The sequence below is a fragment of the Pieris brassicae genome, chromosome 5, assembly GCF_905147105.1.
Source record: "Pieris brassicae chromosome 5, ilPieBrab1.1, whole genome shotgun sequence".
Taxonomy (NCBI): domain Eukaryota; kingdom Metazoa; phylum Arthropoda; class Insecta; order Lepidoptera; family Pieridae; genus Pieris; species Pieris brassicae.
The window spans coordinates 21,237,691-21,356,545 of NC_059669.1; the positions used below are offsets into that span (position 1 = coordinate 21,237,691).

Consider the following 118,855-nt stretch of genomic DNA (forward strand, 5'->3'; position numbering starts at 1 on the left):
TCCTTTATCACAGCTCAGGCCGTATAGGAGAATCAATTCTGTTTTGTGGCAAATCTCAGTGAGTGGTGTTTACAAGGAAGAGATACATACCCACTATACTCATTTCATTTGAAAATCAAGCAATCAACCTGACAGATGAAGGAAATTTTTTAGGTATTTCTTTAGACAACCGGCTGAATGGAATAATTGTCCACTGAACACATTATCAAAAAATGTGAAAAAAGTATAACGTACTAAAAGCAGTAACGAGAGTTTGATGTGGTGCTCACCCCTATTCTTTAAAGTTATTGTATAATACCTTAGTACGTAGTCATATGGATTACTGTATTGTTATTCTGGATCCCGTTAACAAATCAGCTGCTGAGAAAGTAAACAAAATTGGTATATAGAATTAGTAAATAGGTGCCTTAGAATCATTCTAGGTGCAATGAAATCCTCCCCCACTAATGCTTTGCAGGTGGAGTGTGATGATCCTCCTCTACACATCCAAATATTTATGAGACCGCTGTTAGGAAGAAATTACAGCTGTCATACCACCCTCTTTGGCATCGATTAGCCCGACTGTCACATGCTCCTTGCACCCGCAACTCTTCTTTCTATCTGCTAGATAGTTATCTAAAGTACTCCAGCCTCCCTAACCTCCTGATATCTATTCCAAGAAATGCCCTATATTCTACTCTTTATAAAGTCCTGGTATACAAATCTCCCATCACAGACCTTGGTCTGATCAAAGGAGCCCCGGATACCAACATCAAATTACAAAGCTTGATTAATCAAAATTCGTCAAATCATTTTCTTATTTACACTCACGCATCAAAGCTGTCTCCAGATGGCTGTGTTGGTGCTGCCTGTGGGGTATCTCAGTACAGAATTATCCTGAAATTTAAATGTCCTCCCGAGTCACAGGAAGACTTCCACTCTATTGGAAACAATCCTGTTTGCACACTCCCATAACAGACAGCTATTTTGACAGACTCTTTAAGTTTTTTAAGGTCCATTAAGGAAAAGCCATTTCGCAGCAAATCACGTTTATGCTTCCATCCAACCAAACATAGCAAGACCAGGTTTTGTCATTATCAGACTGCAAATTGCTGGATTACTTCCATAATCTTATGTCTTGGTCATGCTTGCACCCCTGTTCATCTAGCCAAGCTCCGGATTAGGGATCACTCTATCTGTGAGTGTGGCTTGGATGAAGGCACTGTATCTCACATACTATTTAACTGTCCCAAACTAACCTATCCTCTCTATGACGTGCATACCCCTAAACTCCTTTAAGTGTTAAATGTTTGTGTTTAGTCCATATTATAGATTTTTATGTAAATATATAGAAAGATTAAAATTACAGTGTAATATATATATAAATTATTCATAAACAGGAAATAGTATTTAATAATGTTGTAACTCATATTTGTGTTGTCTGTGCTGTCTTAAAACTAGAAATCGAATTTCATTTTTTTTTTAATTCAAAATTTACTTAATTATTATTTTCACCGATCAATCTCCTCCGTGCCTTCTCCATCTACACGGCACTGGCGAAGTACCTTGTACCCAGTCGGCACAAATAAAAGACATAAACAGGAATTTTATTGACTATGCATTGTCGCAACATCGATTGAAATATGTAAATTTAAACAAAAAATAATCACATTTATCTACTGCTGTATTAATCTAGAAGTTGAAAGGCATTTCAATATATTTCAACAAAAAAACCTCTCAAATAAAAAGTAAAGTATTATTCCGCCAATGATTGCATATATGTACGCCAGTACGGTCTTTCTATATATAATTAATTACAAAATATCGACCTTAATAGAGTACCAAAGGTGAGTAAGGATTTAATGACGGTTTTAATAAGTTGTAGTTGTATGTAATTAATAAGTAACTAATTCGTGCCTTTTCAGTCTTTATCGTAAATTTCAAAATCCAGTCGGCATGTTGAGTCAACGATGCATTCGAATTACACAATACGTTTAAATGAAAGTATATTTCATAATAAATCCATATAAAATAAATATTTACGAGATTTTCCCGCAATAAAAATAAATATTATTATAACATTCGCTATCTTGCGGCAAGGCTTAGTTCTTTTGACCTTACTACGCACGTGTACATATTTTTTGTTTGTCCTATCAAAAATTGAATAAAAAAATCTTAATAATAATAACAACACAATTGAATACAATTTATCAATTTAATATATGAAATACTACAATTCCAGTTTTTATAGAATGACAATGACAACACCATTACTGACAACTGACAAGCTTTTATAACTACTACTGGCATTTGGCAAACGATAATATAATTTTCATAATTTCACATTACATATTTTCAGAATTTAGAAATATACAATGGAGTCGGCGATTCACGATTCACGAGTTAAAATAATTTACGCAAATTTTTGAATGCACGCGTTAATTGATAAATATTTATTATCAAAAGAAACAAAGCATTGTTTGATTTGCGCCTCTGATTTAATGAATTATCAATTAGCCCAACTTTACAAAACCAGCATAACAGTGTATTAGAATTTCCAGTGTAATATCGTAATTCTCTCATTCAATGCGTCAAAGGTGCACCAGAAACCATGAACGTCTATTGTGTTATGAATCATAAGGTTAGGGGTTAGTGATATGTGTAATTAGGTAGTTGATTCGTGTACGATAGCGTCGGGCGTTGACTTCTCTGATAGGAATCCGGTAGTGAGTAATCGATGGAAACATGATTGAGAGTGTCTCACGCCGTGCATTTAGTAGTTCCAGTGGTACATACAACGTGCGAGCATCCGAGCTCGCGAGAGAACGAAAGCTAAATATTTTCAATGTCACTGTGCTGTTTTTGGATGACACCCAACAATCCTTTCAAATCGAGGTAAGACCTGTACATTTTCGGATAATTTGAATAACATTTTTGGGATACATTCCAAAAGAATAAGTATATGAAGTGAAGAAACAATATATGAAGTGTTTGTTAGGAATCAGATGAAGAAACTCCTTTCTTCCTTTCTTGAGCTTAACAGTAAAACAAGTTTACTTTAAAATTATTGTTTATAAATATTTTTTATTTTATCATAACAATTTTCATTCAGCATTACTTTGCTATTAAATGTTAATTTTTTTAATATTTATTTACTTATGTTCATATATACATGTTATTACTTGCCTTACAAGCACCCATGATTTCATTTGATATATAAGAATATCCATAACATGTTCTATGTGTTTATTCCACACCCAGACTTACTTATTATTATTATTTTTAGAAAAAAGCTAAGGGTAGCACTCTTCTTGAACTAGTGTTCCAACATCTAGATCTAATTGAAAAGGATTATTTTGGATTACAATTTACTGAGAATGGATCACCACCTAGTGCAACAAATACTGAAATAACTGTGAGTACATAATATAAATTTTATTATGATCTAAATACCAGTAACTCTATTTATATACCAGATATATCTTAAGGTCATTGGCAAGTGCAGCTTAAAAGATAACTAAATTGCACAATAAAAGTTTTTTATCCTGATTAATGATAAGATAAAAGAAATAGGTTTATAGATTGTCTTTTAAATATAAATTTACCAGAAAGATTAAAAATGTTTAAGTCACATTGGAATTATCTTTAATAGTCAATAAAAATCTTACTTATGAACTTATTAAGTATAAAAAGTCCAATAAGGAATATATTTTGGAAAACCCATACAAGTGTATACTATAAAATTACATTTCCATTGAGTCATACATCATCCCTAAGGTCATGCTTAGTTCATTTACATTAATTAATCTACTATCAGTGAGTCATTGAGTTTTTAATTAGAAGTGTAAGGAATTCTTATCAATCAAAGACTCTTCACTTAATATATAGGTGGAAGGTGTGTCTATTCGTGTTTATAATTAAGTTTAAAGTGATGGTATTAAGTTGTTTAATTTCTGAAATAACTTCAAATAAAGTTATGTGTATATGGTAAGTAATTTATCTGTCTTGTAGTCTTATTAATAGTAACTAGGCCTGCGATTTCTCCCTGTTATTTGGTCATTATGATTGTGTAAAGCTTATATTAGTCTTATTTTTCATATGTAATTAAGAGTCGGCAAAGTGGAATTTGAGTTTGATATAAAGAAATGAAATACAAATGTTTCAATTAAAGTAAACGCAGCCAGTAAAAAGTAATAAAATCTTCTATAGGATCAGTATATTACTAACTTGCATTCTATGAAAAAATGTGCACATTTGCACATATCATTAAACATTTGAATAAATTTATGATCATTTCACGCATACAATCTTAGTTTTTATATGAATTTCATGCTTTCACCATTTCCATTATTACGGTATCACTCTCGGTAATTTTATTCTAACTAATGAAATAATAATTATTGAATATTGCTAGTAAAATTCTTAAACTGCATATCATTCAGTAAAACATAGACTGGTGAATGCATAACTTAGCTATTAATTTATATAACAATAGACTATTATTTTAAATAAAAAAATTTTTTTTACATTGATATTAAAATATATAGTTGTTTGCATTTTGCTCAAAGACATATTAAAATGGTAAAGAAAAGTATAATATTAATGAACCTTTAGGCCTGCTTTAGGCAATAGGAGGTGGTTACAACTATCGCTTCATTCTTTGATGCTTGATGTATTCATCAATTATTTTGTGTCACCAAAAAGTGTGACCTGTGAGTGTGATTTGTGTATAATATTTTAAATTTCTTCATTAATACATTTTCAGCGCTGGTTGGATAGCAGTAAATCAGTAAAAAAACAAGTTGGTGTCAACGCTCAGTTCTGGCTTTCTGTTAGGTTCTACCCCCCAGAACCGTGCAGACTTGCCGAGGAGTTCACGAGATATTTGCTCTGCTTACAATTGAGAAAGTTATTGCTTGACGGCCGCATGATTGCGCCGAGGAACACAGCTCTTCTGCTCGCTTCTTTTACTGTGCAAGGTAGGATTCATAATAATCTTTCAAGTGCAACTTCTGTATAATCAATTTTCATATGCGTGATAACCTAAATTGTTATTACACCCCAAGCTTATCAGACGCAGTCCCTCTCTTTAGAATTAATTTGCATAATTTTGTATGTGATTAGTATATTAATTATTTTCCTAAAACAACAAACAAATACATTATATTATATATTAGTACTGGCAATGAAATCTATACCATAAACACTATTGACAAAGTGAGTTTTTGGTTCGAATCGTAGCACGTATTGCGGTGTCACAACAAAATTCTTGCCTTACATTGGCACCTGTAGATCACATCTTAATCACTTTTCCAGCGGAATTAGGTGATTACAGTACGACAGAGCATACGAACAGTTATCTCTCAGAATTGTGCCTTATTCCCAAACAAAGTGCGGAGGACGAACGGCGTATACGCGAGTTGCATAAGTTGCACAAAGGCCAGTCTCCAGCAGATGCTGAGGCAAACTTTTTAGAGCACGCTAAGAGGCTTGATTGTTATGGTGTGGAGTCCCACCCGGCTAAGGTATTGTAATTTACAGGGTAACTGATTTAACGTCAAACTAAACATCTTTAAGTCCATGTAATGGGTACTCTTAAGCGTTGCTATATGCATATAAAAACATAATCAGATAAAAACGTAATCTGAGGCCCAGACCTAAAAGAGGTTGTAGCGCCACTGATTTATGTGTTTTTTTTTACTTTGACATAGATTTAAGTTAATTAAAAATAATAAAATTTCAGGATTACAACGGAAAGGATATCCTCATTGGAGTGACATCTATCGGCATTGTGGTTTTTCAAAATAATATTCGAGTCAACACATTCTCTTGGAGTAAAATTGTCAAGATTTCCTTCAAGAAGAAACAGTTTTTCATACAACTAAAGCGGGAATCAGTATGTACATTTATTGTTAATGAAAATATTTTTTTTTATTAAAACGCCAAATTGTAACATGTTAAACACAATTATAACAGAATTAACTTCCTTTCCATTAATTATTGTAGTAATTGTAAGAATATTTTTTTATTATGTACAAAAAACTTGTATACACTCAACAAAGATAACGGTCACGACAGAAAAATATATAGAAAGACGAAACGAAAATAACTGGCTTGCTTTCTATGAGAGAGAGAGAGAGAGAGAGAGAGAGAGACAGAGAAACGCGTGCATGTCTTACCACTACAGCAAAAAGTGTCGTTACAACTTTTGGTCTTAATTTTTTCCGTCTAGCCCACTTTCGCAATATTTATACTAGGTACAGATTTTGTATATAAAACTTTTACGTATTTCGTAAGCTAACAATTTATATTATTAGATAGGAATTAAATCTAGCACTTTTAGATAAATAAATGCTAAATTTTTGCCTAATACTTCTAACTAGATTAATTGTTTTTCATTATTCAGAGTCTAAAAGAATATAATAGTTACAAATAGATAATCTCCATATATATAAATTCGAGAATTCTTTATTTATTTTTTAAGACTATAATAAAAGATTTATTGACTAAATAATTAAGGAAAATCACTTAATTAACGTCATTAAACAGTTATTTATTGAATAAGGAAAATCGTATTACAAAAGATATGTTTACGTCAATTTAGAACAAATGTGCATAATAAGCGAGTTGAATATTAAAGTATGAATTTACCGACTTCAGCGCCATCTGCCGGGCTGATTTGTGATTCTAAACTATGGCGACACCAAAAAGGTATCACAAAAAGATTCATTCAAATCGGTCCAGCCGTTTCAGCGACATACACACGCACAGTAGAACTATATATGTTAAGATTTTTTTCAAAAAGATTTTAAAAAAAAACTATCCGTGCCTGGTTATCCGGAAGATATATCCAGGATACTCCCATCTCTCAGTAAAATACTATGCGCTGGTACTGCTATCACGATTTAATATAACAAAAAAAGGAATCCAAGAACTTTGATTGTTTCGAAAAGTTCCGTTCTTCTCTCTCTCGTATCATTTCGTCCTTGTCCCACACTTCGGTCTAGAATATTCCTCCATCAAGTATACCCCAAACTAGGCCTGAAAACGCCTGAAAACGGGTCTCCTGAAAACTGCACCACTCGACTACGCATGTTCTGAAACTGACTGAAAAAATGTTTCAGCTTCCTGAAAACTAGGGTAACATTATGGAAATTACAATTTTCTAATATGTGATTGACCCTCTCCTGAAACGGTCAGAAATCATATTACAGCCTGCTGAAAAGTTCTCTAACTAGTGGAAAAATCTAGAAACATTGCAGTCGACCCGTCTTCGTAACACTATGCTATTTATATATATATCGTTAAAATTGTATATATATATTTTCCAGTCTGAATCCTACGACACAGTATTAGGATTCAATATGCGTTCTGGACGCGCGGCGAAAGCACTCTGGCGATGCAGCGTGGAGCGTCACGGCTTCTTCAGGCTCAGGGCTCCACGTCGACGGCCCCTTTTGGGTGCTCTAGGGGCTCTAGCTGGTGTCACAGCCCCAACTGTAGCTAGGACCGAAACGCAGGCTCTCGAAGACGCGAGGCGGTCTAGATCGAGTAATCGGAGTTTTGTTAGGTAAGAATATACTTAGAAAAGTTTGTATACTTATTTATTAAGTAGGCGATTAAGAGGTACCTTCATTATTATTATTATGACATTATTCCTGACCCACAGTATAATATATATAAACACTTGTTTGAGTTAGATAAACTAACTTAATCTAAATACATCATATGTGCCAGTTTTGGTGATGAGCGTTTCCTGTGCCTCCACTTCTCTTTATATCGTTTGCCCATCTCTTTCTCTGTCTTCCTCTATTCCTTTTTCCATCACGTGGTTGGCAATCTGTAATATTTTTTGTCCATTTCAATCTGCTATCTCGTGTGATACACCGAGCACCATTAGCCTTATTTTCTTTATAACATCCTCTACTTTGGTCGTGAACTTTTTGCTTTTTCGACGTATCAGTGGTACACCCACCACGGTAATCTAACCGTTACCATGGTTACCATTTTGTTGCGTGAATTTCACGCTATAATAAACACGGTTAATCCGCGTGTTTAAAGTCGTCTTCAAAAATATTTAAGCTATGTGGAACCGGCTGCCGAGTGAAGCATTTCTGAACCAATTCAAAAATAAAAGGCCGGCAACATACTTGCCGGTACTAGGTAATCCTGTTTGCTTCCTGTTCATAAAAAAAAATGAATCTATATTTGTATATATTATTCTCGAAAAATTTGGATTTTCTTTTGTTTGCCAATTCTCATTTCGGCCTGAGGGATGAGAGTCACGCTGAAGCATTTAGGCAACACTGCTATAAAGAAATTGGTTAAAAAAGTTAAATCGGATAAAGTTTAACAAAAGGCTTTTATTATCATAGACATGAATACAAATAATCCAATTATTTCATTTTACCTTATTACTACTAAGATTATTACAGAATGTCATTAATTGTAAAAGAATTATAACTATCATTGTTATCGTTATTATATATTTTTGTTATTAATGGCTTCGAATCAACCGTGGTAGGACCAAGAAAAAGATGGTGCGTAACGGAAAAATGTGACGCGTAACGGAAAAATGTGACGCGTAACGGAAAAATGTGACGCAAAATTTTTTTCCAACGCCGATAAAGAAGTTTCACTTCAATAACCTAACAATTGTGTGCAATACGTTAAATTTCAGGCGTAGCAGTTCACGTAATCGTGACCGTTCAGCGGGTGAATCTCCCGCGTTGGTCGTGACCTCATCAGCTAGAGGGTCTAAGGTCACGGGTCACGGGGAACCGCCGCCACGACAGGCCTGGAGTGATGCACCGCCTTTGGAGAATGAAGAGTATGTAATTACCAATTTCACTTCGACTCGAAACAATTACTGTCTAACTGGGAACCGAACCTGGCTCCTATGACACCATATCGTGTATAACTCTTTCTTATGTTTTTTTTTTAAAAGCCAATCACAATAAAAGTGAAGCGAAGTAAATAAATTTATTTATTTTCTACCAAGAAGAGAAAAAAACTTGCAAAAACTTTATTGCAAGAAAATGGTACATTTGGCAAATTTGTCTATAAAGGATTTTTATATGTCATATCAATTGGTCAATTCTTATATAATTTTTTTGGTACATATCATATACTCCTACTACTACTACTATTGTATATCATACGCTATTAAATGTATATCAACTACAGTGTCTCACGCAAATAATCATTTTTTGAATACATTTTTTCCAAAAGTACTACACCTAAGTCGATTTTTAAAGACTAGTCTAGTCTAGGAAGATATTTTAATTATATTGGTAAATTATTGTAAACCTATAGCCATACAAAAGGTGTTTTTCCTAAACAGTTCCATGATATTTGTCACAGCCAATTTCTCCCCAAGTCTACTTATTACTTTGACTTAAAAATATGTATTATATTCTACAAAGAAGTGTTATTAAATAATACATTAAAAAAAACAGAATAATGCAAGTAAGGTCATTCATGTATTCTTCTGTAATATTATCAGATTAGAAACTTATTAATAAAGCAATATTCCAATAATATAAACAAAAATCACAAAACACAACCAATATATATATATATATATATTACAATACAATATATATATAATATATATTCCAATAATATAACAAACACAAAACAAACTTATTATTGTACATGGCCGTAAGCTTTTTATCGTTTTATTCGCATTGTGAGATGATGACATCCGTCTCGAAGGACCAAAAAAGATTTACGGTCCTGTTTAACAACCTTTGCCAAGAGGAGGAGCGGACGGGTTGATATGGCATTCAGATATAAGCAATAAGCTGTAGATCAGGGTCCGCCACCCACGGACAGAAAAACTTTGAAGAATTGGTACATTACTTGAAGGATCGGTCGAAGTCGAATTGGTTCGGATTCTTCATTGTTTACCTCATCTACACTTTACTGAATTAATGTCCTATAACCCCTAGGTGGGGCAGAGGGCGTCCACAGTGAGTCTCCATCGTGTTCGGTCTTGAGCCTCGTGTTTCACCTCGCTCCAAGTCTTTCCGGCTCTCTTTGCCTCGTCCGCAACTGTTCGGCGCCAGGTTTGTTTGGGACGGCCACGCTTCCGCTTTCCTTGCGGATTCCAATCAAGCGCCTGCTTGGGAATATGATTGAGATCCCTTCGGAGTGTATGGCCTATCCAATTCCATTTGCGTCGCTTGATCTGCTGGCTGATCGGGGTTTCTCGACAGCGCTCCCAAAGTTGCTCGTTAGAGATCTTTTCAGGCCAGTAGATGTTCAGAATACGGCGAAGACAGCGGTTAACGAAGACTTGGAGTCGGTGCGAGATGTGTTTGGTGATCTTCCACGTTTCACACCCATAGAGCAGCACAGATTTGACGTTGGATCCGAATATTTTAACCTTGATTCGACGCGTCAACATCCGTGACTGCCATATACGCCGAAGTTGTGCAAAGGTTGCTCTGGCCTTGGCAATGCGCGAACTGATGTCCTCTTCTGTACCTCCAGTTTCAGACACGACGCTTCCGAGGTAAACAAATTGTTGAACGCTTTCTATGTCCTCTGCACCCACCCGCATTGGGGTGCGATTCTCAACTCCAACACGCATTTCTTTCGTTTTCCGGGTGTTGATTTTGAGTCCCGCAAATCCCGCCTCGCGTTCCAGGTCGTCCAACTTAGATTGCAGCCTCATCTACAGCTTATTGTTTATATTTGAATGCTCTATCAATCCGTCGGTCCGTCCCCTTGGCAAAGGTTGTTAACCAGGATCCTAAATCTTTTTTGGTCCTTCGAGACGGATGTCATCATCTCACAATGCGAAGAAAACGATAAAAAGCTCACAGCCGTGTACAATAGAAAGTGGTTTTTGTTTATATTATTGGAATATTGCTTTATTAATAAATTTCTAATCTGATACTATTACAGAAGAATCACCTAACATCTGATAAGTCTGCTCGTTTGCCCATGTTATAAAAATTAATGTAACTGGCTAGAGTTACAGGATTTGCATAGGGGTTTTGCAATGTGTTGTCTCATTACTTTAGTTGTCTTCGGTATGACCGTGTGTAAATGTTTTTTTTTTTAATTTGACTTATGTGAGTGACACTTAGCGTTAAGTCTCGACTCAAAGCTCATCGCTAATATAAGTGTGTATCCTACTTTTGACACTCAAACATTTTTCTTTAAATACCACTGGAATGGACCGGCGTCCATGCGTCGAGTTGTCTCTCTCCCTAAAATATGGCGAGGGGGCCGATGGCTGGCCATGCGTCATACTCGTGAACGGGTGCTACTTGTGGTCACTGGTCCTACTTGAATTCGTGTATGCGGTGATGTTAGTTATTTTTGACCATGCATTTGCGTATTGTTCCCACAAGAATGTAAGTGCGTGCTCCTATTTGACCATGCCTCCTGCTGATATCATGTGAAACATGGTGTTATGGTTGCAGCTCCTTACAAACGTTGTGTAATACAAAAAAAAACTTGGCGATTAAAAAGAGTGGCGGAGAGATCGTCTCTTACGTTCTACGCCCTTTTTTATTGACGTTCATAAGTGTACATTGTGTTACCTATATGTATAAATGATTTATGACTTTGAATCAAAATTATGTTTTAAACACAATTTTCATAAAATATTTTTGTATAGCAACACCGTTTCTTAACGTATGAAATGGACCGTTTTAAGTATATTTTTCAAACAGCAGCGATGGAGGATTTCTGGAGCGATCTCTAGCACTTCGCGTTCCGCTGTCGTATGTCGACGAATCGGAATCGGAATCGGCCGCGGAACCCGAACAGGATAGCCAAGCCGTCTTTGTCCGGCTCAGCGCGGGGCCGGATGGCCGATTCGGATTCAATGTCCGCGGCGGTGGGAATAATACTCCCGTGTTAGTCTCGAGGGTGGCACCTAGGACAAGGGTACATTTGCAGGAAGGAGACCAGGTATATATATTTATAAATTGTATTGTCTTTTGTTAAAATAGCTTTTACACATTAAGAGAAACACTTTTTGAACGGATTAAAGCTATGTATTATTATTAAAAACCTATAATTGTTTACATAATTCTAAATTTTAAGTTTTTTTTTTACCGACGTTTCGCGTGCTTTTCAACGTGCGTGGTCACGGTGACGCAACGAACTTAATCCGTTAATTCGTTCAAAGGGTGTTTTTCTTATTTATAAATAATTAAAATTGACACCCCCCCCCCCCCCTGAGAGTTTCGCAGTGTTCAAAGTGTTACAAAAATTATAATGTGCTATATTTTGGTAATTTATATGTAATGGGACTGACAAACGTTGTCCTGTCTTAAGTATGAATATTGATTACGAATTGTTATAATTAACTAAAAACCCTTTATGATATACAACATTGTTTGTTTTTCGGGCGCGTATATAAATAGTTTTGTTGGTAATGTGAAAAACATGGATTTTCAAGAGATTTGATACCACAAATAATTAGCGACTGTAACGGTTTTATATGCATTTTATCAAAATATTTCTATGACGAATGAAATATGAAATATTTCTATATATCTCTTTGACGATATTTGCACGCATTCTGTCAATGTTATGTCAAACGCCATAAGGTTATATGAATGAAATTAAAAAAATCCTATTGTAACAAAAGTCATTATTACTTAATACGCTGGTTAAGTTTTTCTAAATTTTCTAATTTTCCGCGCAATTTTCTTTCAAAAGAACCTTCTCCTGACAATAACAAACACAACAAAAAATTAATTAGCGAAATCGGTTCAGCCGTTCACGCGTGATGCCGTGACCAAGGGAAATAGGGATTAATCTATATATATATATATATATATATATATATATATATATATATAGATTGTAATTATCGTTATATATTAGTTAACAACAGAGTGTTTATAATAATTTTAAGAAATAAAATACTTAAAATATCGGCACACAAGTTTTGTTAATTAAAATTTAGTCGATCTTTGGTGGTCACGCTCTTAAAGGCTGTACAATGTTTTGTTTCTATTTGTGATTTTATTATAAGGACCTTTTTGAAGTAAAACTTCTTTATGAGCCTTGGAAAAAAAACCGTCACATTTTTCCGTTACGCGTCACATTTTTCCGTTACGCGCCATCTTTTTCTTGTCCCTACTACGATTGATTCGAAGCCATTAATAACAAAAATATATAATAACGATAACAATGATAGTAATAAATCTACCTAAAAACCGTTGTAGCGCCATTGATTTATTTTAATTTTATATTTTATTATCTATACGAATTAAATTTTTTTTTTTTTACTTTTTTTACAACTCTTACTCACTCCTCCATAAGTAAGTGTGAGCGAGACAGATATATATGATTTTTTACCCAAAACCTCAGTCCATAATGCGTTGACTATAGCTATTTTCCTTACCTCATTGAAATAAATTTTGAAAATAAAAGTTATCATCAAATTTCAGGTGATATCAATTAACGGCAAAGATGTTGATGAGATGAGTCACGATCAAGTGGTGCAAATGATTCGAAACACCAAGGGTGTTCTGACATTGTTGGTGAAACCCAACGGTAAGTTTATTATTATATTTAAAAAAAAAATCGTTTATAAACGTGTAAAATGTGTGTTTGCTTTGATAAATATTATTTATTTTCTCCCACATAACATTTACAACAATAAATAAGATTACGGTTTCCCAACTAGGTAAGAATCTGTGATATTGATAACCAGTACTCCACAGCAAAGTCATATTGAGTGGTGACAAAAAGTACATACATATGTATATGGTAAATTTAACGTTTTAAATAAATAAATAAATAAAATATGTTTATTCATTTTAAGTTCAATTTCATTACAATGTGTAAGATTCGGGAACCTTTTTAAGTAAAAAATATATCTGTGTCAGGGTTTCCAGCTCTTTCATAACAAACTTAGTTATACATTTCTTAAAATATTTAATTTATATATAATTTAGTTACATCTTCTATTAACTTTTTTTTTCTTTTTTTTGTTATTGATTTTTAACTGTTATCAACACACTGGAGTGCATAAGTGAGTGTGTGAGTGCAAATGTGTGAGTGAGTGAGTGAATGAATAAAGTCTGTACTACATACTAGGCCTCAGAAGAAGCTCCAACTCTGCGTAGGGTATGTTCATGAGCCAGTCCTTTAGTCGTATTGTTAAGCAGCCTATTTAATTTATTATAGATGTAGTCTGCTTGCATATTGCGTCTCGCAAAGTCAGTCCTAACGGTCTGACCGACTACAACATCCCTATTTCTTTTTAAGAACAGCCTACTATCAAATGGTAGCGCTCTGTGTGATTTTAAAATTAGACTCGGGACATACAGCTTCCTAACGGGAAGTATTTGGCTGAGATGATAAAGCTCTTCCGATGGGAATCTGTATGGCCGGAACAGCATGACCTTTAATCGATTATGTTCATGTTTCGGATAAATACTATATATATGTGTGTCTACAGTTAATTGAATCTCTAGACAGTTAATTAAAGATCGTTATTTAATCAAATCATTTTGATTTAAATAAAGCATCGTCGAAAACGTTTAACTATCTGTCTGACCGAAAGCCAGCGTGTTGATTAACAATGTAAACCAAGACTCCGCAATGATTATTTGATTTGTTATTGTTATTTCAGTGTGATGATGAAGAACTGAGAGCTTGGAGTAAATGGTTAGGTTAGGTTTGTCTTGTTGCCTAGGAACGTTTAGGAAACTCGTTAAACGTTTCGTTACTCACTTGTCTGACGGAACTTTAGTGGCTTGATTGAATATCGTTTTTTAAATAACTGACTAGATATTCAATTAACTCTCTGATTTAACTTTACTGCGACATATATACCATAAATTTAAGCGTAAAATCAACATCAAGCTGAAAATAGGTAAAAATGTACTATGCTATGTTGTCACGTTGAATTAGAAGTATTTTGTCCATATTCCATCCATAGTCCATATAGATACCACATCTACATTTTTTTTGGTTTGAGTTTGATTTATTATATATAGATTTATGGTACAACTATATATATATAGACGACTGCTATTACATAAAAAAATTATATAAAGTAAAAAAACTTGTGTCCGTATCAAAAAAATTACTTAGGGTCCTTCAAGAAAAGAGCGTACAAATTCTTAAAAGACCGGCAACGCACTCGCGAGCCCTCTGGCATTGAGAGTATCCATGGGCGGCGGTATCGCCTCCTATTTTATGAAAAAAAGCTACGTCACCGTGACCACGCACGCTGAAAAGCACGCGAAACGTCGGAAAAAAATTAAAATTTAGAATTATGTAAATAATTATAATTTTTAATAATAATATATAGCTTTAATCAGTTCAAACAGTGTTTTTCTGAAGAAAAAAAAGCTTGCAAAATAATAATATTTTATTGACTCGACTATAAATTTGTGGAATCATCTTTAAGACATATTCTCTTTCAGCGGTCTACGAACCCGAAGAGACGGGTCCAGAGGAACCGGCTGTATGTTTCGTCCCACTCGGATCGGGTCAATTCGAGGGAGACGCACTGGAACAGTCCATGCTCCTGCTGGGAGATGGTTTGGCGAGTGGAGCGGCTTTACGGCAGTATGAAACGTTATTACGGAGATTGCCAGAAGAGTCTGCGGTTTCCAAGTTACCGAATAATGTTAACAAGAATCGCTATAGGGACATCGCTCCTTGTAAGTGTTTTTAAGCACTTAGCATTTAGTTCCAATGTTATAAATAACCCTCGCTAGTTGTAGGTAAATACCGTTTATGATTAGAATAAATATTTAATATATTTAACAGTAGCCAGATCGTGTAACGAATCGATTTTTTTGTAATGTCACTTTAGTTGTAATGAAATTTCACTTCAATTCTATTTATTGTTACTTCAGTACTAATTATTTCCACTTCAGCTCTAATCAATTTCCCTTAAGTTCTAATTATTTTCACTTCAGTTCTAGTTGTTTTCGCGTTAGTTCTAATCATTTTCACTTCAGTTCTAATCAATTTCACCTAAGTTCTAGTTGTTTTCGCGTTAATTCCAATAATTTTCACTTAATTTCCAATCAAGCGCCTTCGTAGGGATATAATTAAAATCTTAGGAGTGCCTATCTATTGAACAAGCCACACGATTTATATATATATATAAAGATGTGTTTTTCTTTCTAGATGATTCTACTCGGGTGATATTAAAAAATGGACCCACAGGAGATTATATAAATGCTTCATTTATTAATATGGAGATCCCGAACTCAGATCTTGTACTCACCTACATTGCCACTCAAGGTATTTCAAACTATTTAAAAAAAAATATTTAAAACGTATGAATAAACAGCCATTATAATTTTTTTACTAACCCTCTTGTCCCGGGGAATAAAGTCGTAAAAGCAAAATCTGTAATGTTATAATAACTACGATACTAAGTACATTATATATACAATAATATATCAAATGCAAGCTTATATGTTTGATAGTTTAACGTGACAACGTGATAACAAATCATTTATGATTTGATTGTATAATTTTATGAATAAAGTTGAATTTATTGAATAATCATAAATAAATATAACAATTAGCGTAATGGGACAATGAGACATGCTTTTTCGTACGTGCAGCCGGCGTACATCTAATTAGACTAATTAGCAAAAGCGTTTACGATTGTCTCACTCTTTAAACAATTACGGATGACGTTTTCCTATTCGGCGATTTAAATATGTATAGTAGATAGTTTAATGTGACTACAAAACATTGGTGAAATGACTGCATACTTTTATGAATAAAGTTGAATTTATTGAATAATCATAAATAAATATAACAATTAGCGTAATGGGACAATGAGACATGCTTTTTCGTACGTGCAGCCGGCGTTCATCTAATTAGACTAATTAGCAAAAGCGTTTTCGATTGTTTCACTCTTTAAACAATTAAGGATGACGTTTTCCTATTCGGCGATTTAAATATGTATAGTAGATAGTTTAATGTGACTACAAAACATTGGTGAAATGATTGCATACTTTTATGAATAAAATTGGATTTATTGAATAATCACTATTCTATGGAAACGGTGGAGTGAACTCGTACGCCTTCCAATCCAAGCGTACAATGAGCGTAATGGGACAATGAGTCTTTTTCGTACGTGCAGCCGGCGTTCATCTAATTAGACTAATTAGCAAACGCGTTTTCGATTGTTTCACTCTTTAATACGGATGACACATTTTAACGAATGTTTAGAACGAGATCTATTAACACTGTTTACGTTGATATACTGACCTTGATGAGACAAGGATATATTATTATTATTTGGTAAAATGAATATAAACTGGATCTAACTTTATGGTTGTTTCCATCTATTTCACGAAAGTAAAATACTTAAACGAGTATTACGAAGTGCTAAAAATAATTTCTGTCGAATAAAGACATTATCGTGTTGTATTTATATAAAATAAATCCGACAATCAGCCATATGAAAATAGGTATGCAAACGTCATATGAATTTTCATAGTCATATAAAAACATTAATATATAATAATAGGTTAGGTTATTTATAATTGCTGTCAAACTTATGGTCTAAATACGCATTTAGACCATTGAAGGCATTACACGACAGTGCGTAGCCGTGTTGGAACCCTCGGCAGTTACAGGCCATAATTATGATATGGCCATAATTATATATGTCGGAGGAAGCCATTCAACGAGTTGCTTGTTGATTGTACAATAACACATTAAATTCTCTTTATCATTTAAACACGTTGCATTAATCTTAATTTAACTTAATACGCGATTTTACAATATTATAAAACCTAAAACATATTTCTGTTAACAAATTAGTGGTTTTAGTTAAAATTAGTTACGTTTTTCTAATTTATAAGATTGTAATCGTTATTAAACAAACGACCAATGAGAGCAGAGCACTTTGCTCGAGGGGGGGCGAAGCGCCATCTATATATAGGCCAGTCCGTTGGTTGTTACGGGGCCTTTTTGAAGTGGAGACGGATCGAGTTGGATCCCTGAGTTTTTGTCGCTAGATTGGTGCATTGAACTCACTGCTCGGTCTTAAAACTTATAATTTATTATTAAATAACTACCATAAAATATCAGTGTATCATCAGTGTAAATAAAATATTGTGAAAACTACAATCGTCGTGTTTTGTGCTCGCGCGAGTGTAAACCCTCATGACGCCCACCAAATCTGCAACCACTGTTTATGACGTCACTGGGGAAGGTGTTTCTCCGACATATATATATAGATGTCGCAGATTCAACGCGATTAATAATTGCAAAATTGGTGTTACTACCGTCGTCCGACATTATAACACAGTCAGTGCGCACGTCCGGCGCAGGCGACGTTCAAAACTCAAGTGACTAAAGAATTCACTTACTGCCACGAAACAGTCGCGCCACTGACATTTGGTAGATCACACAGACTAGGCATTGTCAATTGTCAACGTTGACAGTCTACCTTACCATACCACACCGCATTCTACGACTAACTTCAGAGTGGCGGGAATTTTAAAATATTCATTCTCCGACATATATTATATTATAACAAAATATATCATATTGTTGTAATAGTATAAATTCACTAGAATTTTTGATATGCTTATAACTAAACAAGACTGCCATGGCTACATTAATACAAACCGCAGGGGTTTTCTAATGTAACATATTTTGATTATATTATTTTGTATAATAAAGAGAAAAAAGAAAAAAAAAACTATACCGAAAACTGTTCATCTGACTGTGATGAAGTATTTAAGATAAAAATATTATTTAAGTTAATTCATTTATTGCTAGAATTTCTAGGAATTTTAGTTTTTTTTTTATCAACAGGTCCTCTAGCCTCGACAGTTGGAGACTTTTGGCAAATGGTTTGGGAAAGCGAGAGCAGTCTGATAGTGATGCTGACCGTCCTGGCGGAGCGCGGTAGGGCCAAGTGCCACCAATATTGGCCCAAAGTTGGGACCAACCCACTCAAGACTAGCAACTCGTTAACTGTAGTGACGAATAGCGAACAGAATCTTGGACATTATATCAGACGGGAATTGGTTTTGAAGGTTTGTCTCGTAAATATCTTAATATAACTAAATTTAACGATTTGTGTCATGTCATATGAAATTAATTTAAATTATAAGTATAAAATTCCATACAAAACATTTTTTTTATTATTGCTTTAAAATTATAAATAAACTAAAAACGCAGAGCGCAAAAAATCACAAAGACCTTGTTGCTTGAATTGCTACACCACAGTACACATTTTAAATTCCTTAACGAAAAATTAAAAAAAAAAACAATTAATACAAAAAACGAAACGAAAACATCACAACAGAGAGAAAAAAAATGGATATGGACACTCACATTGCCAGAAGGCTCGCAAGTGCGTTGCCGGCCTTTCAAGGATTGGTACGCTCTTTTCTTGAAGGACCCTAAGTCGAATTGGTTCGGAAATACTTCAGTGGGCAGCTGGTTCCACATAGTGGTGGTGCGCGGCAAAAACTGCCTTAGAAAACAAAACTTTTATACTTTATACATAATATTACATCTATCTTAAATAGCCAATCACATCGAAAGTTGGCCAAAAAATACCTTTTAATTGCCATTTTCTGGTTACTTGTAGTTTACTCCCCCTTCAGTAATGATAACCGAAGTACTATTCTGTCTCTTTCTGTCGAATTGTTTTTACGCTGTGATGAAAAGAGACAGATATATAAAAAAAATCACGGTCCTAAGAATGAGATCAAGCCTGACGGATGCAATTCAATTTATATATTCACAAAAAAATATCAGTAATAGTGTCGAACTATAATCACACAGTGTTGCCAACATAAGAACATTTATAAATATAAGGGTGCAAACGGGCTGGAGGCTCGCCTAATGCCGAGTGATACCGCCGCCTAAGGTTTGGCTGACGGCTCGCAAGTGGATTACTGGTCTTTTTAGAACTTTTTTAACAGTATCTTCTCCATAACCTCAATATTATGGCCGTGCGTTGATTGTTGTTCTTACTTATTGAAGGACAATGGCGGCGCGAGTCGTGCAGTAACTCAGCTCCAGTACACGGCGTGGCCGGACCACGGAGTACCCGAGGACTCCTCTGCCTTCATTGACTTCACTCGGCTCTGTTCGCAACTCAGGAACCATCGAGCTGGTAAGTTATTCTTAAGAAAAACACTTTTTGAACGGATTAAAGCTATGTATTATTATTATGTAGTGCTTATCAGCGTGCGTGGTCACGGTCGTTGAAAAGCACGCGAAACGTCGGAAAAAAATTAAAATGTAGAATTATGTAAATAACTATAAGTTTTTAATAATAATACAAAGCTTTAATTCGTTAATGTGTAAAAACTATTTTAACAAAAGACAATACTAAGTTATTTCTTATACAAATATCAGTGTCTAAAATTTACACCTTATTACAATGAAATAACGTTTGAATGTTATTTCCTTAAAATGGCTCTTAATGCTTGGTTCAAAAAGCTATTTGACAAGATTTGTTATTGAATTATTATTTATTATTGGAACTTTTCAGACATTGTTATTTTAAAATATGTTAAAGGATTAGAAATTAGATTTAACATTTATAATATCATTAACCTACCAAAAGGCTGTTCTAGACAAGATCTTCAGTCCCCGTATCATGCTTGTAAAACTATTGTTAACTATTGTATTACACGATAATGTTCTTTTCCAATATATTTTTTTCTTATTAAGAAAAACACTTTATGAACGGATTGAAGCTATGTATTAATATTAAAAACTGATAATTATTTACATAATTCTATATTTAAAAAAATTTCCGACGTTTCGCGTGCTTTTCAGCGTGCGTGGTCACGGTGATTGGTTGGATTTTTTTTTAGAATTATGTAAATAATTATAAGTTTTTAGATACATAGCTTCAATCCGTTCATAAAGTGTTTTTCTTAATGTGTAAAAGCTATGTCAACAAAAGACAATACTATCTTTTTTCTTGTCTAACCTCCAAAACGGTATTAGGATTATACAAGTGAAGGCATTATTTACAATCATGATACATGATAGTTATCGTCAATTCGAGTAATGTGTAGACATTCGGTGTCACGTGACTTACGTATAAAAACTAATTCTTTTTTTTTTAAGTATCTTTATAATTTACTCCATAACGGTTTTCGAGGCATTTTCCGTACAGATTACTCTTAATAACATTTTATTGTTTATACTGTGTACGAAAGTGTAGCTTTGCTAAATTAGGCTTATAGTATGTTCTTAGTAATTAAGTTGAAGTGATTTTAATTTAGCTTTTATATAATGGGGGGCAAACAATCTTACGACCTAAAAACGGTACCTATTTTAGGTGTTCGTTGCCGTTAGGTAGCTTTCGAAAGTATACGAGCTATCTTTCCTACATTATACAATTATTTTTGTAACAACTCGACAAAATTAGTATGGAATCAGACATTTATATACCGTTTGATATTCCAGTTATACCAACCGTAGTGGAAGAAATGACTGAAGAGGAGCGTATACTGGAACCGCCAATGATCGTTCACTGCTCCGCGGGCGTGGGCCGGACGGGCGCGCTCATATTGGCCGAAACAGCGTTGGAACTCGTTGCGAGACGGCAGCCTTTATACCCTCTGGATCTGGTTAGGACTATGAGGACCCAACGGCCGATGTGTATACAGAATGCGGTGAGAATAATCCAAAAATAATAGTGAAATCTCTGTGTCAAAAACCCTTTTTTTTTACGGAGCAAACGGACAAGACACTCATCTGATTAAGAAAACACTTTTTAAACGGATTGAAGCTATGTATTATTATTATAAACTTATAATTACCACCGTCACCGGGACCAAGCACGCTGTAAAGCACGCGAAACGTCGGAAAAAGAAAAAAAAATTATGTAAATAATTATAAGTTTATAAGAATAATACATAGCTTCAATCCGTTTAAAAAGTGTTTTCTTAATGTGTAAAAGCCATGTTAACAAAAGACAAAAACCATTTGTTCATATAGGTAACACAATGTACACTTGTGAACGTCAAACAAAATTACCAGCGGGATTTTTTTAGTCACGTTCATATTTTCTTATATATCAGGAGGTAAAGTAGCCCATGGCCAACCGGCGAACAATTAGAGACCTAAACAATATTTTTTAGTTCAAGTATATCGCTTTTGCGAATTCATTTAATAAATACATTATTGACCTGACAACGTCTGATATATAATAGAAGGATGACTCATTGAAAGAAAACTATTTTTTAACCGGATTAAAGCTATTTGTATTATTATAAACATAAGTTTATTTTATTATATTTAATTCAAAATTATGTAAATAATTATAAAATTATTTACATAATTTTGAATTAAAATTTTTCCGACATTCAATCATCCAATAATATCCACATTAAAACCCCAAGACAAACAGTCCGCGAAAATAGAGGACACCGTGAGTCATTTCTGCAAAAACCTTTTAGTCAGTCATCTTTTAGTCGATATCAACTCCGGGGAAACAAATACAGATAACACAACTTTCTCCACAGCTGTGATACTTTTGACATTCAACACCTTTTGTCTTCAGTCACCGTGACCATGCACGCTGTAAAGAACGCGAAACGTCGGAATTTTTTTAAATTATGTAAATAATTATAAGTTTTTAATAATAATACAAATAGCTTTAATCCGTTTAAAAAGTGTTTTCTTAATGTGTAAAAGCCATGTTAACAAAAGACAATACTACACTCATCTCATGTTAAGTTATACATCCGCCCATAGACACAAGAAAGAGAGGGCTTGGAAGTGCGTTGCCGGCCTTTCAAGAATTGGTACGTTCTTTTCTTGAAGGACCCTAAGTGGAATTGGTTCGGAAATACTTTAGTGAGCAGCTGGTTTCACATGGTGGTGGAGCGTGGCAAAAACTGCCTTAGAAAACGCTCACTTTTTATATATTTCGGGAAAAGATATCCTGAAATCACATTCAGCGTACCACCTCTTTACGGAACTAGGTGCCAGCAGAGGCTTTTCCGAAGCGACCTCGGGACTTGGGAAAAGAGTACCATTTCCTGAAAGGTCGGCAACTCATGGGTGTCGGTTATCATTGTGACCTGCTTGCTGATCCATAAAATAAATATTTATTAGGAACTTAGGAACCATTAAAAAAATTGTTGTTAAGTGTTATGATTTCTCATTAACTTGTATTTAATTCCAGAGTCAATACAAATTCGTATGCGAGAGCATCCAAGCAGCGTACTCCCAGGGTCTGAGCCAGGATAACTGATAGCTGCTACTCCACCCTTCGAGGGACCCTTATTTACGCATACTCATGTATGGTATCAGCCTTATAAGGACACTGTGTTGTATGGACCTTAGGTGACGTCACACGTGACGCAAATTTACGTACCAGGTTACCGTCGAAGCAAGACTGATACATTGTAAAATATACCTTAACACAAAGATATACATACGAAAATTGAAATTGACCAAATCTATGTGAAATATGAACGAAAATAAACGCGAATTTACAATTTGTCACATTAAGGTCACAGATTAGATTTGTTTTCAATTAACACGTTCTGGATACAAGTCTTTTGGCCCAAATTTAAATGTCACATTTTATCTGTTGTTTGTGGCAATTTTAACTCAATTTTTTTAGATGTATTGTGTGATAGATAGATATGTGTGTTATAAATTCGCGTTTTGTTCGATGACGTGTTCATTGAAATCTTATCATAAATACTGCCGTCATATTTGTCACTTTGACGTGTCAATCTCTTTCGAATCTGAATTTGTCCTTTTTGGATAGTTTTTAAAAGTTTTGTCATTAATTCTGCACTTTGTATCAATGTTTTTTTTGGAATTCTTGTTCACAGCGCACATTATGATGCAATTTTTAATGCATATGAATATAACATACCTTCATTTTGAACAATTTTAATAATTCGTTAAATCTTCTTTGGCCTCGAAATTTATGCTTTTATAGGAAGTGAAATTTTTAACTACCCTCAATTCTAGATAGCTAATTTTGTTCAAACGCAATTAAAAAAAACAATACCGTATTAATCCAAGACGAGGAAATAGAAATGGTATTTTTTAGTCCCCGGAAATCGAACCTAATCTCGATGATGTCCATAGACACATATAAGTACTATCTCCACTTCTTACGTTAGTGGTGTCCCTCTCAAAAGGTGATAAAAATTTCACTTTTATAAAATTTTTAATGAATCAAATTGATTTAAGTAATCTCGAATCAAAAGTACATATCAATAAGAATTAGGATTAGTAATTTATTTATTTGATTTTTTCTAAAGTACCCACATCGAAACTACCCTCAATTTTGTAACTTTTTTCTAGGCTCTCTTAAATACGTTTATGAATAAGTATTTAGTTATTAACTTTGGTTACATATTTTGGAAGCTTTTTATATGCTTTTATGTAAATAGAGAATAAAATACTGTTTTATCTGATTAAAACGCGTCAATTTGTTTGTCAGTTAAAACAGTATTTTAATAGTTAAATGCGAGTATCACATATTGGAGTTAAATGATTTGCAGATTGAAACGTGTTGTCTATAAAATACGCGTTTGAATCTGGTCATTTCATTTATATCCGTAGTTCTTGCCCTAACGAATTTATCACACTTTTGTTCGTAGTGCCATTTAAACTTAGACATATCTATCGTTTCTCTGTTACACAGTGATCACCCTGTGATGTCCAAGACGTCTATTGAAACAAGTTGAACGTTCCGTTATACGGCCCGTATTCTTATAACTGTACCAGTATTACTTAAGTTTCTAAGCGAATTTTTTATTTCCATGTATAAAGTGAGATCGTAAAACGAAAGACGAAACGATATCGTCTATCTATCATTCGTCAAAACGTCACTCATATAATTTTTAATATCTGGTACGTTTAATTACTAAACGATAAAATTTATTTTTTAACGAATTTTTGTGCTATTTTATTATACAGTTGTTTTGGATTATATTTTTGTTACTATTTATTTCATGATATACTTTATTTTCTCAACGATATTTATATATTTTAAATATACAAAATAATATTTACTAACAATAGTCATATGTATCCGTTGATTAAGCTAACGCGTACGTACTCCGTACGTATACGGTCTGACAATAACATAGATTTACGACGAGTAGGTATTGAACATCACATGATTTTGTATAAAAGTTAAAAAAAAAGGTTAATAAAAGCTTTTTTCTTGTGAAGCACAAAATTTATGTCCATTGCACAGAGCAAGTTTAGCACGGCAACGTACGCATACTAGGTATACGCGTATGCGTACGCACAAGTATTCAGCGATTTTTCGTATTTCTAAATACTTTTACAATTCTATCCAATTGCTGTAAATTGCAATTATACATACGTATGAACATTTTTACATCGCCCTTAGCATATCGCAATACTAACAATTTTCATACAAATATGTTCTGTGTAACTTTGTCCAACTCAGTGAGTGCAAACTTATTTCGAACAAAAAGTGCAATTGGCCTTTTTGCGTTGATTATTAACACCGTTGTTAATTGTGTGACTGATGTAGTTTTAAGCGTGTATTTATTACCTGCGCGTACGTTGGCAAGTTCGTTAAAAAAATCGTTGCCAAATTACGGGCCAGTAGTCATGTGAACTTCGCTAATATTATCACTTAAGACAAACATACAGCGTGTTTGCCATCTGGAGAAATTTGAATACTCGAAAAATGTTGTCATGGAGAGATCAAATGTTTTTACAGGGTGGAACGAATAGTAATAATATTACTTAATAAAGTCTAAGTCTTTGGTCTTTGAAAATCTCAGGGGAATTGAAAACATTGCCACGGACACGTTTGGTATGTTATAATTTCTGGAGTATTAGCGAAGTGTACGTACGATTTAGTAAAAAAATATTTTTACCTTGTGATGTATTAAATGCTGTGCGGTTTTTCTGTGAAAAAAAAAATAAAGAAAATTTACTGAGTTTTTTATTTATTTCGTCGAATTCTTTCCCAAAATAAGTTCAGTTACCATGAGTTTGACAGTTTCAAACGACTTCGTCAAATATTGACGTACTGTGCCTGTCATTAATATCACAATAGTTCTTTGTAATCCACGTAAGAGTTTTTATATATTTAACTTATGGTAGAGTTACTATAGTAGACTTATTTTCTATTTACAAATTTACGTGTTTTCGTATGTGTTAGAGAGGTCACATTTCAGTCTTGAATCACATGTCTAAGCTGTAGAAAATTCTAGAAATATTTCGTTCAAGACGTGGTAACTAGGGAATGCAATCCCGATCTCGCGAGATCCCGTGTAATTTTTCGGGATCAATCCCGAAGCATAATATGACGAGATCCCGTTCGAGATTGACGGGATTGGGCTGCAATGGTCAGCGATTCTACACATCAGCTCGGGACGCTTCACGCGACATTGCACATACATAGGGTACATTGTAATGGACATTAGATGCCGGTTAGCAGATAGCACTCTTGAGACACTTTAGAAGATACTCTTTTTTTGGAAGTTACTTTCAAAATCACCAATTTTAATCTCCTTGAGCTATACCTACTTTTGTTTTGATTATGTTCATGTAATTAAGATTGTTAGTTGTTTAGTTCGTAATATTAAAGGATAAAGGCTTTTGTTTTCTTTCAAATAATATTTTATTTACATATATACACTATCACAAACATGCCGCTTTCATCGTATTCAGTCATGTGAAATATTTTTTAAACTATAAGAGATCCCGAAAATTTCGGGATCCCGCTGGATTAATATTTCTAATCCCGCGGGATCTCGAGTCGGGATTGCATTCCCTAGTGGTAACAATGTACACTTATGTACGTCAAAAACTGTCAGTTCTCAAATCAAGGGCGTAGAACGGAAGAGAAAAACTGGCAATAAACCCCGCCACTCTTTTTAATCGCCAAGTTTGTTTTATCCATATAACCGTATCATGTACATTTTTGTCTTGTCAAATTATATGTAATATCTGGAGTTTTAATTACGACTGCAGCAGCAAGCCCATTCATGAATTCAGTTGAGGAACACAATAAATATTGTTTACTAACAACATACATCTCTGTACTTCACGAGATAATTTACAAGATTAGTTGATAATATAAATTGAAATGAGATTTTTCAACATAATTTTTATTGTAACAGACAACCCTATGCTTACGCACATTAATTCATGACTCCAGTTGAGCTCTGACTGGGCGGCTGACGCGCGCCCAATTTATTTTCCCGCCCTTCGGATTTTGTATTAAAACTTTTAAATATCTTGTTTGTGACAATTTCGGAGTGTTTGTGATTCGGATAATAATGCGAAAAAAACTTAATGGCCTCAATTATTTTAAATATAATGTATACGAAAATTAAATAATGTTTAACAATGAAATGGTACCAATTGCATTATGTAGTAATAATTCTAATTATAGATGTAGAAATGAAAACCTACATACAAGAAGAGACAGGTGTTTTAAAAGCGCGTCAAGTTAATTTTGAACCATCTTCTAGAGTAGAAGATATATCTGTTGGAATTAGCTATGGATTGAGGAATTCATCTCTTGAACAAGTAAGATATATAACTGAATACTCCTTTAATATTATTTTAGTCATTATTATAAAACAATAAGTAAAACTCGACGCAAGAATAAATATAATAAATATAAATAGAAAATATCTTGAAAATTTACTTTCGCGATGCGATCAACTTTCCCCGGAGGTATTTATTCTGAAACAAATTTGGTGAATTAACTTTCAGAGCCCTATGGGGTACTTCCTGATTGTTTTGTTTTTAGATTGAATTGCGTACAAATCCATTATTATAATAACACAATATTAGTCAGTATAGCTACATTACAAACTAAAAAAATACTTCTTTTTAAATATTTTTTTGAAAGATTTAGACTAGAATATATATCTCGACAATATATAGATATATATCTTTTAACGGGGACAGAGCTAGTCCAGGAATAATCATATTGCATATTCCCGTAAATATATAGTAAAACGAAGCGCACCAATACATCGATCCTGACCGAACTCCGCATACGGACTTGGAGAAACTGATCGTGGATGGTAACGCAGAAGACAAAATATTCACCAACTATAGACCGATCAAGTGAAAGGCCCATCGGCCTCAAAACTAAACACCTTTGTAAGAGAGGCGCTGGACTGAATCCGGATCGGTAAGGGTCGGAAATAGGACACAGCCTTGTGGGACACCAGCATTTACAGCTTTACAGTCGGAGCATAAAGGTCGTCATCGATGGAGCATGCCAACATCGCCGGAGCGTGCCCACCTTAGCGAGGAAGCTGGAAATCCAGCTGCATAATTTCTTGGGGAGCCCATAGACTGGAAACTTCGAGAAAAGTGCTCTGTGCCACACCCGACCGAAGGCTCTCACTATATCCAAACTTACCGCCAGTGCCTCACCTATGTGTAAGGAGGTCACCAAATGAGTGACCACGACGAAAGCCATACTGAGAATCGGTAATCGGTGCCCCTCTAGATACCTCAAGAGCTGGCCGATAATAAAGGTTTTCATTATTTTGGAAAACAAGGAGGTTATAGCTATTGGGCGGATGTATCGAAGCGATCTTACAGCACTTCGGGACAGAGCTGGGCGAGTACAGAAACCGGAAAAGGCGCGTTAGGACTGGAGCCAACTCAAAAACACAAGTACGCAGCACAAAGCACACGAGCAGGCCCGCTCGACTTATGGATGTCCATGTAAGATGAAGGTTTACGGATAGCATGTTGCCGGAATATAACTTCAGGCATCACACCACAATTATATCGGTAGTTCTATGAATTTACTCAAGCAAGTTTCATTGGTACTGGTGGATTCATATCAACCACCGCTGTTCGTGGAGGCACAACTCTCATTAACTAAGTAAGTGAAAATAAACCAAAATGGAATTTTTATAAAGCTAATTTTCAAACATTATATTCTTCGATAGCATTCGCCGATTGGAGTGCTGTTTTTGATACGCGTGACCCAGACGGGGCCGTAATTGCTTTTTATAGTATTTTAAATGAGGTTTTTAAGATTGTGTTCCTAGAAAATAGTTAAAGCCTTGTAGATGTAGTAGTTATCGTAAATATTTCTATCTTGAATGGTACTTATATCGAGGAAATTATAAGTGACCTGTAGCTAATAGCCAAATTACGCATGAAATATAAGCTAATTCTCCGTACAAGTACCGTGATTTTTCTGCTTGTAGGTAACGCATTAAATTGAAAATTAGGCTTGGTTAAGAAAACACTTTTTAAACGGATTGAAGCTATGTATTATAATTATAAACTTATAATTATTTACATAATTTTAAATTTAAATTTTTCCGACGTTTCGCGTGCTTTACAAAGAAATAAAGTTGTGTTATCTGTATTTATTTCCCCGGAGTTGATATCGACTAAAAGATGACGGGTTTTTGCAGAAACGACTCACGGCGTCCTCTATTTTCGCGGATTGTTTGTCTTGGGGTTTTAGTTTGGATATTATTGGATCCCAGGTGTTTGATAATTTTAGGCCGTCTTCTCTATTGAAATTGGGGTTTGTTTTTTTATTTCAATGGCTTCGCGTACCAATCTTGGGAAGAATCTTTTTTCTTTCGGAAGTTCTTTCGGTTGTTCAAAGCGTATGTAGTGATTAGGCCTATCTAGTGTGTGTTCACAGACTGCTGATTTTGTGTGTCGTCCATGTCTATGTTGCGTTTAGTTTGCCCTATGTTAGACAGGCCACAGTCGCAATCCAGTTTGTATATACCTGCAAGTGTTTTCTTAATGTGAAAAAGCTATGTTAACAAAAGACAATACTAAATACAATTAAGCTTGGGTTTGAATGTTATGAAGAGAGAATACAGAATAATTTAATTAACGGTGCTAAGTCTTTTTGGCATTATACTTAGTTGACACACGAACCGGAGATTTTTTCTAAAAATTGTTTCACAGTTAATAATATATAATAATAGTAATAAATCTGTTTATGGTTGAATTTAATTGTATTGTTGATATTTCATTTTATTTTAATATCTGTATAAAGTTAATTTTGAATAATTAATAATTATTAGTATATAACATGGATAAAAGAACAAGAACAAAGGCAGGTGAATGTTCACCAAACGAGTTGGAAGATGTTCCAAGTTCCATATTATTATTGCAAGCACGACAACTTCGTATTTTTCTAAGATTCAATCATTATATGATTTGACGTTAAACCTTAATAGTAAGGAAGACGATTTTTTTTTCCAAATCAACACGTCTAATATTAAAGCACTTCGTAATGCCCCATACAGGGTAAGTTACAGGAAATTAAAAGTACTACAGTTGGGGAGAAATTAGATCATCCAAAGTTAAAATTGGCTCCAATTAAATTACCACAATGGCGATGAATGGCGGCCATATAATTGGACTTCATTCTACGAAGCCTATAACGATTTATTGCACAACAATAGGGAAATTTTCAATTCCGGAAAGGTGTTCTATCTTTATGGGCTACGAACAGGGAAGGCCCTTACTGTGATCGCCGGCATAAACCCAACGGCAAATAATAATGATTTAATTTATTCTGCCTTAATTGACAAATATCAAGACATACGGTCACTTGGCTTTTACTATTTGGATAATATTTTTAATTTTAAAACATCAACAACGTCGTCTACAGACGGTTTAAATAGTTTTCTTGATAATTTTGTTACATCAACCGCAGCTTTTGAAACACTATAAATACCTAATGAATTGAATTTTTTGTTTTTATTTTTGGCACTTAAAAAATTAGACAACGTAACAATTATTTCATTTGAGAATTCCTTTAGAAAAGAAAAAATACCCTGCTGTACGCAATTAACTATTTTTTTAAGGGAACAGTGTAAAGTTTTGGAACGAACAAATTTTACTATGATAAATTCCGGCTAATAATAAATATTCCAAAAGAGTAAAATCTTTTGTAACTTCTAATACGTACTAGTCATTTCTTTAGTGATACTTTAAAAATGAGGATGGTGGTAAAACCGAAACAACAACTGAAGCAGTACGCAAAGGGAGGTTCACAGAGAGAATTTTTTTACAATTGAGCAACATTTTAACAAACAATATTGCCGTGCTCATATTATGTTCATAGCTCTAAGGAAGCTTTCCAATCAGTGACAGAGTCCAACGTGGGCACTATCCGACTGGCTTCAACTTTTAAAGGGCTGTTTTGCAGCCAATGGAGACCACTTTAATAAGCTTTTTATATTTTAAATTATTATTGGTGATAGACAAATATATTATGAGGGACTGCCGATCTAAACTTGCTGAGACCCTTTGTTCAATCTATGCCTGGACAATGGCTACTTTCCAGATTGCTGGAAAATCACAAGAGTGATTCCTATACCCAAAAACGACGGAAACTGTGGAAGCATGTTATTGACTGGTGACTATATTTTCGACTTCCGCTAAAATATTCGAATTATTAACATTTTAAAATAAGTATAACCGTACTTGTCAGACAGCCAGCATGGCTTTAGACACTTGTGTAGTACAAGCAGCAACTTACTGAACGCAATTAATTATGTAATCTCTAGTATGGACGCCGGATTGCTGGTAGCTGCTGCATACTTTGATTATGTCGTGGATAATGATATACTGTTACGAAGTAGGCCAGTATTGGATTCACTCCAAAACTATTATATTTTTTTGCTATTTATCTGAGAGATCGCCAGCAGTATGTAGAGTAAAGAGGGTGTCAGTACCACCATACTACAAACTACATAATACTACCATACAGTACCCATACTAGAAACTACATAATACTACCATACAATACCCATACTACAAAGTACATAATACTACCATACAGTACCCATACTACACTAAATGAGGTGTGAGTCAGGGCAGCGATCTAGGGCCATTGCAGTTTGCGATAATGGTGAACGATTTTCCAGAAGTAATAAGACATGCTAGATGCCTTCTTTTTGGCAGACGATCTAAAATTACTCCTGTCAAACCAAGAGGTGGACGACTGTGAACGATTGTTAGGAGATATAGATAGAGTATGTGAGTGGAGCAAAAAAATAACCTCTAATTAAATATTAACAAATATTCCATGGTGACATTCAGTTGCATCAAATTGCCTCGTCATCATGACTACAACGTGTCAGAGATAATACTCAAGTGGGAAAGGTCAGTAAGAGACTTAGAAGTGCGAGTGCATGCCAAACTGAATTTCGGAGATCATGTAGTACTTAGACATTTGCAAGAAAACATACGCAAGAATGGGATTTGTGCTTCGAAGGGCAACAGCGTTCACTAACATTAAAGCCATCTCTAGCTTGTAAAACGCTTTGGTTAGAAGTATGTTGGAGCTTCGCAAGAAGCTAAATACTGCCTTATGTTGGAGCGCATACAGAATAAATTTACACGATACCTCTATAACAGGCTGTATGGCGTCTATCCCTACTATTTTAATGTGCCCAACATTATTTGTCTAAGGGATGGTGGGGTGCAATACATAGGAAACCAGAATGGACTTACAGTTGGCCTACTACGTACTAAAAGTCTTGAGGGGTGTAGTGTGAAACTTAGTTTTTAGTACCTATGGAATGTGTGCCGCTTCGCCGTTGTGATACCTATGGCAAGCACCAGTCTGATGCACAGATCCCCGTTATCCAGGACGTTGCCACTGCTGAATACTGTCTCCGACACTATCGATATATTTATATGTTCGCAGAGTGAATTCACAGAAGCGATATTGTGTATATTATGTGTTTAATATTATATACGTACTTTAATATATTTCATTCAATGTTTATCGACATTATCGTATTGGCATTGTCCGTAAGGATAATAAATAAATAAGTCATGATATACACGGATCTTCAACAGCTGCGCTAAGGGAAGCTATAGACCGAACAATATGAAGAGCACTAGTAGCAGCATCTAACAGTGACGCAATCTTTAGCAATGACTCAGAAGTAGAAAATATTGTACTTACCGATTTAGCAATTACACAGAGGCGTGAGTATTAACTAATTCATGACTAAAATATCATGGTGATAACAAGTCACAATTCTCACAAAGCTAAAGGAAGCTATAGGCCGAACAAAGTGAAGAGATGGCAGGGCAGCAGGCACCTAAGTGATGAAGTGAGTCTTCACTACTGCAGTCGTCTGCAGTAGTGAAGACTGAGAAGAAGATATGCTACTTACCGATTTAGCATTACGAAGCAGAGGCAAGACTATTATTATCAAAATTAATCATAACCAATTTATTATTGTGATTCAATTGACGACGTAGTATAAATTATCTTTGCGATTACTAGAATTATCAGTCGATTAGTTGATTAAATTGACAGTACCGTTTAATTAACGTACGTGAACACACAAAATGTTTACAATTCTCACTATAAGTGTGATTCTGTGTTGTGTTTTTGTGCAAATTAACTTGACAAATGTAAGTGATATTTATTTATGTAATAAATTAAAGGCCTTTGTAGGTCTAAGCCTCAGATTTATGTATGTGTTTTATGATCATTTGTCAATCTAATAGGCAATTTAGTGATCGGCCTCCTATGCCTGACACGCGATTGACTTTTTGGATCTCAGACACCGTACACCGTTCGAGCGAATGTTAAATGTGCAAAGGAAAGAAAGCTCATTGGTGCAAAGCCGGGGATCGAACCTACGACCTCAGGGATGAAAGTCGCACGATAATAAAAGTACTATTACAAAACCAGACATATTTTCTTATAAATGAAATGTTTTGATAAGTTTATTTAAATGCAAACACAATTTGAATTGATTTATAATAAAATGTGCGTAACCAAGTCTTTCAAACCTTTATCAAGACGTTTTGTTTAATTTGAAAGTTTTGATAAGTTCGCTTAAGAATTAGCTTACCTAAATAGGAGATCTTATATAAAACAAATGTTAATCAAACCTGCGTGTCTCACTATCTGAGGTGCGGAGACAAGCTTTACTGTCAGCCCGTAGTCGGTCAGTACAGTTGTGCATATGTATCCAAGGGCGAAACTCCTGATATTGCCTGAGGCCTGAACGGAGTAGATTTCTGTAAAAAAATTGATTGTTATTATACCATACCATACCAAACTTGTTGAGTTTTAGAGTTTGTATATATTTTGTGTTGCGTATTTAACATTAGCTCGAACGGTGAAGGGGAACATCGTGAGGAAACCGGCTTGCCTTAGACCCAAAAAGTCGACGGCGTGCGTCAGGCGTGCACAGAAGGCTGATCACCTACTTGCCTATTAGTTTAATGATCATGAAACAGATACAGAAATCTGAGGCCAAGACTTAAAAAGGTTGTAGGGCCATTGATTTATTTATATCTTTTGTGTAAAGATTTAACTTGAACTTTAACCCAATTTAATCAAACGAATTAATTACGAAATATTGAATTTATTACAAAGATACACTTATCATAGGCTACACGGCACACATTAGGTATAGTTAAGGTATATTAAAATATTCTTACTAAACTATTGAATATCTAAAAAGTAAACAATCGTATCCTATCAGGTTAATTTGTGTATGATTTTGATAGAAGCGAACTCAGCGTAAGGACGTGAATTTATGTCCCGGTTATAGGTATTGTATTAATCCTACTGAACTAGTAAGCCAATGCACGGCTTTGTCGTTTTTCACCGATTGCCAGTTCATTCATACGTCTAGTATTGCAATGGTGTTAAATTTATCTATCAATTTTGTCTCAATTTGTATGTATGAGAAAATAGAGTTTTTATTAAATTATTTTGTCCTTGTAAGGAAAATTCTTCACCTCATCTAATTTTATGTTTTTTTTTTCTCACGGTGATCGAGAGTGATAAGACGGCCAGTTTCTATCTTTTTTTACTTAATTATTTTAATTGTAGAGTATTCCTGTATCAATGCAACGAAATGTTAATAAATAAAAAAAATCTGAAAAAAACACCTTTTAAAATCGAGATTTATTCTACCTACGGTCTACTTGTTCGCTAACTCTAACTAAATAAATATTAAAAGTACTGATCAGTCAATTGTCATCGTACGGTAAACATAATTTAACAGAAAGCGAATTTATTTTAACAAGTGTTTATCATCTAAGTAACTTAGGTTATGAAATGTACAAACAATTAAATTACTTAGTAAATTCTTCACCTATCCGTTCAAATCGATCCCAATATTTAATATAACATATCAGGATTAACTATTAAAAAACCTATTTTGGCAATTTACCGAAATTATTTTATCCGCATCTTATCAAGAGCTTTAGATATTATGCGATAACTATTAATGTTACCCACACATTCCCCGCTTAACATAGTTAAGTTTCGGTTAACTTTTTTACAAATATAGTTAACAACTAAATATGCCATCCCTTGAGGCTATTTTCCTTCCTTCGATACCTTGCAAAACATTGTATTTTATTTAATAAATAAAACATAAAAATGGTTGCTACTCCATTGGATGATTGCTAGATAATTTTTATTATATGTCTAATATGCAAAGTTTACATTATAGATAATATTTTATACCATATTCTTGCAAATACATAAATTATTATTTTAAATAGTAATAATGTGGTTGCTTTTGTTTGGGTGTCAAGTCTTAAAACACTTTTATGTTACCATAAGATATATAATGTGCAAAGAATGTTTTTCTTTGTAAATTAAAGGTCTTAAGGATAAAGCGAACACGGTTCGAAAAGCCGTGTAATTAGCCTACCGAAAATTAAGCCTACAAAGATTAAGGCCCTGAAAGCTCGAAGCAATAACCCTATTTTAATCTTAACTTTTACAGTGTTACTCTTAGTAGGCTTTAAGATTTTATTTGGTAATCGATACACTGAACTTATTAAAGTGAATGAATCTGTTTATTTTTTTCATTATAATTCCCTATAGTATAAGGATTATCTTAAGAAAAAACATTCTGGAATGATTGCTAATCATGATTGTAAAAAAAACAAGCCTCACAATGCAGTTCTTTTGCTGTAAAAATGTGTGAGATTCATGTAACACCAGTTTCATTTAGTCAGTCCCTACTTAAGGCACCTTTTGTTTTAAGTTATTACGTAATGAGCTAACTAAACAACATCTTATAATGACTATATCAGTTTTTCCTTAATTTATACACTAAACACTAGTTGTATTTTTTTTTATATAATAGCAGGCAAACGGGCAAGAAGCTCACCTGATGTGAAGCGATACCGCCGCCCATGGACACTCACATTGCCAGAAGGCTCGCAAGTGCGTTGCCGGCCTTTCAAGAATTGGTACGCTCTTTTCTTGAAGGACCCTAAGTCGAATTGGTTCGGAAATACTTCAGTGGGCAGCTGGTTCCACATAGTGGTGGTGCGCGGCAAAAACTGCCTTAGAAAACGCTCAGTTGTGGAACGACGGAGGTCGAGGTGATACGGATGGTGTTTTGTATTTTGTCTTGACGTCCGATAATGAAACTCAGCTGCGGGTATTAGACCGAACAACTCTTCTGAACACTCCCCATGGTAAATGCGGTAGAAGATGCAGAGGGACCCAACATCTCTACGCAACGCCAAGGGATCAAGCCGCACGGATAGTGATTGGTCGTCGACGATTCGAACCGCTCTTCGTTGAATACGGTCTAGTGGAAGGAGCTGGTACTGGGGAGCTCCCGCCCAGAGGTGAGAACAGTATTCCATGTGGGGCCGAATTTGCGCTTTATAGAGTTGTATGCCAAATTTGTATATACTACGTCTGTTAAAAGTTCAATCCCTGCTTGATAACTGGAAATTTAGACTTTTAATTATATTTACAACGAAGGTATAGGGCGTCGAAGACGACCTAAACTGATTCGAGATATCGATGGTACGGCCGTGACCGTTATTTTGTTCTTCTTGGCGGGCGCACTGCTTTGCCTCCAGATGCTTAAAAATGCGTAGTGAATCCAGTCACAGAAATATATTTTAGTTTACAATTTTACAGAAAATGGGACGGACTGGATAACGAGTCTAATATTAACAGTCACTTATAGATCACACATTAAAAGAACAAATTCTTGAAATCGTATAAAAATTAGTCGCGAAGTGTAGATTGCAAACAGTCCAAAATGGCTCTGCCGGCTGTGAACCCGCCTTACTAAGCGACTTCTAAACCTGAACAGAACCAATCTCAAAACAATGATAGGGACAATCACGAGCCATTTTCTCCTTAATAAACATCTTTTCGTCCTAGGCGCGACAGACATCCCCTTGTGCAGAGGCTGTTTCGGCGCAGAGGAATCAGTCACCCACGTAGTCCTGGAATGCGAGGCTGTGGCTAATCAACCCACAAAAATCCTCGAAACAGTGAGGTCGCTCCCCGAAGCCTGTGAAGTGCCCGGGATACTTCTGTGCTTCTGGAAGGAATTAGGCTGGCTAAATTAGCCAGGGCTTTTACGCACAACGGACCAACTACGCGTCTAAGTGCTGAGTGTCCACCTTACCTTAGTCGCGCAGTTAATAAGATCAAACGACCTGTAGTTTATATCATAATCCAATTCGTTTTTAACATACTGTCATATTAAACACTGTAAACGAAAACTGCATTCGATTTGATCAAAAGCTTTGTAGGCGTATTCAAACCGTGTCCACTGCTACTTTGCCTATTTCCCGTATCTCAGGAAGCAAGCTGTTGTAAGGACTCGTTCTGATTTTAGCTATATATGATATGCGTGAAGAAGAAGTAGACGCGTCAGCAGGAAGTGAATGGACAGAGATTTTTGAATAAAGCTGAATGGTACTAAATATTATACGATATTAGGATAATAAGAAAATGGTTGTAACAAATTAAGGTTATATACTCTACTTTTCAGATGATTGGATTTACACGGACTCTTATTATAATATGATAAGTGTTATGCCGCCTTTGTGGGTATGAAGTTAAATTTATTGCGGGTTGGTTATGTAATTTTCTTTCTTTCTTACTAGAACATGAAGCGATATGTAAATATTCATCGTCAATTTTAATAAATTAAACACTGGACGTTAGTGAAATGTAAATAGACTTCACTGTGTAGCGCCTACGTGCACTCATGAAGAATTATTACTCATCAATAACGCATGTTTGTAATTAACTTATTTATCTGAAGCGCGAGAAGACCATTTATTATTCCAAAGCTTACTTAAACCCTCATATAAATGAAACTGTTAACTGAAACAATTTATATAATTTCTATAAACAGAATTCAGTGGAACTACAAATTTTTTAGATCCTTAGATTTCTGAATCTGTTTAATGATCATTTGTCAGACTCCTGACACACGCCGCCGACTTTTCGGATCTAAGGCTAGTCGGTTTCATCGCGATATTTTCCTTCAGCGTTCGGGCGAAAGTTGAATGCGGACATAGAAAGAACCATCCAGAGTCCATTGGTCGCACGCTGAAGTTCTGTCAGATAATATTATAAGGTTTAGTTTATTACAGCAATACTGGCTAGTGTTGGGCATGAACCATCCTTGAGGTTGCACGTTCGAATCCCAGTGTATCTGGACTTTTGTATGCGCATGTAACACTGGCTCGTTTAGTGAATGAACGTTAGAAATCCAGAAAGCGTCCGTACCTAATATTGACAATTGACAGGCACAGAAGGATCACGTACTTGCCTGTGAAAAAACATGAAACAAATACAAACGTTTTGGATAAAATTAGACGCCTTAAGACAATTCTGTTTTAAGAACACAAAATTTCGTAATATTGTTATAGTCACAATAAGTTGTTCAAGTTAGTTATTACGTAATAACTGATGACAGAAGGTCCGTTAAGTATTGTCCGGTCTGAGTGAATTAACCGGCTTGGTAGAACTGCGTTACAAAACTTGGTTTAATACAATTTATATTTTTGATAGCATTATATTTACAAATACGGTTCACTTGTACATTGTCCTTGTTTCTGATACATTTTGTTAATATTTATGAGACTTTTCGACAATCTTCTTGCGATTGATCCGCTTGAAGTCTTTATATATATCTAATAACTTTGAAGTCACATGTTTTTATTGAAATTATTTATGATCAAGTGATCATAGGCAGATCTGAGGCAAAACATTCAATATAGCCAAGTGGCTATATTGAATGTTTTGCCTCATATATAACCGCAGAATAACGGCACTTTCTGCTGTGCACCACTCCTTTGTGGAACCAGGTGCCTGTAGACAAATTTATTAACCAATAGGATAGGGGTCTTTTAAGAAAACCATAACATTCCCTGAAAGGTCGGCAACATACCGCCCCCAAAGTTGCTGCCCATGGACGGTGATTATCACTTTATTCAAAGTCCTCCTGCTCGTTTGCTTCCTGTTCCATTAAAAAAGACAAAGCCTTTTTATAAATGTATTTATTATCCAATGGCGCTTCAATTGTATATAGACCTAATTCTGGATTTGATAATGATCGTGATTAATCTCTGTGACTGACATATCGATTTGAGCGACTGAGGCATGCCGAATTCCACACGAGGTTTTTCGCACATAGTAACGGCCATGAGTGCCGGCGCAGGTTTGAACTTGCGACCTCAGGGTTAAGAGTTCGCGCTCGATCGAACTTATGTATTAATAAAAAATTGCAAATTTTGCAAATTTTATATTTCAACGTATAAAATATTCATTGATTACAAAATAACTTCCGTGTCCGGCCGACAAACTCGCGACCTTTAACCTTTGTTTATTTTAATTATAACGGTGATGTTAGTTATTTCGACTATATATTTGCGTGTTGTTCCGACGAGAGTAAGTGCGTACTGTTATTTTATAGATAGAGGATCTTCGACAATCTGAGACAAATCTTTATATAAGAAATCACGTGGAACATAGTGTAATGGTTGCATCTACTTACAAACATTGTGTTACCAAATGTATAATAATTAACAAAGTAATTACCATGATGAGCATACCCTACCGAAATTATATACTTATAAATATTGGTGTGTCTGCGCTTTTCGTATATGTTTATGCGTGTTTGTGAAAGGGGCTTCGTACATGAATTATTTTATATAATTTTTGTCGGAGTCCTTTTATTAAAAATGCATAATTAAGAAAATAAAATACGAGCACAAATCCTAATGTTACTATAATTTGAAAAGTTATTATAATTTGCATTAACGAGTATTATAGTAAATAATAATAGTAACAATCTTGCAGATTAATGATTATGATAAAGCGTAACACACGCGGTTGGAGGCCATTATCGAGTTCATTAACGAATGGAATGTATTTTCGTGCTTCCCCATACGCCCACTTTGCTTAAATTTTCATACAAAATCTATCGTTACTACATTCAAACACAGTTCTGAATGGCGGAATCGTTTTTGTCCTCTTCAGACCGGATTATATACGAAAAACCTTTATTGAATTGCTGTCTAAAACCTTGCCTGGTTAAAACCATAGCGTCATAAGTCATCATTAAATCCCGTTATTATATTAATCTTACAAGCGTCAATAAGACGCTAGAAGCTACACCTAAGACATGCACTCTTTTCGTGACGTTCATAACCTAGCTAGCTCTCTAGCTCTAGATGTCAGATCAGTATCTAATTCGTTGTGATCCTATTTTTCTTCAGGTGATTATCTTTCTGTACCTCAGACAATCCGTTCATTCTACAGCATCCCGGTTTCCCCATGATGTTATCTTTCACAGTAAAAGCGAGTGTTAAATGTAATAGAAGTAATGTTAACATAGAAAACTCCGGGTTGAGAGGAACACTAAACAAACCAGCCAGCAAACACTGCTTTTACGCATAACTTAGATCTATATACTTCAATAAAAATGAATCACAATATATGTTCCTAAGCGAAAATTCGAAGGTGGCTGGACAAATACGAATAGGTATTTTATTTATACTTTATATAAATTCTAAGCCCATAGTAGTTGCTTTTAAATAAGACAAACAAAGTAAATGAACGTTTTTACTGATGCCGGCAATGAGTATATTTTCTTTACCTTCGCTGAACATAAATAGACTGAAACAAACAACACGTTTAGCGCCAATGGATTGTGATTGACAACGATAACAATCCCACATGTGGGCTATTCTCTATGTGGAGAAATTAATGTAAAATTAGTCATTCTATTTACATATAACATATATATCTATAATACTATAATTTAGAGCCAGTGCACACACGTGCAATTATCACGAGCTGTACGATAGTTTCGTCGCGTAATATGTATACGATTATGTCAGTTTTGACAGCTCCAACAATTTACTAATCAATTTTTTTTACAAAATCGAATCGCGCTTTCATTTGTGGCGTAATACAAGGATGCTATTCAGCACTTTCGAAAAGTATGAATATCAATTATGAAAAAAGTTGTTAGTGCTACAGACAATTAATGAGTATTTGTAGAAATTTTATATACCAACAGCATCCAAACTTTTATTTTACTGAAATTCCCGATAGATTTGTTCTACTTTCTAACATTCATTCATTTACAAGCTTTATTGATGTCTGGCTTTATGGCCTATGAATAAGTTCTTAAAGACATCGTTAAATAAATTGGAATGAGTTGCTGTCATGTCCACACATATTACAGTGGAAAATGCCTGAGGAAAAAGTTGTTAGCTAGTTTATAATAAAATGGATTAGAGACAAGCTAATTTCAGTTATAATATAATCCTTCAATAAATTTGAAGTTACATTCACATATATCAATAAATTTATAAAATAGCGGCGACACTACAACCTTTTTAGGTCTGGGCCTCAGATTTCTGTATCTGTTTCATTATCATGTATTTTTCTTAATAAAGAAGTAGGTCGTCAGCCTCCTGTACCTGATACACACTGCCGACTTTTTGAGTCTTAGGCAATCATACTTCCAAACGATATTTTGATACACCGTTTGAGCGAATGTTAAAATGCTCCCATAGACAGAGTCCATTGGTACAGCCGGGGATCGAACCCTTATATAAGAGTGAAAGTTAGGAGACATTCACACTAGGCTCGCGAGTGCGTTGCCTTCCTTTTATAATTATATTTTCTTGTAGTATCGTGCACCTCTGACCGTGCCACAATAAGCGTAGTAGAGCCAGAGTTGCACGATAGTGTTATGAATAAGTCCTGTTTTATTATTGCAGGAATTGAATACAATACCATCAGATGTGTATCCTGTCAGTCATGCCGCATTGCCCCGAGGACTGGCTATCTATCCCCTGCCATTGGAGAACTCCGACCACGAAGTCTTGTTAAATGTTACCTGGGACCAGCCTATGGGTAATTGATTGTACTAGCTTAGTGAGTAATTATAGCGTTGAATGCAAAGGCAGAGAATATTATGTCTGGCAAATCGTATATACGCATGGGTACCTTATAAAAGTCTGCATGTCTCTTTTTATCGCAGCATATTCACATATTGAGAAAGAGACAAGAATAAAATAAAAACTGTGTTTTTACCATTAGGTTTAAAGAATTAAGGGTCTTAAGGTCCCCTACGTCGAAGAACGAAGTGCTTCCAATAACACAAATTAAAAACTGAAATTTAACTTAAGTTAAATATATGATTTGTCAAATCAATTATTAAGACATTTGACATTTGTCCCCTTTGGAGTAGAGACTCTTGGGTTCCAATACACAGGCGCTAATTAAAGATTTAAGATAGCGCCTGGTAGATACAGATACCGGCAACTTCTTGAGCATTAAACAAGGTAGTGGGGGAAAGTTTTCGTATCATACAGCGCGGGATACAAACCTTAACTGATTTACCAATCACGCGATCGACATGTCACTCTCCTGCCGCCGCGCATTACTCCCCCCACAAATACCTAAAAATCGCTTCTGCGCAGGCAAAGACATTTGTTCAAGACATTTGCCGGTATCTGTTCTGTTCCGTTCTGTACCGGTGACCTCAGAACTGGTGCTTTCTTGGCTCCACGAATAATTATCGCAATACAGCGAGGAAATGCTGCCAGCGTTAAGGGTAGTCTGCCGCAGGGAACAAACTTTTTAAGTTGTTTTAATTTTATTATTATTATTATATGTAGGTTGAGAAAATTGTAAATACTGTATATTTGAGTGTTATGTTTATACTAGTAAAGATAATATAATATAGTCAACATTAGTTATGGTTATTTTCGTTACATCGTGCTTTGCATCTGTATTTCTCTATGGTCTCCTTTTGGATAAAGGCCTGAACATTCCGTTTGGATCAGTTCCAGTTCCCCATTCACGTCTCCCCAGATTCCTTAACTATGTCGTCAGCCTATCGCTTTTGGAGTTTTCCAACGTTTCTATTTCCTGGTGGTCCCTTCCAGTGTGTGACTTTGGTGGTCCATCTTTTATCTGCACACCTAGCGTATCAATTTTTTTTACATGTGTCTTTACTAAGACAACATGGAACATTACGATCTAGCCTAGCATAAGACTAATAAGTAATTTGAGTCTAACCTAATTTACTAAAAAGAATTTTTAACATAAGGAACTGTCCAATAACACTACTTACAGTTTCTATTAAAGGGAAGACACTGTTCTTGTGTTCTACTAGTTTCACTAGTTCAAATGGCTTTGTCCTTTTCAATCTTCTCACTAGGCCCGTGGTGTCTAGGTGGTGAATAGCCTCGACATTCACGTGATGGTGGAGCCTATGTTCGTGGGCTTCAGCAGTACCTATCGCATCAGTGATCTTAGTGTTTGCCTGGATTTGGTCACATCGTATTTCTTGTATCGTTTATATTGTGTATATCTACCGTTGATGTATATATATACATTTTAACATTATATAAGTATTGTTTTTGTTAAATGATCCGTGGAGAAAGGAAGTATATCTACTCTTCCTCCAGCTAAATGGACGATGGAATTCACGACTAGTCATACAAACATACACACATACGACACAAACATAATATTTAGAAATACTTCGATCCTCGGCATATCCCTTTCATGTCGCTACAGATCTCTCATACACGCTATGTATGTAGTTGGTTGTCCTGGAATCAGTACAATACTTACGATAGAGTGCTCATTTGGGTTTATTGACATAGACTAGACTTAATTACATCGAATACAACAATTTCTGTATAAATTGTCGATAAAATAAGAAGTTATTTTAGAAACAAAAATGACCTAAAAACACAGATATACAAACATAAAAACTGAAATACAGTCTATATTGGCCTCCAATACTCACAGTGGAAACTAATTATCACGACAACCACACACTTTACACAAAAACGTTTTGTTTATTATAAACTCGTATTTAGGAGTTAACATTTTAACTTAAAATACCGATCTTAATAAGATACAAATAAGCCCCAATGTCAGACGGTGAGTGAAACCGACAGAGGTTTTTGCTAGTGACACCGTTGTATTATGAAAATAACTTTTAAAATAATTCTTCGAAATAAATTATCAGATAAACATAAGAAAGCTTATTTGTTTGTGTACACAAAACTACTGAATCGATATTCGGAATTCTTTTACCTTAGATATATACATTAAGTGTGGAAAAAGGTTATTTTGCAATGTCCAGAAATCTGAAATTCCTTAATTTCAGGTCCCCGAGTGAGCACTTATTCGTTGGAAGTCGACAGTATCAGAAACACGGTCGATTGTCAGTCAACACTTTGCTACGAGTACAACATTCCCGGGGTAATATACTAAGTTATAACTAGGCTTGTCTAGTACTAGTAATCTACTAGAACTAGAAAAGCCTATGCATTTCAATATTAGATTTTCAAGGAGTTAAGAGATTACGGAAAACATTTATTACCCATATGGGTATTCAAAACAAGAGCGTATGTACCAATTCTTAAATCCGACGCATTCGCGAGCCCTCTGGCATTGAGTGTCCATGAGCCTCTTGCCCATTTGCCCCCTTTTTTATAAAAAAAGACACAAAACAATCTATTCTGGAAGGTTTGGTTTACTAATTCATTGAAAGAAAACAATTTTTAAGCGGATTAAAGCTATTTGTATTATTATAAACATTATTTTACACCTACAATAATTGGTCACCGCGACCATGCACGCTGTAAAGCACGCGAAACGTCGGAATATTTTAAATTAAAAATTATGTAAAATAATTATAAGTTAATAATAATACAAATAGCTTTAATCCGGTTAAAAAATTGTTTTCTTTCAACTTGAAAAAGCTATGTTAACCAAAGACAATACAATTCCTAATTCGTTCAAACGATGTCTGGTCATAAATACAGTTAAACAAAATATTGCATTTCAATTTAGAATCTGTCATTTTTATATTATTGTTCATTGGGTTTTTTTTTTTCATTTTGGCGCCAATACCTTGAACCGAATCGCTGTGATTGCATTACACAAAGTAGGTATGGAGGCAAATGCAATTTTTAAAACTCTCCGTACGCTTGATATTGGTAAAATGTTTGTGTACCGGACTATTAATAGGTACAACGAGACCTCACAGTTTGTCACAGAAAAAGATCTGGCCGTCCACGTAGTGTTCGTATGAAAAAGGTGGTCAAAGCAGTAAGGGAAAGAATTCGACGAAATCCTGTCCGAAAGCAAAAGTTTTTATCTCGGGAGATGAAGATAACATCTCAACCAAGACACTCTTCAAGACTATGTCGCGTATTTTAAAAGATGACTTAGGACTTATAGCCTTAGAGACGTACTAGTCATCTCTTAACTGATATTTTAAAAAGAATACTAAATCCATACTATAAAAATTATAAATCAAATGGGTGTTAGTTTTGTTAATATATATAAACTTAATAAATCACTAGTTATTGTTATATCCATTCGTGTTCTGCAGCTTGGCCTAGGCTCATACAGTAACTATTAAATATTTAATCACATGACACAAATGTTATAATGATGAAATATTTGAAGTTCATTTTAAACTAGAATTATGCAATAGATAACTCTATTTAGTTCCAAAATATTTTTAAAATATAGTATAAGTTTACTGGCATTTTCAGGGTTTAATTTTTATTACATTATTCTTACAATTATCACTCTCTCGCAGGATGCCTTATGGGCCTTGGTCCCATCAGAGCCAAGTACCATAGCAGGTGGCTGCGCAGTCCGTCCTGGCTGTTCGTACCGTGTGAAGCTCATCGCGCATCCATGGGACGGCCACACGTCTGCCAATGTTAACGTGCAGTTGGATGGTATGTTCTGTTAGAAAATCTAGTATCGAATTTATATTTAGTAGTTTTAGTAGGTCAGCATTCGTGCAATCTATCTCCAGCTGTGTACCAATATTCATTTAACAGTCGTATGGTGAAGGTATCGTGAGGCAAAAGGCATGACATTTACTCTATCGAAAGCGTGTCAGGCATAGAAGAGAGTCTAGCTTAAAGCTTAAATAGAAAGAAAATACTTAAGGAATTGATAATCATAATAATAAAAAAATTTGTGTTTCAACTATGTCTTATAATTATGAGTGAATGTGTGAGTCTGTGAATGGGTGTGCGTATGTATTTAAGAGTGTAGCTAAGAGTTGTTATTAAAATTAGTAATATCATCTTTTGTATTTTTAAGTCAGTCTAAAAGAGGCATGGACCCTATGCCTAATGATTGAAATTACGTGCGTTTAAACTTTTAGAATATTCTTCGTTATTCTAATAAACATTTTACCTTAATTGTTTAGATTGAAATTCCAACAGACCAAGGTATACCAATATTTTATATCAGGGATTATAAGTTTGATAAATCGTGGAAACAAATTATTGTGTTTATTCATTATAAACAATGCATTATAATGAGTAAGATTTGGGAACCTTTCTAAACGGTTTACGACACGCGTGTATGCATGAGTGTGTGTGGGTGTGTGTGAGTGAGTTAGAATGTAAAACAAAATAGTTTCTTCTTGAATTCACTCCTTTTTTCCGTAACTAAAACGTTCATTACCCTTTGAATCGATGTCTAATGTAGCATTTTGTGACCGAGTTTTATTGTTCTTATATTATTTACATATGTTGCTGTATTTAACCTAATCAAATCAATAACAATGTATTGCTCATACGTGTGGGTTAAAAGAGACGTAATGAGAAGGAAACGAAAGGGAATGTTTACGTGGCTTGGCCATGGTAACGAGTGAATGAGAAGGATATACAAGGCCAAAGTTAATGGTAAAATCGGCTTGGGAAGGCCTTGTCGTACATCCAGGAGGTACTAGAGAAGGGACAAGTTAAGAGTACCCATAACTGACGAGCGTGTAGATTCGAGTTAACTACCCCTTCTGGAAAAAGGCGTGATAATCTAAATTATTCATATGACGAAGAACATGTAGGAGATATGGTGTAAAAATTCTTTGGCTTTATATAAATAAAAGAATTTATTTTGAACACCTCTTTCATTTCTGAAACAGACATGTTTTAACGCACGCATCCGCGAATAAAATTTATTGCTCGCTCGTGATGCGTCTATGGAATGCATATAAACTCTAAGATCTATAGATAAACATACATTTTAGATGAAACATACATTGCTTTCATTTAAGATGAAATAGCAAAATGTAAATATACAACCATTGATATAGTAGTATATTTGTATGTATTATAGTAGCAGTGACTGTACTGTTTATGGTAGGGGATCTTATAATAACCATATGATTGGTTGCTGACGTAAATAAATCATTTAATTATTAAGAGTTACAAAGTACGGAAAAAGGTTATATTCTATATACAGTATTACTATGAAATTACATAGACATCCTTAGATCTATACATCTACATACATATACATGGATCTAAGGAGTCGGTAATGTTTCATCAGGATATTTAAGTGAGTGACTAGTCAATGTTCTTTTCCTTTTCTTTCTTTATAATCCAAGAGTTACTAGAACTAAAATCTTCTTATCTGCTACTTTTAATGGTCCAGTAAACGCAACATTGTGAACATTGATATATTTTACTACAATCTTCATACTTATCGTAACTTTCTGTATCGCGCTCTTAATGAGGTTTATGTTTCTGTATATTTTTTATATCATTTTCTTTGTAGTTGCTTCTTTATTTTTCCTAGTTAGTTTGAAATTTTTATGTTCTTATAATTATAATCTAATATAATTGATGTGTATATATGTATGGCCAGATATATTCCTTGTGTATAGCGTGTACTAGTGTATAACGTAAGAAGTTTAACTTCTCTATGACCTAATTTCTCGAAAAATAATATATATGCTACTTCACGGAAATTGGTTTTAACCAAAAATAAAGTTAAATTTATAAACTTAATTGAATTATTACTATCATTATATCGTTATTGTACATTTTTGTTATTAATGGCTTCGAATCTCTTCGAATCAACCGTGGTAGGGACAAGAAGAAGATGGCGCGTAACCAGAAAATGTGACGCGTAACCAAAACATGTGACGGTATTTTTTTGCTAACGCTGATAAAGAAGTTTCACTTCAAAAACTTATAAGTATTGACTTGGAGTAAGTAAATATTGAAATTTGTTAGAAGCCGTCAACAATTTTTAAATTTATCAAAACTATTTATGCGTCTAACAGCGATTTAACAATGAAACTTTCACAGGTGAAACACAGTTTTAACAAATCGATTTGGCTAATTATGATCTTGAAATAATTGTGAAAGTTCAGGGAAGGTATAAACGGTGGGAAACATAAATAAAAAATTAAGAAAATTACTTTTAAGTGAAAAAGAGCGACAATTAATTTTCCAATAAAACTGTTCCTAGAATTTGTTGTATTAAATTTTTACACAAATAGATGTAGCTGATACGAAGTTCACCAGGTATGTGACCATAATAAATATTACATACCATATTTATAATCTCCATACGATGATGACATCAAAAAAATCGCTGTTCCTCAATGGATACAAATAGCTCGAGATAGAGAAAGATGGCAAGCCTTGGAAGAGACCTTTACCGGAGAGGGTTGCTGATACATACTAACTGTTACAAATATTTACTAACACAGGATAACCGGATATTAGTAGATCGGGAAATAATTTAAGGCTTAAAATAAATAAATAAAAACCTAGTTATAATAGGTTTAATTTACGAACACCTAAGAAGTACGTTAATCTATGAAGTTCATTAACTATCAAAATGCTATATATAATGTGTGCCCACTTCTGAAACTAGTTTTTTAACAGTGTTTTATTTATTTATTTTATTTATTGTATAAGTGTTCTTAATATAAAGGAAGTTGGTGTGGTGGAAACACAAACTGTACACAGTTTTTCTATCCACCAGGACGTCGTTTAAATCATTAACATATATATATACTAAGGCCAGTGATATATAAACTGTAAATTTATAACAATCAAACAATTCAAACGATTTAAAATTGCACGTAAAACGTCATAAACAAATCTAAACACTGACGCGCCATAGATAGCCGATGAAAGAAACCTGTTCTTGTCGAGAATTCTCATTCACATACTAGAGTTCCTATATTCGAATATGTATTAAATGACGTATATAGCATAATTTTTGTTTTGCATAATTTATAAATGTAGTATTTTTTTAATTTAAATTTAATATTGTTTCTTGTTATATTTGTAAGAAGTGTAGCTGGTATCGAGTTTATTAAATTTGAAATGATGTAATCTAATGTTTTTTTCCCATATAAATTATTGTATTTGGGTAATAGAAATTCGTTTTTTAATTTTCTACGTGTTGAGTAGTGATAGTGAGTTTTAATTGTTTTGAGGTAATTTTCTGTAAAGTAGTTTTCATTTAATAATCCTAGTTCCACTTTCTCGTGTATAGGTATAATTTTGAAAAATGCAAATAGCTTTCTGTAGTCCTCTTTATATTGTGATTTTAATTTTATGGCAGCAATTGTTTTTAAAATACGTATTTGTATTGCAAATATTTGATTTAGATAAGTTTTACATGTTCTCCCATAGCTTGAAAGTCCATATGTTATAATGGATTCGGCTAGTGCTTTGCATAATAGTAGCAGAGTTTTAAGAGTTTTTACCTGCTTGCCTAAAAAATTTATAACAAAACAGATACCAGATATAAATTCTAGTGGTTGTTTGACTTTCAATAAGAACAAAGTTAGGAGTTGTACTCAGGAGCTCGCTATTCCCCAGCATCGGACGGCTTCATTTCGTGGGAGTTTTAAATATAGCGCGACAAAATCTTGGATTAATATCAGGCCTCCGCTTAAAAATCTTCAACTAAAATCAAATTTTCGTCGCAGTTATAAAGTACATATTCTTACTCAACACGTCCAACGAAATTTTCATCTAATCCAAAAATATTAATTTATCTATTTCTTTCATTCTTGTAGATTTCGTAACACTTATTTTTTATTTACTTTAAACACATCTTTCAAAACGTCTTTACTTACACTGTTAATTTTAACTATTATTATTCTACTTTTATCATTATTACATTCAATTCTCTTTTTACGTCTGAACCGCAAACTAATTGTTGTGGTCTCTGGCAGAATGACCAGCACTGTCGTACAGACGTGTTCCATAACGTTGAGCCAGGACCAGTTACAACCACAACACGAACACATTACACCGAACACCTGGCAGCAACCTTAGACAAAGAATTAGTCTAGCTTTTCAATGGGTGGACTCTGCCAGTATCTTCGGATCCTTGCCTCCTTTTATTAATATATTTTGGTTTCATATTTTAAGATTAGTTGTTGATTTTTCTTATATTAATTAACACACAAAAAATGTAGCTCATTACTCACTTTTTCTTTCCAAATTTTTTTCTTCTTCGATTATTATTATTCTGTGTGTTTTTGTGAGTGTTTCATTAGTAATAAATGTTAATTTCTTTTGGGTCTCTACCAAGATAAGCACATATATTTTAGAGCTATTTTTCTACCATAAAACCGTATTACTACTATTTCATGGCCGCCTTTACGGTAGCTACCAAAATAAACATATTTTACAGTTAAAAACTATGGTAAATTCTACACTGAGCTAACTTAGAATAACATTTTAATATTGAGTTTTCGTACAACGGTGCCAAATGATTTACGGCAATTGAAAGAACATCACACTTGGATGACGTTGGTTGACGTTGGTTGACGTCAGGGTTCTGGTTTGAGGAGTGCCAGACAATTATTAACTAATTGGTTAATCGATAAAATTGTATATACGCTTTCTAACGTTCTAGCGCGTTTGCGCGTGTGCGCGGGAGAGACTCGCGCATTGGCAAAAATCCATTAATAATGAAAAATTGGATTACCGCCTCGTTTATAGTAAAAATTACTTATGAAAACTGGTTACGTGATCAGTGTTACCAGTTAGAAAGCACGAAAAATTTCAGCAGCCGTCATTGCCACTATATGAAACAAACCGTCCAAATGGCTGTCAAAATATAGACAAATCAGTTGTCAAGCTGTGGCGATGTGCGAGTGTTCGACAGGGCACAGATTTTGTGTGTTTGTACAAATATAGCTCCCAAATATATCCAATTTCTACGTTTTTTTTATCGTTGATAATAATTCTTTAGTATTAATAATAATTAGACTCGCATTTTTTGTTCTAAGCCATGCCTGTTTCTTCGCGTAATTTTCCTCAATCATACGGATTAGTAGACCTAGAAAGACATATAGAAAGATATTGGATATTTCCCTGGACAATATTACTAGTTTAGTGACTTCATCAAGAGTCTGGTTGGAAAACTTAATTCTACCGTTTTTATTACTACTTTAGATGCTTTAATGGTGTCCAAATTGAAATTAATAAATGCTTTTTTATAAGTGTGTAACCATTTAGCTTTTAAAGTAACATTATAGACAAAATCCTGCCTATATACAGTTCACATATATCCACAGAATGTATACTGGGTGTATGCTCTTGCGCACACTCACCACGGCTTCCAAGACCTGAAGTTGATGCAGAGCTTTTCTCCAAAATGGGAGACCTGTTTGTCAATGTGTCTTGGTCTCTACCAGCTCCACAAGAACCTTTACGGCTGCCACCTAGATTGCGAAAGCAGTTTTATTATGTGAGGTCAGCTTTGTTTGATTCTTCAGTTTCATGCGTCACGGAGAGAACTATTTACTGTGCATATAACAATCGAATACCGAAAGAAATTTATATGTTTTTTTGCTGTATCACATAAGTATATAAATCTAATTTTCTAATATAATATAAAATAAGCAAAAACCAATGAAAATCTGATTCGTATGGTCAAGTTATTGTACCAAAGTTAATTTTTTATAACGTTAATTACGTTATTTTTTATTATTATTATATATTAAACTCTTTTATCCCAAATCAAGACACGTAAATAAATACGAAACGTTTTATCAGCTTAGGTAAGCAGATGATATCCGACGCCCATCCATCACCGTGGTTCTCAAACACAATAACAAGAAGTAGAGAGTCAACGGGCTTTGTAGCGGTCCCTGAAGGTCCCTTGTGGATGGTCCTACCCATTAACGAGCGGAGCGTCGGTCGCAGCGATAAGCAAACGCGGAAATTGGTTCTGGACGTAAAAATGATTGCACGAGTGAGCCTTGTGGATGAACGAGGGTGTATAGGACCAGCAGGGAATCATACAGCGTATGGTTAGTATATCTCAATTGATAGGCAAACGATATACGCACAAATATAATAAAATCGAATCATTGACGACCATTTACTTTCGGATCCCTTGGCGTAGGGATGTGAGAGAGTATTAGGAAGAGTTGTTCGGATACATGCAGCTATGTTTCAATATCGGACGTCGAGGCAGAATACAAAATACAATCCATATAACCTTGAATTCCGTCGTTCCAAAACAGTGTTTTTAAGGCAGTTTTTTGCCGCACACCACCACTATGTGAAACCAGCTGCCCACTGAAGTAATTCCGAACCAATTTGACTCAGGATCCCTTACGAGAGGACCAAGTATTTAAACGCCGGGAACTTGACACTTGACATCAGTGACCCTCTTTGTCTTGTACATAAAAAAGTAATTTTCAGATCTTAACTAATTATAAAAGATAATTTATTTTTTATTACTACGTAAACGATACTTAATCTACAATGTGGGATTATTTATTTTTGATTTATTTTGTTCTTTCTAGATCCATCGCAAGCTATAGGAAAGCGTTCTTCAATTACTACATATGTAAGTAGGTATTAAGTATATCTTTAGTAATTGTTTTTTTCTATTTTTCATTTGTTTTCATACATAAACCATTACAGATACTATGGGCCCTTCTTGGAGGCGTTTGTGTGTTGGCAATGCTGTTATTGCTGGCTTGTACTAAACGTGTTATAAAACGGGTGTTAAGACAATTTTACCCCGCTACCGCGCCTTCTTCGCTTGAGCCGATGAACAGCTACCCTATATGGTTCCTGCGACAGTAAGTGATATTGATAAGGCAATAGTATAAATTAAGCTAAGTTTTCACTCTAGAAGATATCTATAAAAATTATGTTTTTACAGGAAATTGAAATCCTGTTACCGTGTTACTATGAAATTTTAAAAAGCATTTACTTTCTTAATATGACGGCAATTCTTTATAACATAATATTGCTAATAATTTTTTGTAGGCGCAAAATATTTTGTATCCCCATTCTATTGTTGATGTTATTGAGATTCAATTTATTTGCAGCTTTTACTCCACGTGAGAAATGAAATATGTAATGACGTTTTCATTACATCTTTATGGTCTAAATTCGGATAAAAAAACAATTGAATGTTACTTAGATTGTTGTATTTTTTTCTCTATGATCTCTATGGAATCTCATACTACACAGAGCATATACATTATTTTTAAAGTTATACTTCTTTAGGCGTGTTAGGGAAAAATGATGAGAGTGAATTTTTACTATACGCGCGTATACCGTCACAAAAAACCGACCGACCCTGAAGTTAGCTTAGTCTTTTTTTTGTGATACATAAATAATGTTTACTTAACTATATAATGCGTTGTAATAAAACTTTCAATGTATTAAATAACTTTTTCTATTGTTAGTGTCGTTTTTTTCTACAAACGTAGAATAAGGCACAAGATAAAAAGATTTTATCTTGTTACGCCAAAATAGTATAACTTCTAACGCATGTACAAAAGTACACACACATGTTTTTTTTTAATATTCCAGTATACTCAAATGGAAATGTTATATAACAAATAGTTTTATTATGTAATTCTTTTATTTTAACAACGGCTAGTTTATTACACAACGTGTATCTCGTCCTATTATATGGCTTTTGTTTCAAAACTTGTATAAAAGATTTGAAATCTATAAAAAGCTCATTACACATGCAGATAAGAACTTAGACATAAAACTATCGTAACGTAACGATACACCAATTCTATTGTGTGAATACAAATTCGCTAACAAAGTGTTGCTATATGTTCTAAGCAGGCTTCTATTTATATATCTATCTCTCCGTCTAAAAGAAGAAATATAAAACTGGAAAATTTGGGAAAATAGTCAAGGCACTTGAAACGTACGTACGAAGTACCTAAGACGGGATTTTTTTTACACAAGAGTACCTTGTAATCCCAAAAATAATGATGAGATTCTTATGTTATATTTATGTACTCTGCGGTACAAATATGTATATCAAATTTAGTACATTAAACAACACAATAAAGAGCTTTAGTTTTATTAAAAACTAAACGTCATTATAGTACATACAAATATGCAATAACTTTATATTAGGAAATTGTTTTATACAAGATAGTGTCGGAATACAGAGGATGCAGGATTACCGGGATGGACACTCTAATTGATAGAAGGCTGGCAAGCGCGTTGCCGGTCTTAAAGGAATAAGTATGCTCTTTTGCGGTTGCATTGGTCGAAATATTTCCGTAGCTCCTTAGTTCCGGTGACACATAGCGGCAAAAAGTGGCTTGAAAACCGCTCAGTAGTGGAACGATGGACGTCAAAATACGGTTGGAATTTGGTATTCTGCCGACCGATGATGAAACCATGATATTTTTGTAAAGTGTATATAATGAATAAATATCTGGTTTTCACCAGAATAAATTACCACTCAAATAAACTTTACAAAAATGTTTGAGCCCACTGAAGCCGTTGCAATATTTTAATCGGATAAAGTTGTATTTTAATTTAGTATTAATGTGTTAAATACGCACCAATGACAATACTTTCAACACCTCGGCGTGTATTTGACCCTCAGGGGGCAGCCACGATTTGTATATTTCAACAATCGCGGCAAAAAAAATCTTTTTTGTCTTTAGTTATAATGTGTGTATGTGGAGGTAACTTAGACAATTATTCGTTAATTGAGTCGTTAAGGCAAGCCCAAATTGACACACATTTTTTAAAATAGTTAATTTTTAACTGTCACCAGGTTTCAGTTTAAATCAGGAGGTTTGGAGTTTAAAATAATTGAATATAAGTGAAAACCCCTGATCGTTGACGATTTTTAATACTTTGTGACAGCTGCCAAACCCAATCGAATTTGTATCGCGTGGTCAGGTGACACAGTCAACCGCGTTTTTAAAGCAAATACGCAATATTTGAAAGTAAGCGTTATAATATTCCGTAAAATGGCATTCGAATGCAGAAAAGTGAATGCGTCATCTTGGCCAAGCAATTGCATTGTGCAAGTTTAATGTATTAGATAACAATGATGTGCTAAAATTGCCAAAATGCGAGTGGGCGTGTGAACGAGATCAAATCTTAACGTCATGGTTTCACGATTTTACGAGTACAAAATGTTCTTTGACGTATATTTAGGTATGATAATGTAAATAAAATAAATAATACAGTGGCGCTACAATCTTTATAGACCTGGGCCTCAGATTTATGTATCTGTTTCATGGTGTGTCAATCCAATAGGAAAGTAGGTGATCAGCCTCCTATGCCTGACACACACCGTCAACCTTTTGGTCTTAAGGCAAGCCAGTTTCCTCACGACGTTTTGCTGGACCGATGGAGCGAATGTTAAATGCGCACATAGAAAGCACGTCCATTGGTATAGACGAGGATCGAACCTACTACCTCAGGGATGACGGTCGCACGCTGAAGCCACTAAGCCAATACTGCTGCGTGCGTAATTTTTCTCTCCAAAGCAACGCCATGTTCCTACAACACCTTGAAATATGTAATACTAGCGGACTTCATGACAAGACAGTCATGACAGGATACTCCAACTCTATTGAACCTCTTGGACTATCATATTATCACAATTTGAATTGATACTTTTACAAAATATAATTAAACTTTCACAAATTAGTATTATGTTTATTTAATATAAGTAATAAAGTATATAATTTGTAGGTACAATTTTCTTAACGTAATTTAAAAAGTTTGTTCCCTGTGACAGTGTATCTTTAACGCTGGCAGCATTGCTCGCTGTATTGCGATACTTATTCGTTGAGCCAGGAAAGCACCAGCTCAGGGGTCACAGGTACTATCTACCAGGCGCAAATATAAAACTTTAATAAGCGCCTGGCTCTTGAAAACCTTGAACCTCACCGCCCAAGAGTCTCTACTCCAATTATCTTTTATTAATATTGTTACTGATTCATTACCTAACACATTTTACGTTATTTACTTAAACTGGTTATGGAATCATTACGTCACGAGAATACTTATCCCTTGAAAGAAACTGTCATCATTATTATTAAAGATTTATTTATGATGATCCATACAACGATCGGTTAGTTTTAATTTCTTTATATGAGTAGTTGTGTTATTAAGTTCTAAAAATGGTGAGTTAATTTTTTTTCTTTTTATTGGTATATTTTTTGTATGGCCCTTTTAGAGTAAAAGCCTCCTTCATATTTTTCCATCTCTCTTTTTCTTGGACAACATTCATCCACGTGGTTTCCTATCAGTTCTTAAACGTCATCGATTCATCGTTTATTTTATCGTCCTATACATCTCTTTATAGTAGGTCCAGTCCATTTTGTTATTTCAAATTTGCATCTTTTCATCCCGCTCTCTAGAAATATGACCTTCCCATTTACATCTGAGCTATAGACCGTGTACAAGTGCATCTATAAGTTTTATTTTGTTACGAATGTCAACATTTCTTATTTTGTTTGTTTTCCTCAACTCTTTTCCGTTGGACGCTGGCAAGACAGGATTTTTCTTGTTGCTTTCTCGCACCATCATCATTACCACAGAGTAAATAATATAAAAAAAGCATTTTACAATTTGTTATTTGATTAACATAATGACATTGTATAAATTTTTGCCCGTCACAAGTGAAATTTCTCTTTTTAGCTAGTTCCGGCCTTACAAATAGATGTAATCGTCGGAGTTTTAAAAAATATGCCCATTCATACATGGGAATTCAGATTACATGTTAATGAGATTGCGTTGCATATAACTGTGCGCAGACGCACATTAATTACTGTCATCGCTCATAAAGATCGTTAAAATAGATATTATTGAAATTACGTTACAAATAATACAGGTACGTAATTCTAAAATGTCTAATGTAATGTTTTCTATATAGCCTACAACTAAATTCAAGTATTATTATGATAGATGTCACACATCCTGTTAGAACGGAATCTTTCTGCCTACGTTTGCAATAAACATTTACTCACTCGGTGAAGAAGAGTTTGTGAGAAAAGTTCTTACAGTTTACAGTTATCTACACAACCTTTTTTCGATTTTTAGGTTAGAAAGTAGCTCATGAATGCGCAAAGCAATGTTGGCCTAGTGACTTCAGCTTGCGACTCTCATACCTGAGGTTGTTGGTTCGATCCCCCGCTGTGCACTAATGGACTTTCTGCATTTAACATTCGCTCGACCGGTGAAGGAAATATATCGTGAGGTACCCGGCTTGCTTTACACACAAAAAGTCAACAGCGTGTGTCAGGCACAGGAGACTTATCACCCACTTACCTGTTAGAGTGCCAAATTATCCTGAAACAGATACCGAAAACTGAGGAGGTAAAAAAAATATTTTTATAGCTCATGAATGACAAACAAAATTAATTCTCCAGATGAGCAGTCAATACCAATAAGACTAATTCAGCGAGATTCTTAAAAAAAAACGAAAAATATTCCTGATAAAAGTCGTGGTACTAGATGTAGCCAGCAGCATACATGTGGCCAGCAGAAAGCACCCATGCTTAATTTTAGTTTTATGGAACTTTGCCAACCATAACTATTTTTTTTACGTAATAGGAGGCAAACGGGCAGGAGGCCCGATGTTAAATGATACTGCTGCCCATAGACACTCTCACTATCAGCAGGCTCGCGAGCGTGCTGCTAGCCTTTTAAGAATCAGTACGCTCTTTTCTTGAAGGACCCTAAGTGGAATTGATTCAGAAATGTTTCAGCGTCAAGAAACATTCAGTTGTCGAACGACAAAGGTTGAGGTGATACCTTGCCTTGATGTTCGATGATGAAATCCAACAGCAGGTATTAGTCCGGACCACTCCTCTTAAATCCATGGTAAATACGGTAGAAGATGTTCTCATAAATGTTATATATGTAAATGTCGAGTCAATGTGGAATTTTATCCTACCATTTAAACTTTAACATACACTGGTCAGTATGTACGCCTGCTATAAGCGTATAACTGTGGAAAAAAATATAATTATAAACCCTTCGGACATACTTTCATACAATCTAAACGAAGCGAGTTACTTAATATCGCCTTCACCTACAAGATTTAGGTGAATGTTATTTTGAATTTAAAAATGAATTGAACAAGCATTTCAAATAATCGCACTCAATTAGACGGCCAAGTGCCAAGGAATGACCTCGGGCATTTAGTTAAGAAAAATAAGCTAATACTCTAATGACCTTTTCAAAATTTGCAATATTTCTTTAACTGATACTTTTCTGATATGAGGTAAATTTCATTTTTTTGGCAAACGGGCAGAAAGCTCTTCTGATGTTAAGTAATACCGCCTGTAGACAGTCACATTGCCAGAAGCCTCGCAAGTGCGCTGCCGGTCTTTTAAGAAATGGTGTGCTCTTTTCTTGAATGACTTAGGCAATTGGTTCGGAAATACTTCAGTGGGCTCCTTCATAGTGGTAATTTAAACAGCCTTAAGAAACGCTCAGTTATGGAACGACAGATGTGGTGATAGTGATACATATAGTCTTAGTATATGTTTTCCTGGCCGCCATAGCCACGGCGACTCTGTTGAAACTTATGTACGTAGGCGATATTGTACGAGTATGTGCGCAGACGCAACTCTTTATTCCATAACTGTCATTCTATGATAGGTCGGGTGTCCGAAAGAAACCATTGTCCGCTCCCTTTCATTGTGATTGGTCACCAGTTTTTCTAATCGATTGACGCGACATGATGCGTCATGTCATCGCTAAGTTTGACCAATCGTACGCGATCGCTATGCTAACCTTTTTAAATAGGTATAATAAAATGTGTAGTAATTTTCTTTTTTCTTCTCTACTTTGAAAGTGTAATATTTTAATTGTTTTGTGTAAATTTATAATCACCGTAATTGTCGTGTATTTTAGAATATCTTATGCCATATAGTGCATTTAGTAGTCGGTTTATTATTTTTAAATGAAGTTATTTTCCGTAATAAAACAAAACAATATCAAGTTAAGCCATCCAAGGAGGCTTTAATAATAATTATAAATATCCGCACAATCAGCCATATAAAAATAGACATGAAAATATCATAATGATAAGTTAGTTAAGTTATTTATAATTGTTGTTGAAGTAATGGTATAAATACTAGTCCACGCTATAAAGGCTATAAACCTTTACAAGTTTAATACCTTGGAAAAAAGGCCGGTAACGCACTCGCGAGCCCTCTGCAGTGAGAGTGTCCATGGGCGGTGGTATCACTTAACATCAGGTGAGCCTCCTGCCCGTTTGCCCCCTGTTCTATGAAAAAAAACAAAGTTCAACTCAAACTGTAAGTCACACATACTGCGACTTTAACTATTAAATCTAGCACGTAACAGTGTGAATAATGCAAATTCGTGAGATTTTCTTCAGATGTCATAATTATTATAATTATCTTGATTTCCCTATTCCAAGCGTGTTTAGCCACCTTTTTTCCCACGGGAACATCGTACCTTTCGTCCACATTTTATAACGCCAATTGTGTATTTTAAATACAATTATTTGTTTAACCGCTGACTCACTCAAAAAATGCTCAAAATACTTCTCGATTAAACTATCTGTGTGATGTTGAAACAAGCGAAACATTTGTACAACAAAAATAAATAACTGACAGACTAATAACCATGTTATAAAAGAAAACAAAATACATCATGTTACATAAGCCCACTGTTAGAGTATGCCTACACCATTTGGGAACTTTATTTCGTAAAGGATATTAATATGCTTAAAAGGGTTCAAAGAAAAGCCACGAATATCCAAAGGAATTAAGGATAAACCTTATAATGAGGGTCTGAAAGCACTTGATCTTACTGATTCAGGAAGTTGTCGCTTAAGAGGCTATTTCATTGAATCAGGAGGCAAACGGGTAGGAGGCTCATCTGATTTTATGTGATACGGCCGCCCATGGAGTTGCCAGAAGGCCTGCAAGTGCGTTTCCAGCCTTTTAAGAGTTTGTACGCTCTTTTCTTGGAGGACCCTGAAGTCGAATTCGTTCGAAAATACTTCAGTAGGCAGCTGGTTGCACATGTGATGAGCTGCTCCGTGATGCGCGGCAAAAACTGCCTTAAGAATCGCGGACAAGATTCGAACAACTTCTCTGAACACTCTCCATGGTAAATGCGTTAGAAGATCAAAGCGCCATATCAAGCCGCACGGAAAGTGACTGGTGACTGGTCGTTCACGAGTCGAATCGCTCCTTGTTGAATACAGTCAAGCGAAGCGGAGCTAGTACTGGTCCCCACCCATAGGTGATAACAATACCGCATGTGGGGCCGAATTTGCGCTTTATAGAGTTGCAAGCGGTGGCCCGCAGTTAAGCACCGTCCCGCCTTACTGAGTACTGGCCGTACTGGACATTATAAAGTTCCAGGAATAAAGGAGCTCTTTATTTTAACTGAGAAGACAGGTTTGATGCATAATTCTTTACACCTGAACACCACTCAATATAATGCAAATTCCCTAAAGAACTGTCTCCCAAGCCAAGTAGCTGGAATAGGCTTCCGGAAAGTGTAAGTAACCCTGTACACCCTCTTTCAACTCTTTCAAAAACCAGTTGGATAATTTATCCAAATCTGCAAAAGCTCGCGGATCAGCATATTATGCTGCTAGTGGGTGTATCTACATAATAATAATTAATACCATTATTTGAATATCTCAATAATAAAATATGATTATTATGGATTAAATTTGAATAGGTAGACATCCCTACTCATCGACAAAGAAGACAGAGGATGTAGGCCGAGAGAAAAAGCTGATGTGAAAATCTTTCGGTACGCTTTTAAAATAGCAAATCATCAAACAACACTTATGTTAAAACAAATATCTCAAACTAATTAGAAGCAGCCTGTCTAGCACTAGTCCTAGGAGCGTCTGGGATTTTATGAAAGAAGAGTTTACCTTTTCCCAAAAAAGAATTACTAACTTTATATAGTCTATCTAGTACGGGGCGCTACAACCTTTAAGGCCTCATTTACTGTGTCTGCTTACACTTTGGTTCGAACGCATGCTTTTCTCATGATGTTTTCCTTGGTTTCCGAGCGTGTTAGATGCTCATAGACAGAAAATCCATTGGTGCAGAGGATTAAACATTAACCTCGTACGCTGACTAGGCAACATTGCTCCCCAATGTACAATATTAATTTAAAACTTGGGTCGATATCCATTCCGCTCATCTCTCTACATGAGTACTGACTGCAAGTAAATATACGATAAATAATAAAAAAGATTGTATAAGCATCCCACTCCTTTGGATGCGTAATTGACTTGATCATTTAATTGTAGACTATCTTGTTACATTCAAATTTCCTCGTAATCAATACTTGTCAATTAAAACAATAGATTACGTTCGATTATTCGTTAATTGGGTTTGTTAGTAAATTTTGTATGCTCTTTTATAAACAAAAGCTGAAATTCGAGATTCTTATAAAAGTTTTGGTAATTTTGACAACTAATCAAAGTACTGGCCCAAATTATCAATCAAATTTTGTGTGGCATTTTGTTTATCCCTTTAGGTGTTGAATTTTTTCTCACTTAAGATATTGTCTAAATTTAAAAGTAAGAGTTGGTGCCAAACAAATTTACAAAACCCAAAAAAACTATTTAAAAACAAATGACTTAATTTAAAGTTAATACAGGTACCGGCAAACTTCTTGAGCATTAAACTCTGCAGTGTGGGAAAGTTTGCGCATCGTACACAGCGCGGGACACAAACGTCAACTGATTTACCAATCCCAGTGAAACTTAAAAATCGCTTCTGCGCCGACACGGACATTTGTTCAAGATGTTTGCCGGTATCTATACTTGAATTTCGAATTTCGCGGCATTTGCTAGATAATTAAATCTGTAAATGCTTGTAGAATCTCCAATGACATAGATATTATATTGACCTTGTCACAGTCTAAAAACTTTATAACCGGAGGGTAAAAATTGAAGCTTGTAAAAAAAAGTTTGCCGACTCACAGACGTTATTATAAGAAGGTCGAAGTTCGTGTTTAGATAATCGTGTTCAAAAACATTGTTTTTGTCAAACTTCTGTCAAAGTCTTGTTCCATTTGTTTTTGGCATGACATAGAAAACTTTTTAACTGATCACCGAACCACAAATTTGAAATTATTATTCATGTTAGTTAAACAAATACATTCTTTTATAGATAATGAGCCTATGGGACACCTATTTTAAGTGGGTTTTAAGCGGCCTTTGAGGCAGGAGTATATTATTTTTTTAAACAATTCGAGGTCTGGGAAGACCACCACCGGGAGTCGATTCCAAAGTTCCCTAGTTCGCAAAAGAATGTGTCTTGTGAAGCGGACTGTGAAAGACTTCCAGACAAGGATTGCAAGTTTATTGTCAGCCCAATAAAAGGAATCTACGAGTATAACTAAGTAGGCAATTGGCTTAAATCTTGTTAAAAAAAATTAAAACCTTTTTCAAGAAATTCAAAGATCAAAAGACATTCACGTAAATTAGTTTTGCTCAATTTTCTTTTCTACAATTAGCTTTTCCAAATCATCTACATAAGACAAAAAGACTTGACTACACAATAAGTTTTCTCGAGATGGTCCAGCCTATCAATTACCTACATCCGACAGTAGACATTGATGGATATACACTTTGAATACATATTGACTACTAAAACATTAAGTATTAAGTATTTTTGTACTTATTGCTTACCTTATCTATTTTTTTTCTCACAGTGGTTGCCTGGAAGAGATCGCACGAAAGCGATAAGGCCGCCAGTTGACCTCCTTTTCATTTTATTCTGTCAATATTTATGTATGCAACGAAGTGTTAATGAATAAATATATAGATTAATGCTAGTGTGCTTGTCAGGTCCAGTTAAAGAGTTATTATGGAACTGGAGGCAAACGTCCAGAAGGCTCACCTGATGTTAAGTAATACCGCCCATGGATGTTTTCCCCACGAGTTTGCGTGTTGTTCCCACGAGAATGTAAGTGCATGCTCCTTACCTCCTATTTCACCATGCCTCCTGCTGATTTCATGTGGAACATGGTGTGATGGTTGCACCTCCTTACAAACGTTGTGTAATACAAAAAAAAACTTGGCGATTAAAAAGAGTGGCGGAGAGATCTTCTCTTCCGTTCTACGCCCTTCTTTTTTATTGACGTTCATAAGTGTACATTGTGTTACCTATATGAATAAATGTTTTTTGTCTTTGACTTTGAATACTCTCAATGCTAGAGGGCTCCCGGGCCTTCCGCCAGCCTTTTAAGAAATGGTAGGCTCTTTTCTTAAAGGACCCAAAATCTAATTGGTTCAGAAATACTTCAGTGGGCAGCTGGGTCCACATATTGGTGGTGGACGACAAAAACGTCATTGAGATAGGGGTGGAATCTCGTCTTTAAGATGTAATAAATGTGATGATGGCCTAGTGGTTTAATAATATACAAGCGCAGGGTCCAGGGCGGTCTCACGTTTGAATCACAGCTTCCAATTACATATTCCATACACAGTACAACCTCTTCCATTACTAGAAATCTCAACTCTCTATTAGTCGAAATAATCAGCAAGCCATATTTTCTCTCTAATTACTCGAAAAACTAAGTTAAACGTCTGTAACTCGAACAACTCAATAATCCGAAACTTATTACGTTTGTAGTTCAAAGAAAAAAAAATATATTATTTATTTATTAACCTACTCTAACTCCCTTAATCTCTCTCTAAAAGAGAGAACTTCAAAGAGAAGAGCTCTTTGAAGACACTTTCCTTAAAACCTCAGCTAGCATCGGAATACTGGGTTGAAATATCAATTGACGTTTACTTTCGAGATTCACTATCGGACATCAAGGCAGAATACAAAATACCATCTGTATCTCCTCGAAGTCCGTCGTTCCACAACTAAGAATATGGCGGCTCTTAAGGAAGATTTTGCCGTGCACCACCACTATGTGGCACCAGCTGTCGGATTGGCTCAGCTCATTTTGACTTAGGGAGACTTCAAGAAAAGAGCGTACCAATTCTTAAAATACCACTAGCGCGAGCCTTATGGCAACGTAAGTGTCCATAGGCAGCGGTATCACTTAACATCAGGTAAGCCTCCTATAACATTAAAAATGTCGACAATATTGGCGTCTAAGGCCACGATCCTGGTCGGTAATTCTTAAATAAAATTTGCAGTCAATTAAAAGAAACATAGATATTTAAGGCATTCGCAGTATTAAGGCTGTTCCAGATTCTCAGACAGATTGCATTCACCTTGTTACCAATAATTTCAATCAATTACACAATTCACAGATGCGACCATTGTACCACAGTACTCGAGTAATACAGTACATAATAATAACACTTACTTACATCAAAATAACACAAAACTAGAGAAAATTAATTAAATAAATGAAGACGAAGAACGTCTCCTGGACAGCGAAAAGACTTTTCTATCAGATAATAAATTATAAGCCTTCGTCGACCTAAATACTAATTTTGATACCGTAAATTTCTTCAAATATCTAAAAGATATTATGTATGCGTAATGCATATACACGTCATGGCACTTTTAAATATTGCAAGGGTGTAAGGTCTAATATGCCTATTTTTAACAGCACAAGCAAAATGTTATCAACTGAAAACTAACAAATTGGGATAAAATTTGTAGATAAACGTAATATTGCAAACTCATACTAGACTCATATTAGACGACAGTCAAAAACGGCAACGCCGTGCATTGGATTCGATAGGATTAAAAGAATACATACGCTCAATATGTAAGTATTATCTATCAGTGCCACCAGCTTTTGTTTCACGAGGTTTTGTTATTGAAAATCATATTGCATGGAACCAAAGTACTGAATTAATCATACAGTATTTAAATACAAAGCTGCGAATGTTATTTTAACAACTCCAGGTCCCTTTAAAACAGTATTTGTTTAAGTTTTACCATAAGTACTGTTTCTATTACACTGTGTTTGGTCTGCCTGGCCATCCTTTCTAAACCACTTGCGGAGTGATGCAGGTCGACAGGTGCAATCATTATGACGTTACATTTACACATTATATTAATTTATTACGTGATAAAAGATTTCTTTGAAAATTCAACAAAAAGTATCATTCGTGATCTATATTCACAGGTATTAATTAATTAAAATTGTATGTTTTTCATATACATATATATTTGCCTGACGTGTTTTATACATATATACATTTTTTAAAACTTTATTTGCTCTGTAAACAGCGCAATAAAAATGTATAACTAACACTGGACCAGTCCACATTCAGTGTTGGAGGCAATTCTTAAAAGGCCGACAATGCACTCGCGAGCACTCTGGTATTAAGTGTCCACGGGCGGCGGTATCATTTAACAACCGATGAGCCTCCTGCCCATTCTCACCCAGTTCTATAAAAAATCGTATGCTTATTATACTTATTATAAGATGAAGTGGCCCTGTCTGTTTGTATAAACTCGATTTCCTCAAAAACCATTCAGCTGATTTTTGTACTGTTAATATCATATATAGAGTGAATCCTTAGGACGGTTAATGTATATAATTCATTATGATTATACGTAAATTGACTGAAATATAACGATTCTCGTTGAAAATTTCGCCATATTTTTGGCAAAACAAAATACAAGCGATGTTAATTACGCCGTAAATTCAAAATTTAATTTTGTCTTTTAGGTTATTTTATTAGAGTTTTGATATAAATTGAAGTCGAGACATGTCTTGTGATAAAAACAATTTTAAGTTTTATAACAACGCAGCGCACTCGCACAACAAATTGAGTACGAATTAATAGTAGAAAGGGTTATAACGTTGTCCAAAACAATGTGACCAATAAACCAATATATAATATTATGTCAACACCAGAATATAAAACAAATGACGAAACAAACTGGTTGGTAACTGACGGGACTGTTGAGTAGTGGTTTGCTATGTTTTGTTATGTATGTTTCAAATGACCACCGACGTCGTTGTATGCAGTGGAGGCCCCAAAGAGGCTGATCCCGATGAAAACATCGAAAATACCACATAATAATTTTGGTTAACCGAAAAGTAATGTTTTTAAGGGAATTAAAGCAACGTGTTGGACATCCTAGGTGAACATTCAAACTTTGTTCAAAGTGGGTGTAGTGCGAGCTCATAATCGATCAAAATCAACAACGAATTGACGATTCTGAATCGCTATTTGAAGCTGTTCAATCGCAATAAATCCGAAAAAATTTGGCCCCAGCGACTTTTTTCTGTTCTCAGTCCTCAATACAATATCGCTGGATAGAAATCTTGCGCTGATAAACAGGTCAGTCATACGCATAAGGCGAATGCAACTTTATTAAATAATCAAATTTAATAAAGTATTATATAATCTTCAAAAAATAAAAATACACCGTCTTAGCTAACGAACATTTGAGCCTACCAGTTAGCGTGTCTGTAAATTGACTACACATGCCGTTGACCAATCACAGCCAAACTAAATCAGCTCAGCGCGTCGTCTTTTGTTTTATTTTAGCAAGTTCACCCCCGCGTTATTTAAATTAATAACAAAGACGGACTGATGTTGTTTTGTTATTAATTGAATACCAGTTTGTTCAAGAACCTAATCATACAGATTTACTGCTAGTGGCTTACAATTTGTACAATCAAAATTGTTTACGTAATAATCATTTGTATGGAGATATTGTGTGTAGAGTATGAAAAGTTATATAGCAATTGATTAGTAACGATACGAGACAGTACAATCAGTTACATGATCCCTGTAATCCGTTCGACGTTCTTCCGATCGCTATGTACAACTTTTCTACCATAGCCACTGAGGTCTTCTGGACAGTCAGTTAGTACACCGATCGAAGATCCTCGCATACGTACTGACATCACTTCTAAAATGAAGCCAACACATTGTTTTGTTAAACAGACTTTACAACGTTTATAATACCATCATTATTGTTGCTCATAAAAAATCAAAATCAAAATCATTGCCACTATAACCTTTTTAGGTCATTTGTCAATCTAATAGGCAAGAAGGTGATCAGCCTTCTGTGCCTGACATACGCCGTTGTCTTTGCGCACATAGAAAGATAGTCCATTGGTGCACGCGGATCGTATCTACGACCTCATGAATGAGAGTCGCAAGCATGCTACTGGGCCAACACTGCTCTGTTAATTGTTGCTCAATGCTCATACAAAATAGAATACACCAAGGATAAATCTAAACGGAGTTACAAATATATGTTCAAATAAAGCAGTTTTAAAGTCAGTTACCAGTCTCGAAACAATAAGCAGTAATAATTAACAGTTTATTTAAACCTATGAAATGTTTAAACAATGCAATTGTTTTCAAATTCACATAAACATTTATCTCAATTTCATTTGCAAATTTTTCGAAATTACGAACAGTTTGATGTGGAAATTCAATTAAGAAACGTTCATATAAGCTTGCTTGCTAGCTAGAAAATAAATTTTATAAAATGCAATCATTGACATACGTAATAGTGGTCTACAACTTAATAATTATGTCATTAATAGTAATATTACTTTCTTCTTAATATATTGCAGAATTAAAAAATTTGAATTGTCGTGGAAACTTTATGATAATTAATAGATAAAATTGTTTAAATTAACACAAATTTACTAAATGTGTTTATGTTAAATTTAATGCTTTGAAATGTTGAAATATTTTTTTTATTGCGTAATTTTGAAAAACGCTTATTTTAATGTACAATATTAAATTATTAAAATACCATACTCCTCACACAGACTTTGATAAAGGTACTTAAAATTATCTTATATTATTTTCCCTGCCAGGGGCTGTTATTTTTTTAACGTTACCTGGCCAAAGTATTCTAGTTCAAAACTACTAACAGAAAATATTATTCTTAGGAAACTTGAACAGAATAACAGTTTAGCTCTGGTCGTCAGATTCGTGTATCTGTTTCGTGATTTGTATTTTCTATATGAACCAGGAGTTAATTTAAATATATACGCCAAGCAATTATGATAATTAAATGTTTAAAACAAATTAAATATTTTAATACAAATATTGTAAATAAGAATAAAAATTTCTTAATTAAGTTTAAATCTAATTAAAGTCAGTAAAAAGCAGTCAACGTTCTATTCTTAACATTTCTCCTTAATGTATGTAAATTGAAGAGTGAAAGTGATATTGATGTAAACACTGATCTCAGATTAATTAAATCCGGCCATTGTTTTAGTTATATTCACGTCAAATAGGAGCGATCGCCTAATGGCTTCAACGTCCGAGTCTCATCCTTGAGGTTGTACGTTCTATACCCGACTGTAGTGTACAGTGGAGTTTCTGTTTATGTAAAAAAAATTTTGGGCCGATGGCTGTTCATGCGTGATACTCGTGAACGTACTCTGTTAGTTAGTTATTTTTGACTATGTATTTGCGTGTTCTTCCCACGAGAGTGTAAGTGCGTGCGCCTATTTCACCATGCCTCCAGCTGATGTCATGTGGAACATGGTGTGATGGTTGCAGCTCCTTACAAACGTTGTGTATTACAAAAAGAAACTTGGTGATTAAAAAGAGTGGCGGAGAATTGCCAGTTCTTCTCTTCCGTTCTACGCCCTTGATTTGAGAACTGGCAGTAAATGTAAAATTAGAAGCATTTAATGTATACTTCTTTTTTACTGACGTTCATGAGTGTACATTGTGCTACCTTTATTAATAAATGATCTTTGACTTTGGATATAAGGATTTTATACAGGTATTTTTGTATTATTTTCTTAATGTCCCAACCCATTTTTCCCTCCTTTCGTTTTGGCTTTAATTCACCGTTATCCAGATTGAGCATTCTGATAAACGAGCTAGGTCTAGGTGTCCATAGATGCTCTCCTCACACTTTGACATCGGTTTTACTTTAGTTTTTAAAATGTGTTGTAAGTATATTAATACTTTACTGGCAAAAACGCTCACTGGTGGAACAACGGACATCAAGGTAATACAATTGATAAAATAATTTTAAAATCGTTTCTAGTTTAGGTCAAGGTCACGTGGTGTAAAGCTCAAATTTAAAGTCCAAATCGCAATCACTATATTACACGTAAAAGTGTAGTCCTTATTTTATAGCCACAAAAGATTTCCTATTCAAAGCATTTAAAGATTCTTGCATTAGTAGTCTATGTCTTTCTCGACGGATTCATCTTTGTCCTTTTAGAAAGTGCCGATGTATTGCGTCGTAATGTAAGTGAACGTCCGGCAATCTTCCTCCATTCCGCATCATTTCGATGAAATAAGTCCTATAATTGAGCGTGACGTCTTACTTGAATGAAATTGTCGAAATGAAATGCATAGTATTAGTCTGTGATAAGTTCTAAATTTGAATATTTTGTTTTTAATATACCAAGGATTAGTGGGCAAAAATAATTACACAGAATAAAAATTACCACAGACTACACTTATTATATAGAAAGCTGCCAATTGCCAAACTTTCCGTGAATAAATTGGTTATCAAAGAGAATTTTGGATCTCAACCTAAAGTCATGGTTCGAACGTTCGAACCTTGGCTGTATACAAATGTGGTCGTTTTGTTCAAAATCAACACTTTGACATGCCTTATATTAAGCCTAATTACGTTAGAAACTCTTTCAATCAATATACACACAGTGGTTTCAACGACTCTCATCCCTAAAGTCATAAATTAGACTCCGGCTATGCACCGATGACGTTCTATATATGTATACGCATTTAAGATTCTTTAGTTGAAGAAAAAAAATCATGAGTATGGCATGCCTTAGACCCAAAACGTCGATTGCGTGTATCACAAAAGGCTAATCACCTACTACCTACTCGCCGAAACCTACATACCGAAACATGTAATGAAATCTAAAGGGTGGTGGTGGTGGCCACCTGATTTTTTTATATACTCCGGTAGTAATAAAATAATGTTATAACGACTGTACTATGTTCCAGACGCACGCTAGTCAATCAAAGATGATTAGTAATTGGCATATCTGTTTCGTAAACTAATAATCGTATGAGAATACCGGGGTCAAAGATTGAAATTCATGATTTTAGCATAACTGATTATGCGCAATTAAATTGATTTAAAATTAAAATAAGCTTTCGATTGTTAAAATACTTGAATGTATATATTACGTATCATAATTTCATGATTAAAGTAACATTTTAAGGCTTATTAACACAATTTTACAATTATATTACATATAAAATGCATCGCATTTAAACTCAGTTATCCATTTTGAGTCGACTTGGAAAACTCAGAGGTTTACAATACGAAGCTTATTTACTGACATTGAAGAAGAAGAACAAAATAAAATATTCTCACTAGAATAAATACAAACAAAAATGAAGTCACACATTCGAAATTGTAATGACAGTTTAGTGGGAGTGCCATGCTGTTGCCTCCTGGCTTCAGCCAAACGGGCAGGCACGACCGGGGCAGTACCACTGTCTTTCAGAAAACCGGCGTAAAGTGATACAAAAGGTTCGCCTTCTTGTACTCGCGTTTCGTGCGGTGAGAAAGATTGCCGTAGCCCACCCCCCCCCCCCGCCCCTACAAGAAATATGAAGGTGCAGAAGAATCAGAATCTACCCCAGGGGGGTACCACACGCGCTTGCAGTGGAGAATCCCCCTCTGGGCGTCCACCACCGGGACACTCAGCACCCGGTGGTGGACGCACAGGCTGCCCTTCGTATTCTGGGGGGGGGGGGGGGCAAATCTGCGCTCTTTAAAAAAAATTATCGGTCTCGGGGCAAACGGAGCAATCCAACAAAGGCACCCTCATCCACACTCGCCGTGGACTTCACAAATATTAGGGGGCTCAACTCCAACATCCACGCTGTCCACTATCATTTAGAGACTGCGAAGCCGGCCTTGCTCTTTCTTACCGAGACTCAGATTTCCTCCCCGGCTGATACTTCTTACCTGTCCTACCCGGGGTACAAATTGGAACATTCATTTGTGCCGCGGGCTGGAGTTTGCGCGTGCGTACGAGAGGATATCTGTTCTCGTCGCCTCGGGACGCTTGAAGGAAGGGACCTATCTAACCTCTGGCTGCGCGTAGACTGCGATGACCATCCGCGATTCTACGCATGCCTGTATAGGTCCCATAGCGGAAATACCGAAACTGACCGACTCATTGAGCACATCCAAATGGCTACAGATTCCCTGCTCGAAAGGATTCCTACCGCTGAAATCGTGATACTTGGCGATTTTAACGCCCACCATGCCGACTGGCTCAGCTCTGAAACCACCGATCACGCGGGAAGATCCTTTCACGACTTTGCTCTAGCCTACGACTTGACGCAAATGGTCCCTGCGATTACGCGAATACCAGATGTGGATGGTTATAAACCTTCTTTGTTGGACCTTCTGCTGACTTCACATCCGGAGACCTACCAAGTCTCTGTTGACCCGCCATTGGGTTCATCAGATCATTGTGTGGTACGGAGCATTGTGCCGCTCACGCGCCCTTTACGGCCTAGCTTTGCGGGCTGTCGCCGTGTGTGGCACTATAAGTCAGCAGATTGGGACGGGATGCGGTCTTTTTTTGCGTCCTACCCTTGGGGGCCCATTTGCTTTTCGTTGAGTACTCCGGATGCCGTCGCTGACTCTGTCGCTGATGTGGTCCTGCAGGGCATGGAACTTTTTATTCCATTCTCTGCGGTGCTGGTCGGTGGCAAGTCCCAGCCTTGGTTTAGGCGTTTGTGCAAAGAGGCTTTGCGCCGTAAGCGTGAATGCTTTAAAGCCTGGGCAGAAGCGGCGACATCCTGTGATGCGGCTATCGGCGAACGTAAAAAAGCATACAATTCAGCCTCTAGGTCCTTCAAACGGGAAATCGCTAAGGCAAAGTCAGAGCATATTGCCAGGTTTGGTGAGAAATTGGCCCACCTTCCTTCGGGAACTCGAGCCTTCTGGTCTCTTGCCAAAGCTGTCCAAGGGAATTTCTGTCAGCCCTCTATTCCACCACTGCATAGGGAGGATGACTCACTGGCCCATACTGCAAAAGAGAAGGCCGATCTTCTAGGCTGTCTCTTTGCGTCGAACTCAACTTTGGATGATCAGGGGAAGGAACCACCGACATTATTGCGGTGTGATACTACGATGCCTGAAGTTACATTCCGGCAACGTGCTATCCGTAAACATTTATTTTCCTTGGACATCCATAAGTCGAGCGGGCCTGATAGCATCCCCCCAATTGTGCTGCGTACTTGTGCTCCTGAGTTGGCTCCGGTCCTAACGCGCCTTTTCCGGTACCTGTACTCCCTCAACACTATTCCGAAGTGCTGGAAGACAGCTTTGATACATCCGATCCCGAAAAAAGGCGATCGCTCTGATCCGTCCAACTATCGCCCAATCGCAATAACCTCCTTGTTCTCCAAAATAATGGAAACCATTATTAACGGCCAGCTCTTGAGGTATCTAGAGGGCAGCCAGCTGATTAGCGATTCTCAGTACGGCTTTCGTCGTGGTCGCTCAGCTGGTGACCTCCTTGTATACCTTACTCATAGGTGGGCAGAGGCAATTGAGTCCAATGGGGAGGCGCTGGCGGTAAGTTTGGACATAGCGAAAGCCTTCGATCGGGTGTGGCATAGAGCACTGCTCTCGAAGCTTCCAGCCTATGGGCTCCCCGAGAAATTATGCAACTGGATTTCCAGCTTTCTCGCTGATCGGAGCATTAAGGTCGTCATCGACGGAGCATGCTCCGACCTTAAACCCGTCAATGTTGGTGTCCCACAAGGCTGTGTCCTATCCCCAACCCTGTTTATTCTGCATATTAATGATATGTTGCAACTTAGCAACCTTCATTGCTATGCGGACGACAGCACTGGGGATACTTTTTACACGGGCCGGGCAGGTATTTCTCGGGCTGTTGTTGATGAGTGCCGGAACAAACTTGTGTCTGAAGTCGAAACTCTTTTACGTGGAGTCTCGGACTGGGGTAGACTAAATCTAGTCCAATTTAACCCCAAGAAGACACAAGTATGCACGTTTTCCGCTTAAAAAACTCCCTTTGTCGCTACTCCCCTCTTTGAAGGCACTCTCCTTAAAGCCTCACCTAACATCGGAATATTGGGCGTTGACATATCGAATAACGTCCAGTTTCGCGGTCATTTGGAAGGGAAGGCTAAATTAGCCTCCAAAAAGCTTGGTGTGCTCAGCAAGGCGAGACGGTACTTCACTCCGGGCCACCGCTTGCAACTCTATAAAGCGCAAATTCGGCCCCACATGGAATACTGTTCTCACCTCTGGGCGGAAGCTCCCCAGTACCAGCTCCTTCCACTAGACCGTATTCGACGAAGAGCGGTTCGAATCGTCGACGACCAATCACTTTCCGTGCAGCTTGATCCCTTGGCGTTGCGTAGAGATGTTGGGTCCCTCTGCATCTTCTACCGCATTTACCATGGGGAGTGTTCAGAAGAGTTGTTCGGTCTAATCCCCGCAGCTGAGTTTCATTATCGGACGTCAAGGCAAAAACAAAATACCATCCGTATCACCTCGACGTCCGTCGTTCCACAACTGAGCGTTTTCTAAGGCAGTTTTTGCCGCGCACCACCACTATGTGGAACCAGCTGCCCACTGAAGTATTTCCGAACCAATTCGACTTAGGGTCCTTCAAGAAAAGAGCGTACCAATTCTTGAAAGGCCGGCAACGCACTTGCGAGCCTTCTGGCAATGTGAGTGTCCATGGGCAGCGGTATCACTTCACATCAGGTGAGCCTCTTGCCCATTTGCCTGCTATTACATAAAAAAAATGGTTCAAAAAGACCCTTACTTGAAATGAACCAGTGAGAAAAAAGAGAGGACTCTCACCAGAATGGGAAGATGGAATAAAAGGAACAGTGGGGAAGGTCTGAAAAATGGTGGCAAAGATGGCGAGGTGGAGGCCTTCACTCCGTCGAAGTTCGTGTGTCAAACATACTGACATGGACATATTACAATCCTGATGTTGAAGCAAAGACAGGCTATTTTTATTTTTAAATAAAATCTAATATAATTTCCCGTTAAAATATTTCACTTGTAATGTTATGTAATCAACTAGATTAGGTAACATTGATTTAAGTAAAAAATCTTGTAATTCGAGTTTGAACAAATCTTATATGATAATTGCGGTAATTATTGATTCCGTTAGAAATTTACAATATTTACTAATCTCATCAATGATACATAACTATCAAATATTTAGTAAATTTGCAAACCTTTACGTAATCAAATTAATTGTGGATTTATCTATTCACCTATGATTATTCTATATATCTAATACCTCTGTCTCATGTTCACTTGAATTGCGTTGTGACGTCATGGATGTAGTGTATGTTTACAACATAATACATATTATCATGAAAAACATAACTTGTAAGCCCAAGCACACAGTTCTTCTACGGTAAAAATTTGATTCATGTGGACATGAATCTAACATTTACACTTACTTACTACTTACTTACTTAATAGTCGGTCAATTTATTCAGTTACTTTTGTTTCAAGTTATTACGTAATTAGCTAACCTGACGATATCATATACTGATCAATATTAAAAATCGTTTATGGTTACAATACACACATTGACTTGGCCATCGCATGGAATCACAATGTATCTGACAAGTAATACATGTTTGGCTTGGCACTACCGTGCTCAGAGAATATTCATACTGAATTTCTTGTTAAAATTCCTATCCACTGCAGTATACATTTGCCTTGAAACAGAAATTCATTTTACACGCCTGTCTTACGTTTGTGCTCATCGTTAATGGTCCTGTTAACATTGTGTTTACAATAAAACTGCGATGAAAACGACTCGGTGGACATTTCGTCGAGTCGTTTTAGCAACCTTGCATTGTTGATAATTTACTATTATTGCTTTCTTTTGCTTTGTTACATACTCTAAGTGCTATTTATATTTCTTGTAACTCAAACGCTTGTAAAGCAAATAGTTCGTACATTTTTACTTACCTACTTTGAACTATGAACAAATAGAAAATCTGCTAGATGCATTAAAATAATTTTGACATATGTTCTCAGGCGTGTGCCTGACACAAACTCACACACACCCTTCTAACACTCACTCACAGACGCGTACATACCCTCCCCCGCATTCACATACACACACCCATACAACTTTATTTCTACTAACTTCTTACTAGTTGACTGCTTTGTTTTGATTTCTTTCCTTATTTAAAACGTTAAATTTGCCTACCAATATACGTATGTACTTTTTGTGACCACTCAAAATGACTTTGCTGTGAATGGAAGCCTGGTTATTCATATCATAAGTCCTTACCTAGTTTGGAAACCAATCTCCCTGTAAACCAGTCAATTGTAATCTTATTTATTGTTGTAAATTTTATATGGTAGAAAATAAATAAATAATTATTATTGTAGTATTTATATTGTATATTTGTTGCGAACCCACGCGACTTCTACGATACAAAAATCTTCTCGGGAGTGTGCTGCTATATTGCGGGCTACTCGATTGTGAGGAAGTTGCATATATCTGGTTAGCGTTGCGCCTTCTTAAGTTCTCATATCATAAATATATATATGATATGAGAACTTAATGTAGATATATATATATATACATATACATTCGTAATTATTTGATTATCCTCATTTTAACATGTGTGTTGTTTAAGAGCATAAAAAAAAACAAAATTAAATAAACAGTTAAGAGTACGTTGAAACACAGATTAAGGAAACTAAAACATATTCGTCAAGTTGTAAAACGAATAAACGAGGTAAAAAGAATTTTCAGGACAAAGGAGGTGCTAAATCTCTACTCCGGCCAAACCATGATCTTGGCAATATATTAATTATAAAAAATGGCGTATTATGATGTGCCATGCTTTATTTGAGGTTTCGCCCTACACCTATGGATATCTCTCTCCAGTCGGACGTTCAGACATGAGGCGGAAAACATCTGGAAATATCTAGAGCGGCCAATCTGTTTCCACCGTTCTTCACCGTTTTCTGTTCAGTTCCTCTCTTATCACATTGTACAGTTTTGAGAACGATGAGTCTCTTATCGGTCCATCTGGTTGGTGAACGGCAACGTGATCTTTTGCCATCTGTATCACCAACGAAGATTAGTTTCTCAGAGTTCTCATCGCCTTTGCACACCAGTAATTGTTATTTTGATAGGTGTCGTATCTAAGATTTAAAGCCTAACAAACATGCAATCGGCAAGATAGATCGTCTAATGAAAATATACAAAAATCTATGTTTAAATGTTTCGAATTTAGAAAGATCACGCGCTCGGCACACATCAATGCCAAATAAAATATTGCAAATTTAAATGTATTCATGTAAAGCTTTAGGTGTTGAAAACGCTCAAATAGACATTATATTTTCCGATGAACTTTCAAATTTGTACGTTGTTCCAAATGTTCACTTCATATACCCAATTGGTTGGTATAAAGTGATTTAAGAATTCTCATAAGCTAATAAAGTTATATTTTAAATAAAAGTTACAATAATATCTACGTACAGAGATTACTATTGTGTATGATACTGAGGACTTATACCAATTCGACTTAGGATCCTTCAAGTGAATTCGTATAAACGAAAATGAAGCGTATAAATTCTTAAAAGGTGGAACGCATTGGCAATGTTAGTATCCATGGTCAGCAGTATCACTTAACATTTGTTGTGGCTTCTCTTATTACATTAAATAAAACAACAAAAAAAAGTATGCTGTCAGAAAGATATTCAAAAATTTGTCTGTCCTATTAATTACACACCACGCTTCCCGACGCAAAATTCTACTAGTCCGACAGCCTTGCGGACTCATATTTTGACCTTATTCTAACCCAGAATATTACCGAACAATGAATAAGTGAGTGGTAATGTAGCTTTTAAGTTATACTTTCTTAATTTACCTTTATTGATACTTCTGTGCCTAACCGGTTCTCGTTGTTGTTGTTTAAAAAAATTACCTAACACTCAATTGTTAATAAAGATTTCACAAAAAATATATTAAAAACACGGTTTTCGAAACAAATTCAATCAAATTCTCGTATGAAGAGGTCAACGTAACACGAGAAGACGATGTATATTGCAATCACTGACGGATTGGGCAAGTGTGAGTGTGTACTTATCGATTAAGTTACTTTCTTATTTGTTTAATAGCACAAGCCTACTACCGCCTTATCTTGTGTCTACCGGAAAATTTCGTGCATATATTGTTTGTCGACCAATTATTGGTTTAGTTTCAAAGAAGTTTATTCTTATTCACATACATGTCATTGACATGAGCAAAAATAATATTAAAAAGTAAAAAATATCACGCCACTGTCGTACGATGCTATTGCATTAGAGTCTACCAAAAAAACTCCACTAATATTTTCCGTATCTCAAGCTAGCTGTAGTAAAGACTCGCTCAGAAATTGGACATATTTTTGCAGCCGTCTTCGATTAAATTTGACCTAAATATTAACGCACATGAACTTGTAGGTTCCAGATCTTCAGCGTAATTATTAGTAGCACGTAGAAGATTCATAAGCGATGAATAATATATTAAAACATTACAATCGAAAATTCCATTCCAAATCCAAAATAAATTTGTCTAAGTAGGGAAAGTTAAGAGAAACCTTATTACTGAACACTTTTAAACAAATAATGCCTTGAATCAACATCTTTATCTATTCCTATTGATTTTTTACGAGGCTTGTTTTGATAATAAACAACGGAATCATCGAAAACCTCGTGTTGGACAATTAAATTATATTATTTACAGAGACAGTCAGTTTCTAATTATCTTTTATCTTTAAAAGCTACAACTTGTACTGAGGAGTATGTTAGATATTAAACTTGAGTGTTTTCTATAATGGTGTAATGTCGGGATGACGCATAAGTCCAAAAAGATTCCACATCTATTAAAATCATTATATTAACATTTTTGAGAATGTGTTTTTAGAAACTACAAAAAGTAAAACAAATTATTCAGCTATTTAAACAAAGTCATTTCATTTCGTTCATTTGATATTTAAGATTTTATTACGACGGTAGCGCCACCTGAATATAAACGTAACATATATGATGTTTGCATGTACGTAACATGACATACAGGCAGGGACTAAGCTCATTTAAATTTAAATCGAAATAAATGTAAGCGGTCACAAACAGTGTCAATATAAAATGTATTTTTAGAAGCGCCATGGCATGACTAATGAAGCCGCAACGTGCGTATTATACAAATAACGTAGCCCTTTGAATAAACAAGCGTTCGGCAAACATGACAAGCAATTATATGCATATTTATGGGACAATGGAACTAATGAGTGGAGAAACTATGCAAACAACACTCTATTTGGGTAGTGTGGAAATAATTTGTTAATAAAATAAAGCGATTTGTGAATTCCACCTTTATTAATGTTTTTTGTAAATAACGTTACGAACTATTAAAAAGTATATTTACAGGCTTATTAAACTTTACTGGGCTTAGTATAATACTCAAAATCGCATGTATTGAAATAGTAATACGAGTTAGTATAGCTAGAATATTCTTCGTTTGATTATTTTGCCCTTAGGCTTGCGAAAAGTCTATTATTCTGTACCAGATGTCGCAACTCTTCCGTAGTCGTAATAGCCGTCCCTAAGTTGTTTAATTTAAATTAATTAAATATGTGCTCCAACTTAGCAATTGTTAATTACTAGCCAATATTAACTACCTGACACTGGATTTTACCCATTAATAAAAATACGGCTTAATAGTCTGAAATTAATTGATGTTAATGTTTATATACGTAAAGGAAGTTGATATGAGCATTGTCTTTATGGTGATTATTTATTCCAATAAAGTATTCTTTTATTTATTTATTATTTCAAAGCTTAAGGTGTCGTTAGTAACATGAGGCATTGGAGATGCCTAAATAAGATAACGTTGCAGCTATGTATATACATTAAAGTCATCAAGAAATATCGCAGTTTAATATATAAGAGACTGAATAAAAGGATTTTCAATTAACTTAATTAAAATACGCCTAAAGAGAACTAAACTTATTGAGTTAATATACCTAGTGTAGTGAATATCAACTGCGGTATCTCGGACACATGATAATGACACATGACACTATGTCAAAACATTCTAGAACACTAAGATTGTTAATGAACATTACCTTAGTTTAAGCTATTCATTAGTATAGTAGAAGATTAAGTCAAAATAATATACTAGCCATAATTATTGTATAGGCTTGATTGTATTATTTTTGAAAGAAAAAACACTTAATTAAATCGACAAGATTAAGCTAAGTATAACATATTTTAAAGGATACGGGGTTAAGAAAACACGAAACTGTGATTGGTAATTTGACATTTCATGTCGCGTGGCCAATCACAAACAAACGAAAGGCGCCGTCGTTAATTTTTTTATACATTCACCCCGTTGAATTAATTTCGTATATTAAGCAACACTATAATCTATGTAGAGAATTAACAAAGTGAACTTTTAAATTGGCAACCTACCAACGCTTCGGAAAGTGAAAACTTTATAATACTTTTCTATCAACACAAAATATGTGTTGGAATAACTATTTCATTTCTCCCAATCATAATTGCATGCATGCATATCAGTTATAAAATATAAATACAACGAGATGACTACACAGCTTACGAAATTATCTTCTAGGCGTATTATCTTGCAACGTACATAATGCATCTTGTAATTTATATGCCTACGTATGAAAGGGGAGTTACACACTACAGGACTTACTTTAGAACAATTGTCTCAGAATCTTTAACAGTTGACCTCCGTCATTAAATAACCTCGTTATTTAATTTCTTCCAATGGTATATATATATTATATTGCGTAGAATACAACCCTAATCAAATGATATGTTCTTTTTATGTGTGCGATCAAATCCCTTAAAAAAATACATCCGTGCTGGACAGAATGCAGAATAACAACGAAGTGCTTACGACGTTTAAGAAAAGGAAACTTCAATATTTCAGTCACTTCAAGTCACGCCAAGTCACGTCACGTCAAGTCACGTCAAGTCACGTCAAGTAACGTCAAGTCACGTCAAGTCACGTCGTCAAGTCACGTCGTCAAGTCACGTCGTCAAGTCACGTCACGTCAAGTCACGTCAAGTCACGTCAAGTCACGTCAAGTCACGTCAAGTCACGTCAAGTCACGTCAAGTCACGTCAAGTCACGTCAAGTCACGTCGTCAAGTCACGTCGTCAAGTCACGTCAAGTCACGTCAAGTCACGTCAAGTCACGTCGTCAAGTCACGTCGTCAAGTCACGTCGTCAAGTCACGTCGTCAAGTCACGTCGTCAAGTCACGTCGTCAAGTCACGTCGTCAAGTCACGTCGTCAAGTCACGTCGTCAAGTCACGTCGTCAAGTCACGTCGTCAAGTCACGTCGTCAAGTCACGTCAAGTCAAGTCAACACCACATCTCGAATCCGTCTATCTTTTTATTCTTTGTAGTAGATGAAATGGCTGATTAAAAGTAGAAAGCTTCTGAAATGCCATATCAATTAACATTATTTCGCTTATGTTGTTATTGTACGCGAGTAGTTAATACAGAGTAAAAATAAAATCCTCTACTATTTATAGCACCCCGATGATCCAAGACCCGTACATTTTCAATTATAATTTCTTATATTAGTAGTATGTAAAGAATTATAAGTTCCTGTTTTGCGTAAGGCCTCAAATAATTCCGGTGTTAATATGAATAATAAACAAATTATTGGTGGTACATATGTGTAAAAGCCCTTGTAATAAATGTTCTTTAGCTGTGAGCCCACAGGCTTTACAAGTTCAATACGATATGCTTTTAACTTTAATAATCTGTTCATGTGAATAAAGGCCTATCAAATTGAATGACGGCTCTCAATTGAACTTTTAATGGTTATTTTACTCGTTTCAAAGTATATATATTATTTGATAAAACGTCGACGGTTGGACATATTTAACATTATTATAATACTGAAACAAACTAAAAAAATCTATTGCAAATAATATTTTTTTCATAGTGTATTAGTTTATAACATAAATATAAAACAATTTAAATTAAAAGCTTAATTAAGTAGTCTCCATTGGCTGCAATACAGTCCTTTAAACGTTGAGGCCAGTTACCAATATAAGCACGCACTCTTTCCATGGGAAAATTCTTCATTGCCAATCGTAGAGATTGTGTTAGGAACTCCAAATTATCATGGCATTTAGAGCAAGCTGTACTCTCTAAAACTGACCACAAATAATAATGCAGCGGATTAAGATCGGGACTAGACGACGGCGAGTCTTCAGCTCTGATGAAGTTCGTAACGTTCGTTTCCAACTCGACTGCGTAGACCGAGCTTTATGACCCGGCGCCGAGTCTTGCTGGAAGGACCATTCTTGGTTTTTGAACATGGTGTTGTTAAGGGGCTTCACTACCTTCTCCAGAATGGTATCTTGATACACTTGTGCCGATGTTTTGATACCATTTTCATAAAAGTATGGCTCAGTCACTTCTTAATAGCCAATACCCCACCAAACCATCACTCAAGTAGGATAGTGCCCACGTTGGACTGTGTCACTGATTGGAAAGCTTCCTTAGAGCTTTGAACATAATATGAGCACGGCAATATTGTTTGTTAAAGTGTTGTTCAATTGTAAAAAAAATCTCATCCGTAAACAACTTTTTTCTGTAGCCTCCCTTTGCCTACCACTTCAGTAGTTGTTTCGGTTCTACCACCCTATTCTTTTTTTAAATATCAGTTAATAAATGACTAGTACGTCTTTTATAGGTTACAAGTCCTAAGTCATCTTTTAAAATATCATCTCCCGCGATTAAATCTTTTGCTTTAGGACAGAATTTCTTTGAATTCTTTCCCTTACTGCTTTGACCAACTTTTTCGTACGAACACTAAGTGGACAACAAACAGAGGAGGTTTCGTTGTACCTATTAATAACCCGGTACACAAACATTTTACTAATATCAAGCGTATGGAGAGTTTTAAAAATTGAATTTGGTTCCATACCTACTTTGTGTAATGCAATTACAGCATTTGGTTCTCTTGATCACCACACTCCATTTAAATATCGCAAAATATAGTACATTCTATTGGCGCCAAAATGAGAAACCTAATGAACAATGATATAAAAATGACAGATTCTAAACAAATGTATATTTGTTAATTTTCATTTACTTGTAATTTAACCTCTCCTTAACGTAGCTCTTCCAAGTGGATTCGATCAAGTTGATCGTTAATAGATTGTTTTTTTGAATTACTAATTTGTTTAAATTTTTTTATGTTTTGTATGTTAGATGTTTGTACAGGTACCACATCTATCGGTAGTATATAATCCGCTAGTATATAATAATTGAATATAACTTTTTTAACGGATATACTTATTGTATGTATATCCTTTAAAAAGTTTTATTCAAAGACAATAGATATTATAATGTATTTACAATTTAACATTTAAACAGAGAAATGCGAAACGTACTTGAAACATGTAAGAGATATAGGCCTACCTTGTATTGTGTAATACGAAATTCTTTGACGTCACGGAGGTAAGTGACCCTAGTCGGTTATGCCCGCCAAGAGTATAAACATATGTATATCTTCGTCTTTTGCTCTATTCATTCCCGTTTTACCAAATAATTCCGGATTTCAAACTGTCAGAACTCATAATATTTTTATTTTATTATTAAAGAAATACATACATTATCCTTACGGATTATGCCAATACGATACTGTCGAGAAAAATTAAATAAAATATATAAATTAAACACATAATATACACAATATGTCTGTGAATTCCCTCTGCGAGTATATAAACATAAAATCACTTCGTGTAGTTCCAACAGGACCAAAAAGATCCCGGAGTCATCATTCCAGATATGACTGAGGTAGCGATTACCTTAACTTTGCAAGAGACAATTCCTCTTGTGTCCGTCCGACATAATTTTTGACATACATACACATGAAGGTAAAAATAAAACAAAAAACTTATGCATTTATTTCTAAATAACGTATGTATGATGTAGGTATTTATTTGACCCATAAAATATAGTAAAATGTATATGTATATATGAATAAACAAATATTATTCATTGCTATTCGTTGATGCGTTATTATTATGGGGAAATCCATAAAAGAGACTTGGAAAGAAATGTTTTAAACTCCGACTAGTAAACAAGTTTTCTTTTGATATTTTTACCTTTACCTTTGTTCAAACACGATTATATTTCTCTTATATAAACAGAAATTATTGATCTTTATTTATATTTTTATGTTTGTTAAATCCTAAAAGATTTTTTTTAAATTGCAAAATGCTTTCTTTGTTGCCCAGCGTACGGTTCTGGTTATAACATAGTAGCTAAAACTTAGTATTACTTAGAACTATAACAGTTTTGACAACAAAACCCCCACTACTGTGTTTTCGCCAATATTAAGACATGTTTTTGAATTAACCATATTACATAACTCAATCTCGGTCAAAATGGCTTAAAACTAAAAACAATTTATTGGTTACGTCATTCCACGGAACGATTGAATGTTACATTTGTTTCCTGATTCTTTCTCTCGTGAAATATCAAGAAAGTTATATTAATATTGACGCACGCTTCTCACTTCATTTTCGAGCTCGATTCGAGGATTATTACATGAACTCCAGAGTGAACGCCTCATTTGCGCTATATTCCAATATCTCCGAAACTCCTTTATTCCATTTTGCCAAGTGTCAGGACGTCTTCTCTTCTCTTCTTATTTTTCCACACCACTAAATTATGAAACAAATACTTTATAAAACATTGTGTTAATTATAAAAAAGTTATGGCAGCATGTCGCGCTCTTAATAGGTAAAAAGCTCCGTGTAATGCCCAGTACTGAGTACCAGGCGGCTGTTAGACTTACGTTATATCATTTAGACTGTTATTTAATTTAAAATTAATAGATACGATAAATCGTCTAATAATAAAAAGAAAGCCATCAAAAGATCGATTACGCTACCTTTTTCCCGTAAAGCATTGATATCATATTATGTGATTAGAATATGCGTGCGCGCATGAGAAACGATTGGAATAGGTTATCCAACTATTACGGTGGCATCTCATTTACATTATCATGGCACGTTATGACATAAGACAGTTATTTGATCAAAAGTAGGTCTATTTCACAAAATGTCCTTAAAGATCAAATGGTCGGATAGTATGTAATTGTATGTTTTGGACAATATTGCTAATGAAAATGTATTTATACTAAGGGCAATGTGCTGACGAGTAATCGGAGAAAACGATCGTGGTTGGTAACACGGAAGGCAAAAAATCACGTTTACCAACCAGATGGGCCGATAAAAGACTGCCTCATCGTCTTCAAAATTGTACACTGATACACTGGCGCTGGACTGATGGGAACAGATTGTCAGCTCCAGATATTTCCTTGCTCACTACGACGCTCAGATATGAGCTAGTGACTGAAGAGAGAGGCAAGGGCAGGTTAAAGACGAGACTCACAACACTGATTTCGAACCCCGGCTGTTCAAAATAAATATGTAGTCCGTGTAATGTAATGCGATTCAAAATACGAAACGAACGAACAACGAACAAAATAAAATTTTGTTTAAAAAATCATGAGAAAACATCATACATTTTTATCAATCATTTACAATTGTAACGTGTTATTTTGTCTAAGTGACAAATGTCGTAATAATAAGAACAGTTAAGTTCTTTATCATTGTTTTCAAAACTTATTGTCTAAATCAGTGATTACCAACCTTTCTTGTATCATGCCTTAGCCTTGCTAAAACTCGCCTCCCATTAACATTTTTAATATAAAAATTGAATTGTTCACTTAACAATAATAATAATGAAGCCCATTTAATGTTCAAAGAACTGTATTTTCTCATTACAAAATTGTATTTTATTTACATGAGTAACTTAATTTTATGTATATACGAGAAAAATACACGTCCCAATTTTAGTCTAGAAGATTCCATTTATTTCCAACAACCTGAAATAACATTTTAACTATTCATATAAAACTATGTTATTGGAACCCCATGTAGGGTAAAAACCTCCTCTAGTTCACTCCATGATTTTCTTTTTTTTTTTGCTTTTCTGCTCCAGTCGTTTTCCAATGATCTGACATTAAATGTATCAATTTTTTGAGTTTCATTTTTTGTTTTTATTTTATCTAGAGGGTTATGCTCTCTATGGACCAGCCAGTTTGGGGGAGTTTTTATTCGGTTTAGTTTTTGAACGTTGTTTGTGCAGTCGTTGTCACTTAAGAAACTTTAATTATAGGACGAAATCGCTAGATTTTTTTTAATGAAACACAGTAAGTACACTTTAAAAACATATAATGAAAAAAGTTGAGTTCATTTTCGAATTTCCCCCCCTAACAATCAATTTGCCCACCTGTGGGGCGTGGGCCCATGTTGAAAAACTCTGGTCTAAATACGGAGAGTATACTAAAAAGGCAATTTGCATTTAATTTTTTTAGCGTTTGTTGTTGTTTTATAACGCCAAAGCGTTGAGTGTTATAATCATTTATTAAACTTACCATAATTTGACAAGTTAATGGTAGAAAGACGCTTACTTGCTAATTACTATTGAGTAATAAATAGCAATTAGCAAGTAAAAATAATTTTTGAATACATCATTGGTACCTCGTTAAAAATATCCACTTTGTACCACCTCTTTGTGGAACTAGTGAAGGTTTTTCGAACCGTTACGAATTTGAAGCCTGTTTACCTCCTGTCCCATAAAACTTTGGTCATCTTTCTCTATAGCTCCGTTTATTTGTCTTACATTGAAGACTACTAACAATTTTAGCCAATTGTGGTGTATGCAGTTCCTGGTGAAATATATCCGGATCTCATCCCAAAGGTACGAAAGAAGTTGCGCGGCTAATATTATTCAGGTTTCACACCCAAATATTTACAATATTCTCAACCATAGTAATAATAATAATCTGAAACATGATTTGAGATTCTACACGGCATACATATCCTTATGTACATGTACCAACACACTCTACAAATGATATTAATAGTCTTTTATCTTATAATATTGACGGTATTTTTAGAGTAGAGCGTTGTTAACAGTACAATAAAGTTCTGATTAAAGTGATTACGATGAATCGTTAGGCAGTTACACCTCACTTTGCTGAATTTTATTTAAAGTTGGTTTCTCTCGTTACGTCAGAACTCTTATAATGACTAATACTAAAGTGTTACTAAATGAAGAATATTTTGTATCTCTTGTATTGAAAGGGCTTTCTGTCTAATTGTCTATACGCTTCTTTTTATATAACGGGCAGGAGACTCACCCGATGTTAAGCCATGCCTCCCATGAATAGAAAGGCTCACTAGTGGCGGCCTTTTAAGAATTGGTACGTTCTTTTCTTAAAGGACCCTAATCGCATTGATATGGATGGTATTTCGTATATCATAAACATCAAAGCGCGTCAAATATTCCTCAGCCTCGGATGTCATCTGTTTCTGAACATTTTTATCAAGAAATTATTGACAACCTTCTGCGTGTGACACTCCATCAATTTGTAGGGCTTGATAAAACGATGTTGATAATTCCGATTTCAAAACTTCACAGGCAAATGTATTGTATTGTTAACAATTCATTCATGGGAATGTTCTTACATATATACTATATGAACTGAAAATTTTCACAAAATCAACGTGTATATTTCAAGTATAGCTTGTCTGTCATAATTATTTCTTCCATTGTTACCACAAGACTCTTGCAGTAAAAAGAAGATTAGAATAAGAATATTATAAACCTAAATTGGATTAATTAATAGACCTTAATAGAACCGCCATGATGCAAGAAATGTTTGTGTGTGTCTTTCAAACCTTGTTGTAACTAGGTGCCACCACGAACTGTGACACCATAATGTCATTTTTGCTATGCTACCCCATACTGTTCATTTTTTTCAGTTTTTCTGTTCAATTTTTCTCTATAAACCTCAAGAGTTCAAGTCATAAGTTATTAATTAACAATTAAAAAATAGGGGTTGTTCGTAGAGGGGTGAAAATTAAGGGCTGTATTCTATATCATAAAGAAATAAAAACAATTTCGATCCGATTCGCAGACCTAACCGAACAAAATTTCACGAAAATCGGTCAAACCAAACCGGAGGAGCTTAATTACAAACACATTTTATATATTATTATCTCAGTGACACGTAGGTGGTCAAGAAATTACAATCAAGCATTCATTAAAAACTTCACTTGCCCATTATGTCCTTTGTAATGGAGCTAATGTCAGTCCATTTAACATTTTGACTTGTAATTGGAAAAAATGCGACTCATTGATAGGTATGTAACATCCGTATCGTCTGTTACGCTCATTAAATTCTCAAATTTTAAACAATATATTATGTTAATAACGCAACTTAGATATAAACATTTTAGATGTTAAGTGATACCGCCCGTGGACAGACTTCGTGGAGCTGGTTTCACGTAAAATATTAACCGCCTTAAGTAACAGTTTAACCTTATTGCACGACATAAACACTTTCTTTTTCAGCGTCACTAGAACATCATTATTTCAAGCAAATCTTTTATTTGCCTTGAAAGGCGTACATACTATGACGAATTAATTAAAATACCATACAATCTGCTATATTAACAAGCATGCAACTGTCAAATTATATTATTAATAATGTCATATTATATGATAGTATCCGAAAACCTACAATCTTAGTACTCCTGTATATTATAGAAGCATAACTGTAAGCTTTAAAAGGAACGGTTACAATTATTTTATGCAGTCGTTAAGGCCTATATTAAAGTCTCTGTCTTCAGTTGGTAGCTCATGTCTAAGCGTCGTGGGTAGCAAGGAAACATCTCAAGCGGACAATGTTTCCACTGGTTTCTATTCAGCTCCTCTCTTATAACGATTAAAAAGAGTGGCAAAGAGTTTATTGCCAGCCGTAGAACGGAAGCCAACTGGTCCCTTGATTTGAGAACTGGCAGTAAATGTACAATTAGAAGCATTTGATGTACATTTCCTTTTTTGACGTTCATAAGTGTTCATTGTGTCCTATATGAATAAATAAATGATTTCGAATTTTGAATAGTGTATAGTTTTGAGGACGATGACTTGTTAATCTGTCCATCGGATTGTTAAACGGCCACGTGGTCTTTTGGCCTTTTGTGTTACCAACCATGATCAGCTTCTCCAAGTTCTCATCGCCTCTGCACATTGTATGGCAATTGTCCGTTGTGCGTAAAGTCCTTGCTAACTAAACCAGCCTAGCTCCTTCCAGAGGCATAGTAGTCTCCTGGGCACTTCACAGGCTTCGACCTCGCTCCGAGTATTTCTGCACGTTGGTTAGCCATAGTCTCGCATTCCAGGACTACGTGGGTGACTGATTCTTCTGCACTGAAACTGCCTCTCCCATTGTATGGCAATATGATATTATATAATTATTAAACGCAGAGTACTGAAGTATTTGTATTAAAATTCATGTTTTTTTATTATTATGCATGCATTTAAAACAGTTGAGTATTAACTATGTTACGCCTAGTTTTATATCGAATGAAAATTTGTAAGAGTCGTTGTTATATATGTAAATAATTTATATAGTGTATTTGATCATTGTTGTTTTTATAGCCAACGACCCGTTGATGTTACGAGTAGATATAAAACTGAGGCAATTACAATATAAGCGTGGATATACTTTCATTATTTCTGGCTGTCTCATTTAGCGTTTTATATAATATTTCTTCTCGGTGTGCAATTAAGATTTCCTCCTACAGTGAAGGGCAAATTTAGCAAACTGTCATGTATTTTGTCCCAAAATAAAGTTGAACGTTAAAGAAAAGTATCTTTGTGATGCAGAAATGTGCCTCCTAATGTGTAGAAATCACATATAAACATAATTAGTCCAACGGAGTAATACGAGTTTCAAACCATGCATTATTAGGTCACACTCCAAATGGCAGCTCTTAGAAGAGAATCACACTATTCATGTAGCTTCAACGAAATAATCAAAATTGCTTTACGCGTTTCCGAGGTACACATACAAATGTGCCAGATGTGCTAATTTACGCGTCAATGGTAAAACTATGATAAAACATATATGACGTAAGATATTGCGTAAATTGAGCTACTTTTGGTGATTCCCTTATTAATTCAATAGCAGAGAAAGTGCTGTACGAATAACAAGGATTCGGTATAAATAGCTTTGTAAGGCAACAGGCAAAAAGCCTGATTACGTAAACATGACTGTGTCCGCATAGAACAAATACTGAAAATGCTTCAGAAATAATAAATGTATATATTATTATTGTTTACTTTTCAGATACATATGAAACAAAAAAATCGGTACGAAATTAGACTCGATTACTGCCTTTAGTATTTATATATCTTTTTCTTTTGAGTGGATCTGTAGGTTATTTTTTAATCGTAAATCTAATTTGGTAGTAAACTCTAATAATATGGAACAAGGAAAAAACATCAATAAAAAAGCGTTTTTTAACGAATACGTTTTTATATTTTGTCATTCAATGAATTTTAATAATCTACAGTTACAATTTTATTACAAAGTATATATTATGGAAAAGCTTTATTTATTTACATAATTACACAGGAAGGCTTTAGATCAAAGGGTCGTAATGTCATAAGCACGAAGTAATTTGTAACTCTGAGCATCTCGACATTATTATCTCCGACTTTCATTTTCGCTAATAGATACATTAAAATTTATTAATCTAGATGAAATCAAAGTCTTTTAATTAAAGATTTTATTTAATATAATTGACTTATTTGAGTAACATTAAAAACCTTATTTAACGTGTGTGAAGCTACATGCTTTGCTATGCATTTAACTTTCCTGTATAATTTTTATTTTAATTAACTTTATTTTGTCAAATCTGAAGACGGATATAGCTAGTGATATTTTGTGTTACTTAAAAGGAAAATCTCGAAGTGATTTCATGCATTTTCTCATCAAGCGTTGAATTTATACTACGAAATTTCGAAATTACGAGTGCGTCTATAATATGGACATTTTTTTCCAATTAACAATATTGTTTTCCGGTTACAAATTCATAATTCACGCCGTGAAAGTAGCTTTGATCGTTTCAGATCAATGTTTTCACCAAAGACAAATTCGGTGGGTGTCATTAAAATCATAATTCTCGTATGACCGAAGGCCGAATCTTAGGAAGAGTCAGGGAGAGAGGTGTAGACGACTCGTCGGTATATAAACGTACAGATCGTGTGGAGAGCATCATACAACCACGAGACCTCCGAGAGTCAACATGAAAGCATTCTTGGTAGGTATATGTGTGAAGTGAAAGTGATTTGTGACCTGTGTGTGACCCGCTCAAGAGGCTTGCTTCCTCATAGGACTGTTACTCAGTACACGCGCCGACCGCTGCACTTCAGACGTCGCACTATCACGACTTTTGCACTGACGAGTGGACGCACTTGGGTCACTTTGGTAATTTTTGAAGGAAAGCTTTATATTAATATGTGTTTTATTGCACTTTAGGTATTAGCGGCCGTTGCGGCCATCGGCTCGGCAAGACCCGAGGCAGGATACAGTTACAATGCCCCAGGAGGTGGAGGCGGTGGTGGCCTTGGTGGCCATGGGGGTGGCATCGGCGGAGGCTTTGGCGGTGGCCATGGGGGAGGCTTCGGAGGTGGATTCTCATCCGGTGGACTCAGCTCTAGCAGCTTCGGTATCGGAGGCGGTCTAGGAGGTGGAGTCGGAGGTGGAATCGGTGGAGGATTCTCCTCAGGAGGTTTCTCATCTGGTGGATTCTCATCCGGAGGTGGTGGTGGATTCTCATCCGGAGGTGGTGGCGGATTCGGCGGCGGATTCGGTGGCGCCCCCATTGTGCAGAAACACATCTACGTCCATGTCCCACCACCAGAACCCGAAGAACAGCGCCCACAAATCATCTCTGGTGGTGCCGTCCCCCAGAAACACTACAAGATCATCTTCATTAAGGCCCCAGCACCTCCTGCCCCAATCGCGCCCATCATCCCCGCCCAAGCTCAGAACGAAGAGAAGACCCTTGTCTACGTGTTGGTCAAGAAACCCGACGAACAGCCCGACATCACCATCCCAACTGCTGCACCCACCCAGCCCTCAAAACCAGAAGTTTACTTCATCAAATACAAGACCCAGAAGGAGGGTGGTTCCATCGGTGGTGGTGCCATTGGCGGCGGTATCGGATCTGGAATTGGCGGTGGAATTGGCGGTGGTATTGGCAGTGGTATCGGCGGTGGTATTTCTGGTGGTAGCATCGGAGGTGGTCTATCCCTTGGCGGCGGTCACGGCGGCAGCATCGGTGGCGGACATGGCGGCAGCATCGGTGGCGGACACGGCGGCAGCATCGGTGGTGGCAGCATTGGCGGTGGCATCATCTCTGGTGGTCATGGCTCATCAGGAGTCAGCACCTCGTACGGTCCCCCCGGCCAGTCCGGCCCATACTAAACACGCTGAGCGTGCCCCAATGTGATACCTGCTTCGCCGGCGACAAATCTAGTTTATAAGTAGAGAAAAAAATTACGGTGCCTAAATGTATTTATGTAAATAGTAATTTTAACTGCCTAATTTTAGATGTACTATAAATATTTTTGCATAAAAATATCGTTAAAGAAACAAATGCAATCTTTTCTTTCACCTCAATATTAGTTAGCTAATATTCGTTAGAATATGAAAGTGTTGTTTGAGATGACATCTTTCACATCCTTATAATGCATTAACACATCTGAAGAACAGGTGTAGTAAGGTAGAAAGTGCAATCGTAAGCGTGGGCGATCCATTGCACAACATCGAGAGTCGTGACCCGTCGCTTGCATAACAGAAAGAAGCTTCATCTTTCATCATACATAGTTAAATAACTAAGAGCTATACTTTTATTACGTAAATAAAACACATTTTAAACAATTCAGTTGCGTAAACCTTCACGATAAGATTTCCCTTTTAAATTAGCACATTTTCCATAAAGTGAATAAATTTTTTTGAAGTGGGCCGCTAATTTACAAAGGAAATATTTAACTTATAAATTTTTCCGTTACTTACCAAAAGATTTGTGGTCCGTTGAACCGAACAGCGCGTGTTGTAATACGAAATATAATGCAGCTATAAGTTTTAAATTACCGATCCTAAAGATGGAAATATCCAGATTCAATAAATAATTGTGTGCATTAATTTTAATAAAATTATACCGGGCATATGTGTCATTAATGACAGCCATTTCTATACGACGAAATAAGTTGAATCGTCAACGGGTATAACCGTAACTTTACCCAAGCATTTACGTACTGAAATATTCTTTAAAATATGTCTGGCTTCAATTATATAAGCAATCACAATTAGTAGAATCAAAAGAATTAGAAGTATGATACTATGGGTAAAATATACAAATATTTAAATTTCCTATGAATAAACTATGTAAAGTATATTTTTTCAAATATTCCTTTATAACAGTTGTATTACTTTCTTAGAATCAATTGATTATATGTTCTTTTCATTGCCAAAGGGAAACTCAATACCAAATTCAACAAAAACATCAAATGAACTCCTAAAAAGGTCGCTATCATATTCAATCATCAATCTCACTTTAGCATTGTTTTTGTGGTAATATAACATATTCATTACAGTCACAATAAAGTGATGAAACGTTGCTCAATGATGACCATACGATATTTGTAACAATCCACTTTACGAAACATCCGCTCTAATGCTTAAAGCATTGTTCCAATTTCAAATTTAAACTTTTAAGTTCACAGGCGTTACGTACTTTTGCATTGTCTTAAATGTTTAATATTATACGTCAAGTTTAGGGTATAACTTATATATATTTTTTAAATTTCTCTATCAGGGATACTTACGGCGACCGTTTTTATAAGTTTACTATTCCATAAATACACATATTACTTTATAAAACAGAGGGCAAACGGTCGGGGCTCATCTGATGTCAACTGATACCTGATACTGATCCTGGACGACTCGCAAGAGCAATACCAGTCTTTTAAGAATTCGGTATTTATTTTGGCCTCAAATTTCTAATATAAGTCTCATTTATTAGTGAGGGAATAATGTAGTATCGGCAAAGTTACCCTATCTTTTGAATCGTGTCGATTTTTGGATCTCGAATTGATATTATTCATACATACATAACATGATCTCGAATCTCAAAAACTTATTGAACTTTAATTACTGTTTAACTTATGGTTGTGGTTAACAACATCTCTGACATCGCTGACAAATTGTGTAAACATTACCGCGACGTTATTCTAATTTCATATAATATCGTTGTCAAACATAATATATCAATTCGAAGTGTCTGTACTGTAATTATTTAGATCTTATTATCCTTTTCCCTCATTCGAATTCCATTAATCTTCTTGGAGGCATTAGTACAACCTTATTATATCATGTCAAGCAAGTGTATGTTAATTTATATATACTTACAACTCAAAATTATTTAAACAACTTATTTAAGATTCGATATAAATTACCGGTCATCACACAACAAATATAAGTTTTCGAAATTAATATGTTTTAGGTAAAAAAGGAAATCTTAAATGTCTCAGAGTACCAGGAGCGCATAAGTTCCGAAGTAGTTCTCAGCGAAAGCTTGGTGACGTACACACTCTCACTATCCGTTGTAGCAGTGCTTTTTGACAACTTTAAGTTCTGCCACAAGATACGAAAGTTCAAATTCTTACGTAATGGGACCGGTCTGGAACCAGTATTTACGTAATAAAGTAACGGAACCGCTATTGTCTTTGGTTAATGACTCAAGAATTATGAGTTTGTACTGTTCGTATTGAATTTCTAGAATAAACTTCTTATTTATCGTTTATTATTTAGTGAATAATTCTTTTTCGTCTGGAAAGTAAAATGTAGCAATAACTAAACTTTTTTATTACCATAAATTACAGACTGATTATTCAAATTAAACAATTAATTCATCTTTTAATAACAAACTTCTTAATATAAATTGTATACACAATGACATAATAAATGTAATGTCCGTAACGGTGAGATAAGCCTTCGCGTGACGCAGCCATTGTCTCTGAAATTCTTCCGGGAAAAAATTGAATATTTAGAATTAATATCTTCTTTTTACTTAGCAACAGAGAAAGCGACGTATAAAAAGGTATTTTGTATGGATGTAAAGCTACCTAGTACAAGAAACAATTAGTATGTGTCCTAGTTTTTATGCAAACGTGACGATTGTATTGTCTAACTTAATTGAGATATTAGTTTAATAGTTACTACCTAGTCTGTGTTTCGACTCTCCCATTGTTCATAGACATTTTGTTTCGATTTTTAAATTTTCCTCTTTGGTCCTTGGCCTCTTTGGAAGCGGCCATGTTTTCCATGTCAATAGGGACGTATTACTCTGTTCGACTCCAATTGTTAAGAATTTTTATTTTCACTTTAAATCTGTTCTTTGGCGCTTGTTGGTTTTGTGGACTCTCCGAAGATTCGAAGTTTGTTTTTTGTAGGTCACAGATATTAAATTTTATTAAATACCACTAACGCGATTCATCAATTTTTAGTTTTACGATAAAATATTTTACTGCAGATAATATATAATGATATTTAAGCTTTCAAATAGTTTAAATATTAGATTATTAACAGTGCAAGACTATTGCATAGAATTACACAAGAGTTGAACGAAAGCGGATCTTTCATCCTTTATTTTAAACACGTATGCCGACATTTCAAATGTGTGTGTTAACCGCAAAACGTATTGTTTGTATTCACTTTCTTTTATTGATGGGAAATCAACTCACTCATATTTACATATCAGTGAAATCTTTTTAGTTTTTTAAGGTTTAGAAAACACTTAAATAATATGAGTGTATAACAATTTGGGTATAATAAAATAGACAACTTTTACTATAAAAATCGAATCAATATTATAATGAAGGATATATAACTTTGTGCCCTGTGTGTTGTGAACATACTTGAGGGTAAGTTACAATTGTGGTCAAACTTTTCTCTAGCCTCGAATCTTCGACCCCTGGCTAGAAACGTCATTAACGCTTTACAGAGACGGCTGTTCATTCAATTATCTATCAAACACCATGGCCACCACCAAATGGCCCATTGTGGCGTTAGACTCCTTATGTATTTTTTTTTTCATTCCACATTAAAAACATTCCAAACAATAATTATTATATAAAGATAAACATATCACTATTTGTGATATTAAACGTGAAAGTGAGAAACCGTTACTTATGGCTTGTGGAAACCTCATTGCGATCTTAAATTCAGTTAAATATTAGAAAAAATAAATTGCATATTGAAGCGATATTAACGGCAGGTTCCTAAACATTTTTATTTCATAAAATATACATAAGAAATGCTTGATCTGTGGTGGTGTGTCTATTCTTTGAAAAAAACACAAATAAATTACATAACACCTATCTATGACTAATTGTAAGAAGATAAATCTACATTGAATTTATTTTCGACGGCATGTTGCATTCCTCTGGTGAATGTTTATTGTTTTAAATTATGTAATTTGAAATGAAACTCTTTACGAATTTTAATTAGAATTTCTTTTAAATATCAGAAGTATAACTACTAAATAATTCTTTAAAATATATAAAGATCTTATTTCTTTATAGATTATCTAAAAATGGCCAACAATGATTAAAGATTATTAATTTTCATGTTTGTTATACGAGAATAAAATTTTCAAATACATTCGCACCCCCGGCTCGCCCATGAATATTGTAAATAAAAATATTACCGATGCAGCCGGGGCGTATTTCGCGACGCCTGCCATTCGCGAACTAGTAGAATTAATTAAATGTATATTGTTTTTATTTTTGGAAAAAATGTGGTATAAAAAGTCCCTGGACAATATGGCAGGGGAGTAGAGGGTTTATCTATTAAAAAAAAAATACATTCGCACTCAGAGTCGTCGTAATTATCTCTTGATTTAATTTTTAATTACATCAAACTCAAACTAAAAATATCTTTATTCATATAGGTAAACAAGTTATGAACGTCAGAAAAGAAGTTAAATTAATTGTAAATTTACATTTACTACCAGTTCGCAAGTCAAGGGCGTAGAGCGGGCAAGAAGAACTGGCAAAAAAAATTCCGCCACTCTTTTTAATCGCCAAGTATTGAGTCATACATATTTTATACACTGGCTGGCTGATAAGGAGCTTTTAGTTTTTATAATAATTTTATTATTTTAGAATAAGAATAATAATTTACACTTAATAGTTCTGGTTTTTTTTCATTGCCTAGAAGAGATCGCTTGGTAGCTATGAGGTTGCTCATGTTTCCCTAATAATTTATGTTATTTGGTTTTCTAAATAACTAAGTTAAATTTAAATATATTTCTACTAAAGAACTAATTTGACTAAGAAATGGTAACAAATGACATTTAATTATTTTTATAAACAAAGTCACTGTTAAGACAATTGAGAAATACTTTAAATGAGTGACATCAGAAAAAAAAATATCAAACAGAAAAACTATTTGTACGATTATTTGGAATTGCGTCTGAAGCTATGGAACACACATATGAATTCCCTAAATTATACAGTCTTGTTCTATAATGATAAAAGCCTAACCTGAAGTCACTATTATAAAATAGTTATTATAAAATAGAGTTAAGACATTTTATGCATACACATTTTTCTAAGATGAATCTTTGATACAGGCCAGGTCCTTACCAATAATTACAATACAGAGGCGACGTCTAGAGGTCGAAATGTTACACACAATCACAGTACAGTATTGATTAGATGCAGTATATAAACGCATAATTAACGGCCTTAAAAAAAGTTAATTATTAGTCAAGAAAAATCATACGAAATGTTCTCATCTGTAATGACTCTAACTCAATACAATAAAGTTCTTTTTCCCTTCGATTTCATCCGTAACTTGCATTTCGGCCAACACGTTGACAAGTTATGACTCGTTCGTGACGAACAAGTGTTTGGGCAGATGGAAACAAAAATCATTTGCACTTTCGGGGCTAAAATATAATCTGTATTACAATTTCATTGGGAAATAGTATCGTTTAATAACAGGTCCTTTAAGTTCAGTCAAAGGGCAAGTGAATGGTGGCGATCTAGATTACTGATTTGGTTGCAATACTTGAAAGTCTTGAACCTATATCTATAATAGGAGTGAAGATTACCTATGTTAATTGTGATCTCAATTCATATATCTGTAATAACAACACAGTAATGTTTTTATGACGATCAGACGGCCCTGGCTCTTGAGACTCCGACCATAGAGTTATAGTATAGGGTGCTAGATATTGTTGTGCATTATAAGAGACTAATAAGTCAGGCTAATTGCACCGTTTTAACTAGTACGTCCGTCTCACAGCGAAAATAATTTTAGAGCAGTGTTGGTCTATTGGTTGTTTAAACATGTGTCTGTGTGTATCACATCTCTGATCCCGTTTAACACTTGATAAAACGGTGAAGGAAAACATCGTGAGGAAACCGGCATGGCTTAGACACCAAAATTGGATGGCGTGTGTCTATCACAAGGAGTTCACCTTAATAGTAAATAAATATTCACCTAACAGATACAGAAATCTGAGGCCCAGACCTAAAAGGGTTGGAGCGCCACTGGTACAGGTCATTTATAAAAACTACTTTTTATAAACTATTTTATTATAATTAGTCATTGTTAATTTCATGGTGCACCACCACACACACCATGCATGGTGTAATGGTGTAACAAACATTTTGTAACTCAGAATACTTATCATTTAAAAAGAATCATGAAGAGCTTATAGCCAGTACTTTTCGTACGTTCTACGACATTTTTTGTTGTAAATTTATAGTATATAGTAGTTTGTAAAGTGAATAAATATATTATATATATTTATTCACTTTTCGTAATAATATTAAAGTTAAGCACTCTTAATTAAAATAAAAGCTTCGCTTTGAGCTTTTATGGTTTTAAATTTGGATTACATTGTTAATAATATGCTTAATTGTTCTTAATAAAACGATTTTTTTATTTCAAAACCTCGCTCTTAGCCAGCCTTGTACTATAATACCATCACAATGTGGAACCAGCTGCCCACTGAAGTATTTCCGTACCAATTCGACTTAGAATCTTTCAAGAAATAGCGTAATAATAGCGTTTTTTAAAGGACCGGCAATGGCCTCACACACAAGTATTGATCAGATACAGTATATAAATAAACGCATAATTGACGGGCTTATAAAAAGTTAATTACTGGTCAAGAAAGTTCATATGAAATGTTCTCGTCTGTAATGACTCTAATTCAATACAATAAAGTCCATTTTCCCACGATTTTAACTACATGATATGATCAGCAAATTGTTTCATTCGCTTAAAATTTCATAACTAACCCTTATTGTTTTATAATAAAGGTGAAAATGGTGTAACAAATTTCGTTAACAATTTGTAATTTTCGTGTGAACGGCTAGTAGGTAAATTGGTTACGTAATCATTACATCATGTTGCAGTCCGCACTCTCGCGCAACCTGACCTTTGACATCTTTATAGTGTTGCCGTTTTTTGCAATTATCAAAATCGTTAATGCTTATTTTGAGTTTTACTTTCTAAATTCAAATGTCAAAGTTGTTTGAAGATTAGTCTATGTTATCTGTCGGCAAAGTACGATTATACTCAATGTATTGCATATAAATATCATGCCTAATTCTTCAATTCTATAATACGTGGATAATACTGAAAATGTTTAGAACTGGTCAGTTAGAAACATTGCTAATGAAAACTTTTTAAATTTTAATTTTGGTAACGTAATGTATGTATATTGCATTCATTTGTGATTTGTATTTGTGAATTGGCGGCAAATCTAGAACTCTTGTTACACGTGAAAATGAACTTAGCGCGAGAAAATCTTCAGTCAATGATTTATTATGAATTTTGTTGTGGGCTTACTCAACAACAAAGCTATGATAAACTGCGATTAGCATTTCATAATGAAGCCCTATCTCGTGCCACTATTTACAATTAGTTTAACGAGTTAAAGCGTGGACGTAGCAATCTCAATGATGATCCGCGTGAGTCCTTTAACAGCGACTACGGAAGATAACATCAGTGCTGTGCGGCGCATGATAGAGGAAGATAAGAGAGTGACCTATCAGCAGATACGGGCAAGCCTAGGCATTGGTATGAGTCAAGTTCAAAAAATATTACGCGAACATTCAGGCGTCAGGAAGCTTTGTAACATATGGATTCCCCATACTTTAACCGACGACCAGAAACACCTTCGCATGGACTGGTGAATATTTGACTATGGCAGGTGTCGAGATAATGACTTGCCGCCATACAGTCCTGACCTGGCGGCCTGCGACTTTTATTTATTCCCATGAACTAAAGATAAAATTCGACATATTCGCTTTACGAGCCCTGAAGATGTGGTGAAAGCGTACGCCAAATGCCATAGACGAATGGGCCCACTGCTTTTCTCAGTGGTTCCATCGAATGCAGAGATGTGTAGAAAGGAACGGAGATTATTTTGAAAAACAAAAGTATTGGCCACTTTTTACATTAAGCCGTTTTTCATTTTCTTAACTTTTTCTATGTTACCTAGGTGTAATACTAAGCATTGTTATGCTTGCCCGCCATCAGGGACTCTCATCCCTGAGTGATTGACTGTGCGCCAATGTGCATTTAACATTCGCTCGAATGGTAAAGGAAACATCGTGAGAAAACTGTTAAAGAAGGCTGATCGTCTCCTTGCCCATTAGATTGCCAAATATCATCTGAGGCCCAGACTTAAGCCGTTGTAGAGCCACTGGTTTATTTATAAAACAAGGGGCAAACGGGCAGGTGGGCCTCACCGGTTAATTGATACTGCCCATGGACACTCTCAATGCTAGAGGACTCGCTTAAGAATTGGTACAGTCTTTTCTTCTTTTATCGAATTGGTTCGGAAATACTTCAGTGGGCACCTGGTCTGGTCTGGTCTGGTCCTGGTTCACATAGCGGTGCCTATCCAATTACTGAAGGCCACATTTCAATCTCCAAAATCTCTCTAATGTAATCTAGACAACTGTTCTACGGACTTGATCCAGGTCTACTCGATGTTTCATAGCCAAGACTTTGCGACTCTGTAGACAGGTATGCGTTTACCCCTAATTTTGACCATTATGGTCTGCAGTTACGGAGGATGTGGCCAAGATCTTCTCAGGCTCAGACTTTCCTCTGCTTAATGGTGTGAAGTCCTACGTTTTGCGGTTTTAGTCTAAGAAACAATCAAGATCATTTAGAAATAAATATAAACAATTTTTAAGTATTTCAACAAATAACAAACACAGCTGATCATAAACAGACGCCATCTTGTCCGTCAATGATTCCAAGTTTATGTACATTATGAAAATTGTTTAAATCCTCAACGCTGTATTTGATTTATCGGTGAAATATGATGAACACTGTTTAAAAAGCTGAGTGGCATTCCATTTTTAAAATGTATTTTTGTGCCACAGAAAAAATTATAAACACATTGTAAACTATACGATATAGAGTGAACTACTGCTATGATGGAGGTTATCATTTATTTATTACTTTTAATAGGGCGGCAACGCACTCGTGAGTCCTCTGGAGGTTATCCATGGGCGGCGGTATCACTTTATGTCAGGTGAGCTGCCTGCCCGTTTGCCCCCAGGTCTTTAAAAAAAAGTTGAAGGTCAGAAGTTATTTTAAACTGTTACTATATATTATTTTTAGTAAGATATCGTAATATTGTGTGGACTTGCTTGGAATATTTCTATCCGTGTGACCATTAGGTAATTAAGCATTCTGGTTCATAAATGAAACGCCAATAATTTCTCACTGTAATACATATTCAGATACTTTAGCATCCAGTTGCTTTTCTATTAAAGCCAGTGACGCTTCATCACTTTTAGGTCTGCTCTAGTCTGCGTAAGTCGGTAAGTAGGTGATCAGCCTCCTGTGCCTGATATATGCCGTCGATTTTTTAGGTCTAAGGCAAGCCGATTTCGTCATAATATTTTCTTTCACCGTTCGCGCGAATTTTAAAACTGTACACTCATAAGAAAGTCAAATAGTGCACAGCTGGGGCTCGAACCTACGACCTCAAGGATGTGAATCGCACGCTGGAGCCACTAGGCCAACACTGCTCTGGTCACTGCTCTGCTTTTGAAGTCAAAACAAACAGGACATACAACTTAGTTTTTAAAATACATAATATCGTTACAATTTCGAAAATATTATTCGAATTAAGATATAACATTAAATTATAAATACGCAGTAAATTTCACAGAATTTCATGTAACATAAAAATTCAGTGTTTATTTTGTTCGGTGTAAATGTAGGTAGTTATAATATAACAACCCGTTCTAAATGGCAGAGTACAAAATAAAAAGTCCAACTATTGTAACCTAATTGAGAAATTCAAGATGGCGATACCTACAAACTACTGTTTACGACTCCACGTTTGACCTGCATTGATGAAACGTGTTGATCCTCTCTCGACTAAGATAGTGATCAGAGACAAATCGTATTGCTGAAAGTAATATTTATTCCACATCTTAGAACTAACAATATAGCAAGCAAATTTTGTGAACTCTGTGTACAAATAAATAGTTCTACCTCGATATAAATTCTGTTTTTATTTGTATTGTTGGCGTGTGTGGCGCTACACTTACCAAGTTGAAATGGGCGCGCGGTACATCCAAAAGTTTAGACTCAGGTTTTTACGAGGGACCCTTTCCCTCCATTATATCCAGATTATGTACCCAACCCGTAAGTATCTTAAATAAATACACTGACAAAGCTAGGTCTCTTCTGAGGCGTACCTGGTCATAACTATACCCAGAACAAACAGGGCTGGGTACATCAACGGATACAAGGCTTACAATCCATACCTGCTTTATAAATCTCTAATGGAGTTTTGACAATTAGAAGAGCTATATCGAAAGCTCTTGGTTTGGTGTAAAAGGTTTTGGATTAAGTCTTCGATCTTAGACTTGTGGCATATATTAGGGTTAGAGGCTGTGACTTAAGGAATAGAGTTACAACTTATAATATATTGAAGTCAAAGTAAAAAATCATTTTTATATAGGTAACACAATGTACACTTATGAACGTCAATAATATCAGCAGGAGGCATGGTGAAATAGGAGCACGCTATTACATTCTCGTGGGTACAACACGCAAATACATAGTCGAAATAACTAACATCACCGCATGCACGAATTCAAGTCCGACCAGTCAACACAAGTAGCTCCTGTTCAGGAGTATGACGCATGGCCAGCCATCGGCCCCTTCGCCATATTTTAGGGAGAGAGACAATCCTACGCATGGACGCCGCCACAGGCAATGACATTTAAGCAAGCATGACGATCCTTGAAATGTGAACTTGGCTACAAAAGAAAATTATAATTCTAATTATATTGAGGATAGTAAATTATACGGACAATGAATTGGCGTTCTAGGTTGTTTCCTTTTCCTACAATAAAGTTCACAAAACACTGTACATGAATAGTATAGTTATACAGTAATTATGGCTTATAAGAAATATTATGTTGACTTAATTATCTAGAATACTAGTGAACATTTAACACTAAGGTAATGTTCATTATCAGCTTTAATGTCCTATAATGTTTTGACACTGTATTCATGTGTCCGAGATACCGCGCTTGCACTTACATTCACTACAGTAGGTTCATTACCTCAAATGGTTTAGTTCTCTTAAAGCGTCTTATTCCTGTTGTTCCAGGTCATAAATTCTTTTTTTCATTATAGAATTTGTGTAATTTTCTAACGGGTTAGTTTTGTTTTACTTATGTTTTTTTACTACACTAAGTCCATGTCGTTATGTTTTACACTAGTACTTGGTCTCCGACTGAGTGAAGGCCTCCTCCAAATCCTTCCACTTGTCTTTATTCCTCGCGACAAATTTCAATTCTGCTCCCCTATCCCTTTTATTCCATCTTTCCAAGTTTGGTGGGCGTCCTCTCTGTCTTCTTCCCACTGGGCAAATCCATGTAAGGATCTTGCCCCGATCTCCCATAACAAATGCTGGCAATATGATCGGCTCATTTCCACTTCATCTCTTTAGTTCGTTACAACGTCTTGTATGTTTGTACGGCTTCGTATTACACTGTTTTTAACTTTGTCATTAAGTTTCAATCGAAGAATCGAACGTTCCATAGCGCTTAGGCATACCATATACGTAGTAGAAAAAACAATACATTTTACAATGAAAATTAGCAATTAATAAAAGACGTCCACCGTAAAAACCGATATTTATTTAAGTGAATGTTAAGATTTAGTGTAGTTATGTTTCAAATATAATAGCTATTTTTTATTAGACACAATTCGCCAGCTTAATTATTAAAATATAGAGTGGAGCAAAAATTATTCCCGAATCTAATTCGAATCCTTTGTTTTGTCCGTTAAATATTTAACAAACGATTTAATTAACGTTAGATTAATTACAAATTAGAAGAATATTATATCTTTAACTGAATCTTCCGTTACTTAGTTTACAGAGACGAATCAAATGGTTATGTAGAAATGTAACTAAGTGCGAAGTCTGACTTCCGTATGTCAAAAGTATATTTGATTTTGACATACAGGAGTCGTACTTTAAAGACACATATCACACATTAAATATAGTCTAGACCATGGTCATTTACGCAATTAAATAATATTATTAACTAACCATAGCTAGTATAGGCTATATTTAAATTCAAACCGAGTCGTTATTTGTTTTGTAGAAATTATATTTTGTAATTGTGACAATTATATAATACATTTAGAATTTGTGTCTATCTAAAAAACCTTCGTAGTCTATTTGTAAAAGGATTATTTATGAATATTCTCCCTTATTAAGTTGTTTATAGTTAAAATTCCATTTTTGTTCTCAGAAACAATGCTAACGTGACAAGAGGCCAAATGGAAGAAAGTCCGCTATATGATCACAAAGAGTTTGAGGTACTCATATTTACAAAATCTTTCTCTCATTTATGACATCATCGTGTTCCTAGACGAGCAGTTTGTAATTAGTCAAAAATCAAAAGTTGAATAAGCAAAAACTAAATTTACAGTTCTCAAATCAATGGCGTAGAGCGCCGCCTACTGACCAGGAACTCACTGTTAAATCTCTTTTTAATCGCAAATTTTTGATTTACAATAAAATTGTAAGGATCTGCAACTGAGCAACCGAAGAACTATACGTTTCTATACTTAGAATCAAACCCAAGGCCGTCCGACCATGTGCGTTTATGTGCTTCAGTAGTGGCAGCCACTACATAGCCGATGTTATATCAGCTCCTGAGACCATCCTTAATTATATTTCATCAGCCAGGTGAAGAATGCGATGATTGGGAAGTCAGCAGATCCAGGGTCCATTTGGGTGCTTTAATCGGAAGTGGTGCATTCGGGAGGGTCCATGCTGCTCACCTGGATATGCCTGGAGGCGAAACCATCACAGTTGCCGCTAAGATGCTGACAGGTAGATTCGAAATTAGTGATTGAATTTTTTAATAAATTAAATTATTACATCTCATGTTCGCAACCCGGTTAGGTCAGTGAATATTATATAAATTTCCGTTTATATACGTTAAAAAGAAATAATTGGGACACTTTACTGGCATATTGCACGATGAACGAATGTCCGTTGCGGCGAAGTCCTGGAATGGAGGCCGAGGACCAGTCGGCGTAAGTTAGACGGCCTCCCACTAAGTGGAAAGATGACCTGATGACGGTGGAGGGAAGGACTTGGATGTAAAGCGTTGGGAAGCGGTCGTACTGGAAATTTTGGGGAAAGGCTTATGTCCAGCAGTGGACGTCAACAGGCTGAAACGATCGAAGGACGAATGTCTTCTATAGAATTCAAAACATGCCCTATATGGTTTGAAGTTTCGATTTGAGAGAGTATTCTATCACACACATTCAGTATATCCAATCTTTGTAGTATATTTACCAGGGGTGTTCTGATTTATATTACTCACATAAAACAATTGTTCATATTCTCATTGATATATATTACTGGAATTGATATTTATAGATTATTTACTATCTTGAATTGTCTATATATTATAAAAAGGGTGTTTTATAAAAAGATTGTAAATAAACACAAAACTACCGGATTACAAAACATCTTTGACAATTAGAGTTACCAAAAAATCCAGTTACAATTCGACTTAGGGTCCTTCAAGAAAAGAGCGTACAAATTCTTAAAAAGCTTGCAACGCACTCGCAAGCCACCTGGCATTGGGAGTGTCCATGGGCGGCGGTATCACTTAACATCAGATGAGCCTCCTGCCCGTTTGCCCCCTATTTTATAAAAAAAATGTAAACAATCATCACTTGAAGCCAATATGTGTTTAGTTTTGACCACACTCGTGAATTGCAATTTAATATTCTCGTTTCCTATATGTCCAAACACATAAGTACCACTTATTTACGAACTCTTCAATAAGTCAAGTTAGTACTTTTTTAATACAGCGTCGCAACGCACTACTACTGTTATGTTAGTTATAACTAAGCTATCACCACCGAACTTATCTCGAAAGGATTTAATAATTTTAAAAAAAGAAGAACTAATTATATAATAATAAATCAAACTAAAAAAAATAGAAACAAAATAAATTCGGATTTTTAAAAATAAAACTAATAATATAAAGAGATTATCTTTTGAATAACAACCTAATTAATCTACTTATTTTTAGGTTAATTACGTAGGTATATCTATGAATAGTAGATCTATTCAATGCACGATTCAATTACTTGTCTAATTAGCATACCTTTAAAAAGAAACGCCTAGTGAATTTTCAATAGCAATTATGTAAACTAGGAAATGAAAGTCTAGGACTGTGTAATTATCGTCTTCCGAGTGATTCTCTTAAGTTTTAACATGCAATTGAATAATTCGCAAATTTTTAGTAATAATTTTATCCTATAAGAATATTGTTGGCACTGTTGTAATTAAAAAATCAGTTCTATAATAATCTCTATCTCCTGTCTAAGGCACATAGCACTTCAAACACAATGGCGTTTTTATTGGACTTACTCAGTATTTCTGTATCTGATTTATGATCATTTGTCAAGTAATAGTCAAGTAGGTGATTGGCCTCCTGTGCCTGACACACGCAGTCAACTTTTTGTGTCTAAGATAAAACCGGTTTCCTCGCAATGTATTCATCACAGACAGAAAGCTCACTGGTGCACAGCCATACGCTGAACGCCAACACTGCTCGCAGAACAGTGGTTGTAAGTATCGTACCGTATACTTTCATTTTTCTAGACAGTACAGCAGGCGAAGAGATACATGACTTTCTCCGCGAGATTGCGATGTTAAAGCACGTTGGTTCACACAAACATGTTATCCGTCTCGTGGCTTGTTGTACCAGACGACCTCCACTTATTGCGCTATTGGAACATGCCCCTAGAGGAGACCTTTTGACCCTGCTGAGAGCTGCTAGAGGGAAAAGAAACATAATGAAGGAAGTAGATGTATCCAGTAGTAATGGACGGCCATCTGAAGCGGAGAGTAAGTATATCAATGTAACTACTACAGCAGAAATATATTTAACAAAATTAACACTAGAATCTGCTGATAGAATCAGTGCGATGGCGTTACTAACTGAATCTTGTTATATTAGTGGTCGTTTCGAGTTGATAGGCACAGACATACCTTTAATATAATTGATGGGTCAATCGTGCGTCTATGTTCTAGCATACACAATAGGTTAATGAAAAATTTAACTTAAAACAATGGAATACAATAGATATTTCGTTTTTTACCGTATAACTTAACATTTAAGTTAATTTAACGTTAATTTTTCAGGCTAGAAATTATAGCGCCTCTTAAAAATTGGTAGGCAAGACATCGGTGTTTCGTAATTATACCATTTTTGTAAAAGGTACATATAATTATAAAATATAATTTGTCCTGGCTACCATGACAAAGTAGGACAACTTTATTAATTATTTCTTTAAAATACACCATATCACGTCGAACGCCATCACAATTTATAAGAACTTAAAGTATAAAAATAATAAAACAGAGATTATATACTCGTACAGGTTTAGCAAGCTTACAGTAACTTTAGTATCGACTGAATAATTTTCAGTTGACCACGCAATACAAACTGCAACATTATCGTTACATTAGGTCATTTAGGGTTCTTTGAGGGTGTGCCAAAGCCAACTAATTTACTAATTAATCATTGTAATTGCTCTGGCAATTAGGAAAGCTTAGCTTACGCTTGCTACTTAGGTCTACTACTACGCAGGAATAATTACCAAATTGGCATAGTACATACTTATTCCTAACAAAACAAAAATTTGGGGTTATGGGTTAAAAACTAGAAACAATGTGGTATTTGCAGTTGGTCTACTATCTACTTAAAGTCTTGCGGGAATAAGCAACCCATGTGTTCTCCAAAAACTCGGGTTTGTGTATAGGTACAACACTTGGGAACATATGCCACGGCGAAGGCCAAGTTTATTTGCCATACCAATGGCCAGAAGCAGTCTATTTCACAGATCCCCTTTAACAAAAACGTTGCGCTAACTGAATGCTGTCTCTATGACATGGCATTATCGACATCTTTATATGTTTGCAGAGTGAGTTCATAGTAGTGATATGTGTATCTTATATGCCTATATCGTATTGGTTTAGTACTGTACGGATTGTGTATTTATTTTTTGTGAATAAATAAATAAATCTTACAGCTGAATACACTAACATAAGCGATTCGGATCCGCCGTTGGATCCGCCTGGATATTCTAAATTATACATTGACTCGGACCAGGAGACAAGCAAACACCAGTACGTAGCAGAACCAGCATTACATCTTGACAGCTCTACAATGAGAGATTATGCTCTGCAAGTAGCTTTAGGTATGCAGCACTTGGAAGCAAGAGGAATTACTCATCGGTAAGTTTTATGGATCTAACACGGAAGCCACATGTGTCTGGAAGCCTAATGCGATCGTAAATATGTGACTCCAACAGTATCACATACATTCAACCGCTAACCTTCGTCTTTAAAGTATGTTAAAAATTTAAAATATTTTATATACGAATACCTGTAAAAACCACCTAGGAGTTCAGGCACTATTCATTCGAATTTTTCGCGAATATAAGATAATTAAAATTGGTTTGCGTATAAATAGGAAATACTAGTCAAAGCTAAAATTAATTGTTGGAAGTGTAATTTTTGTAAAATTTTGTTCCCTGTAATTGTAATGTATTAACAGATAGATTAACTTATACTGTTGAGAATTATATTGCGATATAGATGATGTGGTTTTATATACTTTATAAATATAAATAATATGTTGCACTTAGTACGTAAAACAAGGAAAAGCACTCAGTTCAAATGCAGATCGTATTTATTATGTATCTAGAGATCTGCTAGTCAATAAATGGAAAGAAAATCATGACAATGAAAATATAGGCAACGCAATTGATTCAATAAAAACCAAAATTTGGCTAACAGGCTCAAACTTATATGTTTTATATATTCACGATATACTTCTCGCAAATGTTATTCAGTAAGAGCGAAAGCAAGAGAGGAAACCGGCGGAAACACCCATAAACCTAAGTACAGGAGATTGTCAAGTAAAAAGTTCTTGGATTTTTTTATGTTTTACCTTTCTTAAAGATATTCTCACATCAAATTTCCATTTATACGATTCTTTTCATGCTGCTACCTAAAGCTCAGATTTCGCACCTTCACAATTTTATTACGCCCCATTGAGAATTATATTAAACGTGAATTTATACGAAAGTCATGGTAAATGGTTGAAAAAAAATGCCAAGAGTTCCATGGTACAGTACAATAATGATAAAATACTTTTTTTAACCCTTTACATATTAATATTTCTAGTATCTTATTAATTTCTACACGTAGATCTGTATCCCTTTAAAAAGGCCTCCTACAAATCCCTGTATCTGCACTGTACCACTTTCTGCCATCAACTGCTGTTTCCTTAACTGCTTTATTCTTTATTGCCTTCCTCTTTTGGGCTTACCTTGGGTACCAGGTAATTAGTTTGTTGCTCCATTTTCCTGTACCTCTTGCCATGTTTTGTATATTAAAGGACTTAATAATTTAATTTAAAAAATATATTTATTAAATTGGCGAATATAATGGTTGTGCCAGTTCGTACGTATCTACATCAGATTCCCTATAAACGGGCCTGAATATTATGAGAGTCGAAAGTTTGAAGTACTAGTTATGTAACTTAACATTAGTTAAGTTACACAGATATATATATTTTAGTTATTGTTTATAAGCGTAAACATAATGTAAAGAATCATTGGACACTTGAGGCCAATATGAGCCCTTTAGTTTCTACCCCACTCATAAATTGTTAACATTCTCGTTTCCCATAATGTCCGATAACATCATCATCATCAAGTATCACGTAGATGTATGAACTCTTCAATAAGTCAAGTAAGTTTTTTGTTAATCCAGCGTCGCAACTACCTGTCCCACTACCCTTAATGATATCGTAGTTATAAGCTCATGTTTTAAACAACTAGCCGTTGCTACTCAGCTTCAAACAAAGTGTATCATTTTTTTTTAACATATCCATACAACCGCCACTGAACAAAAAGTTATACTCTAGAAAAGAATTTGTATAAAAAGACATACGTAATAGTGTTCTACAACTTAATAATTATGTCATTAATAGTAATGTTACTTTCTTCTTAATATATTGCAAAATTAAAATTTTTGAATTGTCATAGAAACTTTATGATAATTAATAGATAAGATTGTTTAAATTAACACAAATCATCTCTTTTAACCCAACGCCTGACGAGGACAAAGTGTAAACACACAATTTTAAAACAATTAATCTCGCTTGAACGGGTCAAGTATGCTCAAGTTATACACGCATTTCTAGACTATAATGTCAAAAAATTTAGATCAGTACATGACCAAAGACAATTGAAATAAATGTTAATTGACCTACTAATTATCTAAAATATAATTATTCATCATAAAGTATATTGATAAAGTGTTGGATGTTTATTTTCTTTTCGAGGCAAAAGCTTATTTCATTTCATATTATTATAATTTAAATAAAGGAAGACTTTTATTTAGATTCAATTACGAATTCACACTCTTTATATGAAATAGATTTATGACAAAAAGTAATTTAATGTATGATTTATAATTGTGATTTGTTTTGTGATCCTATAGTAATCTTTGTCTATGTAAACTTATTGATTGTAAATGTTGGTACACTGTCAGTACCTGTTATCGAGGACACAAATTGGTTGCAAAATTTATAACCTCTATGCTTTTTTGTCCATGTTGGCACGGCTATTTATAAATCAATTAATAACACTAACTTAGCTAAAATTAGAACCGCCTGCCTCCTAATCTACGTCTAATACTAGCAGTAGACCTGTCTCGAATACGCCTGCGAAGTTTTTTTGTTAGAAGTCTTTTATTATTATTTTCTCCTGTAAGCGACATGTATCATATTAATGAGATTAAACCTAACTCCATGCACCTTTGAACGAAGTTATTTTATATGTTTACATATATAAAGATTAAAACCTAGTAAGTATTATACGTGCCAAATTCTTTAGTTACAAAATCAAAGGCAGAATCATCTTTTTATGTTAAATTTCTCTGGACTGACACATTCTTGGACTGAATCTAACCTTATTATGAATAATATAAGAAAGTGTTTAATAACTTTGTGAGTGACGTCACTCTGTTACTGTTTTTTTATTGTTCCACTCAACACTGTTAAAATACTGAGATGTAAAAACATTAATACAACGGCTTTGCTTTTAAATGTTTCCATTAGGCCAAGAATCATAATAATTACAATTATTGTAAGCATCTAAAAAAAATTATTTATTTAAATTTGATAACTTTTATGTTTATGTTTTAAAGCACAGCGAATATTCTACCAGAGGTTGACATTTTTCCAACATTAAATGTTCATATTTTCGCTTCAGGGACTTAGCTGCTAGAAACATTCTAGTCGATGGCGCTGGTGTCCTCAAAGTGGCAGACTTTGGACTCTCCAGGTCTGGGATCTATGTCCATACAAGATCTAGACCTGTGCCGTTGCGCTGGTTGGCTCCAGAAGCAATTTTCTCATCGCAATACAGTAGTGCCACCGATGTCTGGGCATTTGCAGTTTTGTTGTGGGAAATTGCTACTTTCGGTGAGTAAATAGACCTATTCCACAAAAACAAATCGAAATGATTATTTTTGATCTGAAACACTCAACGTTTCATCAATTCTTTCTTATCAGACGATTCCTTGACAGGTATCTAAGATTTTTTTTTCTTCGTTTCTTCCTTAACATATTATGAAAGTACAGAAAGCAGTAAAAACCATTAAGGGGTTTAACCTTGGTGCCACAATACAAATAATAAAATACAATTAAAAACTACATGAGCACATTACAACTAACAGAGAGAAAAAAATCTTTTATATCTTATACATAATATAAATGAATGGAGCAAAACAATCACACCAATTCGACTCAGGGTCCTTCAAGATAAGAGCGTAGTAACTCTTTTCCAGAAGATAAACCAGTCCTTATATGGAAATTGTATTCGTTTTTACAACAAACTCCCAAGGCAAATTAGAGAAGATCGTAAACTAATCAATAAAGCTATTTTTATAAATTAGACGAATACTTAAATGATCCTAATCCTTGGGATTGATTTGCTCCAGTTCAAACAAATTGTATGACTCAACTCGGCGATTAAAAAGAGTGGCGGAAAGTTTCTTGGCAGTTCTTCTTACCCGCTTTACGCCCTTAACTTGCGAATTGATAGTAAATGTAAATTTACAATTAATTTAACTTCTTTTTGATATAAAAATATTTTGATTTTGAGTTTTAAGTCAACGCACTCGAGAGCATTCTGGCAATGAGTGTCCATGGGCGGTATCACTTAACATATTAGCCTGCTCGTTTGCCTCCTGTCCTATATTTTTTTTTCAATTTCAGGTGGTTTTCCATACGCCGAACTGAGCAACCAAGAGTTACCAGAATTTCTGACTAGAGGCGGTCGTCTTTCGAAGCCTGCTAGAGCCTCGCTACGTCTGTATCAGCTTATGGAGGAATGCTGGTCTAACGACCCAAGCTTTCGACCAACGTTTGCCCAAATTGTGAACAGACTTACAGTCCAAAATCAATTGTATGTGGATTTAGATTGTGTTTTTCCACCATTCGAAGACCTGAAGACTGAATAATTTTATTTATTAAATGTTGTATGTTAATGTGCATTTTTAATGTTATTACAAAAACGTGCTTAAAGCAAAATGTCCAAATATTGGATTGGGTAACGAAATGAAGTAACTCATCTTCCATTTGACTGTTATAACGTGACACCGACCAAAACATTAGGTATATCATCATCGTACAACAATAAATCATAAACACTTCCTAACATTTATTTCTCTTAGTAATACTAAGGCAAATCAGAAATATCTCGGGAAATGGAAATCGTGAACCTTTGTGTCTTCTCTTCCCTTCTGACCCCAGTCTGAGACTCAGGATAGCAGAGTTTGACTTCAGACACAAGTTTGTTGCGACAACTGCCCGAGAACTACAGGCATGGCCAGTGTATAGAGAATCCACTGCTATCGTTCTTATAGCAATGAATGTAATGGCATATCATTGATATGCAAAAGAAATAGGGTCGGGGTTTGCCCCCCCCCCCAGCCTTCACGGAACGTGGTCCGTTAATGATGACGATCTTGATGCTCCGATCAGAGAGAAAGCTTAAAAACAAACCATACAATATTTCGAGCCTAGGCTAGCTTTAACAAAAAAGCACGATATGCCACATTCTATCAAAGGCTTTTGCTATGTCCAAATTTACTGCCAACCCACCCTGTTGGACTCAATGGTCTTTACCTTATAAATTGCTAAACAGCTTGGTGGCCTTCTAGATATCTAAAAGCTGGCCGTTCATAATGGATTCCATTATTTTGGGGAACAAGGATGTGGCCATTGGGCGATAATTGGACTCAGAGCGATCGCGTTTTCTAGGGATTGGCTGTAAAGAAGCGGTAGCACTTCTGGACAATGCCGAGCAGCTACAGGTACCGGAAAAGGCACGTTATGACTGAGCACAGGTACACAGGACATTTGGATTGGATTTGCCATCAGCTCGCTCAACTGATGTATGTCTAAGGAATATAGGGATTTTCTGATGGCTTGTTGTCGGAATATAATTTCATACATCAAAGTATCACACCGCAATAATGTCTGTAGTTCCTTTCCTTAGCCATCCAAGTCAAGATTGATGCAAAAAGACAGCCCGGATGATCGGTCTTCGCGGCTTGGGCCAGCTAGTCGTAATCTGTGGTGGAATGCAGGGCTGACCGAAATTCCTTGGACAGCTCAGGCAAGACGCTAGAAGGCTGGAGTCGTCGAAGAGAAGCAGGGCAATGTGACTTGGGAGCTGAGTTATAAGCAATACGGAAAACTTATAAAATTGAAATAGCAATAAAAGTGACGCTCAATTAAAAACACGATATTGTTTAAGAAATTTCTTCATTATTCCGAGAACAATGAATGACCGTAAAACATGAGTGTTCTTAAACTAAATATTCGTGAACAAACAAAGTATGTATTAATTTATTTTATTAAAGCATAGATGGTGCAATAATATTTGCAATACCTGCATTAGTTTTACCATCGGACGCCGTATTCGTTTATTTCGCCGTACTCGACGTCTGTCGTTCCACAACCAATGTTTGCCTCGCACCACCACAATGTGGAACCTGCCCACTAAAGTATTTCCGAATCCATTCGACTCAGGGTCCTTAAGAGCGTACCAATTCATAAAAAGTCGGCAACTACTTCCGGCATTGAGTGTCCATGAGGTGTCACTTAACATCAGGTGAGCCTCCTGGCCGTTTGCCCCCTATTTTAAGATCTTTTGCATATTTTAAAGTAATTAATCATAAAATATTTCTACAGTGTACACCCTTAGAGTAGCAGCTTCATTTTTTATATTATTCACAATAAAAGCGGTGTCAACAAAATGGCCGGAGCCAGAGGACGACAAGTTGATATTCATTGCGAATCCGATAGAAGCTGATATGCCGGGACATTGGATGCCTTTAAGTGTTGTGAAAATTATACTTGAGGGCTCGACAAAAATGCCCTTAACTACAACTAGGAAAAAGCATAAGTTAAAATTAAAAATAGCCACTACAAGTATGACCACTACCACTGAAGCACCTTCAACTACGACAGAAGCTTGCACTTCAACCACTCCTACAACCACAACTACTCCCACAACTACAACTACTCCTACAACTACAACTATTCCCACAACTACAACCACTCCGACAACTACAACTACTCCCACAACTACAACTACTCCTACAACTACAACCACTCCCACAACTACAACCACTTCGACAACTACAACCACTCCAACAACTACAACCACTCCCACAACTACAACCACTCCCACAACTACAACCACTCCAACAACTACAACTACTCCTACAACTACAACTACTCCCACAACTACAACCACTCCCACAACTACAACCACTCCGACAACTACAACCACTCCAACAACTACAACCACTCCGACAACTACAACCACTCCGACAACTACAACCACTCCGACAACTACAACCACCCCGACAACCACAACTACGACAACAACGAAGCCGCCTCGGAGAACACCACCACGAAGAATTAAACCTGCTACTGATGCACACGAGAATTTGAATGCATAAAATCATAGTGTTGCCTGGATGACATTGCTTAGTAACGATAAGGCCGCCAGTTACAATAATTTAAATCAAATTATGAAACTAGATATAATAATATACATATACTTCTACTCTACAGATATTTTTTATTACTCTGATATTAATTGTGTAGAGAAAAGGGTTTTCTTTTTTAATAAATAGAATGAAACTACACACTAGTTCTAAAAATTTTAAAAATAAAAGTATCTGAAGGACAAGAATCAAAATTTGCTAATAAAAGTTAGTATACACACAACGTATACGTAACACATACCGAGAAAAGTATTGATTTTTGTTATAATGATCAGTTTATTGCTTATATTTTTGTTATTTTCTATTTCATTATTAATAATTAATTAGTTGGTTCATATTAATATTTGATCAAGAATCACGTACAAGCTTAGACAACTTTATTTAAAAAACAAAGAGAAACAGATTTGAAGTTTACAACCATTCAATGTATATCAGCGCCATCTATATTTTAGAATGAAAACCGCATAGACACGCATTAGCTAGTATGAACAGGATAGTGCTTCTTGGGTTATTCAATTTATAGTTTTTATGTTTGACAAAAGATGGCGCTTTTCTAAAAAGCATTAATTTTATTATCTGTAGTTTTCTGAAATAGCGTATACACAATTATAGTTTAGAAATAATTTACTTATGCTGTCTTTTTGTAGCAATTTATTTAAATCTCTTCAAAATTACCGAAATTGAACTTCATTCAATATGTCAACGCCCAGAGGCTATGACTTGAAGGAGAGTGTCTTAAAAGAGAGAGGAGTAGCGACAAAGGGCTGTTTTATTCGTAACTACCATTTAATGTAAATGCTCATCCTGTCGAAACAATTTTCTGCTGGAGGGTGAAAACTAATAACACCGGTCACAAGCCTTACAGCTGAATTGGAAGTGGGCAATCGGATAAAATATAGACCGCCGAAGTCACCCGCTGGTCCAGGAAAAAGAAACGAGGGAAGACCACATAAGCGATGGGCTGTTAAGGTTTCTGGGGAGAAATGGACGGAGGATGCTAGAACAGATCGAAATGGAAAGTTCTGGAAGAGGCATTTTCACAAGGGATGCACACCACGAATGGAAATGAGAATAACTAAAATCATAAATCATATAGGATTAAAAAATTTTTTCAGTGATCAATAAATTGTTATTAAAACCTATATAACAACCAAATATACAGTATTCACAATTATCTTAACCTACACAGTATTAAAAAAAGTTAATAAAATTAGAAGGATTTAAAAAGTTTGTTCCCTGTGGTAGTGTACTTTTAATTCCGGCAGCATTTCCTCGCCGTGGTACTATACTTCTCCGTTGAACCAGAAAAGCAACAGCCCTGGTGTCACCGGTATTGTGTACCAGGCGCCAACTTAAATCTTTAATGCCTGTATGCCTGTGCGCTTAAACCCATGACCCAAGAGTGTCTCCTCCTAAGGGAAAAAAATCGAAGTTTGAGGAAAGAAACTAATAAGACTCTTTCCTTTAACTTCGTTTTTGTTCCCTTGTCTTCAGGTGAGACGTGGCTAACCTATCCACACAAGTGGTATATACCAAAGCCCGTCCCAGCCTCCACGGGATCAGCGACATCCAATGCGGCCGCTTGCCATCGGCTCTAGCGAAGCCTCCAGAATGGCTGGAACATTAACAGAGTTAAGATAGTGGCTTAGATCGTAATGTCGTTGCGCGCGTTTTGGCAATGGAGGCCATGGTGTCCAAGGCTGCTTACTTCAAAGCCACAGGGACACTTATGGGGAGTACATGGGCACTCATATGTTGAGGCCGATGGCAATGCGAAAAGATTCAGGGTCAAAAAGAGTGCCAGTGAATGGTGAAGGAAGAGTTAATTTCATACATGAAATTCAGCTAATTAGGCGGTGCGAAGTATTTCCGAACCAATTCGATTTAGGATCCTTCAAGAAAAGACCGTTCCAAATCTTAAAAGTCCGGCAACGCACATGCGATTCCTGTCCCAGCGATTTCTGGCAATGTGAGTGTCCAAGGGTATCGCTTAATGTCAGATAAGCTTCCTGCCCGTTTGCCTTCTTTTGCTTAAAAAAAGTTCGTGCGTCACCTAGTCTTGGTATAAAAATGTTTTATGATTTACAAATTCGTTAAGTAAAATACATGAGTCACTGTTCAATGACATAACAATTAAAAAGTTAAGTGCACTCAAAACTACCCATTTATACTGGATTCCCATATCCTACTATTGTTAACGTTATCTCAGATAACCAACAGGCGCCGGTCAATGTGTGGCCAGTAAACGAGCGAATGGAGAAATCTTAAATTATGTAAATGAATTATTTGTGAACTGGAAAAGGTTCGAATTAAATTTTACGGTTAGGACTTGGACCGAGCTTTTTTGTAAAGGAAGTGCATTTGTGGACTGAAAGTTCCAGGGAGTGGCAGTTCAAACTGGGCAAGCAATACCCACTAAATCCACCACGGGTAGTTCCTACTAAGTCACGTTACAGAGGCTTGCAAAGACTGTTTTATATTACAAGGGTGTATCTCGCGGAGTAGGAGAGTCATGGGAGTCATTAACCTGACCTGAGGGTATGACAAATTATTCATTGATTATAACATATATGTTACAAAATAGCTATTGTTAGTATTAAAAGATTCCATATAAAAACTAAATGTATCACTGACATAGAAAAAAGTGTGTATACGCTCCAATGGCAAGGGCAGTGCACATTGCTCGAAGAACGGATGGCCGATGGGGCAAAAAAGTCCTGGAATGGAGGCCGAGGATTAGTCCGCAAAGCGTGAGATAGCCTCCCACTAGGTCGACAGATGACCTGGTGAAAGTGGAGTGAAAGCTTTGGAAGTCTGGACTTGGACTGGAAAATACGACCGGTTACCTGGGTAACCGGTCGTATTTAGGGGAGAGGCCTATGTACAGTAGTGTACAGTAACAGGCTGAAACTACAATATAATAATCATCCAAATCGGTGATCCACAAACTTACCAAAGCGAACTTATTCAATAATATTAAAATTAATTAAACGATTCTCCGCCTCTCTAATGGCTCGCTTTTGGAGCTTGTTCACAGAATATCTCTTGAATAATTAATATTTACAATGACTGTTTCAAAGTTCCTTTGTTTCGAAAAAGATCGAGACACAAAAGACACGGTGATGACAAAGAAATATGTATCTTGGAAATCAATTGTTTGAGTGTTCTAATTTTAAAACGTTCTGGCGCCAAAAATTACTTTTTTTAAATGGTGTCTCGATTTCGTCTTCTTCGTTCCTTTTTCAAATTTCAATCAAAAGCCATAGCTTAAAAATCTCGTTCTTAAAAGGAGGTCCATAAATATTTTGATGTAATATTACTGATGTTCTACTATAATACAAAATTCTAAAGCTCCTTAAATAAGATAAAGGCCCGTATAAAAGCTAACAAATTAAGTACTTCATTTCCCAATAATGTTAAAGTCGTTTAACTTAAATTAATTCGAGGTCCAGACATTCCAACCAAACAAAGGGCAGCGATCAACGTTGAATTCTTTTGATTTTTTTGTGCGCGTGCGCGGTTCATTTCGCCTCTGTTTCTATCGAAGTTTCTTTTGATTCTATCTGAAGTTAAAAGGCCATTAATTCACGTTTACTGTATGCAATCACTTTTTTTAATTTATTATTATTACTAACCACAGCCCGCGGATTCGTTTACGTGGATTTTGTGTAGTTTGGAAAGATTTTTTGAGACACAACAACAATATTGTTTCAGTAGGTTTCGGTAGTTATAACTTATAACTTAGACGGACAGATGGGGTCTTAATTATTATTATTTGTATAACATTTTGCCGATACGCTCATAGAAAAATATTGGTATATTTGGTTTTTGGTTTGGTAGTTTGGTTAAAGTTTGGTTAAATATAATTATAGATATTTCGTGTATATTACTTTTTAAAGCGCGATATTTGAAAAGTACCGTCAAGAAGAGACCGTAA

General features: G+C 35.3%; 4 protein-coding genes across 5 annotated transcripts; all 4 read left to right on the plus strand.

Annotated features, from left to right (window-relative positions):
- The first annotated feature begins 2,281 nt into the window (after positions 1–2,281).
- On the plus strand, positions 2,282–25,884 carry LOC123709566 (tyrosine-protein phosphatase non-receptor type 4). Of its 2 annotated transcripts, none has more exons than XM_045660974.1 (15): positions 2,282–2,874; positions 3,266–3,394; positions 4,745–4,958; positions 5,296–5,504; positions 5,723–5,875; positions 7,311–7,549; positions 8,660–8,809; positions 11,670–11,910; positions 13,404–13,509; positions 15,393–15,632; positions 16,108–16,224; positions 18,769–18,992; positions 19,951–20,083; positions 21,394–21,602; positions 23,120–25,884. In XM_045660974.1, exons 1-15 carry the CDS (start codon positions 2,725–2,727, stop codon positions 23,186–23,188), a joined length of 2,583 nt encoding a protein of 860 aa, XP_045516930.1. In that variant the 5' UTR covers positions 2,282–2,724; the 3' UTR covers positions 23,189–25,884. The 2 variants fall into 2 exon arrangements, with proteins under 2 accessions (XP_045516930.1, XP_045516931.1); XM_045660975.1 differs by having other exon boundaries at positions 11,673–11,910.
- Positions 25,885–33,261: 7,377 nt separating this feature from the next.
- On the plus strand, positions 33,262–112,356 carry LOC123709563 (fibroblast growth factor receptor 3-like). Its single transcript, XM_045660970.1, has 14 exons — positions 33,262–33,345; positions 41,974–42,109; positions 44,385–44,479; positions 45,831–45,975; positions 51,594–51,771; positions 52,075–52,331; positions 52,833–52,876; positions 52,954–53,114; positions 104,036–104,102; positions 104,472–104,622; positions 106,417–106,662; positions 107,850–108,054; positions 111,105–111,316; positions 112,112–112,356. Exons 1-14 carry the CDS (start codon positions 33,280–33,282, stop codon positions 112,354–112,356), a joined length of 2,208 nt encoding a protein of 735 aa, XP_045516926.1. The 5' UTR covers positions 33,262–33,279.
- Positions 90,376–91,726, plus strand: LOC123710276 (glycine-rich cell wall structural protein). The gene is made up of 2 exons (XM_045662074.1): positions 90,376–90,462; positions 90,681–91,726. Exons 1-2 carry the CDS (start codon positions 90,448–90,450, stop codon positions 91,629–91,631), a joined length of 966 nt encoding a protein of 321 aa, XP_045518030.1. The 5' UTR covers positions 90,376–90,447; the 3' UTR covers positions 91,632–91,726.
- Positions 112,357–113,605: 1,249 nt separating the features above from the next.
- LOC123710277 (hepatitis A virus cellular receptor 1-like) lies at positions 113,606–114,953 on the plus strand. Its single transcript, XM_045662075.1, has 2 exons — positions 113,606–113,737; positions 114,095–114,953. Coding segments are annotated over exons 1-2 (777 nt in total). The 5' UTR covers positions 113,606–113,736; the 3' UTR covers positions 114,871–114,953.
- The last annotated feature ends 3,902 nt before the right edge of the window (positions 114,954–118,855 follow it).

Bases quoted from the DNA above. Each gene is read 5' to 3' on its own strand.
- LOC123709566 (XM_045660974.1), top strand. From the start codon at position 2,725: ATGATTGAGAGTGTCTCACGCCGTGCATTTAGTAGTTCCAGTGGTACA. The intron at 4,959-5,295 runs GTAGGATTCATA...TCACTTTTCCAG, and splicing joins CGCTTCTTTTACTGTGCAAG to CGGAATTAGGTGATTACAGT. The intron at 5,876-7,310 runs GTATGTACATTT...TATATTTTCCAG, and splicing joins TACAACTAAAGCGGGAATCA to TCTGAATCCTACGACACAGT.
- LOC123709563 (XM_045660970.1), top strand. From the start codon at position 33,280: ATGTTTACAATTCTCACTATAAGTGTGATTCTGTGTTGTGTTTTTGTG. The intron at 52,332-52,832 runs GTTAGTATATCT...TGTTCTTTCTAG, and splicing joins AGGGAATCATACAGCGTATG to ATCCATCGCAAGCTATAGGA. The intron at 111,317-112,111 runs GTGAGTAAATAG...TTTCAATTTCAG, and splicing joins GTGGGAAATTGCTACTTTCG to GTGGTTTTCCATACGCCGAA.